General features: G+C 44.6%; 5 protein-coding genes across 7 annotated transcripts in view; 2 read left to right on the top strand and 3 right to left on the bottom strand.

Moving 5' to 3' along the window:
- LOC142198288 (cytochrome P450 2K1-like) overlaps window positions 1-2,648 on the top strand; it is a 19,893-nt gene extending 17,245 nt beyond the window's left edge. Inside the window, exons 9-10 of the mRNA XM_075269259.1 lie at window positions 685-826; window positions 2,470-2,648. Coding sequence (XP_075125360.1) covers window positions 685-826; window positions 2,470-2,648 — 321 coding nt within the window. The remainder of the gene's footprint in view (window positions 1-684; window positions 827-2,469) is intronic.
- Window positions 2,649-10,013: 7,365 nt separating this feature from the next.
- On the bottom strand, window positions 10,014-59,377 carry LOC142198299 (cytochrome P450 2K1-like). The gene is made up of 10 exons (XM_075269270.1): window positions 59,340-59,377; window positions 22,044-22,224; window positions 21,143-21,305; window positions 17,266-17,415; window positions 15,534-15,694; window positions 14,170-14,346; window positions 13,140-13,281; window positions 12,772-12,956; window positions 11,410-11,551; window positions 10,014-10,192 (listed from the first exon to the last, which is right to left on the bottom strand). The coding sequence occupies exons 1-10, from the start codon at window positions 59,354-59,356 to the stop codon at window positions 10,014-10,016; spliced, it is 1,497 nt and encodes a 498-aa protein (XP_075125371.1). The 5' UTR covers window positions 59,357-59,377.
- On the top strand, window positions 32,180-62,004 carry LOC142198286 (cytochrome P450 2C5-like). Its single transcript, XM_075269254.1, has 10 exons — window positions 32,180-32,235; window positions 37,379-37,572; window positions 38,185-38,347; window positions 40,673-40,822; window positions 51,621-51,781; window positions 54,343-54,519; window positions 55,427-55,568; window positions 59,217-59,401; window positions 60,498-60,639; window positions 61,766-62,004. The coding sequence occupies exons 2-10, from the start codon at window positions 37,387-37,389 to the stop codon at window positions 61,948-61,950; spliced, it is 1,491 nt and encodes a 496-aa protein (XP_075125355.1). The 5' UTR covers window positions 32,180-32,235; window positions 37,379-37,386; the 3' UTR covers window positions 61,951-62,004.
- Window positions 62,005-66,916: 4,912 nt separating this feature from the next.
- Window positions 66,917-94,128, bottom strand: LOC142198295 (cytochrome P450 2K1-like). Its single transcript, XM_075269265.1, has 9 exons — window positions 93,909-94,128; window positions 87,720-87,873; window positions 86,139-86,288; window positions 82,771-82,931; window positions 79,468-79,644; window positions 73,723-73,858; window positions 71,481-71,665; window positions 68,111-68,252; window positions 66,917-67,130 (listed from the first exon to the last, which is right to left on the bottom strand). The coding sequence occupies exons 1-9, from the start codon at window positions 94,092-94,094 to the stop codon at window positions 66,949-66,951; spliced, it is 1,473 nt and encodes a 490-aa protein (XP_075125366.1). The 5' UTR covers window positions 94,095-94,128; the 3' UTR covers window positions 66,917-66,948.
- A 2,888-nt stretch (window positions 94,129-97,016) lies between these two features.
- LOC142198287 (cytochrome P450 2K6-like) lies at window positions 97,017-130,552 on the bottom strand. 3 transcript variants are annotated; one of them, XM_075269256.1, is made up of 11 exons: window positions 130,497-130,552; window positions 130,080-130,213; window positions 127,729-127,931; window positions 121,117-121,279; window positions 118,815-118,964; window positions 116,801-116,961; window positions 115,826-116,002; window positions 114,470-114,605; window positions 113,204-113,388; window positions 110,439-110,580; window positions 97,017-100,032 (listed from the first exon to the last, which is right to left on the bottom strand). In XM_075269256.1, the coding sequence occupies exons 3-11, from the start codon at window positions 127,912-127,914 to the stop codon at window positions 99,851-99,853; spliced, it is 1,482 nt and encodes a 493-aa protein (XP_075125357.1). In that variant the 5' UTR covers window positions 127,915-127,931; window positions 130,080-130,213; window positions 130,497-130,552; the 3' UTR covers window positions 97,017-99,850. The 3 variants fall into 3 exon arrangements, with proteins under 3 accessions (XP_075125357.1, XP_075125359.1, XP_075125358.1); XM_075269258.1 differs by lacking the exons at window positions 130,080-130,213; window positions 130,497-130,552 and adding an exon at window positions 128,837-128,877; XM_075269257.1 differs by lacking the exons at window positions 130,080-130,213; window positions 130,497-130,552 and adding an exon at window positions 128,833-128,853.
- Window positions 130,553-144,179: the final 13,627 nt, after the last annotated feature.

Here is a 144,179-nt window from a genome sequence, read left to right as displayed (position 1 = left end):
AAAGGTGAGTATAACTGTTATGTTTCCATTCCTCACTGGGTTCCTGCTTATAACCTGTAGTCTGAAGAGACTCTATAGTATGATAATAGTATGACATAGTATGATTCACTTCCAGTATTTGGGTGATGAACTCCCAAAATGTGGGGTTTGTACAAACCTGAAACTTTTGGGAAATTTGGGTTGAATTCAGTTTGCTCATCTCTAGCTTTCCTGTTGTGTGTTCATTAGATGATCAGGACATATCTTTATCCCATTGGTCGAAACCATTTGGGTTCCTAGGCTATGAAGCAGTCATATATGGTAGAAGGAGTTGGTCACTTTATATAATTACATTTTTCATAGAAAGGTCCCCTGAAAATAAAGGTCCCAGTGATCAGTTGTATTTGGTGGTAGAAGGTAGCAGTAGGTATTCACCTGCGGTGCCACTACTGGAGAATAGAAGCATTACATGTTGTCTATTGAAATCAATGGATCACCCATGTAATATACTTACTGCATGTATAACACTATGTGTAGCCAATCTTTGTTATACATAGTTACATAGTAGATGAGGTTGGATGAAGACATCAGTCCATCAAGTCCAACCTATAACCCTACAATCCCTACAGTGTTGATCCAGAGGAGGGAAAAAAAAAACCTTGATACATTCCACATTTCTATTCATACATTGTATTTTTACACTAGGGCACGATTGTTATCCCAGTACTACACTCTGTGCTTAAAGATGGAGCTTGCTTTGAAAAACCAGAAGAGTTTTATCCAGAACACTTTCTTGATTTGGAAGGAAAATTCAAGAAGAACGAAGCCTTCATTCCATTCTCACTAGGTAAGGAAGAGAGACCATTACAGAAATGGTCTCGTTTTAACAAAAGTATGAAATTCTACTATATAAACGTAACATGGTAATGAATATGTCAGTTCTTAAAGGCATTCTACTACACGTAGGAATAGCTTTAAGAAAGCCTATTCTTCTCCTACCTTTAGATGTCTTCTCCGCGCCACCGTTTGGTAGAAACCTGTTTTCTTCGGTATGCAAATGAGTTCTCTCGCAGCACTGGGGGTGGTCCTCAGCGCTCAAACAGCACTGGCGGCGTCCCCAATGCTGCGAGAGAACTCTCCAGCGATACCTCCATCTTTTTCTGGAACGGCCTCTTCACGCGTCTTCTTCCGGCCTTGGCTTTAAACTTCTACGTATGCGCAAATCGGCTCTGCTGTCGGGCTTCGGGCAGAGCTGACTGCGTATGCCCGCCTGGTGTAAGCGGCCACAAGAAAGTGGCCGATTTAGTCTATTATTATATTATTTGATTTTCTGCATCAAAGAATACACAAAAGGATCCTTTGAGACCGGTCCTCTTGGCAGTACATGTCCAGATATTTGTAGCATGGGATAATTAGCATTTCAGAGCAATATTGTTTTGTGATATTGTGTCACAAAATGATAAACTATGTGTCTATATGTGGCCACCTGGTGGTTTTGTTCTGGAATGCAATTTTCAAAGTTTTGCATGCGAATTTGAGGTTTGATGAAAAATTGGTGCTAAGTTATAAGTGGACACATCTGTATTAGAGATGAGCGAGTAGTTAAATACTCGATATTCGATATTTGTTTCGAGTAGTCCCTCAATATTCGACTACTCGAATCGAATATCGAACCCTATTATAGTCTATGGGGGGGAAAATGCTCGTTTCAGGGGTAGGCAACATTCAATCAAACTGAACTTACCAAGTCCACGAGTGAGGGTCGGGCTGGATTCTCCGAGAAGTCTTCTCCGCGCAGCGTCCCAGCGGCGTCTTCCAGCTCTGAATTCACTCTGCCAGGCACTGGGCCTGGGCAGAGCTGACTGAACATGCCCGCACTACAAGAACATGGCCGCTTACAGTCAAAGCGGCCATTTTCTTGTAGCGTGGGCATGCGCAGTCAGCTCTACCCAGGCCCGATGCCTGGCAGAGTGAATTCAGAGCCGGAAGACGCCGCGGGGACGCTGCGCGGAGAAAACTTTTAAAGGTAGGAGAAGAACCAGCGTTGATTGGCCGACTGTATAGCATTCGGCCAATCAACGCTGGTTCTGCATCGAATCTTTCCATTCGAATAGCGAGTGGTACTCGATCGAATACGAGTATTTCGAATACCTTAGTATTCGATCGAATACCTACTCGATCGAATACTACTCGCTCATCTCTAATCTGTATATATTAATAATGTCTGCCTTAGAATCTATATATGACCAGAGTTTCTCCATAACTAGAGTGTCACCATACCCATACCCAGAGCGTACCCATAACCAAAGCAAGAGTGTCCCCATTAGACAGGACATTGTTTAGTGATAATATTAGTCCATAATACCGCAGAAAACATGGACACTAGGTAAAAAATACTGAAGCCAACCATGTTCAGCTCTGGGTTCATTGAAAAAGACCATTGCTTCCAGCATTTGCAGAATTCTTCACAATGTCTATTTCTATTTTCAGGTAAGAGAAGTTGCGCCGGTGAGACCCTGGCAAAAATGGAGCTCTTCCTGTTCTTCACAACCCTCCTACAGAACTTCACATTCAAGGCCCCACCAGGCGCAGCCCTGGACCTCACTCCTGCTATGGGGTTCACGAACGCCCCATTAGCTCATAAAATCTGTGCAATCCCTCGCAGATGAGAGATATCTAATGCAACAGGACTTCTTTCTTATTTGCTCATGTGTATATAATGTGTGTGATATTGGATTAGAAGCCTGAAAATAAAATATTTGTTATAAATTAAATAAAAATTTTAATTTAAAAGAGAAAAAAAAAAGTAATTGACAGCCCCACACACATTTGTTGCAATGTCATATAGAGTAGTTCATGGTTGAAGGCTAGCCATAAAAAGTGGAGTAAAAGTTGTATGTAAATAGGAGCCATATTTTATCTTTAGGCGCTGCTTCTTCTTTTCAACGGCTTTCAGTTCATGAATCTGGCCAGCAGGGGCGCTATGAGTAACTGATAATAAAACACACAATGATCTAGTGGAAGAAGGGAAAAGTCTGGTTTTGAATACACTTTTCAATGCTATCTATTTAAAGGGACACTCCATTTTTTTCTCGATTATACTGTAACCATCCTACCTCTACGTATCAAAATAAGTCGGACACTTTTATCAGCTTTATTTCATAAGAATATGCATTTATAATGGTCTTGTGAGTACAAGGTGACTACCAGCTCTGTGTATATGTTTCAGTGACCACAGGGTAGTCACTAAGGATGAATGAAGCTGTTCGTAATAAACCACTTTCGACTAAAATTTTGCAAATATTATTTTCTAATAAAACCAAAGATTTTTTGATATTGCGGATGAATGCACAAGTGTCCGCTGCCATGCGTAACATGAGGAGGAAGAGCATAGAAATGGAGGATAATATGGGGCAACACGGTGGCTCAGTGGTTAGCACTGCAGCCTTGCAGCGCTGGAGTCCTGGTGTTCAAATCCCGCCAGGAACAACATCTGCAAGGAGTTTGTATGTTCTCCCCGTGTTTGCGTGGATTTCCTCACATTCTACAAAGACATACTGATAGGAGAAAAATGTACATTGTGATCCCTATATGGGGCTCATTATCTACATTAAAAAAAAAATGGAGGATAACATGGTCTATGACCTAGGCGGATTTTTGACATCATCACCTGACAGTCTCCTAGCCCCTCATGAATGGTGGGTGGAGAGGTCACAATGATGATTCCATATAGTATGTACTATATAAGATCATGTAGAGAGAAAGAAGCCAATAGCAAGGAGAAAGCTCAGCAAAGTGAGGAATATCCCCAACATTGCTGCAATACTACAGAATAATAGGAGAGGACGACTCTGGAGCAAAGATCACATAGATGTAATCAATTTTAGACAGATAGAAATCCCGGGAGATCATAGGTGGACAAGCTCTTCTGCACTGTACTGTAACTGTCCACTGTCTTACATTACAGTCTGACTGGCCAAGTCACGCTTTGAGTACCAAATCTCATTTTGCTAAAGAAGATCCAGTTTTCTTAGGATAGTCCACTATACATCTCACAGGCATTATGGCTCCATTAAATATATTATATTTTATATACTGTCCCCTTATTAGTCTGATTTTCTAAACAATGACTCCAGTTTTGTAGGTTACTTGTCTCCCTCCCTTGGTATATGGATGTATATATCTATAGCAGTGGTTCTTAACCTTGTTTGAGGTACCGAACCCACCAGTTTCATATGCACATTCACTGAACCCTTCTTTAGTGATAAATCAAATATGATTTTTTTTTTCCAAATTCAAGACATAGGTATAGGTTTTTTTTACTGGTACACAAAATGAACCGTGCATATGGCCCTGGGTTCGATCGAACCCTGGTTAAGAACCACTGATCTATAGAGAAAACACATTTCAATTTATAATGCAGCTCTTTGGATACATTTATGGTTTTCCTAAAACTACTTGTGCAGTTCTCCTCCTGGTTGTTTAAAATAGCGCCAATTCTCTTAACAGGGAAGAAGAGGTGCCCTTAATCCTGGTAGAGCTGCCAGCCATAAGCTTCCTACCCTACCACTTTCCAGTCTCCCTAGGCCTTAGGCCTACAAGATGCCAGGAATGGAGTGGTATCAGTCTATTACTCACTGCTCTACCACCCGGCCCCACCCACTCCTTCTATCACACCTGACATGGCCGAACACTGCGTCTGTTACAGAGTGGTGAGTAATGAACTGATTCTTACCATTCCCACCCTGGGGCCTGAGGCGAACTACAGAAAGCCCCCCCCCCTGGGAGGAGGAGGCGGAGCATAGGGGCATGGCGGAGCGAAGGAGGCGGGGCTTAGCGCCGTTCGCAGGCAGAGAGCAGGCACGGAGAAGACCTGCTCTCTGCCTGAGCGTGAGGGGAGGCTGCTGGAGCAGCGCTGCTTCAGTGGCCTCCCCAAACCACCGCTCAGTGCTAAGCCAGTCCAGGACAGCTTGCCCTGGACTGGCTTAGATAATCAAAAATGCCGCCCTCCCTGGGATCCTGACAGAGCGCCGCCTGAAGCAGTCACTTCAGGTGGCCTCATGGGAGGTGCGGCGCTGGGTGTGAGGACACTAATGGAGCCTTATCCTGCACGGGGCACTGAAAGGGGCTGTGTGGGACATTAGGGTGGGATGCTAAAGGGTTATCAATATTAAAGGACTACATTTGGAATTAGACCTGGGGGTCTTTGAACAGATCCAAAGTCTTTAAAAACGATTGTTTTTGCTTTGACATCCTATAAAAACCATCTCTATGCTGGATAAAAAAAAAATCAAACATTACATAGAATTTATACTAAGGAAACTTAGTCTTGCCCTTGAAATACTGATGCAAAATACTGATTAAATGACACCCATGCGGATATGGCCTCAGGAAGTTCATATCGACCATCATTTATTAATACAAATCCGTCAGAAATAAATCCCAGCATCCCTCTGTAAGAAATTGTAGCCATACATTATGTAGGTCTAGTAGATGGGCCCATGGACTTCCCTGGAGCCCCCTGTTGGTTATGATATGCACTAGCTGTTGCTCTATATATTTCTTCTATATTTCTATATATTTCTTATTATATTTATTTATTGCACTCTCTCACCCTCTCGTGGTAGATTAAATGTCCCTCTCTCATAGCTAGTGTTAAATTCTTCAGAAATTGGGGCTACAGGAGCTCTTCTAGGATTGGTCTACAGGAGCTCTTCTAGGATTGGTCTACAGGAGCTCTTCTAGGATTGGACTACAGGAGCTCTTCTAGGATTGGACTACAGGAGCTCTTCTAGGATTGGACTACAGGAGCTCTTCTAGGATTGGTCTACAGGAGCTCTTCTAGGATTGGTCTACAGGAGCTCTTCTAGGATTGGTCTACAGGAGCTCTTCTAGGATTGGACTACAGGAGCTCTTCTAGGATTGGACTACAGGAGCTCTTCTAGGATTGGTCTACAGGAGCTCTTCTAGGATATCCTCTGTTCTCCATGCACATCATTACCCTTGAGCACCTATCACTCCGATACCAGGTCACCAGTTTCCTTCTGCTCGATCACCATTGATAGGTTCTATACTCTGCAAACTGGGAACACCCTAAAAAATTGCTATTTTGGAGATGTTCTGATTCAGTCATCTAGTCATAACAATTCGGTCCTTGTGATAGTGACTCAGGTCCAGGGGTGGATGGGAACTTATTCTGTCACATACACGCACAAATACACACATACATATATACATTGCTGCCATGACTAGAAGACCTTTTGATCCTCCAAAGTTACCAGTCACAATAACAAGATCATTGGGAGCCTCCTACATACAGTCCTATGAAAAAGTTTGGGCACCCCTATTAATCTTAATCATTTTTAGTTCTAAATATTTTGGTGTTTGCAACAGCCATTTCAGTTTGATATATCTAATAACTGATGGACACAGTAATATTTCAGGATTGAAATGAGGTTTATTGTACTAACAGAAAATGCGCAATATGCATTAAACCAAAATTTGACTGGTGCAAAAGTATGGGCACCTCAACAGAAAAGTGACATTAATATTTAGTACATCCTCCTTTTGCAAAGATAACAGCCTCTAGTCGCTTCCTGTAGCTTTTAATCAGTTCCTGGATCCTGGATAAAGGTATTTTGGACAAACAATTCAAGTTCAGTTAAGTTAGATGGTCGCCGAGCATGGACAGCCCGCTTCCAATCATCCCACAGATGTTCAATGATATTCAGGTCTGGGGACTGGGATGGCCATTCCAGAACATTGTAATTGTTCCTCTGCATGAATGCCTGAGGATTTGGAGCGGTGTTTTGGATCATTGTCTTGCTGAAATATCCATCCCCGGCGTAACTTCAACTTCGTCACTGATTATTGAACATTATTCTCAAGAATCTGCTGATACTGAGTGGAATCCATGCGACCCTCAACTTTAACAAGATTCCCGATGCCGGCATTGGCCACACAGCCCCAAAGCATGATGGAACCTCCACCAAATTTTACAGTGGGTAGCATGTGTTTTTCTTGGAATGCTGTTTCTTTTTGGACGCCATGCATAACGCCTTTTTTTATAACCAAACAACTCAATTTTTGTTTCCAAAATGAAGCTGCCTTGTCCAAATGTGCTTTTTCATACCTCAGGCAACTCTATTTGTGGCGTACGTGCAGAAACGGCTTCTTTCTCATCACTCTCCCATACAGCTTCTATTTGTGCAAAGTGCGCTGTATTGTTGACCGATGCACAGTGACACCATCTGCAGCAAGATGATACTGCAGCTCTTTGGAGGTGGTCTGTGGATTGTCCTTGACTGTTCTCACCATTCTTCTTCTCTGCCTTTCTGATATTTTTCTTGGCCTGCCACTTCTGGGCTTAACAAGAACTGTCCCTGTGGTCTTCCATTTCCTTACTATGTTCCTCACAGTGGAAACTGACAGGTTAAATCTCTGAGACAACTTTTTGTATCCTTCCCCTGAACAACTATGTTGAACAATCTTTGTTTTCAGATCATTTGAGAGTTGTTTTGAGTAGCCCATGATGCCACTCTTCAGAGGAGATTCAAATAGGAGATCAACTTGCAATTGGCCACCTTAAATACCTTTTCTTATGATTGGATACATTTGGCTATGAAGTTCAAAGCTCACTGAGGTTACAAAACCAATTTTGTACTTCAGTAAGTCAGTAAAAAGTAGTTAGGGGAATTCAAATCAATAAAATGATAAGGGTGCCCATACTTTTGCACCGGTCAAATTTTGGTTTAATGCATATTGCACATTTTCTGTTAGTACAATAAACCTCATTTCAATCCTGAAATATTACTGTGTCCATCAGTTATTAGATATATCAAACTGAAATGGCTGTTGCAAACACCAAAATATTTAGAACAAAAAATGATTAAGATTAATAGGGGTGCCCAAACTTTTTCATAGGACTGTATATCTCTGCAGAAGGCAACTCTTAGCCTTGGCTTTGAAATACTGATGCAAAATACTGATCAAATGACACCCATGAGGATATGGCCTCAGGAAGTTCATATAGATCATCATTTATTAATATAAATCAGTCAGAAATAAATCCCAGCATCCCTCTGTAAGAAATTGTAGTCATACATTATGTAGGTCTAGTAGATGGGCCCATGGACCTTAAAGGGGTAGTCCCAGGAAATGAGGGCTGCAGGACCAATCTCATGCTCCCCATTCAACCTAAGTTGACATGTACATGACCGCGTGTTGCCAGGTCATGACTGAATGGCACAGGGAGCAAATGGATGTCATCCACATGCCACCTGTGCTTCCGCAGCCTCATTCATTGGGACAAGAGAGCATGGACGGCAAATGGACAGGAATGGGACCCGGTCCCAAACACCAGACAGATTTCGGATGCACTGAAAAAGCTTCTATCACCATCATAGAAAGTGATTTCCAGCTTTGTAATCTAATAATATATGGGCGAAATGAATCACACTAAGCCGGGTTTAACTTGAATATTCAAAATTGTTATTTTTTTTTTTTTTAAGAAATCAAACAAATGTAAATCTCAGGCGAGCTAAAATGGCTGCTGCGTTATATTCTGGAGTCTGCTCAGACTCTTGTTAATCATAGGTTGAGAGTCTCAGGGGAGTTGAAAAAAAAACATTCATACTCACCTTCCATTACTGCTTTTGGGTGTCAGGCACTCTCCTGGTGATGTCATGCGCTAGGGGTCATGCCAACTATGGTCACATGGACATGACCATCATTGAGGAGGTTGAAAGATTGCCTTATACTGTAAGGAGGCCCAAAAGAGGTAAGGAAAGGTGAATATGAATGGTTTTTAAGTGTTTTTTTTACTCTTCCAGTGGGCCTTCATCTATTATACTCTGGGGACTGAAGAGACCCTATAGTACAATACTTTCACTTTGACATAACTTTGGCTATGTTTGCCTAAGAGAGCTTGAAATTAGATAGATAGGTTCCTAGGAGTCCTAAGAGTATTCTACACTATGTTTTATAGATAGGTTCCTAGGAGTCCTAAGAGTATTCTACACTATGTTTTATAGATAGGTTCCTAGGAGCCCTGACAGTGTTCTACACTATGTTTTATAGATAGGTTCCTAGGAGCCCTGACAGTGTTCTACACTATGTTTTATAGATAGGTTCCTAGGAGTCCTGACAGTGTCCTACACTATGTTTTATAGATAGGTTCCTAGGAGCCCTGACAGTGTTCTACACTATGTTTTATAGATAGGTTCCTAGGAGCCCTGACAGTGTTCTACACTATGTTTTATAGATAGGTTCCTAGGAGTCCTGACAGTGTCCTACACTATGTTTTATAGATAGGTTCCTAGGAGCCCTGACAGTGTTCTACACTATGTTTTATAGATAGGTTCCTAGGAGCCCTGACAGTGTTCTACACTATGTTTTATAGATAGGTTCCTAGGAGCCCTGACAGTGTTCTACACTATGTTTTATAGATAGGTTCCTAGGAGCCCTGACAGTATTCTACACTCATACTACATCCTTGTTATGAAAGATAATAATGCTGAGGAGACTTTGATTCCTCTACTGTGCATGTTCTCCTTTCTCTGTACACTTAAACGCAGCTTGTGATTCCCATGTGCTTACATCTGTATGCTTTTCCTTTCTATACAGTACAACCTTTGTGACCTAACCTTCCTGAAGACTTGGATGCTATTCCCAGCTTAACAGCTATGCCCTTAGCCACTCATTGTGCATGGATCTGCAACACAATATATAAAGCATGGTTCTCCACTTTTTATTATTGACCTTTAATTTCCCTCTTCCCCACCTCTCAGTAATACCTCCATATTATATAAGAATAAATGGTCTAAGGGCTGTCAATTGAAAAAGTAATTTTTTTCCCCAATTTTGATTTTTAATTGGTAACAAATATTGTATTTGTAAGTTTAGAATTTAATATCACACACCATAAACATGATTCTAGAATAATAATAATCAATGTTACCAAAAAAGAATACGTAAGAAAAAAAACAAGCCCTACAAGGTAACAAAAAACAAGACTATAGTGCATCAGCTATCTCTCATCTGCGAGGAATTGCACAAATTTGATGACGTAATGGGGCGTTAGTGAACCCTAAAGCAGGAGTGAGGTCCAGGGCTGCACCTGGTGGGGCCTGAAATGTGAAGTTCTGTAGTAGCCTTGTGAAGAATAGGAAGAGCTCCATGTTTGTGAGGGTCTCGCCAGCACAACTTCTTTTACCTGAATGAAATAGAAATAGACAGTGTGAAGGATGGAGGCGATGGAGATTCAGATTCTAGGGCAGTGCCTAGCAAAGGGTAAAGGCACACTAAAAATTTTAGGTCAGAGAGTTCAGATAGAACCAAAAGTAAGATTATTATACAATGGGGGTCACAGTTTAATGAGTGGAGGGACAAGGGAGGTATAAAAACATTTATTCTCAACTCTTTTGGTCCTCCTTGCGGAGTCCAGGAATCTTTTTTGGTCTTCATGGTGACGTCATGCATTCAGGATCACCACTGAGGGCACATGGGTATGCCGAGCTAAGGCCCAAGCAGAGGCCAATAGAGCACATGAGTCTTGGGACGCACAGTCTACACAAGTCTACTAGCGATTATTGACATCTCATTCAGTCATCTAATAACTCTGCTCTGTACCGATGGTAGTCAAGAGCCATCAAACATCGATGTCTACAGATGGGATGAGTTATTTGAATACGAGGAAACAGAGGTCTTCATCATTAACCATTTGGTTAAGGATTCCAGTTTTTCATTAAACCAATTGATTGTAATATCAAGATGCTAGCAAAAACTTTGGCTTCATTCCAAAACGCAGCCACTGAGTGGACGCACATAGACACACATATCGGAACACGTCCAACCAAGGGGACAGATGAGCAAGGACACATTGTATGTTCTCTAAGGCAAGAGGTAAAATATACTGTAGCAATATAATAATGGGATCTCGCGGTTGCCGAGGGGGAACATGTAGCATAATGGAGCCCCTTGGATGCTGCAGTCATGTTTGACCGTGGCTTCCAAGGGGTGAAAACCACTGATTGGAGCTGTGATCCAACAAGGGTTATAGAGCAGGGTGTTAGCTGTCAGTTACAGCTAACACCCACTCCCGATGGCGTGGGTGGTCACAAAGGAGGCTTAAGGGCTGTGACATCACAGGCTGGCTTTCTGCTGAATGGCTGCATGCATGACATTGTGTGTGATCCCATGTTCCCAGAGTTCCTTGCCCCATATCCTAACATGTGCAGCAGCTATTTTAGAAAAAATGTGACTTGTTACCACGAAGCTCCAGGAAATCCGGATTCGATTAATCAAATATTTCCTGAAATCCGAATCAATTTCCACTTCATCAGAATCAATTTGCTCATCTCTAGTTATAAACAGCTGGTGGAATGTCATCCTATTGCTTAGTAGATTGAAATTTCTCTCCATGTCTCTTACCCAGCGAGAATGGGATGAAGGCTTCATTCTTCTTGAACTTTCCTTCTGAATCAAGAAAGTGTTCTGGATAAAACTGGTCTGGCTTTTCAAAGAAAGTTTCATCTCGAAGCACAGAGTGCAGCAATGGGATAACAATTGTGTCCTAGTGTAAAAAACAACAAAATAGAATGTGTAAATCTAGAATGTTTCACACATACAGTAACTTTATTACATGGGTGGTCAGGTAAACTAGCACTCACTTCTTCCACTAACTACCACTGAGCACTAGGGTTCTTATTGCCATGGGATCTATTTATCAAAAGGGTAATTACTAGAGATGAGCGAGTAGTATTCGATCGAGTAGGTATTCGATTGAATACTATGGTTTTCGAAATACTCGTACTCGATCGAGTACCACTCGCTATTCGAATAGAAAAATTTGATGCAGAACCAGCGTTGATTGGCCAAATGATATATAGTTGGCCAATCAACGCTGGTTCTTCTCCTACCTTTAGAAGACTTCTCCGCGCAGTGTCCCCGCAGCGTCTTCCGGCTCTGAATTCACTCTGCCAGGCATCGGGCCTGGGCAGAGCCGACTGCGCATGCCCGCGCTACTAGAAAATGGCCGCTTTGACTGAAAGTGTCCATTTTCTTGTAGTGCGGGCATGCGCAGTTGGCTCTGCCCAGGTCCGATGCCTGGCAGATTGAATTCAGAGCCGGAAGACTCACCATCTGTGGCTTCTGATTATTATACTATTTGACCTGAAGAGACCCCAGAGTATAATTGATACTCATGTATTACTCAATTATTACTAAATGTGAGCAACCCCATTACATAAGACATAGTAGGGGACACAGCATATTTTATTTGGGTCTCTGCATAATTGGGTATTGGTATTGGTATATGGTTGTCCCCCAGCATCCTTTTCTGGCGAATGGCTGATTTCACTTGCCACAGGTTCACTGCTGAGACCTGTGATTGGGCTTCAGAGGTCACCTAGGTCAAAGCCTCATGGCATTCATCTGCCACAATCATAGGCCTCAGCAGTAACTCTGGGTCATGTAATGTTAGCTAGAGTCCAGAAAAGACCAGGAGGCCTAGGAGAGGTGAGGTAAGGTGAGTATAACCTATGCTTTCTCATCTCACACTGGCCTCTACTTATTATATTCTGGGATCTGAGGTTACCCCGTAATCTAATAATAGTACATGCCAAATTAGCAAACCAGAGGGCCAAACTTCAACAAATAATTCTTGAAACAAATCTTGTGAGATTTGTCCATCTCTAGTTGCTGCACCCATAGAGGTCAGATCATTTTATCACTCAAGAAATGCAAGTAGAAATCTTTAAATGTATCCATATGTTATAGAATAAAATACTGTACCTTGGGTAGAGAATAACCCCTGAAGGTTACATCTCTAACTGTTGAATGTGGGAGGTTTCCAGGTATGATGTCACCAAATCGTTGAATTTCATGGATGACAGCATCTGTGTATGGCATTTGTTTCCTATGTTCTGCTTTTGGTTGAGCAGATCCAATGACACGTTCAATCTCATTCTGAACTTTTACTGTCCGTAAAAAGAAGATATTTCAATATGTGGAGGTACAACTACAATATCTATCTATCTATCTATCTATCTATCTATCTATCTATCTATCTATCTATCTATTTATATTATATATTCCAAAAATATTCTACCTCTTTTCTAAAACAGAAATATTGCCATGTTTGGGATCTGGCATTCTCTTACTTTGTATTTCAGGATATTTCATCATTAATAGTAATCCCCATCGCAGTGTGGTTGAGGTGGTCTCCATCCCAGCAATGAACAGATCCACCATCAGTGTGCTCAGGTTTTTGTCATGATAATACAACTCTGATTCAGTCTTTCCCTTTGTAAAAGTAAATTACAACTGTGGTTAGTAACATGTTATACAGACCAAAGCGTCAGAAGTCAAAATAATACTATATGCGTGTATATAAAATTATATAGTCTTATTAAAAATGTAGTCTACTCCAAATTCTTTCTAGACTATTACAAGTGCAATATCCAATTCACCTTTTATTATGTCCCTCCCCCTCCACGTCATATCAACCATTGCCCAATGCTTTGTTATTACTTCATGACATTAGACGTGTTACCTCTTTGGTTCCGATATGGAACTATTCCTATTATGCTCATGCTTTGCATTTTTCCGATATACTTTCTGTGTCAATTCTTTACGGTTTTCTAGATATCTGCTGATTTTCATTCATTTTGCTTACAAGGGATAAAATTCAGTCCATGGTCATACGATTTATGGTCCACATTCATGAGATGGACACTAAGCCAACTGCGCATACCTAGAAATATGAAGCCCAGCACCGGAAAAAGATGCTGAGAGAGGTGTTCCAGAAGAAGATAGAGGCATCACTGGAGATGTCTCTTGTAGCATTGGAGATGCCCCCAGTGCTGCTTGAGTGCTGGGGACCGCCCCCAGTGCTGAGAGAGAACTCATTTGCATACAGAAGAAAACCTGGATTTCTACCAAATGGCGGCATGGAGAAAACATGTAATGGTAGTAGAAGAATAGCCTTTCTTAAGACTATTCCTATGTGTTAGGGATAAAAAAAAATGCCATTTTAATGATTCCATCCCTTTAAGTGGGGTGAAGGGTGACTACAAGAGTGAATTGACCCCTGACAGTTCTACCCACATTACATGCTAGGACAGTTCATATGTGACACACACTCTCGCTCTTTCTGCTCTACAACCTTTTGATCCCCAATGTTGTAGTTACCTCTTGTTGCTTGGCCAGGAAAACATCAATGAGGCTCCTCTGATTGTTCACATCGACCTCTCTTCTCTGTTTGACAAATGTGGCCATGACAAAGTTCTGCATTTCTCTGTAATTTTTAGCCACTTTTCTATGACTCCCAGGTAGCCAGCCGATCAGAGTGGGATAACTGTTATACAGCTGAAGAGAAAAATAACAAGTATCAGCTCCATACATGGTACATGGGAAGAATATGCAAATCTGACTTCCATGATGTAATTAGGAAGCCAGTGCCTCAAGTATGGACACCAATAGAGGGCGCTGACTGAGAATGTGCAAGTCTGTCTTCCATGATGTAATTAGGAAGACAGAGTCTCAGTCAAACAAATCTATAGAGGGCGCTCCCTTTAACATCATGCCGACCTTCTCAGAGGCTTTTGTTTGCAATGATGTTGCGATTATACCAGATACAGTCTTCTCAGCCAAGGACAGCTGTTTCAATGTATTTGCATCTCATCAGCTTGGCGCAGAGAAGACTGATCTGGCAGAGGTGAGAGGGTTAGACAGGGTTAAGGGGATATCGTCACTCCATAGGGAGAGACCACCATATAGGTGTGTGGAGTCTCATTAAGCCATGAGCGCTCCACTGCAAAGGAACATGGGAAGAATATGCAAATCTGACTTCCATGATGTAATTAGGATGCCAGTGCCTCAAGTATGCACACCAATAGAGGGCGCTGACTGAGAATGTGCAAGTCTATCTTCCATGGTGTAAAGATTATCATCACTTGCATCGTAAATTCCAAGCTATCCTACACTCTTCAACATTGAAATTTCAACTCCAAGAAGGACAAGCCGCAAAACAAGAAAGCAGAAGGTGTTTCCTAAATCTGCAAATGATCAATTTTCATGCACCTAGCTCCAATCTGTGACATGTGGGAGGGGCATAAAACCCAAATTGAAAGCAAAGGTTTTTTTTCACAAAACCAATCCAGTGAAATATCATGGCGTGTTAACAAAACCCTTGAAAACCTTCATTTACGCCATTGGTGGATGTCCACACATAGATACATCTAGAATAAGGGTTCCTGGGTAATCCTTGCTGGTATTATTGTCCATATAAGTCATATTATCAATAAAGTCTAATAGTTTATTTGTAAGCAACCCATGAGAAATAGACCCTCGATAATGGCCTCCAAAGTCACCTCCAAAAGAGGTTGTCTTCTGCTGGATGTTTGAGTACTAGACGCTAGAGCCACTAGAGGACTACATAGAAGTCTTTTACAGTATCAGTATATTAGAATGGAAAGACTTTTCCAAATTATTGATTTTGCATCAAGGTATTGAAGTTTTAATAAAAATGTAACATCATATTTAGAAAAACTTACCTTGACCATGAGATTTTCAAAGATTGTCATATTTTCATTAATTAAACTCATGAGCTTCAGTATTGTAGGATCAGCATACTCAAATCTGTGGTCCAGCAGTATGGACACGATGATGTTGACTACAGCAATATTTATGATGGCCTGGTTATCAAAGGGTTTTCCTAAAAGTCAAAGACATTGTCAACGTTTGATGTTCATGGAGATACAGCTATAATATTTAGCACAGATAAGAAAGGTTGGTGGTGCCACCAGGAGCCCAGTAGATAAAGGGGAGCATTGCTATCCTTAGAGCAGCTAGAAGCTAACTTACCTCTGCAACATACTGCTCGGATCCTGTCTTTCCATGCTGCTGTGCACTTCCTTCTGCTGCTGTGCACTTGCTTCAGTCTACATGAAGGACTAAGGGTGAGTTGACACTACTGCTGTTAATGTCCGTTGCTGTCATCCATCATAAGATGTCAGCAACGGACATTAAATGTAGCAGAGTAATGGACACACATAGGGTACCCATTGCTTGTGTCCCTTCTCATCGTTGACCGACGCTGCCTGTTTGTTTACTTTTCTAAGGGAAGACATCGTTTTGCACGCACTACATTATCTTCCAAAAAAAAAAAAAAGAAAAAAAACATGATGGAGAAAAGTTTTCGTCGTGTTTTTTTATTATATTGGAGTGAATACAGCTGGACACCTAATGAAGGAAGCTCCGTCTGCCTCTGTCAATCAATGTCTGTTGCTCTCGTCCTATGACAGATAAGAGCAATAGACAATAATAAGTGTACTGCGAACCCATCCTAAACACATAGCCTGATACTATCCTTCTATCACCTGATGTGTCTGCAAGGCCATATGTTATTATAGCCGACCGGATAGTGTATATATCTTATTTCAAAATATCAAACCCTACCCTCAGGATATGTCAAACTTAACAGGTCTCCTATAGCATTGGTAACCTAGTTTATTGTATACACTAAGGCTGGGTTCACACAGGACTTTTTGGGCCGGATTTTGATGTGGAATCTGCATCAGCATCCAGCTCAAAAAAACGCTTCCCATTGAAGTCAAATTAAATTAGACACGGGAAATACTGGGAAGTGAAAGAACACTTTCATGAACCCAACAAGCTTATTGAGGAGAATGGTTTAGTGAAAAAAGATCCCACATGGTTCCATGAAACACATAAATGAGAACTTAAAGGAACATTCCACCAACAAAGATGCATTACCCAGTGGGAAAGTGGACTAGGTCCATCATTCTAGTGACTGATGGGCATTCATCTGTTGGACCCAGTGATGTAGCTATAGAGGGTGCAGTAGAGGCAATTAACAGTCCCTGAACCCTAAATGGGCTCCAAAGATCCCTCTGCTACATAAGCTCAAGGTAGATAGGGATCCATTATAGATTTCACATTGGGACCCAAGAGCTTTAGGTTTCAACTCTGGTTGGACCCTTAGTGATATAATTAGTATTACCCATCCAGTGGCAATGTTGCTTTAGATCAGGGATAGGGAACCTTCGGCTCTCCAGCTGCTGTGAAACTACAACTCCCATCATGCTCCATTCACTTCCATGGGAGTTCCAAGTACAGCAGAGCAAGTATGCATGCTGGGAGTTGTAGTTTTACAACAGCTGGAGAGCCGTACGTTCCCTACCCCTGCTTTAGATCATAAGCTCTTGTGGTCAAAATTCTCTCTCGCTTCCATTTGATAGTTTTATGATATTTTTATGACCTTACCTCCATGAGATCTAAAGGTCTGCATCAGGTTTTCACATTCTTCAGTGATCTTATTTTCTATGGACTTCTTTCCCATACCAAAATCTTTCAAAGTTGACAGAGTGAATTTTCTCATCACTTTCCAGTTATCTCCATGAGAAAAGATGATACCTAAACAAAATATATAACAATGTGAATCCGTCAAGTGTCTGGTTCAGTCTATATAGACCTTAATCTACTGAATAAATCATGTATAGACTGTATAGAATGTATATACATGAAAAACTCACTATTCAGATGTTAAATACTGTACTATAGAGGGAACTTCTTAAACTAAGCAGAACAGTTTTTTCGGCATAAAAATGGCACATTATTGGTGTGAAGGTTATAATTATGTAATGTATGAAAAAACATTGTTATCCTTAACCCCTTAAGGACCAGGCCATTTTTTGGTTTCGCATTTTCGTTTTTCCCTCCTCACATTTCAAGAGCCATAACTTTTTCATTTTTCAGTTCACAGAGTCACATGATGGCTTATTGTTTGTGGGACAAATTGTACTTTGTAATGACACCATTCAATATGCTGTGCAATGTACTGGGAAGCTGGAAAAAAATTCAGAATGAGGCGCAATTGGAGAAAAAAATGCATTTGCGCCTTTTTCTTATGGGTTTAATTTTTACAGCATTCACTGTTTGGTACAAATGACATGTTACCTGTGTTCTACGTGTCAGTACAAACGCGATGATACCAAATTTATATAGTATTTGAAATTTTTTGATACTTTTAAAAAAAATGATAAACTTTGCAAAATAGAAAAAAAAATTTGTGTCATCATGTTCTAACACCTGTAACTTTTTCATATTTCCATGTATGGAGCTGGTTGTGGTGTCTTTTTATGCGGGACAAGATGATGTTTCTATTGATACCATTTGGGGAAAGATCTGATGGTTTGATCACTTTTTATTCAATTTTTTATAGGAGGCAAAGTGTTGAAAAAAACGCTTTTTGGCTGTTTTTATTTTTTTTGCCGCTACGCCGTTCGCAGTACGGGATAAATGTTTTAATATTCTAATAGTTCGGGCATTTTGGAGCGCAGGGATACCTAATATGTTTATGTTTAATGTTCTTTAATTACTTTTATAGCTAATCTAGGGAAAGGGGGGTGATTTGAACTTTTATATTTTTTTTATTTTTTTAATACTTTTAAAAACTTTTTTTTTTCTTCTGTTACATTTATGATCAGACCCCTTAGGTACCTTGAAACCTAGGGGGTCTGATCGCTCATACTATTCACTGCAATACTACAGTATTGCAGTGAATAGGAAAATCGCAGCACTTCTATTAGAGGCTGCCTCTGGCATCGTCTAATAGATCTAGTGCAGAGACAAGCCTGGAAGCCTTCAATAGCAACCGATCACCGCCCTCTTGTGACGTTCAGGAGGGCGGCGATCGGCGAAACATGGCGGCGCCCATGCCGCCGGCGCCGTTTACACACTGCGGTCACGTTTGACCGCAGTGTGTAAAGGGTTAACAGCAGCGATCGGCTCGGGCACCGACCGCTGCTGTTAGTGGCAGGTCCTGGCTGTATTATACAGCCGGCATCTGCCGTGTATGGAGCGAGCTCAGCGTGTGAGCTCGCTCCATACATCCCCATGCGACCCATGACGTACAGTTACGTCAAGGGTCGCTAAGGGGTTAAAGGCTGAATGCTAGATATAGTTGCTTATGCTTGAAACTGGTATAATGATATATGGCCCCTGTATCCAAGATGGGTGCAAGAATAACAAATACTGCTGCCACAAGACAACTCCCCAAGGTTACCACGCAGGACGGGAGTAGCTGGCTATATATGGAACTTTTTCTGTTTGATTGAGATGTATCATACCAATCAGGAATGAATATGAAAACTTGCGTTATTATCTATCTTCCTTTCTCTGATAATATTTAACTCTGTGGTCTCAATAAAAAGTGCGTCAGCAAACATTCTTACCCTACAAATTGTACAGCGCTGCGGAATATGTTGGCGCTATATAAATAAAATTTATTATTATTATTATTATTATTATTATTATTATTCTTGAGCTGAAAGAAGAATGAATACCAATACATAGAGTGGTGTGATTTTTTGACCGCCTGGCACTCAGCCTAATTAATTAGGACGACGAAGGTTACCCGGGATTGTTGGTCATTTATTCATAAATGCGACTATGACCTTATCATCACACCAATTTGTTCTTTTCCTACCAGGCTTGCTACTTTAGACCAAAAATAATGGCCGAATGGAGACAGGGATTAAGTTGTACTATGGAGGGGATCCTTTGGCTAGACAGATTTACTATTAATTCACACCAGTAAACTTTCCCAGGCTGGTGTAGATTTCATTCCTGATGCATAAGACCTCCCGAAGGGTGCCAGCATTATTAGGAGACTGAATTCTTAATAATTCAGACACATCTCCCACCAGCAGTGGATTTAAGTCCAACCAGTCTTATATCTTCAGGGTCTTAATAGAAGCCAACACCTAATGCTTATACAAATGATGTGCTGTGAGAAGGACCATACCGAGACCAAAGCCAAAAAGGACTGATCACCTTAACCACTTACGGACCGCCCATAGACTATAAATGTCTGGGTAGTGGTTGCCTTGTTCTGACAGGACGCACCGGTACGTCTCGTGATCCGCTGGGAGCAGCATCTTGCAAGAGCTGCTGGGTCCTACAGGACCCAGATCAGCTGTGTACACTGTGTATACAGCGGCGTGCAGGAGTCTGTATTCCTCCTGCAACTGAGGCTAATGTACCAGCCCCAGTTATAGGAGAAATCAGCCTCCAATACAAAAAAAAAAAAAGTGATCAGATGTCCCCAAAGGTCTCTTATCACCTTATGGCGACACAATCTGAAAAAATAAAATAAAATAAAATAAAAATATAATAAAAAAGTTTTAAAAAATGTAAATAAATTAATAATAAAAAAAATTATAATACACTAATAAAACGCCGTTATTAAAGGTTATAGCCCCACCCCCGACAACACCATACAAAATAAAAATTACCGTAACGGAGAGGAAAAACTATTTTATAAAGTTTTTCAGTGACACTTTGTGTTATTAAATATAAAAATAATAATAATAAATTGAAAACCCTCCTATTATGTCTATATTTTTCCGGATATAAAAAAAATTAAAACACATTCGAAAATAAAAAGAACATAAAAATAAAGCCCTATGTGTCCCCGAAAAAAGACACAAAAATTAGTTGACTGAGACATATGGGAAAAATGTTACAGACCTCAAAACTGCACATACAAAATAAACCTAAAATGTGTCTGGTCCTGGACCACAAATTGGCCCGGTACTGAAGTGGTTAAAAAAGTTGTCTAGATCATTTTTTAAAATTAGTTCAGAGGAGGTGAAAAAAAAAACCCAAAAACAAACATACCTGTCCCTTGTCCTCCAGTGCCGCCCTTCTTTTTGCCAGAAGTCCTTGCCAGCTTTGATATCCCATGTCCCTTTTGCTGAGGCCTCAGAAGTCAGTTGTGGCATGGACTTCTGCTAGAAGAAAACAACGGAGCTGTAGGACCGGACTGTGCTGGGAGACACCGGAGCATCAGGGACAGGCAAGAACGTTTTTGGGGTTTTTTCACTTTACTCGGCCTAATTTTAAAATGATCCTGGATAAGCCCTTTACGTATATCACAGTCAGAAATTCTGTAAAAGCAAATTATGTAGCATAGCTTCCAGTTCTTCACCCAGTTAAAGTCTTCAAGCATTTTTTGGTCCCTTTTTTGACCTGTAAAAATATATATGATGGTCTAAAGCCTACAGATGTACAGAAGTGACAGTGATACTTATAAGAAATGACCTTTCAACTGATAATAAGAAGAGAAAGATATACTTACCATATCCATTTGATGTTTGGGAGAGGATTGGGGAATCTGGTCTTCCAGCAAATTCCTCGGCATGGTTGATCAGGGCATCTTTCACCGTCTCATAACCACATAGGACAACAAGCTTCATCTGTCCCAAATGGATCCTGAATACCGTGCCATGCTTCTTTGAGATCTAAAAGAACAACAAGGAATTAAACAGAAATAAAAAGTTAAAGCTAATAAATCTCCTGGTTTTTAGGAATTTTTCAAAAATTTTGGCTTTCGCCGAACCTGAAATTTTTGGTACTCACCACACAAATACATGAGTATCAATTATACTCTGGGGTCTCTTCAGGTCAAATAGTATAATAATCAGAAGCCATAGATGGTGAGTCTTCCGGGCTCTGAATTCACTCTGCCAGGCATTGGACCTGGGCAGAGCTGACTGCGCATGCCCGCACTACAAGAAAATGGCCGCTTTCAGTCAAAGCGGCCATTTTCTAGTAGCGCGGGCATGCGCAGTCGGCTCTGCCCAGGCCCAATGCCTGGCAGAGTGAATTCAGAGCTGGAAGACGCCGCGGGGACGCTGCACGGAGAAGACTTCTAAAGGTAGGAGAAGAACCAGTGTTGATTGGCCGACTGTATAGCATTCAGCCAATCAACGCTGGTTCTGCATCGAATTTTTCCATTTGAATAGCGAGTGGTACTCGATCGAGTACGAGTATTTCGAATACCATAGTATTCAATCGAATACCTACTCGATCGATTACTACTCGCTCATCTCTAGATACTAACATCCCACCTGTGACCACTGACCAACTATGGACCTCATCTGATTTGGTGGCTAAACTTGATGGAAGAGATCTACACAAAGCCTAATATCTGAAAATTGTATGATTTGAGAGTGAAATGCTTTATGAATTTTCATTACCTCTACAAAGGATTTATGGGGTTTCAATATGCTGATCATGTGCATATTCCCAATGATCGGTAAGGTTTTAGGTCCTGGAGGAAAATTCCGATTCTTAGCATTTTTCTTGTTCTTCAACACATTGACCAGAAATAAGAAGACAGTGATGAAGAGTAAAATCGAGACGGGGTCCATGGCGAACCTATAAAAATAGTAATATGGAAATACACTTCATATTAAACTACTGACCATACTCCAATACATATCAAAAAGTACAAAAATATTTTATTGATAGATAACTACAACAACGTGGTTAAAAAGTGCAACATGGGCCAGATGTAGAAGAAAAAGATCCCCAACTCAGGGCACATGCTGGATATAGCTACAATACATGTAAATATCTGATGTCATGGTAGATATTAAGTAACTAACCCCAGGGATAGATAGCTCAGTGTTGAGGAACCCAACGCGTTTCACCAATAAGCCTTATTCAGGAGGGTTGGCTATGTCCAGACAGGAGGAAAGGATGATCTCATCTGTACCCTTAGGATGAGCCATCAGTTTTAGATTGGTGAGGATCTGATTCCCCACACCCTAGTTGATTAAAGGACCTATGAAGCTTGCCAGAGGTTTGCATGGTGTTACAGTTCAGTAAAGCTCAGTCTCGTTCAAGTTAATAGGACAAAAAAACTGCAATATAGACTAGAGCTTTGCCTGGCAAACATTGGAGTGCTTTGTTACTTTCAGTCAAACCCTCAGTGTTATGATAATGATGAACTATTCTAAGGATATACAACTATATACCAATTATATAGATATAGAGACCACCTTTAAGGATGTCTGATAGATGAGGATTCACAACCTATTGGGAGTCCATTGGCCTCTTATCTTAGTTCAGGCACCCAAGACAGTGGCTTTCCATTGATGTTTCATCTGTTTGATGCTAAAAAGTAAAAAAAAAAAAAAAAAAAAAAAATTCCAATTCCCCAATGGAATCTCAAGGGTCTAAGGTCACAATCACTTACCACCAGGAATAGAGTACGTAGACTGTTCACTTTATCTTCCCCTGTTCTATGAATGAACTGGCTGTTGCCAACAGTGAGAGTATATGTACAGTAAACCTATGGTGACTTCACCCATGAAATTTAACTCGGGCAGGTCCATAAACATTATATAACTGCATGGATAGGATTCTTTTATCTGCTTTACTGTGGCTGACATGTTTATAAAGAGTTATTTAAAGAATCATGTCTTTCTATATTATTGCACCAGTCCTTCCCTCCATTCAATGTCTTTCTATATTATTGCATCAGTTCTTCCCTCCATTCAATGTCTTTCTATATTATTGCATCAGTTCTTCCCTGGCCCCGACATCTTGAAAGGTGAGCCACAAGGGGATGGTAGACAGGTCCAATGCCAAGGGTGGACAGGCTGCATATGTTGTATTGTCGGCCTCTGAAATGATAGGAAATGCGGAAATATTTTCAGTGCTCTCAGGCGATCAGTGAGGGTTTTGAGTTGTTCCCGTTTGGCCAGTATCACGGGGTTACATTCTGGAAATTAGTTTGTGTCCGTCTAAGAAAAAATTAGGAGCAAGTCTGAATGGGAAAAGACAGCAAGTTGCGGATAATGTCCCTGGGATGTTCTCTTTCCTTAGACTTAGGGTGAAGGGCCCTATGGACTATCTCAAATTTTACGAGGGGGGACCCAAAAGTTTCCAGAAAAGTTGTTTTTGAAGCGTGTATTTATTTTTTTGTACAAAATTCCATCAATCTCCTTCAAAGTACTCTCCATTAGCGGCAATACACTTGTCAAATCTTGTCTGCCATTGTTCGAAACATTTTTTAAACTCACCTACTTTGATGTGTGCAAGCGCCTCGATCGTTTTCCTCTTCACCACCTCCACGTTGGCGAAACGCTTCCCCTTGAGGTTCCTCTTCATTGGTGGGAATAAAAAAAGGCACTGGGAGCCAAATCGGGTGAATAGGATGGGTGGGGCAAGACAGCCATGCCGTTTCTTGCCATGAAAGTGGTCACCGAGAGATGGCAGTGTGGGCTGGGGCATTGTCGTGGTGGAAAAACCAATCACCAGACTGTACAACCTCTTGAGAACCCCCAAGTAGAAAACCAGGTTGACGGTTTGACCTGTTGGAAAGAATTCTGAGTGCACTATCCCTTTCGCATCGAAAAAACAAATGACCATTGTCTTCACATTGAACTTCACTTGACGAGCGACGGCTGGACAAAACAGTTCTTGCAAGAAAATTCACTGCGAGTAGACGAAACCTTCCGCATCAACGCCGCTTGGCTCACTGATTGAGAAGACGTGGTTGAACAAATAACTATCTGCAGAATCGTGTACTACGAAAACTGCACGTGCAGCAGCCTCATTCCGGAAACTTTTGGGTCCCCCCTCGTATATTAGGTTGGGCTAGATTTCCTGTTTCAGGATCTTTGTTACAGCCACTATTTTAGAGGGAGGATAGTCCTCCAGCACACCTCTAATTTGAAGATTGTTCCTTTTACCTCTGTTGTCCTGGTCTTCCAGGTAGAAGTGTAGCCAATTCAGGTGTGATGACGCGGTGCGAGCTAAATTAGTTACCTCACCATGGGCAAGCAAGAACATCTGGGTGTCCTTCAAGTGCTCAACTCTCGCAACAATACCACAAATGTCCTACATAATATCAGCAAGTTCTTTCATGACAGGTTGTAGGGTGCTTTCAATTATTTCCTGAAGGCCCTTGGTGGAGATCATCACCCTAGAGGTAGAATCAGAAGCATGGCCATTGTCCACATTGCTTTCAGCATCTTATGAGTCTGCCACCTCTTGAATAGCCTGTGCTCTCTTGTTTTTGCTTTGGAATGGAGCTGGGAGCTCTTCATAAGAAACTTATTAAGAACCGGCTGCACCTTTTTAGGTTGTGGTATAGTAAGACTGCCCAACCTTAACTATCAAGAGAGTAAATTTCACCTATTGGCCTGTATCGGACAGACCAGAGAAAATTAACCTTAGAACTACATAGACCGTCTGGTCAAACTAAGTGGTGACACACAGAGGTGGCCATAGAGATCATCTGCGGAGCAGAGCAGATGTGTTATCAAGTTCTTATTGTACAAGAAGTGGGTGAGGCATCCCCCTGATGGTTGAGTAGGGGTTTAACAGCCCCCTCTCCCACTCAGGCCTATTACAGGGGAATGGTCCAGAGGTGCCGTGACTGTTACTATGTTTCCAACAATCTCAATAAAAGCGAAAGGTGTGAGGTGTGAAATGTTTGGAAGGATGAGCCTGCATTTGGAGCTACCAGTCAGTGTTGCAGTGGACTTAAAACTCTCTGCCAGGAGGTTTTATCAGAGGGTTATGAAGACTCCAACTCTGTAAGTAGTAGAGGAAGTTGCAGTTGCCCAATACAGTAATTGTTACAGATGGGTTTAGAGCTGGAGTGGTATATAATGCCTGCAGACAGTCTTAAAATGTACCACAAAGTGCCAGGAGTAGTGTTGTAGACAGACAGGTTGGCAGGTAACTGTTCAGGCCGACAAGGACAGCAGGGACAGGGGTCCCATGTTACATCTTGGGGATGAAGAAGCCCGGAGAAGATTTATCGAGGGCGGGTAGAGGGCAGGTTCTCCCGATGGGAAGGAGAGAATGGGCTTTCTGTGAAATGCACTGTGGGAAAAGCCAGCGTAGCCACCGGCAGAGAGAGGAAGTGTGGAGATGAGCGAGTAGTATTCGATTGAGTAGGTATTCAATCGAATACTACGGTATTCGAAGTACTCGTACTTGATCGAATACTACTCGCTATTCGAACAGAAAAATTTGATACAGAACTAGCGTTGATTGGCCGAATGCTATACAGTCGGCCAATCAACGCTGGTTCTTCTCTTACCTTTAGAAGTCTTCTCCGCGCAGCATCCCCGCGGCATCTTCCGGCTCTGAATTCACTCTGCCAGGCATCGGGCCTGGGCAGAGCCGACTGCGCATGCCCGCGCTACAAGAAAATGGCCGCTTTGACTGTAAGCGGCCATTTTCTTGTAGTGCGGGCATGCGCAGTCGGCTCTGCCCAGGCCCAGTGCCTGACAGAGTGAATTCAGAGCCGAAAGACGCCGCGGGGACGCTGCATGGAGAAGACTTCTCGGAGAATCCAGCCTGACCCTCACTCGTGGACTTGGTAAGTTCTATTTGATCGAATGTTGCCTACCCCTGAAACGAGCATTTTCCCCCCATAGAGTATAATAGGATTCGATATCTGATTCGAGTAGTCAAATATTGAGGGGCTACTCAAAACGAATATCAAACATTTTACTGTTCGTTCATCTCTAAGGAAGTGTTTATAGCTACTCCTAAATCCATCTGGGCTTGGTGATTTGCTAGGTTTGAGGGTATGTACCATTATTTATATTGCCTCAATGGAAAAGGACCGGGATAAAGATTGAATGACTGCTGCTCTATAGTCTTATCTTCACCTAAAGCATAAGGAACATGGTAATAGTCATGGAAACTTTCACTAATGCAATTAGGATGTGTTACTTTGTTGCCCTGCCCATCTACAAAATAAGAAATACGTTGTGCAGATCTCCGAAGCTAAAAGTGCTTCTGGTTTATTACTAGGAATAGAGTAAGAGGCCTATAAATGGTGGAAGACATAGTCATACTTTGAGGAAAGATCACGTTGTAGTTGCCTGTGGGCTTCTTGCAGCTATTTCGTCACTGTGGGGGTCACTACAGATTAAACAAAAGATTCTCAATGGTGAATAGTGGATAGCAATCTGCTCACCTCTTGTTCCTGGTGTTTTAGATGGGAGGCTATCTGTATACACACCCCCATCATAAATGTCTTGTGAGCATTCCAAGGTGTGAAGGGGTTGTTAACAGAAGTCGAGTTAATTGTAAAGTAATCATAAAATCACGAGATGTTGTCTCAGTTGGTCTGTTTGTGGCGGTGAATGCATGATATGATCAGTGTTTATGAGTGGGAATATAGATGTATACTGCAAGGTGCTCGTAACAGGAACATGGACTGACCATGTAACGTTACCAATGGAGGGACTAAAGAAGTGAGGCAATCCTTCCCTGAAATAGAGGAAATGGACTATTCTGGAAAACACCCCACGTTCATGCCCATGTGTGCACATCCAAGTTTCATATAATTCAGCCTCAAGTTTATCTAGGTACTTTGATTTTAATGGAAATTGGAGGCTTCATTGTTGAGATGTTCTCTTTTGTGTTAATATGCTAATGAGATTTTTGGAGTAATAAGGGTTTTGCCATTGCTCCAAAGACTTAATGTCCTTATTGATACAAAGAGTTCATTTGCATATTGGCAAAAACTACAACACAAACTGAGACACTGATTCACAAGGGGAAGACACTATCTGATTTAGGTGAACCTAACTTAACTGTTGGGCTGGGCTGTTGTGTTCTGTGACAGACTCCCTTTTAGTGATGCAATACTTCACTATGCATTAAAATGTACACTTCTACTTAAGGTAGGACTGGCCCGTGATAGTACAAAGGATTTCTCATTGGACCAAAGTTTTTAGACAATAATAGATATCAAAGTTCTAGCAAAAGTTGACCCTATTTGAAGCTGATTTGCAGTCAATCACTGCCTGGAACATTTCATAAGCATTGATTATAAAAATAATCCCATTTTCTCTATGTGGGGTGGGGGAGGTGCCCATCACGGTGCCCTTATGATGCTGGGTTAATTGATTTAATCATATTGTGTCAGGATACAAGATATAGTATTTTTTAATCTTAAATTTCAATTGTTTCTAATCAACGTCACATTACCTTACCTTATGAAGAAAAAGGAATACGGTAACATGATTTTGCTTTAACTCTCTCATTTCTATAGATAAAGAGTATGAATTCTCATGTGACTAGAAAACGAGTTCTACTCTTCTTATACCAAATAAGGATCTTTAAATAGCTCAGCCTGTCATATGACCGTATAATATATGTTCTCTCAACACATCTATTCTATACATGACTGGAAGAAAGAGTGTTCCATAGTCCAGAGGTCACTAGAGGAAATGCTAGATCACAAAGTGACAGTAAATATCGTAATCCTCCAGAGCTTAGCTACTGACATGCGTCTTACAAAGCCTTAACAGTCTGAAACGAACCACCAGTAGGCAGCCAAGAATAGACATGTCTTGAGACAAAGTATCTCAAAATTAAGGAAAAAAATTGCTGCAAACAAAGAATTCTTTCAAAATAGAAGTGCTAGTTTTGGGGGGATTTTTGTCAATTAAGAAAATTAAGTGAATGAAGAAAAGAGAAATCTAAATCCCATCAATATTTGGTGTGACCTTTGCTCTTTGCCTTCCATGAATTCTTCTCGGTACTTGCAGACAGAACTCAGCAGGGAGGTTGTTCCCACCATCTTAGAGAACTGAGCACAGATCTTTTGTGGATGTAGGCTTGCTCTAATCCTTCTCTCTCTTCATGTCATCCCAGACAGACTGAATGATTTAGAGTTAAGGGTTATATCTGTGGACACCTTATCATCACATCCTGGTCTTCGCCACCAAAAGGCGCTTACACCAAATGAGCACTGTGTATATAGCTATGGGAATCCCCATGTTGTTGCTCCCCTTCCATTCAAGAGTACCAGGGACTACAAAAAAGGTTTATTTTAAAATGTCCCCCAAAGGTCTGTTATGCCCAATGTATAAAATGTATTTCAATAAATAAGTGGAAAGACAAATAGAAAGCTAAGGTAAAAAAACAAAAAACACCACGTCCATATCACAAGCTCTAGCCAATGACACAACATAAGTGTCACTTACATAAAAATGACAATATCGTTCCTAGAGTGGTGGTCCTCACTCTTACCAGACCTAGGAAGTTGGGTGGTATGGGTCTACTGGATATTAAAACATATTATGAAGCAGAACAACTTGTGGGGACCCTTGACTGGTTTCAGAGGGAGAATCCGAAGCTCGCGAGGCAGACGCCGGGGTTGAATCGGCCGCGGAGTCTGCCTGAAGAAAGGGCAGCTCGTTTCTTTTTTCCGTGATAAGGAAAATACCGTTAACAGAAAAAAGAAATCTAGCTGTCTACATAGACCTCCATTGTGAGGGGACGGATTCTGAGGTGGATTCGACGTCAGAATCCGCCCCCTCTTGCCCCATGTGAACGAGCCCTTAGGGGGATATCTGGAAGTAGAAATATTGAGGGTGTGCATAGCCATGATGATGTTTTGAAAAAATCATGGATAATGATGACATTGCCTATGCTGATTCTTTTCCGGATAGGAACTGGGTTAAGGTGGCAAGATAACATTAGATGTAGCGTGTGGTGGCAGTGGTAATAGTAATTTTTCCAGCTATTGCGCAGGTCCAATATCCAAAAGGGTAGGAGTGGTGCCAGTGGTGGTGGTAGTGGCAGGCATGTTTCTGCTGCTGCTGTTGGAAGCAAATACATGTGGTCATCATCTATTTCTACATTGCCAAATGATAAATCCATGGAAATGTGCAAGATCTTCAAGCAAGATAAGAGACTTATCTATGGCTGTACAGGAACAAAGGTAAGAACAACATCTCTACGTACTCACTCAGGTTTTTTTTTTTTTTTTTTTTTTAAATAGACTTGGCATTGGTAGCTGCACTGGTAGGGGAAGTGAGCAAGGCTGTTTTCTTACTCCCCCATGATCTTCCTTGTAGGCAGGCTAAATCTACACCTAGCAAATGGTCATCATCATCATCATCTCCAACTCCTTTTCCATGCCAACCTCAGTGTTACGGTTCTGTGTTCTATATATAAAAAATAGTGTTTTAGTCATGGAGCCGCTAGACTACAGATCACTGCACTGAGGTCCACAAGCCTCTGGGCAGCCGTGTGTCTGAGCAAGCTGCAGTACTGCACTAGTGCGCACAGGGGCAACACACATACATCAGCTGATTTCACTGGAGTACAGAGGCGGTGCCGCTCCCAATGTGAACAGGGATGCAATGATAATACACTTCCAGTTAACTTCAATGGCGAGTGTGCTTGTGCAGCATTCAATGTGGCCTGGCTGCAAGGGGAAATTCACTCCAGTTAACTTCACTGGGTGTGTATGGGTTAAATGGAGATTAGGTGCAATAGCCGTGCACCAGTAAGAATACTGGGAAGAATGCACCACATATTAGGCCACAGCCAGGCTGCCAGGGGTTAACGACACCCTTGGTCAGAAACACAAAACAAGGACTCCTACACCAACTGGGAGTGACTATGGAGGTAGACAGAGCAGAAAGGCTAACTGCAAACCTTACCTGCCGCCAGGTGCCACAGGCTGAGACAACATCTGCTGCTCCCAAGCCCTAGTGTGGATCTGGTGGTTCAGGAATTACAGGTACTAGCTAACAGTCCCCAGATAGGCAGAGGTAACTCCACACCGAGGCCTAACACTGACCACCTGCCTAGAGCTGCAACCTAGCCCTGCACTGTCATTCCCCAGTTTGGGTTTAAGTGTGAGCGCCGGGCGGCGGAAACACAAACTATTTAAAGGGAAGGGCAGGGTGGTGCCCATGACCTCCCTGGGCATGCTCTGTGTGGTCAAAACAGGACTTAGCCTTTGAGCAGCTCCACAAAGTCCGAGCATGCTCAGTAGGGAGAAAACTGGACATATCCTCCAGTTGTCTCCCTGTCCGACGACGAGGGCGAGGGCTGGACCCCATCCTAACACTCAGTCATATAAAAGAGAATGTTAGGCCAGTAGACAGAAGAATACACCCAGTTATTTGGCAGTTGTGCAACTTAACTCACACCTGGCCAAGCTGCTGGTGATGCAGTCCCTACCGTACCACTTAATGGATTCCACTGCTTTTTGCCAACTGATGGCATGCTCTCTACCTCGAAGAAGGATACCTACCAGCCACTTTTTCACTAGGACAGCTGACCCTGCATTATGTTGCCATGTGATGGAGAATGTGGGCCTTTCCTTGGATACGTCAGTCTGGGAAAAAGTGCAGAGTCACTGTTGACCTGTGGAGCAGCAATTATGGACAAGGATAATACATGCCTTTCACTACCCACTGGGTCAATGTTTTGAGCAGCAGTGGCCACCATCCAGAATCCCAGGTGCTAGTTCCACCACGATTGTGCAGGACTAGTTCCGAAACATGCAGGGTCACACAGGGAAGGAGCACTCTTACTGTCTCCTGCAGCAAGTATCCTTCTTCTTCTTTCTCCTCCTCCTCTTCCACCCTCATTTCATGGGTGTAAGGCGAAGAGTTGCCAGATGGTTTTGTAATTAATTTTTCCTAAACAACTATGGCCCCAGTTTCTATCAGTAGCTAAGGTTCTCATTTCCCTCTACAGGCCATCAGAATCCCCTTCCCAAATCCCCAATTTCTTTAAGAAGATATCCCAGATTACCCGTCTAGAAGCTCTTTCCCATCAGGAACTTCGTTCCTACTATAAATTTCGCTCCATCTGGGCACCATGGTATTCCTGCACTACATGGGATCACCTATGGACAGATCCCATCTTGAAGATTCTCTGATCTTTAGGAGTAGAGCCTCAACAACAAACTGGAACTGGGCGATTTGGTTTATGACAAACCAGCTTCGACTCAAATATTCCAAACTTGGACAAACTAAAATGGCCACCATGACATACATTGTGGCAAATTATTATAATGTGGGTTCTCCTCAGAGGTGGAAGCCTAGGGGCGGTGATTAGAATAAAAAATATAGGGGGGCAACACGGTGGCTCAGTGGTTAGCACTGCAGCCTTGCAGCACTGGAGCCCTGGGTTCGAATCTCACCAGGAACATCATCTGCAAGGCGTTTGTATGTTCTCCCTGTGTTTGCATGGATTTCCTCCCATTCTTCAAAGACATATTCGAATCCAATTTGCACTCATCTCTAGTTGACTCCTTCATTGGCCCATTGTGTTATATTATTTATATTTTACCCTTAGCCTCCACCATAGTAGGCTTGTGAAAGTATTAGGAATGCGTTAAAATGCCCTGAAATGTTGACGAGAATCAGATGTGAAAAGGATCAGAGTCTATTTGGCAGATCGCCAGCAATGTGAATGAAATCCATACTAACAGGAGAAACTAGTTAAGCCAGGAAATTAAGAAGCCGCTCTGGGGTTAAATAGGAACAGAGCAAGGAGGAGCAAAGATTTTGTTTTCTTGGTTTACCGCCCAACATCATAACCTGCAAAACTTGAGAGGAGAACGTCTTCAGTTCGAGATACTCGTAGCACAAGCTGGTGAGTTTACCCAGTTTACTTGTGTTGTGTAAGACTGCAGATAGAGATCCTTATAGGGGATGTGCTATTATTAGTGATGGACCTTATGGGGTGCAGTATTAAACTCTGCCACGTTATGGCACCTACAGAACTTCCTCCACATACAAGGTTCTAGATTTCTAGGTTTCTAAGGTTCTAGATTTTAAGTGTTTTTCATCTCAATGTGACAACCACATGGCCTAATAAGATGTCTACAGATTCTTAATGTATTCCATAGTTCTTGAAATAGCATAGTATTGTCTTAAGGGGCATTCACACGGAGTAACGCCGGGCGTGTATCACAAACGTACACGCCGGCGTTACGGCAGACTGCCGAACACTTCCCATTCACTTCAATGGGAGTGCTCGTAACAGCGGCGTTTACGAGCGCTCCCATTGAAGTGAATGGGAAGTGTTCGGCAGTCTGCCGTAACGCCGGTGTGTACGGCTGTGATACACGCCCGGCGTTACTCCGTGTGAATGCCCCCTTACGCTGGGTTTACACCAGTGCTTGAATTGCATTTGGAGTTTCCGTTCCCTTCTCTACATGAGAAATGTAGAAACCACGTAAATCCATCATAGTTTATGGGATCCGCGGGTGTCCTAAGGTAACCTCTTTTTTATGCGGATTAGGTTTCCATTTCCGTTTGGGAGTCCCCAAGCAGACCCCCACAAATGGAAACCGAGCGCAGTTGTAAACCTAGCCTTACAGTACTCAAAAAATGCAAAGTTGAAGAAAATGATTCTATGGGTGATATAGTCTGTCCTGTGTGGGTTGTATAGCCTTCGGTTCACATCTAAATCATTGTGTCAGTTAGGACCCCTTCACATGGCGCAAGCGCGCCGCTCATTTACACATGTATACACATGTCCGAGTGTGGCGCATCAAAACAGAGCCCATTGATTTCAATAATTGATTTTTCGATATATGCGCGCTTCCCATTGAAATCAATGGACGCTGTTTTGAAGCGCTGCGCTCAGACATGTGTATACGTGTCTAAATGAGCGCTTACGCCATGTGAAGGGGCCCTTATTGTGGTGTGTTGCAGGACCAGAAGGGAACAGAAAAATGGTCCAGACAAAAACACATCACTGCTAAAAGTATATGGGTGTACTTATTAACCCATTACTAGCACTAACATATGCTATGCCACGATTTGCCCGTGGTGGAGTCGCCACGGGAAAAATTGCGCCGTTATACAGTACTTGCAAAGTGGATGGAATTCATGCGAATCCTATCCCCACTTTGCGGCTTCCCATTAGATATAATTGTAACAGAAAGTCTGCGAAGGAAAACTCAATGAACATTCTGTTTAGAGATGAGCGAACAGTGTTCTATCGAACACATGTTCGATCGGATATCAGGGTGTTCGCTATGTTCGAATCGAATCGAACACCGCGTGGTAAAGTGCGCCAAAATTCGATTCCCCTCCCACCTTCCCTGGCGCCTTTTTTGCACCAATAACAGCGCAGGGGAGGTGGGACAGGAACTACGACACTGGGGGCATTGAAAAAAATTGGAAAAAGTCATTGGCTGCCGAAATCAGGTGACCTCCATTTTAGACGAATAGTGGATTTCAAATCCGGGTCATATGAGAATGTGAACTTTGTGACTATGAGACAGGGATAGCTGTACAGGCAGGGATAGCTAGGGATAACCTTTATTTAGGGGGGAATGTTATTAAAAATAACTTTTTGGGGCTCTATCGGGTGTGTAATTGTGATTTTTGTGAGATAAACTTTTTCCCATAGGGATGCATTGGCCAGCGCTGATTGGCCGAATTCCGTACTCTGGCCAATCAGTGCTGGCCAATGCATTCTATTAGCTTGATGAAGCAGAGTGTGCACAAGGGTTCAAGCGCACCCTCGGCTCTGATGTAGCAGAGCCGAGGCTGCACAAGGGTTCAAGCGCACCCTCGGCTCTGATGTAGGAGAGCCGAGGGTGCACTTGAACCCTTGTGCACCCTCAGCTCTGCTACATCAGAGCCGAGGGTGCGCTTGAACCCTTGTGCACACTCTGCTTCATCAAGCTAATAGAATGCATTGGCCAGCACTGATTGGCCAATGTATTCTATTAGCCTGATGAAGTAGAGCTGAATGTGTGTGCTAAGCACACACATTCAGCTCTACTTCATCGGGCTAATAGAATGCATTGGCCAGCGCTGATTGGCCAGAGTACGGAACTCGACCAATCAGCGCTGGCTCTGCTGGAGGAGGCGGAGTCTAAGATCGCTCCACACCAGTCTCCATTCAGGTCCGACCTTAGACTCCGCCTCCTCCGGCAGAGCCAGCGCTGATTGGCCGAAGGCTGGCCAATGCATTCCTATGCGAATGCAGAGACTTAGCAGTGCTGAGTCAGTTTTGCTCAACTACACATCTGATGCACACTCGGCACTGCTACATCAGATGTAGCAATCTGATGTAGCAGAGCCGAGGGTGCACTAGAACCCCTGTGCAAACTCAGTTCACGCTAATAGAATGCATTGGCCAGCGCTGATTGGCCAATGCATTCTATTAGCCCGATGAAGTAGAGCTGAATGTGTGTGCTAAGCACACACATTCAGCACTGCTTCATCACGCCAATACAATGCATTAGCCAGTGCTGATTGGCCAGAGTACGGAATTCGGCCAATCAGCGCTGGCTCTGCTGGAGGAGGCGGAGTCTAAGGTCGGACCTGAATGGAGACTGGTGTGGAGCGATCTTAGACTCCGCCTCCTCCAGCAGAGCCAGCGCTGATTGGCCGAATTCCGTACTCTGGCCAATCAGCACTGGCTAATGCATTGTATTGGCGTGATGAAGCAGTGCTGAATGTGTGTGCTTAGCACACACATTCAGCTCTACTTCATCGGGCTAATAGAATGCATTGGCCAGCGCTGATTGGCCGAATTCCGTACTCTGGCCAATCAGCACTGGCTAATGCATTGTATTGGCGTGATGAAGCAGTGCTGAATGAGTGTGCTTAGCACACACATTCAGCTCTACTTCATCGGGCTAATAGAATGCATTGGCCAATCAGCGCTGGCCAATGCATTCTATTAGCGTGAACTGAGTTTGCACAGGGGTTCTAGTGCACCCTCGGCTCTGCTACATCAGATTGCTACATCTGATGTAGCAGTTCCGAGTGTGCATCAGATGTGTAGTTGAGCAAAACTGACTCAGCACTGCTAAGTCTCTGCATTCGCATAGGAATGCATTGGCCAGCCTTCGGCCAATCAGCGCTGGCTCTGCCGGAGGAGGCGGAGTCTAAGGTCGGACCTGAATGGAGACTGGTGTGGAGCGATCTTAGACTCCGCCTCCTCCAGCAGAGCCAGCGCTGATTGGTCGAGTTCCGTACTCTGGCCAATCAGCACTGGCCAATGCATTTCTATGGGGAAAAGTTAGCTTGCGAAAATCGCAAACTGACAGGGATTTCCATGAAATAAAGTGACTTTTATGCCCCCAGACATGCTTCCCCTGCTGTCCCAGTGTCATTCCAGGGTGTTGGTATCATTTCCTGGGGTGTCATAGTGGACTTGGTGACCCTCCAGACACGAATTTGGGTTTCCCCCTTAACGAGTTTATGTTCCCCATAGACTATAATGGGGTTCGAAACCCATTCGAACACTCGAACAGTGAGCGGCTGTTCGAATCGAATTTCGAACCTCGAACATTTTAGTGTTCGCTCATCTCTAATTCTGTTCAAAGCGCTGTGGGAAGAACCGCGATGCGTTCACACCATGGTTGTTCCCGCAGCGCGTTAACGCTGCGTTTCCGGCCCGTGGGGCCTTAGCCTTAAGGATTCTCACCTTGGATACCCAAATAACTAAAGACCTCAGCTATACGTCTTAATGTAGTGACTTTTTATTGTTATATGTACAGGTATGTTGCCTTTTGTGTTTCAATGTTGCAGTTTCTTGGAATTTGTAACTTTGACAAGGTCTTACACAATTGGCATGGCTTTGCAATGTTCTTATGGGTTTTATTGGCTTGGTAATCCTCTTCATTGTCTGTCGTAGTGGTAATCTATTAAAGTCAGTTTGCTAGCTCTGTGTGGGGACTTTGTAAGTGAACTGTCAAGGGTTTTACTTGGAAGCTGAAATATTGTGTTGAATTGGCTTTGAGTAATTGAAGTCCAAAATTGAGCTAAGACGAGCATGAACACTTCTGTAACCCTTGTGAAAAATTAAGAGACTGGTATGCTTATGTTTAATAGCAATAAATAAACAGTAGGAAGAATTAAGACTGGCATTTCCTTATGACTTTAATTCTAACACTAGGATAAGATGTTCCAGAATTGTAAAGAATTTCCAGCCTATTGAAAATTCTGCAACATTTGAGGAGGTCCCAAATACAAAAATAAAATTATGCACCATCCAGTGAATGTCTAGAAACACCAGTTTTCCGCCCTTCCCCAGCCTGCCTTGATCCCTGCTCTGCTTTTCTAAAAGTTGCGACTGGAGTGGTAAAGGCACAACATCACATTTCTTTGTTGCAAATCAAGGTTGTGTGTCAAAGATGAGCCAGGTGATAAATTCCTGCCAATGGGTCAATGAGTAGACCAATACCAAGACCTAAAAACATTGCGCTGAGGACTTTAGCATTGTATGTGCCATTTCTAATATTGGTGTTCCGTTATGTAGCAATGGTTTCTTTCAGGTTCTTCAGACATCAGCACTGAGCTGTGAATGCTACCTTTGCACCCTTTTTGCTTTATCCTTTGGTCATCCATTGGGGCCAGGTTCCGATATAATAATGGACGTCAGACCTAAAAATGGACCCTATCCCCATTTGAAGTTACTTTAGATTCCATCACTTGCTGGTGTTCTAAATGGGGGGACTTTAGAGGATCTGGTAGGACTAAGTATAATAAATTCTGTACAAGTGATTCTACTTGAGGCTCCTTTCCAGGGTTTGGAGGTCTATTATCAGTTGAAAGAGTCCATGAGAGGTTTGTGTACCCAGAGGTGTGGGTGATGATGAAGTATAAGGGAGTAGTGGGAATATGTAGCTATTGCCAGTATGTTCACACGCTGTTCTACATGATGACTTTATGATCTATAGAAATTGACAACAAGAAATTTCTGAAAACTGGTCAACGTTAAATTTTTCTAAGTTAACCTGTTCTTCTTCTCTTTTTCCATGTAGACTCAGTCATGATCAGTCCTGAAGTGATCACCCCTGTTGTCTTCTTCGTTATTTTTCTTTTTTTGGTCAAATTGTGTAGCATACTTTGGAAGCCAAGCAAAAATGAGAAATTCCCTCCAGGACCAAATGCTTTACCATTGATTGGGAATTTACATATATTTGACACAAAGAACCCTTCTAAAACATTCACCCAGGTAAGGATGTCCAATGCTAATTGGTCTTATAATGTTCCCGTAAAATAAAGAAGATGATCAATGACCACAGTTGTCCCTCACAGATAGCAATAGGATAGAAGAAGGCAAACAATGAGGATGTCCCACCCAAAGCTCCTCACACCTCGGCTTACTGTGATATATGGCAAAGCTGTAGGTAGACTTTCCATCACTTGAGTAAAAGATTGACTTTTTTGCCCTAGACGTACATGTAAGTACCCTGGCCAAGACACAAATCTGGCACCCGGGAACAATCCTTGCTTGACTACGACCCTCCCCTGCATAGAGGAGGGATATACTGTTGGACCCTCCCCTGCATAGAGGAGGGATATACTGTTGGACCCTCCCCTGCATAGAGGAGGGATATACTGTTGGACCCTCCCCTGCATAGAGGAGGGATATACTGTTGGACCCTCCCCTGCATAGAGGAGGGGGATACTGTTGTGTTAACAGTTCTACCTGAATTTTTAGGTATCAAGAGAAATTAATCACCATCTAGTGTGTATCATGAGAATTTGTACATTTGTGCATGTGTATAAAATTCTAATCGTATAAAAACGATTGCATTATATGATCCATTATTTTATCTTACAGCTGAGCAACACGTTTGGCCCAGTGTTCAGCATCCAGTTAGGGATGCAGAAGGTTGTGGTCTTGTATGGATGTGATGCAGTGAAGGACGCTTTGGTTAACCATGCTGAAGAATTCTCCGATAGAGCAGACATTCCAATATTTACAGAAACCTCAAACAGATATGGTAAAAAAAAATGAACCCCATGGCTTGTTAGGATGTATATGTACACAGTAGTGCCCACATGGGAGGGCAATGGTGATTCACAATTGCACTCTGATGGCAGAGAGTATCCATGTTTTGAGTGAGCATTCTGGGCTCTTTGCTGAAAACCAAGCACATCCCCATAAATTATACAGCAGCTGTGCTTGCATGCAAACAGGCCATGTCACTGATGAATTTGATGTTGCTTGGCCTGTGAAGCTCAAGTAACACTATAGAGGGCCGCTATCACTTCATACTACTGATCTGAAGCACCACCAGAGGGCAAATTAAGCTTAATCCCCATTTACATCAATCCTTGTCTATGTAGCATAGGACAAGACTGGTCCTCCAGAACAATGAGCTCTTTGTAATGTTCTTCACCCTTGGCAAGAAATACGGATCCTGGACAGGGAACCCTTACCTACTGTATGCAAAAATGGGTTTTCTAAAGTGAATAACCCCTTGAAGTGTCTCAAGCCTGCTCACTGGTTAGCATAGCAGTGGGACATCTTAGGTGTACAGGTCTGATTTGCGTCTAAGATGCAGCCCACCACTTGACACTTAAAGACCATGATTGAATTGGGAATCTAGATGGACTGAAGACACCTTAGCCCATCATCTTAAGGAGTTTTTTGGCGGAGTTCTATTGGGAGGCTTTTTTTTGGAGGCTGATTTTGAGGCAGATTCAGCATCAAAATCAGCACCAAAAAACTCCATGTGCATTGACCCTTACTATAAGGGACCAGGGTCAGGGGATAATCATACACATTAGGGAGAGCGTGTGCCTACATAGGCAGTACGGAGACTTACAAGTCATTCCTGCTCCACTAGGAATTCTGGGTAAAAAATATGCAAATCTATTCTCCAGGATGCAATTGGGAGAACAGTGCACTCTGTACACCGCCCTCTAGAGGGCAGCATCCTTAACATCATGCATGACTCAGTTAATAAGCCTACTAACATGATGCGGAGTTTATTGCCAAATGATAAATCCGCATCAGAATCAGGGCTAAAAAAAAAAAAAAAAAGACTCCCATTGACGTCAATGGGTTCCATGCAGAAAACGGAACCCACTGAAGTCAATGGGAGACTTTTATTTTATTTTTTTCCCAGCCCTGATTCTGATGAAGATTCCTCACCAGAATCAGTGCCAAATTCCTCCATGTGAATGGACCCTAATTCATGCTAAAAACTGCCATGACTTACAGTTGTACTTGAAATTTATGGGTATAAATTTCAATTTATGGAACACAGGACCATAATTATTAGGAGACTAGAGTCCCTTCTGTATGTTGGAGAGACTGGTCAGAAACTCAGAATGAGAATTAATTCACATCGCCATACAATCAAACAGAGAACTGATCTTCCCGTGCCAAATCATTTTTGCCAGGAAGATCATAATATCACCAATGACATGAAAATCTTGATCTTAAAAGGGAACTTTAAATCAAGGAAACAGCGACTGATTTATGAGTACAAGGCCATGACCCTATTCCAGACGTTGGACAATGGGATGAACATCTCACGTAGGTTTATGTCTTTTTATACACATCATTAAGACAGCCATTAAGATAAGAACTGGGGGATCTGGCAATTGATTGTTTGTTGTTATAAGTATATAGTAATAAGCCTCTTCCCCCCTCCCTCCTGTAATCCTGTCCCTGTGTGTCCTGTTGTACATAAATATGCAGCCTCTAGAAAGTGTTTTTTAGTTATATCTGAAGAAGAAGCTCAGAGGAAAGCTTTGAAACGTCATATTCTGTCATCATTATGAGTTAGCCATTAAAAAAGGTATCACCTACTGAAGACTTGCAAAGTTTTTTTTGTTTTTTATATTTTATAACCACTGGCTAACACGGTACCAAAACAAACATTTTCCTAGAGTCCCTTCATAATACTAGTGTGTCTAGTGCCAGCAATGGATTAGATGGATCAGGAATAGATTAGGACTGGACACTCAAGTTTCCATAAAACCCCCTAGAGGAATTTTCGTAAGTGAATGTAGCTAAAAAATACAAGAGACTTGTTTGGTACCACCATAGAGAGAACAAATAATACAGAAAGGTTATACTATTTAAAAGGAACATAAAGGATTTAAAAAAAAAGGAAAATATTTTTTTAAAAAAATGCATTCAATCCTTAATAAAAAAAAAAAAAAAAAAAATAGGTCTACCCTTACGTTCTGAATAATTTCTTAATATATTTCTCTAGCGACCAAGACTCCATTTAATGTTTTCTATAAAATAAAATACTCTGCACCTGGTATCTCATACTCCAGGATTCCTTACCGTCCGACTCTTTTTCAAGGTATTGTCTTTTCTAATGGCGAAAATTGGAAAGTAATGAGAAGATTTACTCTGTCAAAGCTGAAAGACTTTGGGATGGGAAAGAAATCCATAGAAGAGCGGATAAATGAAGAATGTGACGCCCTAGTCCAGGTATTCAAATCCTATGAAGGTGAGAATTTGTATCTATGTATATTACCTTATCAGGTTTGGTGTGCATATAGTATTCTTGGCACATATGTGGACCGGGGCGATAGTCCATAGAGTGATCTTTTGTCATTCATTGGGCAGGTACGCTTAGGATGATATAGTTTTTTAAAAAAAAAAAACTTTCTCTACTTCTATGGAAGTTTTTAAATAGGACCTTTCCCCACCTCCACCAACTCCAACATCCTTCAATAGGCTCCTCTCCACTGACTCCAGTGCAGTTGGAATTTTTTTCTAGCCCTCCCTGTTCCTGAGCAATCTGTGTTATTAGTTTTAGTAACTAATATGCTAATCAGGTTCTCAATTGTTAGGTGGGTGGTCTCTGGCTATCTTCTCCAGCTGAGGACCTCCCACCTGACCGTAGAGAGCCTGGTTGATATATTGAGTACTGAAATTAACCTCCCCGATGACTCGAACTGTGATGGTTAAACAAAAAATTCCAAATGCACCATAAAAAGTGCAGCGACCTATATTGACGGATGCAAAAGGTTGGAGTTGGTGAAAGGCTCTCTTTAATGCAGCTAAAAAATTATCCTTGGGGCCACACACTGGCTCAGTGGTTAGCACTGCAGACTTGCAACGCTGGAGTCCTGGTGTTCAAATCCCACCAAGGGTAAAAAACCATCTGCAAGGAGTTTGTATGTTCTCCCTGTTTTTGCATGGATTTCCATCCCATATTCCAAAAAGACATACTGATAGGGGAAAAATGTACATTGTGAGCTCTATGTGGGGCTCACAATCTACATAAAAAAAAAAAATGATGCTTAACTGTTTTTATAACCCACCTAAGGCTGGGGCCCCTTGGGCTGGAAACGCCGCATTTTGCCCATAGCGGAAACGCTGCGGGAAAAATCGTGACGTTTTACAGTTACTGCAAAGTGGATGGGATTCATGGGAATCCCATGCCCACTTTGCGTTTCAAGCCATAGCGCAGACATGCTGCAATTTCCAAAACCGGCGCAGTTTTGAAATTGCAGCATGTCATTTATATCTATGAAAACTCTGCAAACTTTCTGTTCAAAGCACTGTGAGAACCACAATTTTTCCTGCATTGTCCCGTGGGGCCTTAGCCTAACAGTGAATGGAGAGGCACATGTGCAGCCCATCTTAATCCACATTGGCCACTGTATTGGGCAGAGCAGAGGGTTGGGGACTCATATTCTTTACATAGGTGCTGGCCCTAAAGATCTCTGAGAAATGTATAGTCCATCCTGAGGATATGTCATAACATTCTAAAATTATAAGACAGGTAGTCCTCGACTTATGACGTTGATCCGTTCTTATGCGGCGTCGTAAACCGAATTTTGATGTAAGTCAGAAACATGTACCATATGACGCCGCGTAGGAACGGATCAACATAATTTAGTGTGCAGCGGCTCGGAACCGGGGAAGACTGTACCATATACAGTACAGTACAGTGCAGTCTTCCTCGGTTCTGAGCCACTGCACACTAAATCACGTACTGTACAGGGAGAGCTGCAGCTGCCAGCTCTCCCAGCTAGCAAAGAAGAGCCTGTGGCAAATCAACGCTGGTTCTGCAGCAGGCTCATCCTTGCTAGTCGGAAGAGAGCTGGCGGCTTGCTGTTAAGAGGGAGCTTACTTTTTCTCATAGGAATTAATTGAACAGCGTTGATTGGCGAGTGTACATCATTCGGCCAATCAACACTGGTTCTGCCGGAGGCTTGTCTGTGAGGAGGCGGAGTCTAAGATCGGACCACAGCAGTCTCCATTGTGGTCTGATTTTAGACTCCGCCTCCTCAGACAAGCCTCTGGCAAAACCAGTGTTGATTGGCCGAATGCTGTACACTGGCCAATCAACACTGGCCAATGCATTCCTATGAGAAAAAGTCAGCTCCCGCATAAATGCAAGCTGCCAGCACTCCCGACTAGCAAGGACCTACTCTCTCATCTCCAGTCGTAACCACGAAACATCGTAAACCGAGACCGTCGTAACCCGAGGACTACCTGTATGTATATGACCGGGTGTATATGGCATGTATGAATCCTGTAAAGCAGTGCACAGAGGCTGTATGATGCCCTAGTATATCGCCATATGACCTTGATATACTGTCCAACAGGTTCCATTGGGTGCAATGGGATATTGTTAGAGATGAGCGAACAGTGTTCTATCGAACTCATGTTCGATCGGATATTAGGCTGTTCGGCATGTTCGAATCGAATCGAACACCGCGTGGTAAAGTGCGCCATTACTCGATTCCCCTCCCACCTTCCCTGGCGCCTTTTTTGCTCCAATAACAGCGCAGGGTAGGTGGGACAGGAACTACGACACCGGTGACGTTGAGAAAAGTAGGCAAAACCCATTGGCTGCCGAAAACATGTGACCTCTAATTTAAAAGAACAGCGCCGCCCAGGTTCGCGTCATTCTGAGCTTGCAATTCACCGAGGACGGAGGTTTCCGTCCAGCTAGCTAGGGCTTAGATTCTGGGTAGGCAGGGACAGGCTAGGATAGGAAGGAGAAGACAACCAACAGCTCTTATAAGAGCTAAATTCCAGGGAGAAGCTTGTCAGTGTAACGTGGCACTGACGGGCTCAATCGCCGCAACCCAGCTTTCCCAGGATCCTGAATGGAATACACTGTCAGTGTATTCCCGTATACCCGATATATACCCCGATACCCGTTCCAACGGTGTGCCCCCCCACCTTCACCCCAGAAATACCCTGCAAGTCCCCTAGCAATAGAATTGGGGCTATATACACCCACAATTTTTACTACTGGTATACAGTGCCATTGTCTGACTGGGAATTCAAAGAATATATTGGGAATACAAATACCCTCATTTCTTGCTACTGCCATATAGTGCCAGTTTCTGACTGGTAATTCAAAGAATATATTGGGGTTACGTGCACCCACAATTTTTACTACTGGTATACAGTGCCATTGTCTGACTGGGAATTCAAAGAATATATTGGGAATACAAATACCCTCATTTCTTGCTACTGCCATATAGTGCCAGTGTCTGACTGGGAATTCAAAGAATATATTGGGGTTACGTGCACCCACAATTTTTACTACTGGTATACAGTGCCATTGTCTGACTGGGAATTCAAAGAATATATTGGGAATACAAATACCCTCATTTCTTGCTACTGCCATATAGTGCCAGTGTCTGACTGGGAATTCAAAGAATATATTGGGGTTACGTGCACCCACAATTTTTACTACTGGTATACAGTGCCATTGTCTGACTGGGAATTCAAAGAGTATATTGGGAATACAAATACCCTCATTTCTTGCTACTGCCATATAGTGCCAGTGTCTGACTGGGAATTCAAAGAATATATTGGGAATACAAATACCCTCATTTCTTGCTACTGCCATATAGTGCCAGTGTCTGACTGGGAATTCAAAGAATATATTGGGGTTACGTGCACCCACAATTTTTACTACTGGTATACAGTGCCATTGTCTGACTGGGAATTCAAAGAATATATTGGGAATACAAATACCCTCATTTCTTGCTACTGCCATATAGTGCCAGTGTCTGACTGGGAATTCAAAGAATATATTGGGGTTACGTGCACCCACAATTTTTACTACTGGTATACAGTGCCATTGTCTGACTGGGAATTCAAAGAATATATTGGGGTTATAAATACCCTCATTTCTTGCTACTGCCATATAGTGCCAGTTTCTGACTGGTAATTCAAAGAATATATTGGGGTTACGTGCACCCACAATTTTTACTACTGGTATACAGTGCCATTGTCTGACTGGGAATTCAAAGAGTATATTGGGAATACAAATACCCTCATTTCTTGCTACTGCCATATAGTGCCAGTGTCTGACTGGGAATTCAAAGAATATATTGGGAATACAAATACCCTCATTTCTTGCTACTGCCATATAGTGCCAGTGTCTGACTGGGAATTCAAAGAATATATTGGGGTTACGTGCACCCACAATTTTTACTACTGGTATACAGTGCCATTGTCTGACTGGGAATTCAAAGAATATATTGGGAATACAAATACCCTCATTTCTTGCTACTGCCATATAGTGCCAGTGTCTGACTGGGAATTCAAAGAATATATTGGGGTTACGTGCACCCACAATTTTTACTACTGGTATACAGTGCCATTGTCTGACTGGGAATTCAAAGAATATATTGGGAATACAAATACCCTCATTTCTTGCTACTGCCATATAGTGCCAGTTTCTGACTGGTAATTCAAAGAATATATTGGGGTTACGTGCACCCACAATTTTTACTACTGGTATACAGTGCCATTGTCTGACTGGGAATTCAAAGAATATATTGGGTTACGTGCACCCACAATTTTTACTACTGGTATACAGTGCCATTGTCTGACTGGGAATTCAAAGAGTATATTGGGAATACAAATACCCTCATTTCTTGCTACTGCCATATAGTGCCAGTGTCTGACTGGGAATTCAAAGAATATATTGGGGTTACGTGCACCCACAATTTTTACTACTGGTATACAGTGCCATTGTCTGACTGGGAATTCAAAGAATATATTGGGGTTATAAATACCCTCATTTCTTGCTACTGCCATATAGTGCCAGTTTCTGACTGGTAATTCAAAGAATATATTGGGGTTACGTGCACCCACAATTTTTACTACTGGTATACAGTGCCATTGTCTGACTGGGAATTCAAAGAATATATTGGGAATACAAATACCCTCATTTCATGCTACTGCCATATAGTGCCAGTGTCTGACTCGGAATTCAAAGAATATATTGGGGTTACGTGCACCCACAATTTTTACTACTGGTATACAGTGCCAATTTCTAACTAGGAATTCAAAATGCGCAAGGCTCCCGGAAAGGGACGTGGACGAGGCCGTGGGCGAGGTCGGGGGAATGGTTCTGGGGAGCAAGGTAGCAGTGAAGCCACAGGGCGTCCCGTGCCTACTCCTGTGGGGCAGCAAGCATTGCGCCACTCCACAGTGCCAGGGTTGCTTGCCACATTAACTAAACTGCAGGGTACAAACCTTAGTAGGCCCGAGAACCAGGAACAGGTCTTGCAATGGCTGTCAGAGAACGCTTACAGCACATTGTCCAGCAGCCAGTCAGACTCTGCCTCCTCTCCTCCTATTACCCAACAGTCTTGTCTTCCTTCCTCCCAAAATTCCGAAGCTTTACAGAACAATAACCCAAACTGTCCCTGCTCCCCAGAGCTGTTCTCCGCTCCTTTCATTGTCCCTCAACCTGCCTCTCCACGTCACGATTCCACGAACCTAACAGAGGAGCATCTGTGTCCAGATGCTCAAACACTAGAGTCTCCTCCATCTCCGTTCGATTTGGTGGTGGATGACCAGCAACCCACCCTCATCGACGATGATGTGACGCAGTTGCCGTCAGGGCATCCAGTTGACCGGCGCATTGTGCGGGAGGAGGAGATGAGACAGGAGTTGGAAGAGGAAGTGGTGGATGATGAGGACACTGACCCGACCTGGACAGGGGGGATGTCAAGCGGGGAAAGTAGTGTGGATGTTGAGGCAGGTGCAGCACCAAAAAGGGTAGCTAGAGGCAGAGGCAGAGGTCAGCAGCTTAGGCGAAGCCAGGCCACACCCGGAATCTCCCAAGATGTTCCAGTTCGTACCCAGCCCCGAAAAACTCCCACCTCGAGGGCACGTTTCTCGAAGGTGTGGAGTTTTTTCAAGGAATGCGCCGAGGACAGATATAGTGTTGTCTGCACAATTTGCCTCTCGAAATTGATTAGGGGCTCTGAGAAGAGCAACCTGTCCACCACTTCAATGCGCCGTCATTTGGAATCCAAGCACTGGAATCAGTGGCAGGCAGCAACGGCAGGACAAAGGCCGCCTGCCGTTCACGCCACTGCCACTGCCTCTGCCACTGCCTCTGCCTCTGCCACTGCCACTGCTGACTGTGCTGGCGATGCACTCCAGAGGACGAGCCAGGACACCACTTCATCTGCCTCCGCCACTTTGTTGACTTCTACCTCATCCTCCCCTGGTCCTGTCTTATCTCCTTCTCCTGCACCATCAAAGGCACCATCAGGCGTTTCTTTACAACAACCCACCATCTCTCAGACATTGGAGCGGCGGCAGAAATACACTGCTAACCACCCACACGCGCAAGCCTTGAACGCCAACATCGCTAAACTGCTGGCCCAGGAGATGTTGGCGTTCCGGCTTGTTGAAACTCCCGCCTTCCTGGACCTGATGGCAACTGCGGCACCTCGCTATGCCGTCCCTAGCCGTCACTACTTCTCCCGGTGTGCCGTCCCCGCCTTGCACCAGCACGTGTCACTCAACATCAGGCGGGCCCTTAGTTCCGCGCTTTGCACAAAGGTCCACTTGACCACCGACGCGTGGACAAGTGCATGCGGACAGGGACGCTACATTTCACTGACGGCACACTGGGTGAATGTAGTTGAGGCTGGGACTGCTTCCCAAACTGGCCCGGTGTACCTCGTCTCCCCGCCTAACATTCCTGGCAGGGACACGAGAAGAACACCCCCCTCCTCCTCCTCCTCTACCGCCTCCTCCTCCGCCACCGCCTCCTCCTCCGCCACCGCCTCCTCCTCCGCTGTTAGATTGACCCCAGCTACGAGTTGGAAACGTTGCAGCACTGGCGTTGGTAGACGTCAGCAGGCTGTGCTGAAGCTGATCAGCTTGGGGGACAGACAGCACACTGCCTCCGAGGTGAGGGATGCCCTCCTCGATGAGACGGCAATATGGTTTGAGCCGCTGCACCTGGGCCCAGGCATGGTCGTTTGTGATAACGGCCGGAACCTGGTAGCAGCTCTGGAGCTTGCCGGACTCCAACATGTTCCATGCCTGGCCCACGTCTTCAACCTAGTGGTGCAACGTTTCCTAAAGAGCTACCCCAATGTTCCAGAGCTACTGGTGAAAGTGCGGCGCATGTGCGCCCACTTTCGCAAGTCGACAGTAGCCGCTGCTAGCTTAAAATCTCTCCAGCAACGCCTGCATGTGCCACAACACCGGCTTTTGTGCGACGTCCCCACACGCTGGAACTCAACGTTTCAGATGTTGAATAGAGTGGTTGAGCAGCAGAGACCTTTGATGGAATACCAGCTACAAAACCCTAGGGTGCCACAAAGTCAGCTGCCTCAGTTTCACATCCATGAGTGGCCATGGATGAGAGACCTTTGTGACATCCTACGGGTCTTTGAGGAGTCCACAAGGAGGGTGAGCTCTGAGGATGCGATGGTGAGCCTTACAATCCCGCTCTTGTGTTTTCTGAGAGAATCCCTGATTGACATCAGGGATAACTCAGATCACACAGAGGAGTTAGGGATAGCATCCGATCCGTCACAGCTGGAGAGTAGGTCCACACATCTGTCCGCTTCACTGCGTTTAATGGAGGAGGAGGAGGAGGAGGAGGAGGAGGAAGAAGAGTTGTCCGATGATGTGATGGTGATACAGGAGGCTTCCGGGCAACTTCGAATCGTCCCATTGTTGCAGCGCGGATGGGTAGACATGGAGGATGAGGAGGAAATGGAGATTGAACTTTCCGGTGGGGCCAGAGGAGTCATGCCAACTAACACTGTGGCAGACATGGCTGAGTTCATGTTGGGGTGCTTTACAACCGACAAGCGTATTGTCAAAATCATGGAGGACAACCAGTACTGGATCTTTGCTATCCTTGACCCCCGGTATAAAAACAACATCTCGTCTTTTATTCCGGTAGAGGGGAGGGCCAATCGCATCAATGCTTGCCACAGGCAATTGGTGCAGAATATGATGGAGATGTTTCCAGCATGTGACGTTGGCGGCAGGGAGGGCAGTTCCTCCAGTAGGCAACCAAGTTCTCACCGGTCCACACAAACGAGGGGCACACTGTCTAAGGTCTGGGACACCTTGATGGCACCCCCTCGCCAAAGTGCCGCCACGGAGGGTCCTAGTGTCACCAGGCGTGAGAAGTATAGGCGCATGTTGCGGGAATACCTTTCCGACCACAGCCCTGTCCTCTCCGACCTCTCTGCGCCCTACACGTATTGGGTGTCGAAGTTGGACCTGTGGCTTGAACTTGCCCTATATGCCTTGGAGGTGCTGTCCTGTCCTGCCGCCAGCGTCCTATCTGAGAGGGTGTTCAGTGCAGCCGGTGGCATCATCACTGACAAGCGCACCCGTCTGTCAGCTGAGAGTGCCGACCGGCTCACTTTGATAAAAATGAACCACCACTGGATAGAGCCTTCATTTTTGTGCCCACCTGTGTAAAGCACCCCAACATGAAACTCCATGTCTGTACTCAACCTCTCCAATTCCTCCGCATCCTCATACTCATCCACCATAAGCGTTGCACAATTCTGCTAATACTAGGCTCCCTCCAACATGATTTCCCCCAACTCTGCTGGTTAGAGGCTCCCTCCACCCTGATTTCCACCAACTCTGCTGGTTAGAGGCTCCCTCCACCCTGCTTTCCCACAACTCTGCTGGTTAGAGGCTCCCTCCACCATGAATTGGTCCAAACTGGGCTGTTTAGAGGCTCCCTCCACCATTAATTGGTCCAAACTGGGCTGGTTAGAGGCTCCCTCCACCATGAATTTCCCAAAACTTGGCTGTTTAGAGGCTCCCTCCACCATTAATTGGTCCAAACTGGGCTGGTTAGAGGCTCCCTCCACCATGAATTTGCCCAAACTGGGCTGTTTAGAGGCTCCCTCCACCATGAATTGGTCCAAACTGGGTTTTTTAGAGGCTCCCTCCACCATGAATTGGTCCAAACTGGGCTGTTTAGAGGCTCCCTCCACCATGAATTTGCCCAAACTGGGCTGTTTAGCGGCTCCCTCCACCATTAATTGGTCCAAACTGGGCTGGTTAGAGGCTCCCTCCACCATGAATTTGCCCAAACTGGGCTGTTTAGAGGCTCCCTCCACCATGAATTTGCCCAAACTGGGCTGTTTAGAGGCTCCCTCCACCATGAATTTGCCCAAACTGGGCTGTTTAGAGGCTCCCTCCACCATGAATTTGCCCAAACTGGGCTGGTTAGAGGCTCCCTCCACCATGAATTGGTCCAAACTGGGGTTTTTAGAGGCTCCCTCCACCATGAATTGGTCCAAACTGGGCTGTTTAGAGGCTCCCTCCACCATGAATTGGTCCAAACTGGGGTGGTTAGAGGCTCCCTCCACCATTAATTGGTCCAAACTGGGCTGGTTAGAGGCTCCCTCCACCATTAATTGGTCCAAACTGGGCTGGTTAGAGGCTCCCTCCACCATGAATTGGTCCAAACTGGGGTTTTTAGAGGCTCCCTCCACCATGAATTGGTCCAAACTGGGGTTTTTAGAGGCTCCCTCCACCATGAATTGGTCCAAACTTGGCTGTTTAGAGGCTCCCTCCACCATTAATTGGTCCAAACTGGGCTGGTTAGAGGCTCCCTCCACCATGAATTGGTCCAAACTGGGTTTTTTAGAGGCTCCCTCCACCATGAATTGGTCCAAACTGGGCTGTTTAGAGGCTCCCTCCACCATGAATTTGCCCAAACTGGGCTGTTTAGCGGCTCCCTCCACCATTAATTGGTCCAAACTGGGCTGGTTAGAGGCTCCCTCCACCATGAATTTGCCCAAACTGGGCTGTTTAGAGGCTCCCTCCACCATGAATTTGCCCAAACTGGGCTGTTTAGAGGCTCCCTCCACCATGAATTGGTCCAAACTGGGCTGTTTAGAGGCTCCCTCCACCATTAATTGGTCCAAACTGGGCTGGTTAGAGGCTCCCTCCACCATGAATTTCCCAAAACTTGGCTGTTTAGAGGCTCCCTCCACCATGAATTTGCCCAAACTGGGCTGGTTAGAGGCTCCCTCCACCATGAATTGGTCCAAACTGGGGTTTTTAGAGGCTCCCTCCACCATGAATTGGTCCAAACTTGGCTGTTTAGAGGCTCCCTCCACCATGAATTGGTCCAAACTGGGGTGGTTAGAGGCTCCCTCCACCATTAATTGGTCCAAACTGGGCTGGTTAGAGGCTCCCTCCACCATTAATTGGTCCAAACTGGGCTGGTTAGAGGCTCCCTCCACCATTAATTGGTCCAAACTGGGCTGGTTAGAGGCTCCCTCCACCATTAATTGGTCCAAACTGGGCTGGTTAGAGGCTCCCTCCACCATGAATTTGCCCAAACTGGGCTGGTTAGAGGCTCCCTCCACCATGAATTGGTCCAAACTGGGGTTTTTAGAGGCTCCCTCCACCATGAATTTGCCCAAACTGGGGTGTTTAGAGGCTCCCTCCACCATGAATTTGCCCAAACTCTGCTGGTTAGAGGCTCAATCCACCCTGATTTTCAAAACAAATGTTGGTGCCAACCTCAACTTACTACAAGGGCCAAATTCACTGCTGGTGACAAGCTCTCCTCACTGCAAGTGCCAAATACACATGTTTCAAGGTGTTTTCCTACTGTCAGAGAGGTGGTATTGAGTGTGTAAAGTGTGTAGTTGTTAGGCTGTGATGTTGGGGTAATAGAGGGTCTTTGGTGTGTTAGATGCCCCCAGACATGCTTCCCCTGCTGTCCCAGTGTCATTCCAGAGGTGTTGGCATCATTTCCTGGGGTGTCATAGTGGACTTGGTGACCCTCCAGACACGGATTTGGGTTTCCCCCTTAACGAGTATCTGTTCCCCATAGACTATAATGGGGTTCGAAACCCGTTCGAACACACGAACATTGAGCGGCTGTTCGAATCGAATTTCGAACCTCGAACATTTTAGTGTTCGCTCATCTCTAGATATTGTCTACTAGAGGCAATGTTGGTATATCATAGTGTCTGGACAGTATTATACCAAAGTCCACTTTTTTCTTCCAGGACAACCATTTGAGAACACTGACATCATTAACACTGCTGTGGCCAATATCATTGTCTCTATATTACTTGGCCACAGATACGAGTATGGAGATCCTGAATTACTTAAACTCATGAGTTTAGTGGAAGAAAATTTTAAGCTGCTGGGGAGCCCAATGATCCTGGTAAGTTCTACACTGGTGAGACACATTCTGATCTGTCAAGACCGTCATCAAAAGTGAATTCCGTTCATGAGTGGTGACCAATGTATTTTGTCCTGTGCTATGTTTGTCCTGTTTGTCAAGAGCTACAAAATATGACCCTCACCCACACGCACTTACCACTCCCGACAGTCCACAAAGTGTTCTCAAAGTCTAAAAAGAATACAATGCTTGTAATGAGTTGGGTTTGTTACACGTTTTCCAACCCCAACCTGAGATTTTTGGGTGCGCTACTCATGAACAACCATTATACTCAGTGGTCTCTTCAGACTCTGGAGTGAAATCATCGGAGGCACAGAGAAGGTTTGGAATAATATAATGATACTGACCTCTCCTGGGCTCCCTTGTGGTGTCTGGTGCATGTTCCCATGTGTCCTCTTTTGGCCTCTTCCAGCCACCAGGAAAAGTTAGGGTAAGTTCACACACAATTTTTTGGTCAGGATTTTGAGGCCGTATCCGCCTCAAAATCCTGACCAAAAAGACGGCTCCCATTGAAATCAATGGAAGCTGGCCAGTTCTTTTTTCCGGGAGCCGTTTCTTCCCGCTCCTGGAAAAAGAAGCAAGATGCTCATTCTTCAGGAGGATTCGCCTCGCTATTCGGCCTGAAGACTCTTCCTTCTCCCGACTAGGCCCGGTCATTGGGCCTAATCCAGAGCGGAGTGCGTGGCTGGATGCCAGTGCAGTGCACTGACTTTCAGTCGCGCCTACCCAGTTTTTGTTCTGGACCAAAACACCCCATGTGAACTTGCCCTAAACCAGACACCACAAGGGAGCCCAAGAAAGGTGAGAGGGAAGGTGTGTATCAGTGTTCTTTTTATTTTACCAAACCTTCCCCAGACCTCTGCATATTAACCCTTAAGTACTATCATGGTGTCTATCATACACCACTACCATACACATATCTGTATGATAGATACCATGATAGTACTTAAGGGTTAAACTCCATGGTGGGAAAATACCCTGGAGGATAATAGAAGCAAGTTTTATTTGGACCAAGCAAGTTGGTCCGAAATTAAACTGGCAAGAGAACCTTGCATGTATTTTTGAAACAAATCCCGCAAGGTTCTCCTATCTTGACTCCTTTGCAGAGACTTGCTTGAATGGCTAGCTCTCTTTTCAAACATCTGGCTTTCTTGAAGTTTCTTGCTGGCGATAGAGATGAACGAACACTGTTCGGATCAGCCGATCCGAACAGCACGCTCCCATAGAAATGAATGGAAGCACCTGTGACGCCGGTGGCCACCGGCAAAGTCAGCGTCACAGGTGCTTTCATTTATTTCTATGGGAGCGTGCTGTTCGGATCGGCTGATCCGAACAGTGTTCGCTCATCTCTATATTTAACCCATTAATTTTCTTTCTATTTTCAGTTCTTTGTTCCTGTCTAAGCAGTGTTCTTAGTTCTGTTTATCTACAGTGATTTGTAAGATTCGGTTCCTTTTCTTATTACTTTAGTTTTTGTCTCTAGGTCCTAGTACTCTTCTCTTGTTATTGGTAGGGTCAGTATTGCAGATTAGTATTTGCACTAGGGATAGCCTTAGAGTCAGTAAGGATCAGCATTGTCTGGTGTTAGTTACCATTTAGGGATTGATCTATAAGAAGATTGTTCCTCCAGCTGACTAATAACCCAACCTTGTCCAACAGTACAAAACTACCACACAATTGATTAATAAAACATAATAAATTTTATTAATACCTACTAAAACAGTAGAATCACATGACATATATGAGAGACAATTACATAATACAATTGCTATAAGCAAGTGGGGGTAGACAAAACTACACAGTACCAACTAGCCAGTAGTAGGTAGAAAACAGATGGCCAATAACAATTACATGAAGTAGGAATGGTCCTGGATAAGAACAACAATATATAATAATGTATGGTGCAGGATGCACCTAACCATAAACAGCAGTGTGAAAAAGCCAGGAACCCAGTATCTCTCCTAGGTGGTATAACAATACAATGTTGCCATCTTACCTACCAACAAGAAAGGAAACGCCCAACGCGCGTTTCACCTGCGCATAGGCAGGCTTCGTCAGGGGACTGTCATGTGATTCTACTGTTTTAGTAGGTATTAATAAAATTTATTATGTTTTATTAATCAATTGTGTGGTAGTTTTGTACTGTTGGACATGATTGTATACCCACACATAAGTTTACATTTTTGCCTCTTTTATGTGTTATAATAACCCAACCTGTTTCAATCAGCATTTGGTGTCTTCCTATTTTCTTGCACTCTAGTCTTCTGATACATTCTTCATATTTTTTTGCTTACACCTGCATAATTCGACCATCTCGTGCTGAACATGGCAGGAGATTCTGTTATTACCCAGGAAAGGGAAATGGTATAAGTGAAGTCCAGTTCTGCCATCTCAAGATATCTTAAGAAATTAAAACTTAGAACTTACAAACTACATGTCGATAAAAGATCGGCAATGACATAATGAAGACCTTGTCCGCTCATCTCCACTCTTGATATTAGTCGTTGTTGTGATTAATTCCATGTGTATTTTATCTCTACAAGTTGTACAACACATATCCGAAACTCATTCGCTGGTTACCGGGTGTACATAGGACAGTCTTCAAAAACAATTCGGCGTTAAAATACTTTATAACTGAGACATTCACCAAGAACAAAAGTCGTCTGGACATCAATAATCCTGAGAACTTCATTGATGCTTTTCTGATAAAGCAACTGGAGGTAACCTAGAATTTTTATATGAGATGTGTTGTAATTAGAGATGAGCGAACAGTAAAATGTTCGAGATTCGATATTCGTTTTGAGTAGCCCCTCAATATTCGACTACTCAAATCGAATATCGAACCCCATTATAGTCTATGGGGGGAAAATGCTCGTTTCAGGGGTAGGCAACGTTCGATCAAATTACACTTACCAAGTCCACGAGTGAGGGTCGGGCTGGATCCTCCGAGAAGTCTTCTCCGTGCAGCTTCCCCGCGGCGTCTTCCGTCTCTGAATTCACTCTGCCAGGCATCGGGCCTGGGCAGAGCCAACTGCGCACGTCCGCACTACAAGCGATGCCTGGCAGAGTGAATTCAGACCCGGAAGATGCAGCGGGGACGCTGCATGGAGAAGACTTCTAAAGGTAGGAGAAGAACCAGCGTTGATTGGCCGACTGTATAGCATTTGGCCAATCAATGCTGGTTCTGCATCGAACTTTTCCATTCGAATAGTGAGTGGTACTCGATCGAGTACGAGTATTTCGAATACCATAGTATTCGATCAAATACCTACTCGATGGAGTACTACTCGCTCATCTCTATCCCTTGTGTATCATTACACAAAAAAGTTACCAATTCTCAGAGTCCATGCTTCATTAGCGCCTCTCCTTGGAGATAGATGTCTGGTAGATTTAGACAAATATCTACAAACTATGTCACTACATAGGCAAAACTGTATTACAGAAACTATGGTCCTTATTGCGTAAGTCAATACAAATGTATCAAGGGTTAACATAAATGTGACACCGGCTACAGTATCACGTACACCAAAATCAAGTAAAAACTGTTAAGTTAAAGTTTGCTGCAGCCGTTACAACTTTATGTTGTGTCAAGTTAAACTTTACTACTTGTCTTCGTTTACATTCCAGAAAAATCCAGAATCAAAGCAATACTTTCACAATGACAACTTAACCATGCTTGTGTCTAATTTATTTGTTGCTGGGTTGGAGACGACGTCTACGACTTTGAGATGGGCTCTCCTGCTAATGATGAAATACCCAGAGATCCAAGGTTAGGAAGCTTTAGAGAGCTGGGTTTATGTTCGATACTTTTCTCATGGAGTGTCCAAAGGGGCGATGGCCCTATAGTAGTAGTGGTCAACCCACTGACTCCATTGACCATACGTTATATATAGAGATGAGCGAACAGTGTTCTATCGAACACATGTTCGATCGGATATCAGGGTGTTCGCCATGTTCGAATCGAATCGAACACCACGTGGTAAAGTGCGCCAAAATTCGATTCCCCTCCCACCTTCCCTGGCGCCTTTTTTGCACCAATAACAGCGCAGGGGAGGTGGGACAGGAACTACGACACCGGGGGCATTGAAAAAAATTGGAAAAAGTCATTGGCTGCCGAAATCAGGTGACCTCCATTTTAGACGAATAGTGGATTTCAAATCCGGGTCATATGAGAATGTGAACTTTGTGACTATGAGACAGGGATAGCTGTACAGGCAGGGATAGCTAGGGATAACCTTTATTTAGGGGGGAATGTTATTAAAAATAACTTTTTGGGGCTCTATCGGGTGTGTAATTGTGATTTTTGTGAGATAAACTTTTTCCCATAGGGATGCATTGGCCAGCGCTGATTGGCCGAATTCCGTACTCTGGCCAATCAGTGCTGGCCAATGCATTCTATTAGCTTGATGAAGCAGAGTGTGCACAAGGGTTCAAGCGCACCCTCGGCTCTGATGTAGGAGAGCCGAGGGTGCACTTGAACCCTTGTGCACACTCTGCTTCATCAAGCTAATAGAATGCATTGGCCAGCGCTGATTGGCCAATGTATTCTATTAGCCTGATGAAGTAGAGCTGAATGTGTGTGCTAAGCACACACATTCAGCTCTACTTCATCGGGCTAATAGAATGCATTGGCCAGCGCTGATTGGCCAGAGTACGGAACTCGACCAATCAGCGCTGGCTCTGCTGGAGGAGGCGGAGTCTAAGATCGCTCCACACCAGTCTCCATTCAGGTCCGACCTTAGACTCCGCCTCCTCCGGCAGAGCCAGCGCTGATTGGCCGAAGGCTGGCCAATGCATTCCTATTCCTAGTGCTGAATGTGTGTGCTTAGCAGTGCTGAGTCAGTTTTGCTCAACTACACATCTGATGCACACTCGGCACTGCTACATCAGATGTAGCAATCTGATGTAGCAGAGCCGAGGGTGCACTAGAACCCCTGTGCAAACTCAGTTCACGCTAATAGAATGCATTGGCCAGCGCTGATTGGCCAATGCATTCTATTAGCCCGATGAAGTAGAGCTGAATGTGTGTGCTAAGCACACACATTCAGCACTGCTTCATCACGCCAATACAATGCATTAGCCAGTGCTGATTGGCCAGAGTACGGAATTCGGCCAATCAGCGCTGGCTCTGCTGGAGGAGGCGGAGTCTAAGGTCGGACCTGAATGGAGACTGGTGTGGAGCGATCTTAGACTCCGCCTCCTCCAGCAGAGCCAGCGCTGATTGGTCGAGTTCCGTACTCTGGCCAATCAGCGCTGGCCAATGCATTCTATTAGCTTGATGAAGCAGAGTGTGCACAAGGGTTCAAGCGCACCCTCGGCTCTGATGTAGCAGAGCTGAGGGTGCACAAGGGTTCAAGTGCACCCTCGGCTCTCCTACATCAGAGCCGAGGGTGCGCTTGAACCCTTGTGCAGCCTCGGCTCTGCTACATCAGAGCCGAGGGTGCGCTTGAACCCTTGTGCACACTCTGCTTCATCAAGCTAATAGAATGCATTGGCCAGCACTGATTGGCCAGAGTACGGAATTCGGCCAATCAGCGCTGGCCAATGCATTCTATTAGCCCGATGAAGTAGAGCTGAATGTGTGTGCTAAGAACACACATTCAGCACTGCTTCATCACGCCAATACAATGCATTAGCCAGTGCTGATTGGCCAGAGTACGGAATTCGGCCAATCAGCGCTGGCTCTGCTGGAGGAGGCGGAGTCTAAGATCGCTCCACACCAGTCTCCATTCAGGTCCGACCTTAGACTCCGCCTCCTCCAGCAGAGCCAGCGCTGATTGGCCGAATTCCGTACTCTGGCCAATCAGCACTGGCTAATGCATTGTATTGGCGTGATGAAGCAGTGCTGAATGTGTGTGCTTAGCACACACATTCAGCTCTACTTCATCGGGCTAATAGAATGCATTGGCCAGCGCTGATTGGCCAGAGTACGGAATTCGGCCAATCAGCGCTGGCTCTGCTGGAGGAGGCGGAGTCTAAGATCGCTCCACACCAGTCTCCATTCAGGTCCGACCTTAGACTCCGCCTCCTCCAGCAGAGCCAGCACTGATTGGCCGAATTCCGTACTCTGGCCAATCAGCACTGGCTAATGCATTGTATTGGCGTGATGAAGCAGTGCTGAATGTGTGTGCTTAGCACACACATTCAGCTCTACTTCATCGGGCTAATAGAATGCATTGGCCAGCGCTGATTGGCCGAATTCCGTACTCTGGCCAATCAGCACTGGCTAATGCATTGTATTGGCATGATGAAGCAGTGCTGAATGTGTGTGCTTAGCACACACATTCAGCTCTACTTCATCGGGCTAATAGAATGCATTGGCCAATCAGCGCTGGCCAATGCATTCTATTAGCGTGAACTGAGTTTGCACAGGGGTTCTAGTGCACCCTCGGCTCTGCTACATCAGATTGCTACATCTGATGTAGCAGTGCCGAGTGTGCATCAGATGTGTAGTTGAGCAAAACTGACTCAGCACTGCTAAGTCTGCATTCGCATAGGAATGCATTGGCCAGCCTTCGGCCAATCAGCGCTGGCTCTGCCGGAGGAGGCGGAGTCTAAGGTCGGACCTGAATGGAGACTGGTGTGGAGCGATCTTAGACTCCGCCTCCTCCAGCAGAGCCAGCGCTGATTGGTCGAGTTCCGTACTCTGGCCAATCAGCACTGGCCAATGCATTTCTATGGGGAAAAGTTAGCTTGCGAAAATCGCAAACTGACAGGGATTTCCATGAAATAAAGTGACTTTTATGCCCCCAGACATGCTTCCCCTGCTGTCCCAGTGTCATTCCAGGGTGTTGGTATCATTTCCTGGGGTGTCATAGTGGACTTGGTGACCCTCCAGACACGAATTTGGGTTTCCCCCTTAACGAGTTTATGTTCCCCATAGACTATAATGGGGTTCGAAACCCATTCGAACACTCGAACAGTGAGCGGCTGTTCGAATCGAATTTCGAACCTCGAACATTTTAGTGTTCGCTCATCTCTAGTTATATATGCTATCCCGTCATTTTAGAGGTCAGTTGGTCGTAGCCACAACCTTTGTTACCTGGCAATATAAAGAGTCATAACGCTCCCCGATACAGTGCTGTGTAACATTGAGTAGAACAATAATATCATGCATCCTTTGAATGCAGTCGTATGTCCACCTATAGCTATCTAGCCACATAAACCTGCACTCCGTTGCCCAATATTTATATTGCAGCCATATGTCACCTCAATACTGTATCAAGTCACTGCTTCCTATATACATTACTAGGTCCAGTACTAAAGGGCTAGGGATTATTATAATAGACTGGAGTGGGGAAGAACAGTTACAGTTATATAGATGATCATATGTATTGCTATATAGCTCATATGTATTATTAGTATATAGATGATCATATGTAATCTTATATGAATGACCATATGTATGTTTTATCAGAAAAGGTTCAAAAGGAAATTGATCAAGTAATTGGGCTCCGTCAGCCCCAGGTAGAACATTGTAAGCAAATGCCCTACACAGATGCCGTCATACATGAGATTCAGAGGTTTGGGAATATTATACCTGCCATTGCTCCACATGCTACAACTCAAGACGTGATGTTCAGAGGCTTCTTCCTGCCAAAAGTAAGAGAGAAATGTCATATAGTAGTTGAAACATTACATGGCATGGTCTGGTTTAGAAAATAAATTTTGCTAAGGGACCATATGGAAAAGGACAGTTAATAGAGGGTTCCTCCCATTGGGGACAAGCAGCTGAACAATGTTTCTTGCTCTGGAGGACCCAGCTAATTGATTTTAATGAAAAAAGTGTAATACTTTACTTCCCCTATGGAGGTGCTGCAGGTAAATTAAATATTTGGTTCGAGGTACCCACGAAGAATCTAGCTGATCTATGGTGTTCTTAGTAGTTTAGCGGAACAATGTAAGCAATGCCTCAATATCTCCCATGCAATATGTGCTACAATAATCTGTAACTCAGGCCTGGTTCACATCTGCGGTCAGTATTCTATTTATGAAGTCCCCAATGGAATCCCCTGAATGGAATACCAAACGCATCGACAAGTGGTGAGCAATGAAAGCACATGGACCCCATAGATTATAATGGGGTCCGTCATGCGGAGAGGAAAGTAGGTCATGAACTACTTTTCTCTCTGCATGTTCCGTGCGGACACTGTGCGGAAAACACTCGGTCCCCATTATAGTCTATGGGGTCATATACATAGTTACATAGTAGATAAGGTTGTATAAAGACATTAGTCCATCAAGTCCAACCTATAACCCCACAGTCCCCTACAGTGTTGATTCAGGGGAAGGCAAAAAACCCAATGAGGCTCATGCCAATTGCCCCATTTCAGGAGAAAAAATTCCTTCCTGACTCCAAATCTGGCAGTCAGTATAAAAACCCTGGATCAACGCGTCCTTAAAATCTAGAGTCCATAACCTGTTATAAGCTGTGCTTTCTTTGCTCACCGCTTGTCAATGCATTCGGTACTCTGATCAGATTACCAACGCAGCTTTGAACCGGCCTCAGTACATTGCTGATGGGCTCCACATTCTGCCATGAGTTATTTGGTAAATTTCGCTCTAAACCATGAATTCCGTTTTCCAAAATTTGTATTAAAATGACATCACACAGTAGATAGTAGATGTATAGGCAATGTAATAGATCCTCCCTGAAAGTGCCATATATCTCATGTATCCCTCTCCTCTGTATATCCAGGGGACCCATGTTCTTCCATTACTGACTTCTGTACTAAAGGATAAAAATTACTTTGAAAGACCAGATGAATTTTATCCAGAACATTTTCTCAATTCTCAAGGACAGTTTGTGAAAAATGAAGGATTTCTGCCGTTTTCTGCAGGTATAGTAGCATGCGTGTGTGTATAATTCCACTGACGTACACAAAATGAAATTGAGACTAAAGCACCAGGTTGCCCAACCTGCCTCCTTAAATGGAGGGAAGGCGGGCCTGAACAACCAGCCCAGGTGCCCAATCCAGGTGTCCACACCACTGTCAGTCAGCAGACCGACCACGCCCATCAGTTGGAAGGGAATTAACCCCAGTCATGCTGGACTGGGCAGAAACAGTGGAACAGGCTGCGACCCTAATACCTGCCGCACAGTCCTAACAAAGGGACTGTCACCAGTTGTCCTTGCCATTAGGATATTTGTGGTAAGTAGGTAGGGACAAGGCTAGGTTAGGACTCACTGTCTCTGTCTTTCCCTTCCTCCCTGGTTTCAGCAGCAGCCCCAGTTCAACACGCAATTCCCTTGCACTTTTATAAATGAAAGTTTGCATTTATGATCTGAAATTTCCCTTGAACTAATGTACATTCGGGGGATGGTCCTTCTACATTTAACTCAGTTGAGCAAATAAATAGAAATTGAATATCCAGACTAAAACATAGTGTGACTTGTTTTTGTTTTTTTTTGAGTGTACAATGAGTTGATGAACTCTACTTCGTAGCACCACACCTACGTATCTGTGGTTCCTCTGTTGTCTTGATGCTCTGAAAAAATGCAGACCCCCCCCCTATTCTAATACATCCCCTAAATAAATTCTGATCCCACAGCTAATAAACTAATAGAGACCCGAGACCACCCAAACTAATACTAATACCATAATTCAATACTGATTCAAAACCGAACCCTCTAAACCAATATAGTCCCCAGACCACACTTGGCAAATACTCAACTCTTCTCGCTCCTGGCGATTGAAGTCTGTTCACTCTTATATGTTTTCTATTGGAGCCGTCCAGGAGAATGAGGAATGTGGAAATATAAGTGTTAAGTCAGTGAACAGAGACTGAGAGACATACAAGCTTGTAACTTGGTGCAATAAGATAGACTCCAACAGATGGGAATTGGAGAAGGTATTCCAATGTTGTTGCGTCACTGGATCAGCAATGATAAATTGACCCATGTGTGGCCATCTTCACTCAAGTACACAAAATACCACAAACTAACTGAGCAATTTTTCCTTCTAGGTAAGAGGCGATGTACTGGAGAGATCCTGGCTAAAGCCGAACTGTTTCTCTTTTTCACAAGACTGTTGCAGAACTTCACTTTCCAGGCTCCTCCGGGTACTATGGTGGACATTACCCCTGTTTTTGGGTTCACCAATGCTCCCATGACCCATAAAATGTGTGCTGTCCAGCGCCATAATGACTAGGAATGAGTAAACCGGATCGTAATGTGCCAAGTTTGTTTCAAGTTTTCAAACCTTTTGGGACTGGTTGAATATGAGATTGTTGAGGTTTACCATCCCAGAATTGTTGTTATAGTCTGGGATCTATTTGGACCCTCAAATGTAGTAATTGGAGGCACAAGGGAAGTGTGTAAAAATAAGATAGCTCATGATCACCATTTCTTACCTCTCTGGGGAAGCATACAGTCTTTCCTCCATTTTCCGACCTCCTCGGTGACATCAGGGGCCCCAAGTCATGGGTGAGGCTGGTGACTGGGCCTCAGTAACACGAGGCATGTTAATGTCTTGATGCCTCTGCTAAAGTTGAAGACACTGAAGCAGAGACCAGGATCGGTGAAGAAATGAGTATGAGCTGTTATCTTTCCACACTTTCCCTGAGCCTTCACTTTTTATACTCCGGGGTCTGTAGATACCCGAAGGGGATAATAATGGTGCTTCCAGTTAAGGCCAAACCTAAACTTGTGGGTGATCCTGATGAGTATTTGCAAGACAAATCTGTCAAAGTTTGCCCATCCATAACAAGTTGGATCAAGATGGGTGGAGGCCCTTGACTGAAAAATTGATGGTGACCACCTCCCCAATAACGATATCATAGACTTTGTGGAAGCAGGTCAAAATCACAATGGAATTTTTGTCTATGGAGCCTGAACACAGTAATAACACTGGCAGACATCACAGAAAGCTTGGAGAACACTTCCTTTAGTTATAAGTAATGAAATATGGGGTATTAAAATTTTTACTTTTGGAAGTTTGCTCAGTTTCCCAACTCTGATATCACAGAGGATAGTGGAAAGTGGTGGAAGGTGACGTCTCCCAGATTATAATCTTGCCTTGAAAACCAACGTCATGAAGACTAATGGACAACTCCGATGTCAAATGCAGCACTCTAAGTTGCATCAACTGCTAGGCCCAGCCAAAAGCTTAGGGGCATAGACAAGGGCTGTGAGGCCCATACGTCTGTGTGCATGGTCTCCCAGGGATGCTGGTCCTGCAGATCTGGCCAGTCCACCAAGTGTGGGAATCCAGGAGAGGCAGTGACGTTGGTTGGTGGGCATTTGACACACAGACTGGACAGAATACTGCGTAGAGGTTGGGAATCCAGATTGAGTGTGAATGAGCACAGGCACGCTACTTGGCTTCTCTGGGTGCCAGAGTCAGAAGGGGTATACATCTGCATCCTGGTAGGCAAATGGCAATGACTGCGAACCTGCAACAGTCACATTAGGAGCAGAACAAACTCCGTTTGTGGCAAAGGACAGGTGGCTGAAGACCACAGGTGGAATACTATATGTTTAATACCCCATCTTGTTTTTTGTTTTCAATCACCAGTAAAATAAATGAAAGTCCTAACCCAGTTGTCATTTCTGTGTCCATCCACCATCACGTTACATCTGTTCCTTCTCCTCACAGACCCCTCTCCTCGGAATAACTGATCAAACATTCTTTAGAACAATCCAAAGGCTTTGGTGGACTTTGCTCTCGCCCAAGCCCCAGGTGGATTAGCCTAAGATTAATGTCACAGATTGTTAATCACAGCGTGTGCCAGTAAAATGGTAAAGAACAATGAAACAGTGCAAGTACATTGAATAAGGTTAAAAACAAAGAAAGGACATGGAGACTTGCATACTTGCCCATTAGTCATGGACACTGCACTACACGATGTGTGAGGAGAGGGGACTTTGATGGCTATGCTATGTGTAATGAAGGGGGATCTCATGTACATGTGTGGGGAAGTGGGCTTTAATGTACATGATATGTGGGGGAGGGGGCTTTTATCTACGTACAAAGTTAGGGATTGTGGTCTTTAAAGAGGACCTATTACCATATATGCAAAGCCCAATGACATACATCATCTGATAGGAGCCGTCACCCTGCGTATTTTTGTATTTTGTTTATCCAGATCAGTTCCCAAGTTATAAGCCCTTTAGTCATTGGGCTCTATAGACTTTGATGACAGGTCCTTTGTAGTCTACATTTATTTAATAGAGGGGTATTCATCTACATTTTATGTATGGGAGAGGAAGTCCATGAGGGTAAGTCCACACAGCGATTTTTGGCCGTCTCAGGTGCCGGTCCAAAAGCCGGGTAGTCGCGACTGGAATCCAGTGCAGTGCCATCGGCATCCAGCCGCACACTCCGCTATGGATTAGGCCCAATGAATTGGACTAGCCCATAGGAGGGAGTCTCTTCAGGCCGAATGGCGAGGCGACTTGGCCTGAAGAATGAGCATCTTGCTGCTTTTTTCCGGGAGCCGGAAGAAACGGCTCCCGGAAAAAAGACCCGAGCGGCTCCCATTGATTTCAATGGGAGCCATTTTTTTGGACAGGGTTTTGAGGCGATTATGGCCTCAAAACCATGACCAAAAAACTCTGCATGAACTTACCCTCAGAGAAGGGAACTTGGTTGTAAATGTTATGTTTTGGGTCTTGGTAAATATTTAGAGATAATGAGAGCACGACAAGGCAGGTAGACTAGGGTTTCCTGCTCTTCCATAGACTTCTATTGTTGAAAGAAAAAAAAATCTACAACAGAAGACTCCATTGTGTAGAACCTTTGGACATATATATAGTGATGTTAAAAACTAAGCCAGCTGGGTTCTCAATGGTTTAATATATATATATATATATTTTTTTTTTTTTTTTTTTTTTTTACAGTTTACTAATAAAAGATAGGAATATTAATTTTCATCCACAAGACATTTTTTTGTATTTTTTGAGTACTGGAGTCCCGGTATATCTCCCCCAGATTCCTGACCGATGTGGGAGGTCTTGAATAGGCCTCAGCCCCAGGGGTAGGGCCCAAGCTCATTACTGGGCCATAAAAGGCTGCAGGGTCTGCACTTCAGGACAGATCCTGGAAGGAGAGGAAGTGGCTGGGTCTGTCCTGACACTGTGAGTCTGGTAAGACTGGATTGCACTCTTTTTTGTTGATTCCAGTGGATGGTAGTACAAACCTGTACAAATAGTACTTATTGTCTATCTAGTGCTCAGACGAGCAGGGTTTTGGTTTCAGATTCTTTGTCTGAAGTTAAGGCTGTATTTTATTTTGCTCCTTTTGTGCCTGAAGTAAAGGTTTTATTTATGTTGCTGTTTTAATTCTAAATAAACCTATTTGCTACAGATTTTGTGTCCTCGTGTCTGACTGGTTGGGTTCGCATCATTACTGCTACCAAGCTACCTCCCCCACAGCTGATGAATGGTGCTCAGAAAAGGCTTCTCACTGCCATATTCAATACTAAAGTAATTTCTGGCACTCCAGGTTGTCTTCAAAGGAAATTATATTTTATTGCATCCAAGAAGTCATTAATCATAAACGTTTTGGTCAGGGTGACCTTCCTCAGTATGACCGGATGCGAGGTGAAAAAGAGGGGGTGAAAATTGCAGAAATTCCTTGATTCTGGAATTTTCACCCCCTCTTTTTCACCACGCATCCGGTCATACTGAGGAAGGTCACCCTGACCGAAACGTTTATGAGTTATGACTTCTTGGATGCAATAAAATATAATTTCCTTTAAATACAACCTGGAGTGCCAGAAATTACTTTACTATTACATTGTATTGTTTTCTTTTTGTTGTTTGAGTCCATAGGTACTAACAACATCTAGGGCAATGATGGCGAACCTTTTAGAGACCGAGTGCCCAAACTGCAACCCAAAACCCACTCATTTATCAGAAAGTGCCAACATGGCAATTTAACCTTAACACTATGCGGATCCACAATTGTGGACAGTTACGGACGCTGTGTAATAATATCACTTATCTGCTATAAAACAGATACTATGTGATAAAAATAGTGAAGGGTCCCCACACAATACAATCTGCTCCACGGTGGCCAATACACAGTACAATTTGCTCCACAGTGAGCTCCACACAATGTAATCTGCTGGGTGAGAGGGCTCTGAGTGCCACCTCTGGCACACGTGCCATAGGTTCGCCATCATGAATCTAGGGGGAAAGAACTTTTTCTCTAATGGCAGCCAATTATACATCAGTGATCACGTCTCAGCTTATTTCTTCTGCCCAGTCAGGATTTATCCATAAGGCCATTATTGGACTATGAAAATGCAATCATATTTTCTTTTTAATTATTTTTCCAAAATGTTATTTTTTGCATATGAGATCACACCAGAGCCTCAGTTTGAGTCGGATATCCCAGAGGATTCAGATTCTGGACTGGCACTGAAGTTGTTCTTCGCACTGTGCCTGTAATTGTTCCAGCATCTCAGTAGCTCGCTGGGATGTCATATAATGAGCATGTTGATGGCGTCGATGATACCCCTGAGCTCTGCTTGAGGAGAACTCTGTGATATCTGGCTTCCTTCATAGCTCTCGTTGTTTGTGACAAATTAGATTTACTTTTTCCAGGCATGTGAAAGGTGTTTGCCCGTGTCAGTTTGTCTGCACTGCCTGGAGCAGATCAGATAATATGTGTGTAGACAATCCACTGAGGGTTAAGTGTGTTTACACAGAGAGATATCAGACCTGGCTGAGATAAGGCTGCTGCAGGAGCAGTGTAATATAGTATGTGAACATAAATTCATAACAGTCGTGAATCCATGTCATTTAATGGGATAAAAAGTAGCCTACGTTTTAATCGAGGTTATAAACTCTCTATGTGCCAAATTTCATTCAAATCTGTTAAGCCATTTTTGCATGATTGAGGAACAAACACACAAACATCCAAACTTTCACATTTATAATATTAGTAAGATGTTTTACAAATATTCTTAAAGGATGTGTCCTCTTTGAGATTGATGCAAGTTGACCCGATTTGTACTTCCAAGAAATCATTGGGCCACCAGACTAACTAGAAGGTTTAGATTTTTTTCTAAGTGTTATGGGTAAACCTATGCCGGCCATCACAAGACGTTTTGAATACATATACAACAAATACAGTCCTTTACCTTTGCAAATATTGTTTTACTACAAACATACTCGGTACAATTTTCAGTGTAAGCCACACTTATGTTTCACGAGGTACAGCACATATTTTATGGGGCAATGGCCCAATTGTTAATCCAACAACAGGATTGAGATCAAGTGTTGCCCCAGGAGAAGCCTTGAAGGTAAAGTTCTGCAATAGTCTTGTGAAGAACAAGAACAGCTCCATTTTGGCCAAGTTCTCTCCAACACAGCTTCTCTTACCTACAGCAATGAAATAGGAGGTAAAGGGTAAAAAAAATTGCATTAATACCTAAGAAAATCACAAGACACTTTATATTGTATCTCCAACCTGGGTTGACTGTGGCCCTGTATTGTGACCCTCTATGTTAGTCATAGACATGATCCTGTCTACAGAGGACAACAAATTCTGGACTGATGATCACATGGCCCAGCTTCCCATAATAAAAGAATTCAAAATCTATGGGTACAACTGATCTGGGATGAAACTAAGTATATGACTAAAATACACAGCCCAGTCAAATTAATGTGACGACCGCCTACTTTTGACACCAACTTTAAATAACCAATCGCAGAAGGCACGTGTCATCAGCCATCTGGGTGCACTCATCATTGTGGAAGGCACAATAGATCAACACAAGTATGCATCTATCCTTGCGGACCATGTTCACCCCTACATGTGAATTGTTTTTCCTCAGGATGGTGGCATCTACCAGCAGGACACTGCCATGTGTCATAAAGCTCGCAGTGTACTTGTATGGTTTGAGGAGCACCAGGATGAGTTTACTGTACTCCCTTGGCCAGCAAATTCCCCGGACTTGAACCCAATGGAGAATCTGTGGGACCACCTCGATCGGGTTATACCTGCCATGGATGCTCAACTGTATAACCTAGCACAGCTGGCCACGGCACTGGAGTCGGCATGGCTCAACATCCCAGTAACCATCATCACAACATCCCCTCTCTTCCTACACGTCTCGCAGCGGTCCGCTCTGCCAAAGGGGGTTATTCTGGATTTGGACAGGTGGTCACATTAATGTGACCGGACTGTGTAAGTACAAAATGAAGGGAACTAAATAGAGCACATACTTGTGGGACTTACTGAAGCTGACTCCTGGTCATTATCACGCCATAGTTTCTGGTGTCCATCTCATTGATACTAAAATTGGGGTTTCTTACCCTTGTAAGATGTTAGATCTCAGTAGTATGCTGAGACTACTCACCTGCTGAGAATGGCATGAACGCTTCTTTCCTCACAAAATTTCCTCTGGAATCCAAAAAGTGTTCTGGGTAAAACTCATCCGCTTTAACAAAATGATCCTTGTCATAGAGGACAGAGGTCAGTAGTGGGATCACTTGTGTGTCCTGGGGGATTCAAATTTTGGTAAGTCATATGTACAATGTTAATCTAAAGGGCAACACGGTGGCTCAGTGGTTAGCACTGCAGCCTTGCAGCACTTGAGTCCTGGGTTCAAATCCCACCAGGAGCAACATCTGCAAGGAGTTTGTATGTTCTCCCCGTGTTTGCGTGGATTTCCTCCCTTTCTACAAAGACATACTTAAATGGGAAAAAAAAAAAATGTACATTGTGATCCCTATATGAGGCTCACAATTTACATTAAAAAAAAAATTATTAATCTATACATCTATTTATTCATATAAATGTTTAGAGGAAAGGTTAACATAGATTTTTTTAAAAATATAAATACATTTAATTAAAGGGATTCGATCATTAGAATTCCTTTTTTTAGGCCTACAACATCAGAATAGCCTTAAAGGGATTCTACCATTAAAGCAACTTTTTTTCTAATTACCATGTCGGAATAGTCTTAAGAAAGGCTATTCATCTCCTAATTTTAGATGTGGTCTCCATCACGCCATTCCTTAGAAATACCGTTATTTACCGGTATGCTAATGAGGTCTCGGCAGCAATGGGGGCGTCATTCTTCTTCATCTGCCTCCTCCCCTCGTTTGTCGTCTTCTTTCTTCGTCATGTCTGACGCCTGCGCAGTCGGCTCTGACAGCGAGACCCTGTTAGAGTCGACTGCGCATGCTCAGTAAGGTGCGTACAGCCCTCCGACACTTGGATGAGTTCACTCGCGTGTCGGACGGCTATACAGACCTTACTGAGCATGCGCAGTCGGCTCTAACAGGGTCTTTGCTGTCAGAGACGACTGCGCAGGCATCAGACATGACGAAGAAAGAAGACGACAGACAAGGGGAGGAGGCAGATAAAGAAGAAGGACGCCACCATTGCTGCCGAGACCTCATTAGCATACCAGAAAGTACCGGTATTTCTAAGGAATGGCGCGACGGAGACCACATCTAAAGGTAGGAGATGAATAGCCTTTCTTAAGGCTATTCCGACGTGGTAATTAGAAAAAAAGTTGCTTTAATGGTAGAATCCCTTTAAGATAGGCTATTCTTCCCCTACCTATAGAAGTCTTCTCCACACCGCCATTTCGGTGTATGCAAATGAGTCTCCAGACTATCACCAGAAGACTTCTAAAGGTAGGGAAGGATAGCCTTTCTTAAGGCTATTTCGACATGGTAGTCCTGAAAAAAACGGATTCTAATGATAGAATCTCTTTAGGGGAGTTGGTCAATTTTCAATGGGAAAACTGTTTGTGAAGTTTCCCCTTAGCTGTTCTCTGATGGGTGCCTTTAAACACATTGGGAAAAGATTTGACATCCATGTGCTGCCAATGCTTCCCTGGACCCATTCACTTCATGTAAAGAGCACAGGTCACAACACAGAGAAGTATAGGACAGTCATAATATGTATGGGGCCATAGAGTCGAATGGCTCAAGGTGCTTATGGGCAACCAGTTTAATTAAAAGAACAGCAATCTATCGAAGTCTGAGCTTGGTAATTCATGTTTGTGGAAGATTATCATGGTATAAACTAAGGAGATTTCTGAGATTTCTCATGACTTCGGTAAGTCATGGGAAACAGGAGTGGTCCCTTTAGATTGGAAAAGGGCAAATGTTGTCCCCATCTACAAAAAGGGGAAAAGGGACGATCCAGGAAATTACAGGCCGGTAAGTCTGACCTCGATAGCAGGAAAAATCTTTGAGCAAATTGTCAAGGAACATTTACTTCGGTACCTGGATGGGAAGGCATTAATTAACCAGAGCCAGCACGGCTTTATGACCAATAAATCTTGTCAGACTAACCTGATTTCCTTCTACAACAAAATCACTGAATGGTTGGACCAAGGGAATGCCGTGGACATAGTATATCTTGACTTCAGTAAGGCATTTGATAAAGTATCACATAACCTTCTTATTGAAAAAATGATTAAGTATGGCTTTGACAAAAAATCAGTTAGGTGGATTCACAACTGGCTTAATGATCGGGCATAACGAGTAATACTAAATGGCTACACATCGAACTGGAAGAAAGTCAAAAGCGGGGTGCCGCAGGGCTCTGTTCTGGGCCCAGTACTTTTTAATATCTTTATAAATGATCTGGACGATGGAATTATTGGGGAACTCATAAAATTTGCAGATGATACGAAGATAGGAGGAATAGCCAACACTAGAGAGGAGAGAAAGTGTATTCAAAAGGACTTAGACACACTGGAACAATGGGCTGAGGCCAACAAAATGGTATTTAACAGGGACAAATGCAAAGTTCTACATCTGGGTAACAGAAATGTAAAAAACATATATAGTATGGGAGGAATAGAACTAAGTGATAGCATAGGGGAAAAGGACTTGGGCATAATAGTAGATCACAAATTCAACATGAGCCAACAGTGCGGTGCTGCTGCAAAAAAGGCTAATACAATTCTGGGATGTATTAAGACAAGCATTGAATCTAGATCAAGAGAGGTCATTATTCCGCTGTACTCTTCCCTGGTCAGACCACACCTGGAATACTGTGTACAGTTCTGGGCGCCTCAATTCAAGAAAGACATCGATATATTGGAGCAAGTCCAGAGAAGAGCAACCAAAATGGTGGAAGGTCTGCAAACCATGTCCTATGAGGAGCGGCTAAAAGAACTGGGATTGTTTAGTTTGCAGAAGAGAAGGCTGAGGGGAGATTTAATAGCAGTCTACAAATATCTGAAAGGTAGTCACAGTGCAGAGGGATCTACCCTATTCTCATTAGCACAAGGAAGTACAAGAAGCAATGGGATGAAACTAAAAGGAAAGAGATACAGATTAGACATTAGGAAAAACTTTCTGACAGTGAGGGTAGTGAGAGAGTGGAATAGGCTGCCACGGGAGGTGGTGGGCGCTCCATCAATGGAAATCTTCAAGCGGAATCTGGATAAACATATAGCTGGGATGATTTAGGAAAACCTGCACTCGCAGGGGGTTGGACCCGATGGCCCTTGAGGTCCCTTCCAACTCTACCAAAAAGTAAAGTAAAAGTAAAAGTAAGAGTTACTGATGCTCAAGTAGGACATTTTTGACTCACTATATAAATGTGGTATCACGATCATACTGACCCGCGGAATATAACATGTTATTTATACTACGTTACTTGAATGTTTTCTTTTTCATGTCTATCCCATGATACTCGTTGTATTATTGTTTTTGAGAACACTCCTGATCTAAGTCACAATGTTTCTTCTTACTTACTTTGGGCAGGACATATCCCCTGAAGTTCACATCTTGGGTGGTGGCATGGGGCAGATTGCCTGGAACAATATTTCCAAATCGCTGAATCTCATGGATGACGGCATCAGTATACGGCATCTCTTTCCGATGAGTCGCTTGAGGCTCAGCCGATCCAATAACTTTCTCAATCTCACTTTGGACCTTTCCTATTTCCAGAAAAACATAAGCCCACATGTAAAAAAAGTAACGTGCTCAGTAATGTAGGGCTCCACTCAATCTTTTGGGAAAAGTCACTATTGACAATTTCCACTTTTCTCTATGGTCAGAATTTGTGTCATGAATAAATATTGTGATATACTTTGTTAATGGATTTTAGCTCCTTTTTGTGAAATCCTGAAAATATAGTTAGGGTTGGGAATAGCTGCATAAAAATAGGAAAATCTTGACTGTTTTCAACTGGTTATATCCAGTGGTGGGATGTGGCTGGTTCTCCCCAATTCTGCTGGTGTCTATATTGACCCCCAAGTATAATGATCAGAGGCCCGGGAGAAGTAAGAAACATAAAAAACACTGTTACTTACCTCTCCACAATCCTGCCAGGCCTCCTTCCTAGTTGTCTGATGTCTCTGACGTCACGTGAACCCAGCCTGCGTCCCGGGTCATGTGACGTCCGACGTCATTGAAGAAGGATGGCAGTGGAGGCTGACAGCGTAGGAGCTGGGGGACAGGTAAGAAACAGTAGTTTTTATTCCCCCGGGTCTCCGATTATTATACTCTGGGGTTTGAAAAGACCCCAGAGTATAATAATTGTTTATAGGTGTCCACTATGGGATATAATACTGTGTGCAGGGGCCACTATGGGGCATAATACTGTGTGCAGGGGCCACTATGGGGCATAATACTGTGTGCAGGGGCCACTGAGGGACATAATACTGTGTGCAGGGGCCACTATCGGGGATAATACTGTGTACAGGGGCCACTATGGGACATAATACTGTGTGCAGGGGCCACTATGGGGGATAATACTGTGTGCATGGGCCACTATGGAGCATAATACTGTGTGCAGGGGTCACTATGGGGCATAATACTGTGTGCAGGGGCCACTATGGAGCATAATACTGTGTGCAGGGGCCACTAAGGGACATAATACTGTGTGCAGGGGCCACTAAGGGACATAATAGAGCTCGCAGGAATGTGGAGGAGGGGGTTGGTCGAGGTCGTCGGTGTCGGTTGGGGGGGGGCATGTCAAAAGTTCACCACGGGGCAGTGCCATTCCTAGTTATGCGACTGTATGTATGATACATGTATGTATAACATCATTATATGTGTGTAATGCTGCTGTTGCCTTTCCATTGTTTTGATCCATTGGAGAATCAGAACAACGGAAAGAAGAATTTGCCTTTTAAGTGTATTTACCTTTATTTACTTCTGTAAAATCTGATGCTCCCTTTTGTCTGATTTCTTTTTCCGTATCAACAAGCAACTTATTGTGTTATTGAAATAAGCAGCGGACAATACTTTTTACTCACCCATCCAAGCCGTTTCCACTGTGGCACTACACTTACGTCAGGACGCTCAAGAACGCCATCGCGCTACATACAGTGTGTCAGCGCCAGCTACAGCACCCCCTGATTGTGGACAGGTGAGTAAAAATGACTGGCCATTATTCCATGTGAATGTGGGGGGGGGGGGTGAAAAACAAACTGGCCATATACTATGTGTGGGCTTTAAAAAAGGGTCATATTCTTTGAGGTGGGAGTATAAGAATGGGTCATAAAGAGTCAGATACTGTGTGGTGGCCATAAAAAAGGGGATCATATACTGTGTGGGAGCAAAAATGGGGTTATATATTGTGGGGGTGACATACGAAAGGGGTCATATACTGTGGGTGGAGTTGCATATTGTGTGGGGCAAAAAAAGGGGGTATACTATGTGGGGTCGAAATAAGGTCATTTCTTGATCTGCCAATGGGGGGTGGTGTTGTAAATAGGGGGACCCCATCATGCAGCCAAAGATAGCCAGATGGGTTGATATCTTTTTTTTTGGAGGGGTGGGGGCCTTTCTATAGTTCGTCTCAGGCAGCAGAGAGACTAGGTTCCCCCCTGACTGTAACTGGGCTATCTTCTCATGCAGGGACAATGTATAGACAGTCATGATTTCCTATATATGGCCGGGTTATCTCTCTGAGTTTTTCACAAGTGTCCTACAACAGAAAGTTCCTGCATTCTTGGTCATATCCATTGGCTCCATAGGTCTTACTTACTTTGTATTTCTGGATATTTCATCAGCAGCAGGAGGCCCCATCTCAGGGTGGTTGAGGTTGTCTCCATGCCAGCGGCAAAGAGGTCAGAAACAAGCGCTGTTAGGTTGTCATTGGTGAAGTACAAATTAGGGTTTTCCTAAAAGATATAAATATACCAAAGATATTAAATATATTGTATTGGATACACATGAGTATTGTAACAATATGGAATGTCCTTGTGTCTTCTTCTCTAAGGGATCGTTCACATGGAGTCTTTTGGCAGCAGATTTTGACGTAGAATCCGCCTAAAAATGCGCTGCCAAAAATGGCTCCCATTGACTTCAAAGTAGCGGCCGGAGCGAGCGCCGCAGGCACCGCTAGCGGAGGCCGGCATGACTGGCCTTGTTAGCGGTGCGGGGAGGGGGAAAAGGTGAGGAGAGGCTTTTGGCTTCACTCACCTTTTCCAAGATGGCGCTGCCCAGCTCCTCCACGCGGATTGCCGGAAGTGGGGGGGCGGGGCTTGCGTGTCACTTCCGGCGGTTAGCCGGAGAAGCTCCATTCGGCGGGTAGACGCCATTGGAAGCGGTCACCCGTCTTGCCCTGCGCCCTATTTCTTTCCCTGCGCAACAGGAAAGTTTTTTTTTTCTCCGGATGTCTTCTGCAGAGGATCTCCTGGGGCAGCTTCGGGCTGCCGCTGGCCCAAATTGGGAGGCATGGCTGCGCTCCCAGGTCGCAGGGATGCTGAGGGGGGCACCCCAGCAGCAGCAGCGCCGGTTAGGTCGCAACGTAGGGCTCGCCCGCCGGCGCGGCTTAGCCCTGATGCAGTGCCCAGGACACGGCGCCGCAGAAGCCCCACCAGGGACGCTCCAGGCCGGTCGCCTCCCTCCTCTGCCTCTGGTGGGAGGTCCAGGCCTGGGAGGAATTCTACCAGGTGGCCGTGTCCAGCGGGGGTTGGGGGTCCTGGTGACGGCTCTGTTTCCGGGCCCGGCCAGCCCCCCTCTCGTCGTCCTTCCTCAACGGTCGTGGCGGCTACCTCCCATGGCGATGCTCCTGTCGGGGAGGGTACCGGGACACAGAGGTCTCTTCCGGATTTTTCCCTGGCGCAGTTTCAAGTGGAAGATGGAGTCGTGGATCGGTCGGCTGGGCCCCTGGCGGTGGGCAATCGGTCGGCGTCCTGTTGCAGCCGCAGCAGGGACATGGGTTCGCCGTTGCTTTTCTCCCCCGATCAAGACCATGATGTGATGGCGCGTCAGGATTCCGGAGTTCCGGCTGGTGGGATCACAGCTCCTGCCCAGCCCGGTGAGTACATGTCCTTGTCCTGTCCTTTTCCACCTATTTTAATGTCTCAGGGGGTGGGTAGTAGGCCCAGCTCTCCGGCGGTGAGAGAGGACCGGGTGGGCTCGGGTGAGGTTCGTGAGCTGTTAGGTAGCGTTCGGGAATTGTTAGCTCGTTGTGGTCAGGCCCCTTCCCCATCCCCCATGCCGGGGTGGTTGCCGGGTTTGTCACCGGCCGTAGTTGCGACGGGGGTGGGTTCCGCTCCGTTTTTGGGGTCGGGTGGGGGGCGGGGGGGAGGGTGTCACGGTTTCGGTCCAGACGGATTCTGCGTCGGGTGATGGCATCCGCTTGGACGATAGAGCACGGGGTGAGGTGTATTTATGCTATGAGTGCCCCCTGGGTGCCCATCTTAAAAAAGAGGTCAAGGAGAAGATATGGAAAGACGAATATGTCGAGATCTTCTCATTGCTCCCACTTGCAAAATTTAATTTGGATAAGGGCAAGAGGTAGGACTACAAGAAGGAGGAGGAGGAGAAGCGTCGGTGGCGGTTGATACTGCAAACCTTTTCTAACTGGACGCAGGCGTTTTTGATTTTGGCCAGCGTCATTGGTGAAAAAGCCCCGGACAATTGTTCGGGCCTTTTTTGCTACCAAGATTCTATTGGGGAGGCGTATCGCGTGTACGGTGGCCAATCGTGGCTGCGGTATGACGAACTGTTCCGGCTGCGGAAGGCCGTTCGTCCTTCTATCCGATGGGATCAGAAGGACATCGCTCTTTGGTTGCGGGTAATGGCCCCAGCCCGGTCCGGGCAGCACTTTCCAGGGGGGGCCGGTTCTGCGGCCCCTTCCGGGATCGGTGGTGCCGGCCAGAGTGCCAGTGGCCAGCAGGCCAAGCACGGAGTCTGCTGGCAGTTCAATGAGGGCCAATGCAGATTTGGACAGTCTTGCAAGTTCAAACATGCTTGCTCCCATTGTAACGGCGTGTTCCACGGAGCTTCCCGTTGCTTGCGCAAGTCAAAGGGGAGGTCCAACTCGAGTGGCCAAGGGGGTGATTCCGGTGAGGCTGCGGGAAATGCTCCCCTTTCTAAATAGATATCCAGCCAGGGACATGGCCGCCTTTTTGTTTGAGGGGTTTTTACATGGTTTTGTTATACCCGCTCCCCCTCACCGGGTCCCCTGTTGTAGGCGTAATTTGCAGTCTGCTTATGCGCACCCCAGGGTAGTGTTGGATAAGTTGAATAAGGAAGTTAGTCTGGGTAGGATGTCCGGCCCGTTTTCGTCTCCACCTTTTGAGGATTTGGTTGTTTCGCCTCTGGGGGTGGTGCCGAAAAAGGAGCCCTTTAAGTTCCGCTTGATCCACCATCTGTCGCATCCTCGCGGTTCGTCGGTTAACGATGGTATAGATGCGGAGTTGTGCGCGGTTCAATATACGTCGTTTGATGCTGCGGTGTCATGGGTTCGGAAGTGCGGTTCGAGTGCATTGCTGGCAAAAACCGATATCAAGGCGGCGTTTCGCCTTCTTCCTGTTCACCCCGACAGCATCCCGCTTTTGGGTTGTCGTTGGGGTGAGGGGTACTATGTGGACAGGTGTCTGCCGATGGGTTGCGCTATTTCATGCGCTTACTTTGAGGCTTTTAGTACCTTTTTGGAGTGGGTGGTATGGGATGTTTCGGGCATCTCCTCTATCATCCACTACCTCAATGATTTCCTGTGTGTTGGCCCGGGGGGTTCCGATGGTTGTTCTGTTCTGTTGACTACTGTTCAGTGGGTTGCTAGCAAGTTCGGGGTCCCGCTTTCGCCGGAAAAGACGGAGGGGCCGGCTACTTGCCTAAATTTTTTGGGTATAACGATTGACACCGTGCTGATGGAGTTTCGCTTGCCCCCTGAGAAGCTGGAGGATTTGAAGGCTGCGGTGCTTCGTGCCCGCCACTTGCGTAAGATCCCGCTTCGGGACCTCCAGTCTCTTTTGGGCAAGCTTAACTTCGCGGTTAGAGTTATGCCTATGGGCAGGATTTTTTGCCGACGCCTTGCGTTGGCTACGGCGGGTGTTGCGTCCCCTCATCATTTTGTGCGGCTGACGGCTGAGCACCGGGAGGATCTTGCGGTCTGGTCGCAGTTCCTGGAGCAGTATAATGGCCGGTCCTTAGTTATGTCTGAGGTGGTTGACAGTTTTGACTGCGATCTTTTTACGGATGCAGCCGGGAGTACGGGTTTTGGCGCGTACTTTAAGGGTAGCTGGTGTGCCGAGGCGTGGCCGTCTGTCTGGGTTGAGAGGGGGTAACTTGGCTTTGCTAGAGTTATTTCCCATTATTGTCGCGGTGACTATCTGGGGGGATCTTTTCCGGAATAAAAAGGTGCGGTTTCACTGCGACAATATGGGGGTTGTTATGGCAATCAATAGGATGTCTGCGTCCTCTCCGCCAGTTGTTCGATTGTTGCGTAGGTTGGTGTTGCGCTGCTTGTGTCTGAATGCGTGGGTGGTGGCTGTGCATGTGCCGGGTGTTGCTAACTCCATTGCTGACTCTCTGTCTCGTTTTCAGTGGGATCGGTTCCGGCAACTGGCTCCAGGGGCAGAGAGTCGGGGTTTGCGGTGTCCGGAGGATTTATGGCGGCTGGTATGACTGCAGCGGCGCACTTGCTGGATGCTGCGTTGGCTCCTTCCACGCGGGCAGCGTATGCGGCGGCTTGGGGCGCGTGGGAGAGGTGTGTGGCTGATTTGGGGGTGGGTCCCTCTGTGGCTGACAGGGTGGGTGCTTTGCTGTGTTTTCTGGGCAGGGTGGCTGAGGAGGGATGGTCTGGGGCTAGGGTACGGCGTTTCATGGCAGGGTTAGCTTATGGGTTGCGAGTGCGTGGTGCATATGATATTACTAAGGTTTTCGTGGTGCGACAGGCTCTGCGGGGTTTCGGGCGTCGGTCAGCGCGGGGTGACTGGATGGGTCACGCAGTGGTGGGTTGGGGAGGGGGAGGGGGTGGGGGCGATAGCTATGGGGTCCCTCTACGAGTTAGGGATATGTTGGGGGGGAGGCACTCCCCACCCCTTTTTATAACCCTGGAGCACCAGTCTACATATCGCAGTCAAGTAGCGGCCGGAGCGAGCGCCGCAGGCACCGCTAGCGGAGGCCGGCATGACTGGCCTTGTTAGCGGTGCGGGGAGGGGGAAAAGGTGAGGAGAGGCTTTTGGCTTCACTCACCTTTTCCAAGATGGCGCTGCCCCGCTCCTCCGCGCGGATTGCCGGAAGTGGGGGGGGGGGCTTGCGTGTCACTTCCGGCGGTTAGCCGGAGAAGCTCCATTCGGCGGGTAGACGCCATTGGAAGCGGTCCCACCCTCCCTCCCTACATCTGTTGCCTTCTTTTGGCGTTTTTTCTTAGTTGATTGATCGCTGTTGTTGGTATTCTTCCTGTGGGGGTGTCTTTTCTTTTCGTTGCAGGTGCTGTTCTTCTTTGTTTATTCGGTGCACTCCCTCCGTAGTGGTGTTGCTGGAGTCACGGTGGCTGGTGGCGGGTGGGGGGTCCTTGGAGGTGAAGAAAAGTCTGTGGTGGGGGGAGTCTGTGTGGTGGCTACCCCCTCTCAGCACAAGCTGTTAATAGTTATGGTGGCGGGTGGTCTGGCGCATGACAGGTATCTCACTACTTTGAGAACCTACATTAATTGGTTGGCCAGGTTCGGTGTCGCTGAGCTGGGGGGTAACGGCTGGTGGCAAGTAAATTATATTATCTGGCCATAACTTATAGTTGGGGCGCCAGGCCAGTGTGTTAGTTAGCTCCAAGGGCCTTCCGCTCGGGTTATTAGTGTTATACAGGTTTTACTGTTTTTTATAGTTGGGTTATCTAATATGTTTTATTTATGTATGTTTGTTAATAAACTGGCTGCTGTGGCCAAATTATCCAAAGTTACAGCCTCAGTGTGTTTTGTGTTGGGGCTGGATGGGTCACGCAGTGGTGGGTTGGGGAGGGGGAGGGGGTGGGGGTGATAGCTATGGGGTCCCTCTACGAGTTAGGGATATGTTGGGGGGGAGGCACTCCCCCCCCCCCCTTTTTATAACCCTGGAGCACCAGTCTACATATCGCAGTCATGGGAGCCACTCGCTTCTTTTTTCCGCCAGCTAGTAGCGGAAAAAAGAAGCGACATGCCCCTTCGTGTTCACGGCGCGAGGTTCCCTCCCAATAAGGCCCACTCATTTGAGCCTAATCCGGAGTGGTATGCCGCGACAGGATGCCAGTGCACTGTGATGGAAGAAGCTTTGAAGGACTATGTGAGCATTGGGGAGATACAAAAGTAGCAGAGTTGAATTTGTAAGTTTCAGAAGTGGCAGGGCTAAAATTTTGATGTAACAGTGTCTACTGTGTACTATGGTGACTTATTGAGGCATATCTTGAATCTGTTGGGACCATATGTGAAGTCTGTAACAAGGTCCCTATCTACCATATGTGATCTATGAAAGTCGTGCCCTTGTAAACTCAACTATACTACGTGTATCAGCCTTTCAGTACCTCTTGTTGTTTCACCAAGAACGCATCAATAAGATTCCTTTGGTCATTGGCATCCAATTCTTTCTTCTGGTTGGTGAAGGTCTCTCGGACAAAGGCATGCATCTCCGCAAAATTCCTTGTGGTTGTTTGTTCAATGTCTGAGCACCATCTCATCATAGTTGGATATGCATAATATAGCTTCAGTGCAAAACAAATAAGAGATTATTTACACCTACAGATACATTGATTTTTTTTTATTGATCTGCTTCTTAATGCAATATTTGCTGTAGAGTCTAATTCCCATACATGGCTGTACAATAGGTTCAACAGTAGAGATGGGAGAACCACCCAAGATTCACTTTGTTTCACATTTGTATGGCTCCGGTTCCTGTGTAGTTTCGGAACATACAAGTTTGGAAAGAACCAAAAGTGAAGTTATTATACTCTGGGGTCTATTCAGACCCCAGAGTATAATAGGTGGAGGCTAAAGAAGGTGTAAACAATAGAAAACAGACTTGACAGAAAACAGACTTGACAGAAAACAGACTCGATTGAGAGACTATACCTGGTAATAATCCCAGCATAATTGCAAAACAAAGGCCTCTTGGGAGGTCGAGCATGATGCAAAAGGGAGCAACCTTTATTGGGTTATTTCACTGTAATTCTGTCTTCCTAACTACATCAGGGAAGACAGGCTTGCACATTCCAGTGAGCGCCCTCTATTGGTTTGCAATACTGAGGCAGCAGCTGACTTCCTAATTACATCATGGAAGACAGATTTGCATATTCTTCCCATGGTTCTTTGCGAAGTGGAGTGCTAAAGGCTTAATAAGTCTCCACACACCTATATGGTGGTCTCTCCCCAAGGATTGACAATATCCCCTTAACAACAGAAAACATTCATACTCACCTTTCGTCACCTTTTTTGGGCCTCTTTGCAGCGTCCGCTGCTTTCTCTCTTTCTCCCTGATGACGTCATACACCCCAGGTCATTGCTGAGGCATGTGATTGGGCTGTGACCCTTGGCAAGTCCCGTGTATCAATCACAGACCTCAATGCTGACCGGTGGGGAAGGCATAATGTCACCAGAAGAATGTTGGATACCATGTCCTCCATCTATTATACTCTGAGGTCTGAAGATAAATAAATACCGGCCAGGCCAATGAGTTACTAGCTGGATGGTCAACCTGACTCCAATATTTAGCAATGATCTTCTGTATTCTTTTTTGCTGAATTGGGGTGCCAGTAATGAAGAGACCATCCATTATGTAGGGTTTAACCAAACCCTTTGTTCCTCAGAGAAACACTTACACACAAGAGCTAATCTCATTATCTCCACAGGGGTTTCCTGCAAAGCAATGGCTGGTAGAACCTGAGGCAAACAAACCACGGTCTGTCCGGAGTCAGCCACACTACAAAGAAATATGTTTTTATGATAATATTTGCTTAGGAAAACATGCTACAGTCACCCCAATAAATTCCTCAGGTGCACTCGGTGAAGGTGCACGTTTTCAGTCCAAACTTTCTGCTGTTGAGAACAACGGAAAGGTCCAGACACTGAACTCATTACCCAAAGGGGATTGGGGTGTCATCCTTGGTGTCTACATGATAGGGGTCTCGCAACCAATCCCATCATACCCCCTGCCTTACACTATGGTCCTCTGGTCAGGAAATATGACTGTTCATAGTTATTTGGTTTCAAGATTGGGAGTGGAGGTTCCCCAGCCTCGTGGCATCATTCAGAGGTGGAACAGGATAGTATATGGTTTAAAGCTGATGATTTAAAGCTGAGTAGCGCGCGCTTCCGATCATCCATACACGCATGTGCAGTACTCTCTGGCTACACAGAGGTCCCACAGCGCATGCGTGGACAAGTAAGATAGCACGCGTGCGCAAGTAGCAGACCATAACAACGGAGTGAGGATAGGTAAGTATACAAGCAGCACAAAGCCCCGATGTTACTAAACATGATCAAACAATTGCACATGAATAATACATTATGGGTAGAGATGAGCGAGTAGTATTCGATCGAGTAGGTATTCGATTGAATACTATGGTATTCGAAATACTCGTACTCGATCGAGTACCACTCGCTATTCGAATGGAAAAGTTCGATGCAGAACCAGCATTGATTGGCCGAATGCTATACAGTCGGCCAATCAATGCTGGTTCTTCTGCTACCTTTAGAAGTCTTCTCCGTGCAGCTTCCCCGCGATGTCTTCCAGCTCTGAATTCACTCTGCCAGTCGGCTCTGCCCAAGCCCGATGCCTGGCAAAGTGAATTCAGAGCCGGAAGATGCCGTGGGGAAGCAGCACGGAGAAGACTTCTCGGAGGATCCAGCCCAACCCTCACTCGTGGACTTGGTAAGTATAATTTGATCAAATGTTGCCTATCCCTGAAACAAGCATTTTACCCCCATAGACTATAATAGGGTTCGATATTCGATTCGAGTAGTTGAATATTGAGGGTCTACTCGAAACGAATATCGAATCTCGAACATTTTACTGTTCGCTCATCTCTAATTATGGGGCATTTTGATTACAATTCCACAATTAATAACACACCTCAAAAATAAAAGTTCAAGAAGGTGTAAGGATATTTTGACAGATAAGATAATGACAAGAAATAAGGCATGGATCTAGGAAGTGGACCAATGAGCAGATAACATGGAATTTTAAATAAATGAAGTAAAACTTAACCGTTCATTTAGACCCAGAGGTTGAACCATATTCAACCGAAAGATCCACCTGGTCTCAGCCTGTGTCATTAAACGGTCCCAATCCCCTCTGCGCCTTGGAGGTTTTATAATGTCAATGCCCATGAACTTGATATATGAAGCATCACCATGATGTGATCAACTGACGTGTTGGGCAATAGGGGTATCACGACTATGTGCGATATCGCCTAAATGTTCACCCACTCGTCGCCTCGGTTCACGAATTGTCTTTCCGACATACTCAAGATCACAGATGCAATCAGCTTTATAAATTACTCCTTTGGAGCAACAATTAATGAAGGAACGAATCGGAAAAGTAGTTCCAGTAACATTAGATACAACATTTTTACCAGTCATAATGGCTGAACAGGCGATACAACCAGTACAACGAAAACATCCCATCACTGGTGGTGGAAGCCAGAAACGCTTAGAAGATGGTTCAACAAAATGGCTAGAGACAACACGATCCCGGATGTTTCTACCACCCCGATATGTTATCTGATAGATAACACATGTTATGCCATCCATTGTATGCTCATGCTATATTGTTCAGATAACCTACAGCAAAGTACTGTTGTTATGTAGTGTTATACAGTAAAGCTGCTCACCATAGCCTTTGATCCTCCCAATAATCTGATATTTTCCTGAAGAATTTTCAATAGTCTTAAAAGTGTGGGGTCTTCATAGTCGAAGCGGTGACTCAGTAGGAAGGAGGTGATTATATTAGCTGTGGCAGCATTCAGAATCATGGTGTTATCAAAGGACTCGCCTGGAAGTATAATAAGACAAAGCTCATAACATATAGCATTTATATGACATTAAAATGTGTGTATTATCTCAATATATAAAACACATCATATAGCATTCGGCCAATCAATGCTGGTTCTGCATTGAACTTATACATTCAAATAGCGAGTGGTACTCGATCGAGTACGAGTTTTTCGAAGACCGTAGTATTTGATCAAATATCTACTGGATACGCTCATCTCTAACCCCCACCATTACCTGACCAGCCATCGGCTTACACCATGTATGGAGTAAGTGGCCATTACATTCATAACCAAAGGCCAAACATGCAACCTCCAGAAAAGCTGAAAAACTTTCCTAGCACTGCTGACATACAGTCCTATGAAAAAGTTTGGGCACCCCTATTAATCTTAATCATTTTTAGTTCTAAATATTTTGGTGTTTGCAGCAGCCATTTCAGTTTGATATATCTAATAACTGATGGACACAGTAATATTTCAGGATTGAAATGAGGTTTATTGTACTAACAGAAAATGTGCAATATGCATTAAACCAAAATTTGACCGGTGCAAAAGTATGGGCACCTCAACAGAAAAGTGACATTAATATTTAGTAGATCCTCCTTTTGCAAAGATAACAGCCTCTAGTCGCTTCCTGTAGCTTTTAATCAGTTCCTGGATCCTGGATAAAGGTATTTTGGACAAACAATTCAAGTTCAGTTAAGTTAGATGGTCGCCGAGCATGGACAGCCCGCTTCAAATCATCCCACAGATGTTCAATGATATTCAGGTCTGGGGACTGGGATGGCCATTCCAGAACATTGTCATTGTTCCTCTGCATGAATGCCTGAGGATTTGGAGCAGTGTTTTGGATCATTGTCTTGCTGAAATATCCATCCCCGGCGTAACTTCAACTTTGTCACTGATTCTTGAACATTATTCTCAAGAATCTGCTGATACTGAGTGGAATCCATGCGACCCTCAACTTTAACAAGATTCCCGATGCCGGCATTGGCCACACAGCCCCAAAGCATGATGGAACCTCCACCAAATTTTACAGTGGGTAGCATGTGTTTTTCTTGGAATGCTGTTTCTTTTTGGACGCCATGCATAACGCCTTTTTTTATAACCAAACAACTCAATCTTTGTTTCCAAAATGAAGTTGGCTTCTCCAAATGTGCTTTTGCATACCTCAGGCAACTCTATTTGTGGCGTACGTGCAGAAACGGCTTCTTTCTCATCACTCTCCCTGACAGCTTCTCATTGTGCAAAGTGTGCTGTATAGTTGACCGATGCACAGTGACACCATCTGCAGCAAGATGATGCTGCAGCTCTTTGGAGGTGGTCTGTGGATTGTCCTTGACTCTTCTCACCATTCATCTTCTCTGCCTTTCTGATATTTTTCTTGGCCTGCCACTTCTGGGCTTAACAAGAACTGTCCCTGTGGTCTTCCATTTCCTTACTATGTTCCTCACAGTGGAAACTGACAGGTTAAATCTCTGAGACAACGTTTTGTATCCTTCCCCTGAACAACTATGTTGAACAATCTTTGTTTTCAGATCATTTGAGAGCGGGCTGTCCATGCTCGGCGACCATCAAACTTAACTGAACTTGAATTGTTTTGTAGAAAGAAATGGTCCAAAATACCTTCATCCAGGATCCAGGAACTGATTAAAAGCTACAGGAAGCGACTAGAGGCTGTTATCTTTGCAAAAGGAGGATCTACTAAATATTAATGTCACTTTTCTGTTGAGGTGCCCATATTTTTGCACCGGTCAAATTTTGGTTTAATGCATATTGCGCATTTTCTGTTAGTACAATAAACCTCATTTCAATCCTGAAATATTACTGTGTCCATCAGTTATTAGATACATCAAACTGAAATGGCTGTTGCAAACACCAAAATATTTAGAACTAAAAATGATTAAGATTAATAGGGGTGCCCAAACTTTTTCATAGGACTGTATCAGTCAATAGTAGCAATGTGAAGGTGCAGGAGGGTACTTATATCATTAGCTAGGCCTAGGTGTGACTGATATCTGTATCAATAAGAGGTACCCTGGACATAAACAATTTTGGGGTATATATTGTGTAGATCAGTTTTATTTGATGTGCCATTGTTACATGGTCTACCATTTTGATTTATTCTTTTCCCCTAATATGGATGCCGTAATGCAGGATAAGTTTCTCATGATGCCTCTGAATTTGCAGAGACAAAGGGGTCAAAGTGTCATCACACTGCAATTGCTTTGCTCTGGCTCACATTTTAGAACTTATGTTATATAACTCACACTTTGGCTTCCCTATGTATCCCATACAATGTGAAACAAGTTTTGTCTGTCTCCCCTGCCTCCTGCTTGTGACTGATTGGTTTCTCCTTGTCAGTTCATACAAGCAGGAGTAGTGAGAAGCGACATCTTATACAATACTGTACACTGTGCACATGATATTTTCTGCAACAATGGAGAGACATACAGCCGAACAAGGAGGTTGAAGATGGGAGGTGTCTTCGAGCTATCATGAGGGATTTAATGGGTAAACACTGTATGTAATAAAGTAATTTACTGCACACAGTACAGACTGCCCCTGTGTCTACACAGGAGATCCCGCATTGAGCTGACAATTAGGCTTGTGATCACATGACTCAGTTTCCAATAATGGAAGGGTCCTTTTATCCCGTTTGCAACATGTACAGTGGATGTCAGGACTTAAAACATGGCGCCCATTCAGGAGTAGCCATAGCCAATGGGTTTACAGAGTCAGTGTACAGAATCCTGAAGAATGACTGAGATAACTGAAAAGTGGCAGGGAAAAGTGCCACCATGTTGATTGCAATGATCAAGATGTAGAGACAGCTCGGAGCCTATCGAAGACTCTAAGTCCTGTCATTATTGTTCTTTAATTACAGGTTTCCATAGGCAGCTTGTAATACAAGTCAATGGATTTTACAATATACTGCAATACATTTGTATTGCAGTATATTGTATAGGTGCTCATACAAAAAAAATGTATATACGCGTGTGTGTGTGTGTGTGTGTGTGTGTGTGTGTGTGTGTGTGTGTCTACATGTGTAATGAAAAGTCATCCTTAGCTGGTTGGTAGACCCCAAGGATGACGCCTTTTGGTGGCCCATTGTACCCAGTCCTACTGTAGTTAGTCTTACTAATTATAGTGTCTGTTAATTCAATTGAAGAAGAAACACTCAAAGTATGATGGAACTTTTCACCAACCTTTGTACGATCTGAACCTCTCTACCAAAAGTCTACTTTCTTCAGAAATCTTGTTTTCGATGGCTTCTTTCCCCATTCCAAAATCTCGAAGTGTTGACAGAGTGAACCGTCTCGTCAGTCTCCACTGCTCACCGTTAGAGAAAAAAATCCCTATGGATGTTCCATAATGAGGGGAAAATAATAGACATACAAGATGGTGAGAAACATTCCTATTAGGGGATTATTACAGAGAACCCAAAAATGGTGAAAATCCCTCAAAGCCTGCGGCCCCACATTGAGCAAATGCAGCTTCTTTGGTTGCAGATTTTATTTAGTTTTTTGGAGCCAAAGCCAGGAATGGTTAAGTAGAAGGTAGAAGTATAAGAACTCCTTATATATTTCCGATTCCTTTTGTAGCCATTCTTGGCTTTGGCTGAAAAAAAAAAAACACAGCAAAATCTGCAACAAAAAAAGCTGCATTTCCGCAACGTGGGGCTTTAGCCATAGATAGGAAAATTTGACTTGTCAAAGTAAGAAATTTTAGAAAAAGTAAAAATGATTAAATCTTTCTCCTCATGGACCTAATCAGTGCTGTCTCCAATAATAGGATTATAGGTTTCCAATAAAAAAAAAAATCCTTGGACTGCTCAATGTAACCAATCTTAACCATTTAACTATTTTAACCAATACAAGGTATTAAAAACGTAAAAGGCCATTAGATCTAGAAATGAATAAGAGCCTTGACTAATTTATCACATCGACATCCACAAGGTCATGAAGAAAATGTTCTTGTAGAAATCTGCCAGGGATTACAAAAATGAGCAAAAAGACATACCGTATATACTCGAGTATAAGCCGAATTTTTCAGCACAGTTTTTGTGCTGAAAAAGCCCCCCTCGGCTTATACTCGAGTCAAGCAAAAATAAATAAATAAATAAATATATATATATATATATATATATATATATATTTATTTATTCTTTTTTTTTTTTTTTTTTTTTTTTTTGGGGGGGGGGGGGGGTCTATGACCAGCCGCAATAGTAATGTATAGAATCTCCCATAAAATAGAGGAAAAAAAAGAAGCTTTAAAAAAATATAATAAAAAAATTAAGTAAATAAAATGTTTAAATCCCTCCTTTCCCTAGAATACATATAAAAGTAGACAATGACTGTGACACACAAACACATTAGGTATCCTTGTGTCTGACAGTGCCCGGTCTACTGAATATAGGGGATCTGCAGTGCTCCTGTTCTGTCGGGAAGGGGTTAATAGGAGCACTGCAGATCCTCTATATTCAGCCAGACTGAATTCCAAGTGGGGGAAAAAAAACAGTCCTCAAGCTCAGGGAAGGGGCAGACAGACAACCAAAACACCCCCTCCCCTTCCCCAGCAACTACTGCACCCAAAAACTCCGGCCATTTTAATTTTTGAAATTTCCCAGTAGCTGCTGCAATTCCCCCCCTCGGCTTATACTCGAGTCAATACGTTTTCCCAGTTTTTTGTGGTAAAATTAGGGGCCTGGGCTTATATTCGGGTCGGCTTATATTCTAGTATATACGGTAAATGAAACCCTCAATGAGTGTGGATCTTCTGATCTTTACCTAGTCCTTTTGCTATCACAGGCTCTTTTGGTCTCCCCGAAAATTCATCTGCATGATTGACAAGGGCGTCTTTCACTGCATCGTATCCACATATTACAACAACTTTCTTTTCTCCTAAATGTATTGTGTATACTGGTCCGTACTTCTCCGAGAGCTGCAAAGTGAAGTTGGGGAAAGATGCAAGTTATGTAAGATATACACAGGGGTGAACCTAGACCCTCTGGTGCCTGAGGCAAACTATAAAAAGGTTCTCCACTCCCAAAAAATGTCAAGCCTGGCCATCTTGGATTGCATGATGGGGCCCACCATTTACATATCTGCTTATTGTGTCTCTACACAAAATAAGAGCCCCTTTAATGGCCTATACAGTATATAGCCTCTTTACTTGTCCCAACACATAATATGGCCCCCTATTTTTTGCCCCCCCCCCCCCACCACACAGTATATGGTCCCTTTATTGGCCTCCATATAGTATATGATCCCTTTTATAGGCCCCATCACACAGCCCCACGCAACACACAGTATATGGCCCTCACTCACTCACCAGCTATCACTATGTTTAGTCCATTGTGAGAATGAACAAACCAGACCAAACTACAAACCTCAGAGCAGCCATCTATCTGTCCTAATCTGTCACAGGTCCCTTCTGGTTTGATGTCTCCCATAACTCCAGTAGATCTCCTTCCATACTGACCACTTCCAGGCTGACTACCCTCGCTAGTCACAGCAGCCCAGTGACAACCTGCAGAGAATTTAACGAGTTGTACATTTCTGAAGTCAAGACCATCTTAGCTCACCACTCCAAAGTGGTAAAGATTTCCACCAACATCTTCTGATTCTCCAGGCATCTCCCAAAGCAATGTGCCAAGTGACCCCCTATACAGCATACAACAGGTCACACATCACATTCTCCAGACCCCTGACTATCTCCTCTGAATCCATTGCGTGTCCCAGTTAAAAGACCCAAGAACTACCATCTAGCACAGACCTGGGCAAAGTCCGGCCCCCTGACTGATTCAGTCCGGCCCGCACAGCTTTGACTAGGGAGGCGTGTCTAGGGGGCGTGTCTTAGTGCCGGCCGAAGATGGAGATGTGGAGCGTGTCATAAAGTACTGAGAGATGTAAGGTGAGCTGCAGGTGTGTGTGTGTGTGTGTGTGTGTGTGTGTGTGTGTGTGTGTGTGTGTGTGTGTGTGTGTGTGTGTGTGTGTGTGTGTGTGTGTGTGTGTGTGTGTGTGTGTGTGTGTGTGTGTGTGTGTGTGTGTGTCTATATATGTGTGTCTGTCTATATGTGTGTGTGTGTCTCTATGTGTGTGTCTATATGTGTGTCTATATGTGTGTCTGTGTCTATATATGTGTGTGTGTCTGTCTATATGTGTCTGCCTGTCTATATGTGTCTGCCTGTCTATATGTGTGTCTGTCTATATGTGTGTCTGTCTATATGTGTGTCTGTCTATATGTGTCTGCCTGTCTATATGTGTGTCTGTCTATATGTGTGTCTGTCTATATGTGTGTCTGTCTATATGTGTGTCTGTCTGTCTATATGTGTGTCTGTCTATATGTGTGTGTGTCTATATGTGTGTCTGTCTATATGTGTGTGTGTCTATATGTGTGTCTGTCTATGTGTCTGTCTGTCTATATGTGTGTGTGTCTATATGTGTGTCTGTCTGTCTATATGTGTGTCTGTCTATATGTGTGTCTGTCTGTCTATATGTGTGTGTGTCTATATGTGTGTCTGTCTATGTGTCTGTCTGTCTATATATGTGTCTGTCTGTCTATATGTGTGTCTGTCTATATGTGTGTGTGTCTATATGTCTGTCTGTCTGTCTACATGTGTCTGTCTGTCTATATGTGTGTGTGTGTCTATATGTCTGTCTGTCTGTCTACATGTGTCTGTCTGTCTATATGTCTGTGTCTCAGTAACCTAGGGGCAGAGATGGAAGGGGAATGTTATACTAGGGCAGAGATGGCAGATGGAGGGGGGGACATGAAACTGGGGGAGACATGCAACTGGGGGAGAGATGGAGGGGGGGACATGAAACTGGGGGTAGATGAAGAGGGCACTTAGACTGGGGGGACATTAAACCGTGGAGGAAGCTGTAGGGGGACTTGTCTGCCTCTAGTTGCCCCCAGTTTAATGTCACCCTCCAGCTACCCCTACGGTTTAATGCAAACAAAAAACGGACTCAAAGAGTCCAATAGATCAAGACATTCAACATATGAGAAAATATATTTTATTATTGAAAATCTCTAAAAAATACACATAACTATGAAAAATACACACATAGAGACCAATGGCATACTGTAAAAAACAGGGCAGCCCAACAGAGGCGACCTATAGCACAATCATCATAAGAGACTGATGAAAACATATAGTCAATATCCTTCATATATTGTACACATATGTATAAAGAAGGAATCGGGATCACAAGACCCCCACAATAAGGATAGCTGAAAGGAGTGTTATAGGGAAAAAAAATCCACCTAAACGTATGTTTAACACAATAGAGCAGCTATTGCTATACAAAAGCACTATCCATGTGGAAGCAGCTCAGTGAAAATGTATTAAGATATGAAATCCATATAAATATATGTCCATAATCCCAAGACAACTTAGCTATCCCTCAGTCTCTAACACATATCCATACTGAATGTGTTATCAGCATAACTTACCCATGGCTAGGTGATAAACAAGGTGCTAGTATAGGGCCCCAATGTATGGGTGAAGCCCACCCGACGCGCGTTTCGGCACGTGACACCGGCCTTCTTCCTACGGTTTAATGTCTGCTTCCAGCTTCCCGATTTTAATGTCCCCCTCTAGTTGCCCCCAGTTTCATGTCCCGCTCCAGCTGTCAATTTATTGCCCCACTCCAACTACCCCCACTGTTTAATGTCCCCCTCCAGCTGCTCCAGTTTCATGTTTCCACCAGTTTATACTGGGGCACCAGGAGAGGGGCTTAATACTGTGGGGCAGTTGGAAGGGAACATTATAATGTGGGGACATATAATGTACAGGTGACTGTATGAGGATTATACTTTGTGGGGGCACATGGAAAGATGATTGGGAATGGGCAGAGTCAATGTAGAAGTGGGTGGAGCTAAATTTGCCGTGGCACGGCCCTCTAGCATAGTTTCAATTTCTTATGCGGCCCCATGGGAAAATTAATTGCCCACCCCTGATCTAGCATCTCCATCAGACATCATCTGGTCAACTAGGTTCCATGCAAAGACTATCTCACTCGATCATATGGTCACTCCTTTTTTCCCAGCTACAGAAACCAACCACCACCTTAAGCACCATTATCTTTACTAGGCGACAGCCAAAAATTTAGTCAAGTATGAAAGTGTCACAGACTACTACAGACTGCCAGTCTACCAACTAGATCAACGGATGTATAAAACATATTACAAATATACCATGCCCATACCTCCCAACCGTCCCAATTTCTGTGGGACATTCATGATTTCGGTGACGTGTCCAGCGGTCCCGGTTGGAGGGAGGTATGTTCCGATTTCAACTCAGATCTGCGTCCAGAGGATGCAGATCTGAGTTGAACACATACGCGGCTAAAGCAAGGAGCTGTCACAGTTCAGCTCTTTGCTTCACCGCTGCCACCGGCTACTGGCTGTGTAGGCGCAATGTGATGATGTCACATCGCGCCTACAACTGTGTGAGAGAGAGAGGCGCAGAGAGAGTGGCGGGGGAGCGAGGAGAAGGTAAGTTTAATGTGTACACTGAGGTGGAATGTGAAACTGGGGGCAGATGAAGGTGAGGACAGCATGAGACTGGGGGCAGAGATGGGGGGGACATGAATCTCTGGGCAGAGATGGGGGGACATGAATCTGGGGGCAGAGATGGGGGGACATGAATCTGGGGCAGAGATGGGGGACATGAATCTGGGGCAGAGATGGGGGGACATGACTCTTGGGGCAGAGATGGGGTGACTTGAAACTGGGGCAGAGATGGGGGGCATGAATCTGGGGGTAGAGATGGGGGACATCAAACTGTGGGCAGAAATGGGGGACATGAAACTGGGGGCAGAGATGGAGGGGGGACATGAAACTGGGGGCAGATGAAGGGTGTATATGAAACTGGGGGAGAGCTAGAGGGGGGAGATATAATTTACGGGTGACTGTAGGAGGATTATACTGTGTGCGGGCACATGAAAAATTAATGAGAATGGGCGGAGTCAACACAAAAGTGGGTGGGGTTAAATTTGCCGCGGCATGCTACGCGAGATGCACATTTTGTCCCTCTTTTGGTTCTTCAAAAGTTGGGAGGTATGTATACCATTGGGTAGCGTCAGTAAATCTGCAGAAACATATGATGAATACGTGGTGCCTCAGAACATGGGGTTTTCCTCTCTTGGACTTTTTACCATAGATTAGACTTTACTACAGACTCACTAAGATTACTGATACCAGCAAGTAAAGTTTGGGCAGCAGGACTAAGAAAAAAGTGAGTCCGAGCCCCTTCCAAGTGCCTATACCAGGTATAAAGCAATATAAGTCTATACTTATGAACTGCGTTGAGGAATGAGATAAAGAAGTGGTATAACTAAGGAGTCCAGAAAGTTCTAGAGAAAAGGAGAAAGTCAACAAAGACAACTTGTCTTAAGGGGATCCTGGGTGAGTCCCAGCTGTGTGCATAACCCCTGAGAACAATGGCCCTGCAGTTTGTATTAGGAGAACTATTGCCCCAGGAGTGATCAGACAAAGTTACACAGATACATATGTGCAAACAAAGATACACAGCCCCGAGAAAAATGGCCCGGCAATGTGTAGTCAGAGGAGAACAACTGCCCCTAGAGTGTTCAGTGTTCACCAGTATACAGACAGATATCAAAAGCCCTAGCAGTTTGCACCCAGAGAACTACAATTGCAGTTGTATACAACCCTAAATCTACAGCCCCAGCAGTTTGCACCCAGTGAACTACAATCCCAGCAGTTAACAGCCAGAAATCTCCTGACTCTGCCAGAAGAGCAACCTGGAAACCTCAATGCAAAATTTGGACCAGGACCTCTATTCATAAATCTAAGCCATCCCGGATTCAGCGGGACAGTCTCGGATTTCAGGTCCTGTCCCTCTGTCCCGCTTGGCAGGAAGTTTGTCCTTGTCCACTCCCTGCTTCACCACTTTGCCCCAGGGTGTTTCTTCCCCAGGAGCTGTAGGTGCGCTGTGATGACATCACTCACATCGTGTCTGCAGTCCACGAAGAGATTTCAGTGAAGGTCAGCAGAGAACGGGGCTGAGTATGAGGTGTTTTATTTTTATTTGTTACTATTACATAGTTACATAATAGATGAGGTTGGATAAAGACATCCGTCCCTCAAGTCCAACCTATAACCCTACAGTCCCTACAGTGTTGATCCAGGGGAAGGCAGAAACCCAATGAGGCTTATGCGGGACTTTAAACTGTGTGGGAAGCTGGAGGGGGTCATTAAATTGAGAGCAGATGGAGGGGGACATTAAATTGAGAGCAGATGGAGGGGGACATTAAAATGAGAGCAGATGGAGGGGGACATTAAAATGAGAGCAGATGGAGGGGGACATTAAAATGAGAGCAGATGGAGGGGGACATTAAATGTGGGAAACTGGAGGGTGGCATTTAATTGTGGGTATATCAGAAAGGGGACATTAAACTGGGGCAGCTGAGGGTGGACATTAAACTGTGTGGGGTGGCTGGAGGGGGACATTAAACTGTAGGAGCATCATGAGGATGATATTATAACGTGGGGGCACATCATGTTAAGATGATTTTAGGGACATTATACTGTGTGGGGGCACAAAGAGAAATGGATGGGAATGGCTAAGGTCAAAATAGAAGTGGGTGGGGCTAAATTTGTCACATATTTGATCCCTTTTTCTGTCCTTTGAAAGCTGGGAGGTATACCACTACCTATCTTGGAGCCATTTAGAATTGTGGTATAGTTTGTGTGGCAGAGTAACCTTTGGGACCAACTCAGGGTCCAGGACCCGGTAGCACCCCTTATAGCTATACCCTGGCCCCAGTATTGTGCAGCCAGAGAACTACAGCCCCATAGTGTTCGAAGAGAGAACTAAACCCAATGGCTTACAGACAGATGCCGGCGCATGATGTAGCCATATGTTGCCTGTTGTATCCTTATATGTGCCATGAGACAGAGGCAGAGCTCCTTAGGAGTAAACAGTCATACAATCTAAATATTACCTGATGTAATGTTTGATAAGGTTTCTTTCCGTCTAGAATGTGCAAATTTCCAATGATCGGCAGTGGTCTAGGTCCAGGGGGCAGATTATGATAAGCATTTCTCTTCCATCCATAGAAAAAAAATAGGGCAACAACAAGGCATAAGATGATAGACAGAACCAACATGATGGGATCAGAGATGTTCATGGTGCCAGGAAAGGTATCTATCAAATACAGTATAAGCAGAAATCCATAGGAAAGAGTCAGCATTTGGGGTTAAAAAATTAAAACAAAAGAGTTTTATAAAATTTATTTAAAAAAAAAAAAAAGTAAAAGTCCCCCCAAAATTAAAGAACAAAATAGTCAATGTACTTTCACCAATTAGAAAATCAGAATTCAATATCTTCATTGGGAGATAATAGACGGATCAAAACTGAAGAATATAAGTGGTATAATGATCAGAAATAGTGTTAATAACATGCTATAAAGTGCCTCACCTCACAGACATCAGAAGTGCGGGGAGGGGGGGGGGGAGTATAATAAACTTTTTTTTTTTTTCACTCATCTCTAGTGATGGATTTGACTTTTACCTCTATCATCCCTCAAGAATAATTCAGTATATAGGTGTTACCCTAAAATGGTACCAATAATAAATATAACCCATTCCCCCAAAAAATAAGCCCTCTGAGACTTTACCTTTGAAGAGGAGTTTACATGCAAAACACAGAAACACATATAATAGAAATGGAGAAAAAAATTGTACAATAGAATAAACATTCTCGATGGGGGAAGGGGAATAGAATAAGGAAGTGGGGGTAGAAGCTGTTCTTATGGTGGTGTGGAGGCAGTGGGGTTACATCTATCTATCTATCTATCTATCTATCTATCTATCTATCTATCTCTCTCTCTCTCTCTCTCTCTCTCTCTCTCTCTATCTATCTCCTATCTATCTATCTCTATTTATCTATTTATTTATCTCTATCTATCTATCTATCTATCTATCTATCTATCTATCTATCTATCTATCTATCTCTATCTCCTATCTATCTATCTATCTATCTATCTATCTATCTATCTATCTATCTATCTCTATTTATCTATTTATTTATCTCTTTCTATCTATCTATCTATCTATCTATCTATCTATCTATCTATCTATCTATCTATCTATCTCCTATCTATCTATCTATCTATCTATCTATCTATCTATCTATCTATCTATCTATCTCCTATCTATCTCTCTCTCTCTATCTATCTCCTATCTATCTATCTATCTATCTATCTATCTATCTATCTATCTATCTATCTATCTCTATTTATCTATTTATTTATCTCTTTCTATCTATCTATCTATCTATCTATCTATCTATCTATCTATCTATCTAAAAACTTCAGAATAAATTGTAATATGGCATCTTTAAGTCTTTCTTACCTTAATTCCTGCCGCGGCCACTATTCAGTTTCCCTTCTACCCCCCGATGATGTTAGATTCTGTAGGATAGACCTTGTCCTGCTCTTCTGCCGGACTTACCAGTTCTGCTTCGCATTGTCTAACAATGAGACTGCAAACAGATATTTGATTCTCAGCCCGTAGAGACTGCGCATGAGGTTTTTTTTTCCTTGAATCGTACAGTAAAATGAATAAACAATGAATCAATATCATAAAATCCATTGTAACTGGTGGTGACCACAACACCTGGATTCTATTACTAGAAAGAGGGACAAGACTAATGTCAGAGCCCAATATAGGAATCCTAGTCATAGGACATTTCAAAGGGGTTGTCTGTGACCGAATTGATTTTATGAGACTGATAATCTATCCATCCATATAAGATATGTTGGAGTCCGGCAACCGGAACCAGTACAGATCTGCTGTTGCACCAGCCTTCAGGTGTTAGAAGCTGCTAGTGGATGGGAACCTGCAGCACTGTTCCTATTCCTAGCCACCAAGGTGTAACTACCAGGGTGGCCAGGTGGGCCCCTGATGTTTTTTTGTTTTTTTTAATAGGCCGTTACCTTATGGAGTAACCCTAGTAGGTAATGGACCCTATTTACTTACCGATCCTTGCTCGTGCTCACGGCCGCTGTTGCTTTCCCTTGTGTGGAGGTGGCTGTGATCAGAAGAGGGGATCGGTGAGGCCGTGGGCCCACAAACACCACTATCATTATACTCAGAGGTCTTTTCAGACCCCTTAGTATAATGATCGGAGGGCCAGAGAAGGTGAGGGAACATGAAAATCAGTGTTACTTACCTCTCATGCGCTGCAGAAGACTTCGGGCCTACTTGGTGACATCCTAGATGTCACGTGGGTTCGGGCCTACATTATTCTGCATCGCAACTCAATCCCAGCTCATGTGATGTCTGGTCCATCATTGAAGATGGCAGACATCAGCTGGGAGTGCACCAATGCCCAGGAGAGGTAAGTAACAGTGTTTTTTATGTTTGTATCCTCCCCCGGGTCTCTGATCATTATACTCTGGGGTCTGAAAAGACCTCAGAGTATAATAATTTTTCATGGATGGTCCACAATGGGGCCAGTATGGGGACATAATACTGTGTACTGGGGCCACTATGGAACATAATACTGTGTGCAGGGGCCAATATGGGGACATAATACTGTGTGCAGGGGCCAATATGGGGACATAATACTGTGTGCAGGGGTCACTATGGGGACATAATACTGTGTGCAGGGGCCAATATGGGGACATAATACTGTGTACAGGAGCCACTATTGGGCATAATACTGTGTGCAGGAATGCGGTTTGTGCATGGTTGGGTCAGTTAGGAACGGGAGGGGGGGGGGTGGTGTCAAATGTTCACCTTGGTGCCCAGCCATTCCTAGTTAGGCCACTGCTGTCATTGTACTGTAACATCCATAAAAGTTTACATCAGACTGTCACAGGCCTTTATGACAAACCTTTAATAAACTCTTGTTAAAGTGGTCTCATTCAAATGGGTTTGTGAAAAGAGAATTAAAGAGGTTCCTAAATCAAAATAACAACCCTCAGAGACATGGTGCATAAATACACTGCTCAAAAAAATGAAGGGAACCCTCCAATAACACCTCCTGGATCTGAATGAATGAAATACACAGAGTTGAATGTGATGACAACAAAATCACACAAAAATCATGAATTCAAATCAAATTTATTAACCAATGGAGGCCTGGATTTGGAGTCACTCCCAAAATTAATGTGGAAAAACACACTACGGGCTGATCCAACTTTGATGTAATGTCCTTAAAACATGTCACAATGAGGCTCAGCAGTGTGTGTGGCCTCCACGTGCCTGTATGACCTCCCTACAACGCCTGGGCATGCTCCTGATGAGGTTGCGGATGGTCTACTGTTTGTTAGTAGAGATGAACGAACACTAAAATGTCCGAGGTTCAAAATCCGATTCGAACAGCCGCACACTGTTTGAACGGATTTCGAACCCCATTATAGTCTATGGGGGGGAAATGCTCGTTTCAGGGGTACGCAAAATTCGATAAAATTATACTTACCAAGTCCGCGAGTGACGGTCGGGCTGGAATCTCCTTGAAGTCTTCTCCCGTGGCAGCGCCCGCGCAGCGTCTTCCGGCTGGAATTCACTCTGCCTACGCGCATCGGGGCCTAGGCAGAGCCGACTGCGAATTCCAGCCGGAAGACGCCGCGGGGACGCAGCGCGGAGAAGACTTCTAAAGGTAAGAGAAGAACCAGCGTTGATTGGCAGAATGTATAGCACTCTGCCAATCAACGCTGGTTCTGCATCGAACCTTAAACTTCGAACAGCTAGTAGTGTTCGATTGAGTATGAGTATTTCGAATACCGTAGTATTCGATCAAACACCTACTCGATCGAACACTACTCGCTCATCTCTATTTGTTAGTGCTCCTATTTAGAATGTTTTTTAAATGTCCCATTTAGTTTGTGTTCCCGTCACGTTGAGGACATTGTCCCAGTTTATGCTGCTAAGCTCCTCTCTCAGCTGGTTAAAGTTGTCCTTCCTGAAGTTTAGTGTTTTTGTACCCCCTCTAATGAACATCTTCTTATGTTATGGTCACTATTACCCAGATGTCCCCCAACCTCCACTTTTGACAGTGTGTCAGGTTCATTTGTTACAGGTCTAGTTACAGGTCTAGTCGTGCCTCGCCTCTTGTTGGGTCCTGCACTAGTTGTGATAGGTAATTGTCTTTTATTACTGACAAGAACCTGTTCCCTTTGTTGGATCTGCAGGTTTCTCCCTCCCAGTTGATATCTGGGTAGTTGAAATCCCCCATAATAATGACTTTATTCTGCTTTGTCTTTGCATCTATTTGTATTACTAGTATATTTTCAGCTTCTTCTGTTATATTGGGAGATTTATAGATAATACACTAATAATTTAAAATAACATACAAATAAAAAAAGCTAGAGACATTGCAGTGACAGTACGTACAGATAAAAAGCTAAAGGTAAAGAAGATAGTAGGAGGGATATCACAACTTATGGATCTTTCAGTTCTTTGTATGGAATGACCTACACTTAGCCCGATGTTCATTGTACAGCCTAACTGCAGCGGGGTGGAAGGATCTCCGATAGCTTCTTCTCACACTTGGGGTGAAGCAGTCGGTCACTGACAGTACTGCCCAGTGCTATCATGGTCTCATACATGGGATGCAAGTTATTCCCCAGCATGGAACTCACCATGGACAGTATCCTTCTGTCACCCACCACCTGTACTGGGTCCAGGGGGCTCCCCAGGACAGAGCTGGCCCTTCTAATCAGCTTGACAAGGGTATTCCCATTCCTGGTTGATATACTACTCCCCCAGCAGGCCACACCGAAGAAGATGGTTGATGCCATTACAGAGTTGAAAAAGGCCCTAAGAAATGGCCCCTGGACTCCAAAGGCCCTCAGCCTCCTGAGCAGGTAGAGCCTGCTGTGTCCCTTTCTGTAACTGTGGTCACTTCTGTGGCCTGTGATTGGGCTTCAGGGGTAATATGAGGTGTTCTGAACATCATGAGTTGCATGCTCCATGTTACCACTGAGGCCTCCGAGGTGACTCCCAGCTAGAGGAGGCCAGAAGAGGACAGAGAGAGAGAGAGGCCACAAGAAAGTCCAGAAGAGCTGAGGGAAGGTGAATATAAAGGGTTTTTTGTTGTTGTTTTTTTTTTTAACCTTCCCTAGGACTCTTCCTTTTATATTCCAGGGTCTGAAGAGATCCCAAGTATAAGTATTTCACTTGTGGTTCACAAGTCAGAAAGTCTCAAAAGTTTTACATTTGGACAAACACAAAACTTTTGCTAAATTCGGATTTGCTCATCTCTACTTGCAACCTATGACCTTAATTCCACCAAAATTGGGGGAATTTAGGCCCTAAGATTGATAGGACACAAATTTAAGATAGAGAATTATATGTTTCATTTATGAGTTTTAAAATGTATGTAGTTCTGATTGAAAAGAGAAGATTCGGTTGATTTTGTATGGAGCCCTTCAAAATATATTTACTATTTGATTGACCTTGCAAGGTTCTTCTGGATTGTTTAGCTGGAGGACATTATTTTGAAGGACTTTGGCTTGAAAGATTTTGGCATGAAGGACATTGATTTGGATAACGATGATTAAGAGGATATTGTGTAGCGGAATGATATCTCTTGAGACAAGATCTTGTTGAAATATCTTCACGGGATGTGTCCTTTCTTCTTGTTTTCTTTCTTCTTGTTTTCTTTGAGATGTGATACAAGTTGACCAGGTTTGTACTTCTAAGAAATCATTGGGCCACCAGTCCAACTTGAAAATTTATATATTTTTTTTCAGTGATATGGTGAAGACCTATGTAGGCCATCACGAGAGGTTCTGAATACATAGACAAGTACACTTGGTGAATTGTGGGCTTATATGTGAATATGTGTTCTGGATACAATTTGGTAAGATAATTGAATCTTGTATATGGTAACGTTACAAATATTGTTTTACCACAAACATACTGAAGGCGACACTTAGGTTTCACGAGGTACAGCACATATTTTATGGGGCAATGGCCCAATTGTTAATCCAACAATAGGAGTGAGATCAAGTTTTTCCCCAGGAGGAGCCTTGAAGGTAAAGTTCTGCAGTAGTTTTGTAAAGAACATGAAAAGTTCCATTTTGGCCAAGTTCTCTCCAGCACAACTTCTCTTACCTACAGCAATGAAATAGGAGGTGAACGATAAAAAAAAGAGTTTGTATTTGTTCTTAATAGAGATGAGCGAACACTAAAATGTTCGAGGTTCGAAATTCGATTCGAACAGCCGCTCAATGTTCGTATGTTCGAACGGGTTTCGAACCCCATTATAGTCTATGGGGAACAGATACTCGTTAAGGGGGAAACCCAAATCCGTGTCTGGAGGGTCACCAAGTCCACTAAGACAACCCAGGAAATGATGCCAACACCTCTGGAATGACACTGGGACAGCAGGGGAAGCATGTCTGGGGGCATCTAACACACCAAAGACCCTCTATTACCCCAACATCACAGCCTAACAACTACACACTTTACACACTCAATACCACCTCTCTGACAGTAGGAAAACACCTTGAAACATGTGTATTTGGCACTTGCAGTGAGGAGAGCTTGTCACCAGCAGTGAATTTGGCCCTTGTAGTAAGTTGAGGTTGGCACCAACATTTGTTTTGAAAATCAGGGTGGATTGAGCCTCTAACCAGCAGAGTTTGGGCAAATTCATGGTGGAGGGAGCCTCTAAAAACCCCAGTTTGGACCAATTCATGGTGGAGGGAGCCTCTAAAAAACCCAGTTTGGACCAATTCATGGTGGAGGGAGCCTCTAAACAGCCCAGTTTGGACCAATTCATGGTGGAGGGAGCCTCTAAAAACCCCAGTTTGGACCAATTCATGGTGGAGGGAGCCTCTAAACAGCCCAGTTTGGACCAATTCATGGTGGAGGGAGCCTCTAAAAACCCCAGTTTGGACCAATTCATGGTGGAGGGAGCCTCTAAAAACCCCAGTTTGGACCAATTCATGATGGAGGGAGCCTCTAAACAGCCCAGTTTGGGCAAATTCATGGTGGAGGGAGCCTCTAAAAACCCCCAGTTTGGACCAATTCATGGTGGAGGGAGCCTCTAAAAACCCCAGTTTGGACCAATTCATGGTGGAGGGAGCCTCTAAACAGCCCAGTTTGGGCAAATTCATGGTGGAGGGAGCCTCTAAAAACCCCCAGTTTGGACCAATTCATGGTGGAGGGAGCCTCTAAAAACCCCAGTTTGGACCAATTCATGGTGGAGGGAGCCTCTAAAAACCCCAGTTTGGACCAATTCATGGTGGAGGGAGCCTCTAAACAGCCCAGTTTGGGCAAATTCATGGTGGAGGGAGCCTCTAAAAACCCCCAGTTTGGACCAATTCATGGAGGAGGGAGCCTCTAAAAACCCCAGTTTGGACCAATTCATGGTGGAGGGAGCCTCTAAACAGCCCAGTTTGGACCAATTCATGGTGGAGGGAGCCTCTAAAAACCCCAGTTTGGACCAATTCATGGTGGAGGGAGCCTCTAAAAACCCCAGTTTGGACCAATTCATGGTGGAGGGAGCCTCTAAAAACCCCAGTTTGGACCAATTCATGGTGGAGGGAGCCTCTAAAAACCCCAGTTTGGACCAATTCATGGTGGAGGGAGCCTCTAAAAACCCCAGTTTGGACCAATTCATGGTGGAGGGAGCCTCTAAACAGCCCAGTTTGGGCAAATTCATGGTGGAGGGAGCCTCTAAAAACCCCCAGTTTGGACCAATTCATGGTGGAGGGAGCCTCTAAAAACCCCAGTTTGGACCAATTCATGGTGGAGGGAGCCTCTAAACAGCCCAGTTTGGGCAAATTCATGGTGGAGGGAGCCTCTAAAAACCCCCAGTTTGGACCAATTCATGGAGGAGGGAGCCTCTAAAAACCCCAGTTTGGACCAATTCATGGTGGAGGGAGCCTCTAAACAGCCCAGTTTGGGCAAATTCATGGTGGAGGGAGCCTATAAACAGCCCAGTTTGGGCAAATTCATGGTGGAGGGAGCCTCTAAAAACCCCCAGTTTGGACCAATTCATGGTGGAGGGAGCCTCTAAAAACCCCAGTTTGGACCAATTCATGGTGGAGGGAGCCTCTAAACAGCCCAGTTTGGGCAAATTCATGGTGGAGGGAGCCTCTAAACAGCCCAGTTTGGGCAAATTCATGGTGGAGGGAGCCTCTAAAAACCCCAGTTTGGACCAATTCATGGTGGAAGGAGCCTCTAAACAGCCCAGTTTGGGCAAATTCATGGTGGAGGGAGCCTCTAAACAGCCCAGTTTGGGCAAATTCATGGTGGAGGGAGCCTCTAAAAACCCCAGTTTGGACCAATTCATGGTGGAGGGAGCCTCTAAAAACCCCAGTTTGGACCAATTCATGGTGGAGGGAGCCTCTAAAAACCCCAGTTTGGACCAATTCATGATGGAGGGAGCCTCTAAACAGCCCAGTTTGGACCAATTCATGGTGGAGAGAGCCTCTAAAAACCCCAGTTTGGACCAATTCATGGTGGAGGGAGCCTCTAAACAGGCCAGTTTGGGCAAATTCATGGTGGAGGGAGCCTCTAAACAGGCCAGTTTGGGCAAATTCATGGTGGAGGGAGCCTCTAACCAGCCCAGTTTGGACCAATTCATGGTGGAGGGAGCCTCTAAAAACCCCCAGTTTGGACCAATTCATGGTGGAGGGAGCCTCTAAAAACCCCAGTTTGGACCAATTCATGGTGCAGGGAGCCTCTAAACAGCTCAGTTTGGGCAAATTCATGGTGGAGGGAGCCTCTAAAAACCCCAGTTTGGACCAATTCATGGTGGAGGGAGCCTCTAAAAACCCCAGTTTGGACCAATTCATGGTGGAGGGAGCCTCTAAAAACCCCAGTTTGGACCAATTCATGGTGGAGGGAGCCTCTAAACAGCCCAGTTTGGGCAAATTCATGGTGGAGGGAGCCTCTAAAAACCCCCAGTTTGGACCAATTCATGGTGGAGAGAGCCTCTAAAAACCCCAGTTTGGACCAATTCATGGTGGAGGGAGCCCTAAACAGCCCAGTTTGGGCAAATTCATGGTGGAGGGAGCCTCTAAACAGCCCAGTTTGGGCAAATTCATGGTGGAGGGAGCCTCTAAAAACCCCAGTTTGGACCAATTCATGGTGGAGGGAGCCTCTAAAAACCCCAGTTTGGACCAATTCATGGTGGAGGGAGCCTCTAAAAACCCCAGTTTGGACCAATTCATGATGGAGGGAGCCTCTAAACAGCCCAGTTTGGACCAATTCATGGTGGAGAGAGCCTCTAAAAACCCCAGTTTGGACCAATTCATGGTGGAGGGAGCCTCTAAACAGCCCAGTTTGGACCAATTCATGGTGGAGGGAGCCTCTAAAAACCCCAGTTTGGACCAATTCATGGTGGAGGGAGCCTCTAAACAGCCCAGTTTGGACCAATTCATGGTGGAGGGAGCCTCTAAAAACCCCAGTTTGGACCAATTCATGGTGGAGGGAGCCTCTAAACAGCCCAGTTTGGGCAAATTCATGGTGGAGGGAGCCTCTAAAAACCCCAGTTTGGACCAATTCATGGTGGAGGGAGCCTCTAAAAACCCCAGTTTGGACCAATTCATGGTGGAGGGAGCCTCTAAAAACCCCAGTTTGGACCAATTCATGATGGAGGGAGCCTCTAAACAGCCCAGTTTGGACCAATTCATGGTGGAGAGAGCCTCTAAAAACCCCAGTTTGGACCAATTCATGGTGGAGGGAGCCTCTAAACAGGCCAGTTTGGGCAAATTCATGGTGGAGGGAGCCTCTAAACAGGCCAGTTTGGGCAAATTCATGGTGGAGGGAGCCTCTAACCAGCCCAGTTTGGACCAATTCATGGTGGAGGGAGCCTCTAAAAACCCCAGTTTGGACCAATTCATGGTGGAGGGAGCCTCTAAAAACCCCAGTTTGGACCAATTCATGGTGGAGGGAGCCGCTAAACAGCCCAGTTTGGACCAATTCATGGTGGAGGGAGCCTCTAACCAGCAGAGTTGGTGGAAATCAGGGTGGAGGGAGCCTCTAACCAGCAGAGTTGTGGGAAAGCAGGGTGGAGGGAGCCTCTAACCAGCAGAGTTGGGGGAAATCAGGGTGGAGGGAGCCTAGTATTAGCAGAATTGTGCAACGCTTATGGTGGATGAGTATGAGGATGCGGAGGAATTGGAGAGGTTGAGTACAGACATGGAGTTTCATGTTGGGGTGCTTTACACAGGTGGGCCCAAAAATGAAGGCTCTATCCAGTGGTGGTTCATTTTTATCAAAGTGAGCCGGTCGGCACTCTCAGCTGACAGACGGGTGCGCTTGTCAGTGATGATGCTACCGGCTGCACTGAACACCCTCTCAGATAGGACGCTGGCGGCAGGACAGGACAGCACCTCCAAGGCATATAGGGCAAGTTCAAGCCACAGGTCCAACTTCGACACCCAATACGTGTAGGGCGCAGAGGGGTCGGAGAGGACAGGGCTGTGGTCGGAAAGGTATTCCCGCAACATGCGCCTATACTTCTCACGCCTGGTGACACTAGGACCCTCCGTGGCGGCACTTTGGCGAGGGGGTGCCATCAAGGTGTCCCAGACCTTAGACAGTGTGCCCCTTGTTTGTGTGGACCGGTGAGAACTTGGTTGCCTACTGGAGGAACTGCCCTCCCTGCCGCCAACGTCACATGCTGGAAACATCTCCATCATATTCTGCACCAATTGCCTGTGGCAAGCATTGATGCGATTGGCCCTCCCCTCTACCGGAATAAAAGACGAGATGTTGTTTTTATACCGGGGGTCAAGGATAGCAAAGATCCAGTACTGGTTGTCCTCCATGATTTTGACAATACGCTTGTCGGTTGTAAAGCACCCCAACATGAACTCAGCCATGTCTGCCACAGTGTTAGTTGGCATGACTCCTCTGGCCCCACCGGAAAGTTCAATCTCCATTTCCTCCTCATCCTCCATGTCTACCCATCCGCGCTGCAACAATGGGACGAATCGAAGTTGCCCGGAAGCCTCCTGTATCACCATCACATCATCGGACAACTCTTCTTCCTCCTCCTCCTCCTCCTCCATTAAACGCAGTGAAGCGGACAGATGTGTGGACCTACTCTCCAGCTGTGACGGATCGGATGCTATCCCTAACTCCTCTGTGTGATCTGAGTTATCCCTGATGTCAATCAGGGATTCTCTCAGAACACACAAGAGCGGGATTGTAAGGCTCACCATCGCATCCTCAGAGCTCACCCTCCTTGTGGACTCCTCAAAGACCCGTAGGATGTCACAAAGGTCTCTCATCCATGGCCACTCATGGATGTGAAACTGAGGCAGCTGACTTTGTGGCACCCTAGGGTTTTGTAGCTGGTATTCCATCAAAGGTCTCTGCTGCTCAACCACTCTATTCAACATCTGAAACGTTGAGTTCCAGCGTGTGGGGACGTCGCACAAAAGCCGGTGTTGTGGCACATGCAGGCGTTGCTGGAGAGATTTTAAGCTAGCAGCGGCTACTGTCGACTTGCGAAAGTGGGCGCACATGCGCCGCACTTTCACCAGTAGCTCTGGAACATTGGGGTAGCTCTTTAGGAAACGTTGCACCACTAGGTTGAAGACGTGGGCCAGGCATGGAACATGTTGGAGTCCGGCAAGCTCCAGAGCTGCTACCAGGTTCCGGCCGTCATCACAAACGACCATGCCTGGGCCCAGGTGCAGCGGCTCAAACCATATTGCCGTCTCATCGAGGAGGGCATCCCTCACCTCGGAGGCAGTGTGCTGTCTGTCCCCCAAGCTGATCAGCTTCAGCACAGCCTGCTGACGTCTACCAACGCCAGTGCTGCAACGTTTCCAACTCGTAGCTGGGGTCAATCTAACAGCGGAGGAGGAGGCGGTGGCGGAGGAGGAGGCGGTAGAGGAGGAGGAGGAGGGGGGTGTTCTTCTCGTGTCCCTGCCAGGAATGTTAGGCGGGGAGACGAGGTACACCGGGCCAGTTTGGGAAGCAGTCCCAGCCTCAACTACATTCACCCAGTGTGCCGTCAGTGAAATGTAGCGTCCCTGTCCGCATGCACTTGTCCACGCGTCGGTGGTCAAGTGGACCTTTGTGCAAAGCGCGGAACTAAGGGCCCGCCTGATGTTGAGTGACACGTGCTGGTGCAAGGCGGGGACGGCACACCGGGAGAAGTAGTGACGGCTAGGGACGGCATAGCGAGGTGCCGCAGTTGCCATCAGGTCCAGGAAGGCGGGAGTTTCAACAAGCCGGAACGCCAACATCTCCTGGGCCAGCAGTTTAGCGATGTTGGCGTTCAAGGCTTGCGCGTGTGGGTGGTTAGCAGTGTATTTCTGCCGCCGCTCCAATGTCTGAGAGATGGTGGGTTGTTGTAAAGAAGCGCCTGATGGTGCCTTTGATGGTGCAGGAGAAGGAGATAAGACAGGAACAGGGGAGGATGAGGGAGAAGTCAACAAAGTGGCGGAGGCAGATGAAGTGGTGTCCTGGCTCGTCCTCTGGAGTGCATCGCCAGCACAGTCAGCAGTGGCAGTGGCAGAGGCAGTGGCAGAGGCAGTGGCAGTGGCGTGAACGGCAGGCGGCCTTTGTCCTGCCGTTGCTGCCTGCCACTGATTCCAGTGCTTGGATTCCAAATGACGGTGCATTGAAGTGGTGGACAGGTTGCTCTTCTCAGAGCCCCTAATCAATTTCGAGAGGCAAATTGTGCAGACAACACTATATCTGTCCTCTGCGCATTCCTTGAAAAAACTCCACACCTTCGAGAAACGTGCCCTCGAGGTGGGAGTTTTTCGGGGCTGGGTACGAACTGGAACATCTTGGGAGATTCCAGGTGTGGCCTGGCTTCGCCTAAGCTGCTGACCTCTGCCTCTGCCTCTAGCTACCCTTTTTGGTGCTGCACTTGCCTCAACATCCACACTACTTTCCCCGCTTGACATCCCCCCTGTCCAGGTCGGGTCAGTGTCCTCATCATCCACCACTTCCTCTTCCAACTCCTGTCTCATCTCCTCCTCCTGCACAATGCGCCGGTCAACTGGATGCCCTGATGGCAACTGCGTCACATCATCGTCGATGAGGGTGGGTTGCTGGTCATCCACCACCAAATCGAACGGAGATGGAGGAGACTCTAGTGTTTGAGCATCTGGACACAGATGCTCCTCTGTTAGGTTCGTGGAATCGTGACGTGGAGAGGCAGGTTGAGGGACAATGAAAGGAGCGGAGAACAGCTCTGGGGAGCAGGGACAGTTGGGGTTATTGTTCTGTGAAGCTTGGGAATTTTGGGAGGAAGGAGGACAAGACTGTTGGGTAATAGGAGGAGAGGAGGCAGAGTCTGACTGGCTGCTGGACAATGTGCTGTAAGCGTTCTCTGACAGCCATTGCAAGACCTGTTCCTGGTTCTCGGGCCTACTAAGGTTTGTACCCTGCAGTTTAGTTAATGTGGCAAGCAACCCTGGCACTGTGGAGTGGCGCAATGCTTGCTGCCCCACAGGAGTAGGCACGGGACGCCCTGTGGCTTCACTGCTACCTTGCTCCCCAGAACCATTCCCCCGACCTCGCCCACGGCCTCGTCCACGTCCCTTTCCGGGAGCCTTGCGCATTTTGAATTCCCAGTTAGAAATTGGCACTATATACCAGTAGCAAAAATTGTGGGTGCACGTAACCCCAATATATTCTTTGAATTCCCAGTCAGACAATGGCACTATATACCAGTAGTAAAAATTGTGGGTGCACGTAACCCCAATATATTCTTTGAATTCCCAGTCAGACAATGGCACTGTATACCAGTAGTAAAAATTGTGGGTGCACGTAACCCCAATATATTCTTTGAATTCCCAGTCAGACAATGGCACTATATACCAGTAGCAAGAAATGAGGGTATTTATAACCCCAATATATTCTTTGAATTCCCAGTCAGACAATGGCACTGTATACCAGTAGTAAAAATTGTGGGTGCACGTAACCCCAATATATTCTTTGAATTACCAGGCAGAAACTGGCACTATATGGCAGTAGCAAGAAATGAGGGTATTTGTAACCCCAATATATTCTTTGAATTCCCAGTCAGAAACTGGCACTGTATACCAGTAGTAAAAATTGTGGGTGCACGTAACCCCAATATATTCTTTGAATTCCCAGTCAGACAATGGCACTATATACCAGTAGTAAAAATTGTGGGTGCACGTAACCCCAATATATTCTTTGAATTCCCAGTCAGACAATGGCACTGTATACCAGTAGTAAAAATTGTGGGTGCACGTAACCCCAATATATTCTTTGAATTACCAGTCAGAAACTGGCACTATATGGCAGTAGCAAGAAATGAGGGTATTTGTAACCCCAATATATTCTTTGAATTCCCAGTCAGAAACTGGCACTATATACCAGTAGCAAAAATTGTGGGTGTATATAGCCCCAATTCTATTGCTAGGGGACTTGCAGGGTATTTCTGAGGTGAAGGTGGGGGGGCACACCGTTGGAACGGTGATTTGGGGTGTATATATGGGGTATACGGGAATACACTGTCATTGTGTTCCATTCAGGATCCTGGGAAAGCTGGGTTGCGGCGATTGAGCCCGTCAGTGCCACGTTACACTGACAAGCTTCTCCCTGGAATTGAAGTTATATGTAAGCCCAATATATTCTTTGAATTCCCAGTCAGACAATGGCACTATATGGCAGTAGCAAAAATAGTGGGTGTATATAGCCCCAATTCTATTGCTAGGGGACTTGCAGGGTATTTCTGGGGTGAAGGTGGGGGGGCACACCGTTGGAACGGGTATCGGGGGTATATATCGGGTATACGGGAATACACTGACAGTGTATTCCATTCAGGATCCTGGGAAAGCTGGGTTGCCGTGATTGAGCCCGTCAGTGCCACGTTACACTGACAAGCTTCTCCCTGGAATTTAGCTCTTATAAGAGCTGTTGGTTGTCTTCTCCTTCCTATCCTAGCCTGTCCCTGCCTACCCAGAATCTAAGCCCTAGCTAGCTGGACGGAAACCTCCGTCCTCTGTGAATTGCAAGCTCAGAATGACGCGAACCTGGGCGTCGCTGTTCTTTTAAATTAGAGGTCACATGTTTTCGGCAGCCAATGGGTTTTGCCTACTTTTCTCAACGTCACCGGTGTCGTAGTTCCTGTCCCACCTACCCTGCGCTGTTATTGGAGCAAAAAAGGCGCCAGGGAAGGTGGGAGGGGAATCGAGTAATGGCGCACTTTACCACGCGGTGTTCGATTCGATTCGAACATGCCGAACAGCCTAATATCCGATCGAACATGAGTTCGATAGAACACTGTTCGCTCATCTCTAGTTCTTAAGAAAATCTCAGATCATTGTATAATGCATCCCAAACCTGGGTTGACTTACTGTGACCCTGTATTGTAGTTATGTCATGTCTGGAAGATAGTCACACAGACATGATCATGTCTACACAAAGGAACATGGGAAGAATATGCAAATCTGACTTCCATGGTGTAATTAGGATGTCAGTGCCTCAAGTATGCACACCAATAGAGGGCGCTGACTGAGAATGTGCAAGTCTATCTTCTATGATGTAATTAGGAAGACAGAGTCTCAGTCAAACAAACCTATATAGGGTGCTCCCTTTAACATCATGCCGACCTTCTCAGAGGCCTTTATTTGCAATGATGTTGGGATTATATCAGATACAGTCTTCTCAGCCAAGGACAGCTGTTTTGATGTATTTGCATCTCATCAGCTTGGCGCAGAGAGGACTGATCTGGCAGAGTTGAGGGGATATCGTCACTCCATAAGGAGAGAACCACCATTAAGGTGTGTGTGGAGTCAGTCAGCACCCTCTATTGGTGTGCATACTTGAGGCATGGAAGTCAGATTGGCATATTCTTCCCCTGTTCCTTTGCACAGTGAAGCCCTCATGACTTAATAAGACTCCACACACCTTAATGGTGGTTCTCTCCTTATGGAGTGACAATATCCCCTCAACCATGTCTACACAAGACAGCAAACTCTGGACTACTGATCACATGGCTCAACTTCCCATGATAAGTCATGGATGCAAATGGGATGAAACTATACAACTAAAATATTGAAAATAATTTGAGAATTCCTTAAGGGAGCTCCTTCCGCAACAGGTCAAATCAAAATTGTTAAAATGTTCTCCAAATAAACCTGATGTTTTTGAAGACATCCTGTGTCAGGCCTAATAATCACACACATTACAATGGGAACCACGTTCATTGCTATTCTTAGATAAGCCTCCTATTTATTTACATATGTGGTGAATAAAAATCAATGGGTGCTCCAAATGGCTCTGAACCTCTCCTAGTTGGGACCTGAATTTTGATGTGGTGGTGTCGTAATTATAGTGGCTAATTATCATGATTATAAAATGATGGGGAACTAAAAAAATCACATACTTGTGGGTCTTCTTGAAGATGATTCCTGGTCATTATCACACCGTAGTTATTGGTTTCCACCATATCATTGATAAAATTGGGAGTTATAACCTCCTTCTTACCCTTGTAATTTGTATATTCATTTTTTGATAAGATGTCAGATCTCAGTAGTAAGCGGAGTATGTGGACTACTCACCAGCTGAGAATGGCATGAACGCTTCTTTCCTCACAAAATTTCCACTGGAATCCAAAAAGTGTTCCGGGTAAAACTCATCCGCTTTAACAAAATGATTCTTATCATAGAGTACAGAGGCTAGCAGCGCGATCACATGTATGCCCTGGAAGATTCAAAATTTACGTAAGTCATAGTACCCCTTACTGTCTCATACACGAGTCCATGATATGAATGGGCATAGAGACAAATGGGTCAGGGTGCTTGTGGGCAACCTGTTTAAAAGAAAGGGGTCTATCGAAGTCTGAGCTTCACAACTCATGTTTGCGGAGATTTCTGAGGACCTAAGAAGAGTTGTTGACTCTGTGAAATGTTACAAAACCATCTATAGAGCATTTGGACTTATCAATTCTATAAATAAATGACTAAGTGTGAAATTTTTGATTCCTCTCTATATATGCGGTCTCAGGATCATACGGACCTGCAGAATATAATTAACGCTAGTTATACTATGTTATTTGAGTGAAAAACAAAATCCACAAGAAAATGGCCCCAAAGTTTTCTTTTTCCATTTCCATCCCAGGGGCCACAGAGTCCAGGGCTGAGGTAATGGTGGTATTATAGAAGGCTGCTGCCTTCTATAATACCACCATTACCTCAGCCCTGGACTCTGTGGCCCCTTACACACACACCAGAGCCCAACCGATCAATAGGAAACCCTGGCACACCGACCTGACTAAAAAACTGAGACGTGCCTCGCGGGTTGCAGAACGCCTCTGGAAGAAAAGCCACTCCCAGGAAGAGTTCTCATGTTTAAGAATGCACTCACCTCCCAAAGCAGGTCTACTTCACCACACTCATATCTGCACTCTCTCGCAACCCCAAACAGCTATTCACCACCTTTAACTCCCTCATCCATCTTCCTGCGCCCCCTCCGCTTATCTCTGCTGATGACTGCCTCCTACTTCAAAACTAAAATTGACATCATCAGAGACAGTCTCACCCTACTCCCCCGACAACCCATCCACCCAACTGCTCACTGCTCATCATCCCTGACCTGTTTCTCCACCATCACTGATGAAAAACTCTCCTCCCTAATCTCCAAATCCCACCTCACCTCCTGCGCACTTGACCCGATCCAGTCACATCTCATCCCCAAACTCACTGAAGTCATTACTCCGGCCCTAACCCACCTCTTCAACCTATCTCTAGCCAATGGATCCTTCCCCTCTGCCTTCAAACACGCCACAATCACACCTATACTTAAGAAGCCATCCCTCGACCCGTCCTCTCCAGCCAACTATCGTCCCATCTCAGTACTCCCGTATGCCTCAAAACTGCTTGAGCAGCATGTCCACTCAGAACTATCCTCCTATCTCTCGTCCATCCTGCTCTTTGACTGACTACAGTCGGGCTTCAGACCCCATCACTCCACTGAAACTGCCCTAACAAAAGTCACAAATGACCTTCTAACCGCCAAAGCCAAGCGCCATTACTCTGTCCTCCTCCTCCTTAACCTCTCCTCTGCCTTTGACACAGTTGACCACTCTCTCCTGTTAGAAATTCTCTCATCCCTTGGTATCTCAGATGTGGCCCTTTCCTGGATCTCCTCCTGTTCTCCATCTACACTCTTGGCCTGGGCCAACTCATAGAACCTCAAAGTTTTTAATACCATTGCTATGCTGATGACACCCAAATATACATCTCTGGACCAGACATTACCTCTCTGCTGGCCAGAGTTCCAGATTGTTTAGCGCCTGTAGCCTCCTTCCTCTCCTCCCGCTTTCTCAAACTCAACATGGAGAAAACAGACTTCATCATCTTCTCCCCACCCCATATGGCCCCTCAACCTGACCCATCTATCAAAGTTAGTGGAACCACAATTACCCCTGTCTCACAGGCCCGATGCCTTGGGGTAACCCTGGACTCCGACCTATCCTTCAAGTCACACGTTCAAACCCTCAAAACTTCCTTCCACCTCCAACTCAAGAACATCCATCGAATCCGCTCCTTCCTCACCCCTGAAACCACTAAGATGCTCATCCAGGCCCTCATAATCTCCCACTTAGACTACTGCAACACCCTTCTCCATGGACTCCCAGCTAACAACTGCGCTGCTTGTTTAATTCACCTCACCCCCCGATCTTCATCAGCTGCTCCCCTCTGCCAGTCCCTCCACTGCTTACCCATAGCCCAGCGAATTTAGTTCAAGCTACTAATGCTAACATTAAAAGCCATCCACAACCTGTCCCCTCCATATATCTCTGACCTCATCTCCCACTACCTGCCCACACGTAACCTCAGATCCTCCAATGACCTCCTACTCCGCTCTGCCCTCATCCGCTCCTCACACAACCGTCTCCAAGATTTCTCCCATGCATCCCCCATACTCTGGAACTCCTTACCAAGACACATAAGACTGACCCCCACAATCACAGGCTTCAAGAAGGCCCTGAAGACTCACCTATTCAGGAAGGCCTACAACCCCCAATAACACTATCACCGCACTGCCATCTGTACAGTCTCCCCCTCTCCTTCTGTCTCTACCCCCTTCCCTCATAGATTGTAAGCCCTCGCGGGCAGGGCCCTCTACCCCACTGTGCCAGTCGGTCATTGTTAGCATCCTATCTACCTGTATATTCTGTGTATTGTATGTAACCCCCAAATGTAAAACACCATGGAATTAATGGTGCTATAGAAATAAATAATAATAATAATCCCATGATACTAGTTTTATTAGTGTTTTTGGGAACATTCCTGATGTAAGTCACAACTTTCTTCTTTCTTACTTTGGGAAGAAGATATCCCCTAAAGTTCACATCTTGAGTAGTAGCGTGGGGCAGGTTGTTTGGAAGAATATTTCCAAAACGTTGAATCTCATGGATGACGGCGTCAGTATATGGCATCTGTTTACGATGAATTGCTTGAGGCTCAGCCGACCCAATAACTTTCTCAATCTCATTTTGGACCTTTTCTATTTTGAGATAAACATAGAAACATATTAAAAAAAGACTTTAATAGTTGTCCTCAGTAATGTAGGGCTTCACTCAATCTTTTGATAAAATTCATGATTTACCTAAAATCACCAACTCACCCACCCTACACCTGCTCATACCAACATGTCCATTGTCCACCTGCCACCAAACGAGTAGAATGATGAGACCCTAAGGACTATTGTACCCCAATCCACTTACCCTCACACCCATCCACCCACTCCACCCCCACCCCCTCATTCACTCCATACGTACATCATGACGCTGAAGGATGCCGTTGCACTATATATAGTATGTTTGCATTCTTCAATGTCGGGTACAGCACACCCTGGAGGAAGCAGCGAAGGGAGGCTTGTACAAGGGCGTGGACAGATGAGTTAGTTATCGGCCACTACTCCACGTGGGGGTAAAAAGGGGGTTCAAAGCTTAGCAGTTGTGGGGTTTGTGTAAAAAAAGGGCCACACACTACATGTGGGCCTTAAAAAACAGCATATACTGCATGTGTGTGTGTGTGTGGGGGGGGGGGTTCAAAATGGGGTCATAATCTTTGTGGGGGCCATATATAGGGGGATCATATGCTGTGGGGAGGCCATCAAAAGGGACCATATATTGTGGAGGTAGCTTAAGAAAATGGTCATATACTGGGGGGGGCATAAAAAGTGGGGTCATATGCCGTGTGCGGAGCCAAAAACTGAGGTTGTATATTGTGTTGTGGGCAAACAAAGGGGGGTTGTGTATTGTGTGGTGGGCCAAAAAAAGGGGGGGGTGTACTATGTGGAGGCCAAATAAGGTGATTTCTTGATCTGCCAATAGGGGGGTTGTCCTAATTAGGGGGACTCATCAAGCAACCAAAGATGAGAGGCCTACAGTTCTCCTCAGGCAGAAGAGAGGCTAGCTTCACCCCTGACTGTAACTGGGCTATCTTCTCATGCAGGGACAATGTATAGACAGTCATGATTTCCTATATATGGCCGGGTTATCTCTCTGACTTTTTCACAGGTGTCAGGCAATAGAAAGTTCCTGCATTTGTGGACATATCCATTGGCTCTATTGGTCTCTTACTTTGTATTTCTGGATATTTCGTCATCAGCAGGAGACCCCATCTCAGGGTGGTTGCGGTTGTCTCCATGCCAGCACCAAAGAGGTCTGTAACAAGCACTGTTAGGTTTTCATTGGTGAAGTACAAATTAGGGTTTTCCTAAAAGATAAAAATATACCAAAGATATTAGATATATTGTATCGGACACAAATGAGTATTGTAACAAGACGGAATGTCCTTATGTATCTTCTTCTCTAAGAGGAGCTTTTGCAGGATCTTTGATGGAAAAAGCCTTGAATGATGATGTGAGCATTGGGGAGGTACAGAAGTAGAAGAGCAGAATTTGTAAGTTTACAGGGTCTTCTAGAAGTAGAAGAGCAAAAATACATTGATATAAAAATATCGAATCCTATTATACTCTATGGGGGGAAAATTCTCGTTTCAGGGGTAGGCAATATTTGATCAAATTGAACTTGCCAAGTCCACGGGTGAGGGTCAGGCTGGATTCTCCGAGAAGTCTTCTCCGTGCAGCGTCCGCGCGGTGTCTCCCGACTCTTAATTCACTCTGCCAGGCATCGGGCCTGGGCAGAGCTGACTGCGTATGCCCGCACTACAAGAAAATGGCCACTTACAGTCAAAGCGGCCATTTTTTTTTTTTTTTTTTTTTTTTTTATGTAGATTGTGAGCCCCACATAGAGCTCACAATGTACATTTTTCCCTATCAGTATGTCTTTTTGAAATATGGGATGGAAATCCACGCAAACACGGGGAGAACATACAAACTCCTTGCAGATGGGTTTTTTGCCCTTGGCGGGATTTGAACACCAGAACTCCAGCGCTGCAAGGCTGCAGTGCTAACCACTGAGCCACCGTGTGGCCCCAAAGCGGCCATTTTCTTGTAGTGCGGGCATGCGCAGTCGGCTCTGCCCAGGCCCGATGCCTGGCAGAGTGAATTCAGAGCCAGAAGACGCCGCGGGGACGCTGCACAGAGAAGACTTCTAAAGGTAGGAGAAGAACCAGCATTGATTGGCCGACTGTATAGCATTCGGCCAATCAACGCTGGTTCTTCATTGAATCTTTCCATTCGAATAGCAAGTGGTATTCGATCGAGTACGAGTATTTTGAATACCTTAGTATTCGATCGAATACCTACTCGATCAAATACTACTCGCTCATCTCTAGTCCCTATCTACCATATGTGATCTATAAGAGTGGTGTCCTCTTATGTATTAGAGGAATTATTGGGCCGCAGTGGGCCAGGTGTAACTGCTCCCTATGTATTCCCTATACCTACAGTCCCAGAGACAATGTAAATTTACCTAAAGTTGTTTTACCAAATTTCAAACTCAACTATACTACATGTACCAGCCATTTAGTACCTCTTGTTGTTTCACCAGGAACGCATCAATAAAGTTCCTCTGGTCATTGGCATCCAATTCTTTCTTTTGGTTGGTGAAGGTCTCTCGGACAAAGGCATGCATCTCCTCCACATTCCTTATGACCGTTTGTTCGATGTCTGAGCACCATCTCATCATAGTTGGATATGCATTATACAGCTTCAATGCAAAACAAACAAGAGACTATTTACACCGACAGATACATTGATTTTTTACATTTTTTTCATGGTGTAGAGTCTAATTACCATACATGGCTATACAGTAGAGATGGGCAAACCACCCAAGATTAATTTGGTGTCGCGTTCTGGTGGCTCGGGTTCCTGATTAATTTTGGATCATACAAGTTTGGAAAGAACAATATGCGTAAGGTGGAGGCCGAAGGAGGGGTAAAAATTAAAAAACATTCACACTCACCTTCCCGCACTTTTTTGGGTCTCCTGGCCGCATCCGCTGCTATTTCTTTGTCTCCTCAATGATGTCATGAGCCCGAGGTCATTGCTGAGGCGTGTGATTGGACCATGAACCCTGGCAAGCCCCATTGGACCAATCACAGACCTCAGTGCTGACATGAGGTGCATGATGTCACCAGAAGAATGTCGGATGCCACAAGGAGGTCCAAAGGAGGGGAGAGAAAACGAGAATAAATGTTTTTAATAATTTTTTACACCTCTCCTGGTCCTCTATCTGAAGATAAATAAATACTGGCCAGGCCAATGAGTTATTAGCTGTGTTGCCAGCCAGACTCCAATATTTAGCAATGATCTGCTGTATTCTTTGGGGTGCCATCGATAAAGTTACCTTTTGTCACTATGTACATGTTATGCCCTGGGTCAGGAGGGTATTTTGTCTCATTGGAGAGATTGCTGAGGCACAGTTTTCGACTTTCCGACTAGATAACCTAATTTGCACATGTAAGCCATCCAATTTATGGTAATATTATGGTGTCGAGCTGCTCACCATAGCCTTGGCTCCTCCCATTAATTTGATACTGTCAGTAATAATGTTCAATAGCTTCAAAAGTGTGGGGTCATCATAGTCAAAGCGGTGACTCAGTAGGATGGAGACGATGATGTTGGCGACGGCAGCATTTAGACTCATGGCGTCATCGAAGGGCTCACCTGGAAGTATAAGAAGACAAAACTCATAAAATATAGTATTTACATGACATTAAAATGTGTGAATTCTCTCAATATATAAAATACATCTTGTTCTCTTGTATGGTGTAAGTGGCCATTACATTCATAGCCAATGGCCAAATATGAAACCTCCTGAAAACCTTTTTACTTGTGCATGGTCTGATAGGCCATAATGCCAGCTAAGTTACTTATGATGTCTCTGAATTTGTATAGACAGAGGGGACAAAGTCTCATCACACGGCACTTGCTCTGCTCTGACTTCTATAAGAGGATCATATGACTCCTGTCATATAATTCACTCTGCATACACACCCTATGTGAAACAACTTTTGTCTGTATCCCCTGCCTCCTGCTTGTGACCGATTGGTTTCTCCTTGTCAGTTCATACAAGCAGGAGGAGTAATAAGAAATGACATCTTATACCATTCTGTATACTGAAACTCTGCACACATCAGATACTAAATATAGGCAGTGTAAGTCTGGGATATTTTGGCAATGTTCACTCATCTCTTACATTACTGCTCTCCTGTAATACTGTAATTTCCTGCACACAGTAGAAATGGTCATGTCAATGCAGGATCTCCTGTGTAGAGAGGTGGTCAATTAGACTTGTGATCACATGACCCAGATTCCAATAATGAAAGGGTCTCTGTTATCCCCTTTGCAAAATGTACAGGGGATGTCAGGACTTTAAAAATGGCACCCATTCAGGATATGTGTGGTAGCCATAGATAATGGGTCTTTGCTGTTTACAGTGTCAGTGATCTGTATCCTGAAGAGTGACCAGGGCAGCTAAAAAGAGACAGTGCACAGGTATCACCATGTTCTGATTGCAGAGATCAGGATATGGAGACAGCTGGGAGGTGTTAGGATGGGGCCCCGCAGGTTTTCCTCTCAAGGCACAGCACCATCAGCGGGTTAATCCAACTCTCGCCCTCGGCGTCGTGCAGTGAGGTGTGTGGAGTCTAAGTCCCATTTTTCCCCTACTGAGCATACTTGGACCTTTTGGAGTCGCTCGGATTCTAAGTCCCATTTTTCCCCTACTGAGCATACTTGGACCTTTTGGAGTCGCTCGGATTCTAAGTCCCATTTTTCCACTATTGAGCATGCTCGGACCTTTTGGAGTTGCTCGGATTCTAAGTCCCATTTTTCCCCTACTAAGCATGCTCGGACCTTTTGGAGTCGCTCGGATTCTAAGTCCCATCTTTCCCCTACTGAGCATGTTCGGTGAGGTCATGGCCACCACCCCTGTGGGCGGGGACTTGCCTTTTTATAGGTAGAGTTGACGCTCGCCGGGTGCTCACACTTTAACTAAACGTCTTAAAGACAGGAGTTCAGGGCTCTGCAAGGCACGTTGCTTGTCTAAGGGCTTCTGAGCAGTAGTTGCTGTTCCATCTCGCGGCGCTGCCAGCAGGGATCTGACGTGGGGCGGCTAGGCCTTGATAGTTACCGGGCTAGTCCGCAGTCTAACCCCATACCCCTGTAGGGGTCTGTGAGTACGCTGTCATCTGTGTATTTAACACTGTAGCTCCAAGTTTTTGTGGAGCATTTTATGTGAGTGACCAGGGGTCCGAGGCCTGTCATTACGGTTCTTTTATTACAGGCTCCCTTATGTAGCCTGTAATAGAAGTCAACTGATTTTACAATATACTGCAATACATAAGTATTGCAGTATATTGTATGGGTGCTCAGACAAAATAAAGGTCATCCTTAGCTGAATGGTGGACCTAAAGGATTATATCTTCTGGTAAGCCAATTGTACCCAGCCCTGCTTTAGCTACTCCTACTAATTCAACAAGAAACACACTCAAAGTATATTGGAACCATTCACCAACCTTTGTACGATCTGAACCTCTCTACCAAACAATTACTTTCTTCAGAAATCTTGTTTTCAATGCTTTCTCTCCCCATCCCAAAATCTCGAAGTGTTGACAGAGTAAACCGTCTCATCAGTCTCCACTGCTCATCGCCAGAAAAAATAACTCCTGTGGATGTTCCATAATGAGGGGAAAAAAATAGACATACAAGATGGTGAGAAAAAAAAAATCCCATTAGGAGATTATTTCAGAAAACCCTGTAGATCAAATAGTGAAAATTCCTCATAGATAGGAAAATTCGGACATGATCAACTAACTATTATTGTAAGAAATCTTAGAAGAAAGTCACAGTGACTTGGGGAGTGAAAATTAGGAAATCTTTTTGCCAATAGATCCAATCAGTGCTGTATCTGATAATAGCTAAGCCTAATCCTTATCCTAAGCTTGGCCTTGTTTGAAACACAGATGTATAAGGTGACATTATTATACCCTGACAATAGAACTGTGTGCCCCATGAATAGCGCAGTGCTCTATGGTGCAATGATCGGAATGGAAGTGGTCCTGATTAGAGATGAGCAAGTACTATTCGATCGAGTAGGTATTACTACGGTATTCGAAATACTCATACTCAATTGAGTACCACTCGCTATTCGAATGGAAAAATTCGATGCAGAACCAACATTGATTGGCCGAATGCTATACAGTCGACCAATCAACGCTGGTTCTTCTCCTACCTTTAGAAGTCTTCTCCGTGCAGCGTCCCCGCATCGTCTTCTGGCTCTGAATTCACTTTGCCAGGCATCGGGCCTGGGCAGAGCCGACTGCGCATGCCCGCGCTACAAGAAAACGGCCGCTTTGACTGTAGGCGGCCATTTTCTTGTAGTGCGGGCATGTGCAGTTGGCTCTGCCCAGGCCCGATGCCTGGCAGAGTGAATTCAGAGCCGGAAGACGCCGCGGGGACGCTGCATGGAGAAGACTTCTCGGAGAATCCAGCCCGACCCTCACTCGTGGACTTGGTAAGTTAAATTTGATCGAATGTTGCCTACCCCTGAAACGAGCATTTTTCCCCCATAGAGTTTAATAGGATTCAATATTCGATTCGAGTAGTCGAATATTGAGGGGCTACTCGAAACGAATATCCAATATCGAATATTTCACTGTTCGCTCATCTCTAGTCCTGATATGCAATTGATGCGTCATTGGATAGAATGGTAGAAAGAGATGTGTACAGAAAACAGCTGTTTTCCCACTTCATCCAGATTGTCATCCCATCGAAACAAGTTTTGCAGTGAGCCAATTTTTGTATGTGAAACACACAAGCTCGACTGGGGAATATTTTTAGAAACAAACAAAAGATCTGGTTAAGTGTTGTAGGGTAAAGGGTTATGTCAACAGAAACATTGGAATGTTCTCTGGAGAAACCTTAGAAAACTTCTCCATCTCTGCCCAAAAGTCATTCCAAAAGGTTTGGGAAGTTGGAAGATATGATAGCTCATAGTCTGATATAGAAGGTAATGCTATCACTCATTCCAAGATGCTAATATTGCTGGATTTTCCTATTCTAATATGGATTTGCATGGATCCATGAAAAACTTGTTGCTGGATTTGATTCACTCTGGGGTCATTGGTCTAATGTTTCGATTCATGGAAGGAAGGGGTCTCTAATAAAGTGGCCATGCAGTGTACAACTTGTAGTTTTTGATTTTTATGTTTTTTTTACAGTATTGGCTGTAAGTCCTACTGAGACATTATACATCCAATATTTCAACTTAACCGTTCTTTATGCTCAAGGTCTAAACCAAAGGCCTTCTAAATTACAGGATAAGTGTCTAGAATAGGACATGGGGTTTCGCAAATCAGGACCAGGGCAAGCAGTTATTCTAGGGCAATTGCTGAACCCCAAAATGAAGCCCCCGCCATAAGAGTTAAAACAAATAAAACAGACAACTAGGGTTGAGCGATCGGGATCGGAAAAGATCAGATTCCGATCGGCGATCGAGTAAATTTCACGATCACGATCGGAATTCCGATTCCGATCTTTTCCGGCGGGATCGAAGTCGGAGGTTATCTCAAAATCGACTCAACCCTATTCATGTATATATCAATAATAGGGCTGATCGGGATCGGAAAAGATTGGATCCCGATCAGCGATCAAACAAATTTCACACTCAGGATCGGCTGGAAATGATTGAAAATCAGATTTTAAAAACAATCCTGAAATCTCAAGATCAGCTCAACCCTACAGACGACCTTTGAAAATAAAAATGAGCATAAAGACATAAATGAAACCCTCAATGAGTGCGGATCTTCTGATCTTTACCTAGTCCTTTCGATACTAACTCAATCACAGGCACTATTGGTCTTCCTGCAAATTCGTCTGCATGATTGACAAGGGCGTCTTTCACTGCATCGTAGCCACATATTATAATAAGCTTCTCTTCTCCAAAATGTATTGTGTACACCGGTCCGTACTTCTCCGAGAGCTGCAAAGTGAAGTTGGGAGAACTATAAGTTATGTAAAGTGTATATAGGGGTGAACCTAACCTCTGCTGCCTGAGACTAACTATAAAAGGGTGCCCCACTCTCCCAAAAATACCAAAGCTGGCAATCTTTGGTTGCATGATTGGGCTTCCCCCCCCATTTACAGATCACAAAATCCCCTTATTTTGCCCCACACAATATAACAGCCCCTTTACTGGCCCATACAGGATATTGTCTTCCTTTGCTGGTCCCAACATATAATATAATCCCCTTTTTTGGCCTCCACACAGTATATAGCCCCTATTTTTACCCCCCATACAGTATATGACCTTCTTTTTTTTAGCCTCCGTATGTATATGGCTCCCTTATTTTAGCCCCCATACAATATATGGCCCCTTTTTTTTTTTTAGCCCCCACATGGTATATTACCCCCTTTTTTTGGTCCCGACACAATATATTTCCTCCACACGGTGATATGTTAAGCCGCTACCTATTGGTACATTGCCAATGGATACAATCTGCATTCATGGCCATATCCATTGGCAATATAGATAGAGAAAATCTTTAAAACTCAGCAAAATTTCTAATTATTTATATTTGCAAAAATATATAACTTGTAATTGTCTACAAATCTAAGTATGGTTATGTTTATGGGACTTCACCTTTGAGGTAGAAGAACACAAAGTCTGCATCAGTCTTCAACCGCCTTCCAACTGAGCTACATAGAAATTATTACTATTATTAATTGTGATTGTAACTTATGCCTTGTTCACATCTGCGTTTGGTAATCCGTTCGGGGAGTCCGCATGGGGACCCCCCCGAATGGAATACCAAACGCACTGGTAAGGGGTGTGCAGTGAAAGCACATGGACCCCATAGACTATAATGGATTCCATGTGCTCTCCGCATGCTGCCCACACCAATCATCAGGACATAAAAGTAGATCACAAAGTACTTTTACTGCCCACATGTTCTGTGCGGACACTGTGTGGAGAGCACACAAATCCCGTTATAGTCTATGTGGTCTGTGTACTTTCACTGCACACCGCTTGCCAATGCGTTTGGTACTCCATTGGGGGGGTCCCCATGCAGACTCTCCGGATTACCAAATGTGAACGAGGCATTAGGACGCTCGAACGGTTCATTTTTAAAGAAACAGTTGCAGGATACATCGTCAGAATAATAATTTTATTATTTCTTTCTTTGCAATACAGAAACAGAGCAGCTCTTCCTGGTTACAAATCTCACATTAGGCACAAACGTTTTGAACACTCCAGGTGGCGCTCATGCTTGAATGTTTCAGAACACACAATGTCTAGGATATACGTAGTACACCAAAAATATTTCTCTGTTGACTTCACAGGGGTCTCTGGGCTACTATTTTCCTCCAACAGCCCCCATGGGCAGAACTTGTAAAACCAAGAACAACTCTAAAATGATTCACAAAAAAAAAGGGGATCACCATCACTGTGGTCTTACTCCAAGGTTCCCTCACTCACCAGCTATCACCATGTTCAGTCCACTAGGTTTCCAGAATGAACAAACCAGGCCAAACTTCAGACCTCAGGGCATCCTTCTATTTATCCTCTATTGTCATAAGTCCCTTCTGGTTTGATGTCTCTCATAACTCCAGTAGACTATCTCCTTCCATACTGACCATTGTCAGGATGACTAGTCACACCAGAGCCCAGTGATAGCCTTCATAGAATTTATCAAGTTGTACATTTCAGCTGCCGAGACCATCTTAGCTCACCACTCCAACATGGCAATGGTTTCCATCATCATCTTCTCCTGATTCTTGAGACCTTTCTTGATCTCCCAAAGCAATATACCAAGTGTCCCCTTATACAGCATACAACCGGCCACACATCACACTCCCCAGACCAGTGCAATAGACAAGTCACTATGTCCCCTGAATCTACGGTGCTTCACACTTAAAAGTCCTGAGAACTACCCATCAGTTGGTCAACTAGGTTCCACATGTAGACTATTTCACTAGACTTCGTGACTTGGGCCACAGCCCTTGTAACCACACACCCCCATCATTGCCATACACAGCATTTTGGTCTCATAAGATGGTAGCCTGACCCCAGCACCCCCATCTTTATTAGCTGACAGCCAAAAAAAAATTAACCATACTTATTGTTAGATACCAAGTGTGATTGTGCCACAGACTACTGTAGACTGCCAGTCAACCAGCTAGAGGAATAGATGTATAAATTACATTACAAATGTACAATGTCACTGGGACATTGTACATGACACCCCTTATATAGTGTCAGTAAATCTTCAGAAACCTATGAGGAATATGTGGTACCTCAGAATATGGTGATTTTTCTCTCGAACGTTTCACTATAGATTAGTCCTTATTACGAACTCACTAAGATTACTGATAAAAGTAAGTAAAGTTTGGCAGAAGGGCTAAGCGAAAAGTGAGCCCGAGCAACTTACAAGTGTCTATGGCAAGTATAAATCAATATAAGTCTATACTTATGAACTGCGGTGAGGAATGAGATAAGGAAGTGGTGTAACTAAGGAGCCCGGAAAGTTCTAGAGAAAAGAAGAGAGTCAACAAAGACATCTTGTCTGAAGAGGATCCTGGGTGACTCCCAGCATGTGCTGCCAAAAATACACAGCCCCAGAGAACAATGACCCGGCAGTATGTAGTCAGACAACTAGTGCCCCAGGAGTGATCAGCCAAAGATATACAGACCAATATGTATGCGTAGACAAAGATACACAGCCCCGGAGAACTGTACCCCGGCAGCGTGTAACCAGCGGAGAACTAGTGCCCCGGGAGTGATCAGCCAAAGATATACAGACCAATCAATATGTAAGTGCAGACAAAGATACACAACCCCAGAGAACTGTACCCAGGCAGTGCATAGCGAGACAACTATTGCCTGAGGGGTGTACAGCCAGAGATACACAGCCCACCAGTATACCGATATCTAAAGCCCCCGCAGTTCACAACCACAGTATTGTACAACCATAAATCCATAACCCCAGCAGTCTACAATTCCAGCAATTTACAGCCCTAAATCCACCAGAGGTGCAACTTAAAGCTGAAAGATCCCAATGGAAATTGGCAACAGGGTCTCTACCCATACCTTCCAACTGTCCCAGATTCAGTGGGACAGTCTAGTCTCAGATTTCGAATCCTGTCCCTCTATCCCGACTCTAACTCATTTGCGTCAACAGTATGTAGCCTGCTTTATCCTTACGGGCCCATGAGACAGAGGCAGAGCCCCTTGGGATTAAACTGTCATACAATCTAAAATATTAACTGGTGAGTTGAATACAATGGTGAAGAAGGAGCCAACTGCCCCCTGCTGCACCACTATGCCCATGTGTGCTCTGGCCCCTGGGAACTGTAGATATGATGCGATGACGTCACTCAGACTCCGGGAGCAGAGACTTCAGAGAAGATCAGCAGGGAATGGGGTAGGTGAGTATTAGGTGTTTTATGTTTGTTACCAGGAGCGGGACTTTAAACTGTGGGGGCAGCTGGACGGGGACTAGGGGAACTAGGGATAGCTTCTTGGGGACATTAAACTATGGCGGCACCAGGAGGATCATATTAGGGTGACAGTAGGGGCATTATACTGTGAGGGGCCACAAAGAGAAATTGATGGGAATGAGCGAAAACAGAAGTGGATCGGGCTAAATTGGCCATATTCTGTCCTTTGAAAGTTGGGAGGTATACCTCTACCTACCTTGTGCCATATAGAATAGTGGTATATCTTATGTTACAAAGGAACCTTCTAGATCCCTTCTGTGACTGCTACTGATGCACCTCATATAGCTATAACCCTGGCCCCAGCAGTATGCAGACAGAGAACTACACCCATAATGGATTGCTGAAGAAGCGAAATGGCCCAGAAGTGTGTGGTCAGGGGGATACAGCCCCAATGGAGTGCAGATAGGAAGCTACAGGCCCAGCAATGTGCAGTCAGGGGGATACAGCCCCACTGGAGTGCCGATAGGAAGCTACAGGCCCACAATGTGCAATCAGGGGGATACAGCCCCACTGGAGTGCAAATAGGAAGCTACAGGCCCAGCAACATCCAGTCAGGGGGATACAGCCCAGAGGGTCTGATCCCAGGAGGTGTCCATTATACTGTTCTACTGACAGGACTGTCCCCATTGGAAACAGACTGTTACAGAGACTGTGGTAGGGTTCAGTCATGATACAGAGACATGTTGCCTTTGTTTATGAGGTTATTGCAGGCTTAGGCTCTGTTAACTGCTCAGGATTTCCTTCAGGATTTCCTCTTTTCTGTTCTGTTATAGATGAGCGTTGCTTTACAGAGTGGCTGCATTGGCCTTGTTTAGTTTGTTCATGCACTTATGTATCTGTAAGTATTAGGCATCTGAAATGTGTCCATGTAGTCCAGGGATGTCGGAGCATGATATTGTATGTGATATTCTATGTGAAGACCTCTGTTTGACTACACCTAGGACTGAGCTGCTGATACATCTTCTGAAATTATGCCCGACATATTAACTCCCTGTTCTTTGTGCAGTCTTGTGTTCTTCTTCTGTTATTTCGGATGTATCCTGCCTCTCTAAATCATTCCCTCTTCTGCTGCTGGTTTACACCCCTAATAACATAGGACAGTAGGATCTTGGGATTTTTTTTTGCTCCCATCTCTCTTAGGCCTGGTTCACATCTGCATTCAATATTCCATTCGGAGAGTCTGTATGGGGCCTACTGAGCATGCTCAGACTTTTTGGAGACGCTCTGAGGCTGTCTCATTCTCTCCCTACTGAGCATGCTCAGACTTTTTGAAGACGCTTTGTGGCTAAGTCCCATTCGGCCCATACTGGGCATGCCCAGTGAGGTTATGGCCACTGCCCTGTGGGCGGGGACTTACCTTTATATGGTATGAGCCGACGCCCGCCGGGTGCTCACACTTTGATTAATAACTTTGAGACAGGAGGTCAGGGCTAGGTTCCTGTGAAAGGCAGGTTGTCAGTTCAGGGATTCTAGGTGGGATTCCTGGGTACTGCCAGTGGAGAACTGATTAGCCTGATTGAGCTGTCCAGTTGTATTGTAGCTCTAAAGCTGTTTGTGGAGCCCTTTGTGTTGCTGACCAGGGGTGACAATTAACCCTTGGCAGCCTTTGTTGCAGCCAGTTCACATTAAAGCTGCACAAATACACTTGCCCAGTGAAGCCAACTGGTGTAAGCCTCCTTGCAGTCTGTTCACATTGGGAGCTGCGCAGACACATTACCCCAGTGAAGTTAACTGGTGAACGTGTGTTGCTCCCTGTTCACACTAGAGCTGCACAGACCTACTGCTGCTCTGCTTAGGCAGACGGCCACCCTCCTAGGGCTTGTGGACCTCGACTGCAGCCACTACCACAGTCAAGCGGTTCTGTCAAATTATAATTTATATATATAGAAAGAACCGTAACAGTTAGACAAGATGGCACTTTATGCAACAGAGAAAGTAAAGTAGGTGCGCACTGCCATGGCTGCCATACAAATATATCTTTGTACCGTGTTAGGCAGTGGATATAAAATATAATACAAATTCACTACACTTTCCCTAAATTCATTTAGAGGCCCAGAGTGAAGCAAGTCATTGTACTCCATAGGACTATCTACAGAGGTCACCTTGTCGTTCTCTCACTTGTTATTACAGCTTCATTACCACCCTCTTTCTTGCACACAAAATTGATGGAGGGAAATGTCCATCGGTATCTTCCTTTGAAAAACATCAATTATCAGTCGTACAATTTTTTGCACCTTCTTTTGGCATGCCCTATTTTAATGCCGCAGCATTCCTTGCACCTAATTTACTAATTCAGCCGATGTGAACAGCACGCTCGCATAGAAATGAATGGACGTAGCCGGCACGCGGGGGGTTAAGCGGCCGGCCGCCATCAAAGCGGAAGTACCAGGTGCATCCGTTCATTTCTATGGAGCGTGCTGTTTGGATCGGCTGATCCGAACAGTACTCGCTCATCTCTACTTCATAAATTTTGTGCAAAATTCATCACATGGAAATTGTTTCCCCAATGTTGATTTTTTTATGCTACCCTTGTGCTGGAGAGCAGTTGCCCCTTTTTGTACCTTTTTAAATAATGCAAAAACAGAGACAAACGATTGCGCACTTTCCCAACATAAATTCCAAGGGATGTGCCTTGTGTAAAGACCTTTAAAATAGTCTCCAACCTATAATAAATCTTGTGTAGCATAACACTTTAAAAAAAGAGGCATTAGTAGAGGAAATAGGCACAAGAAGCTTGATCTATGCCCCCACCCGCATGAGCAGCAACCTATGAATACGGGTGCTTTGGAACCCGCGGGTGCTCTTAACAGCTCATTGCCATACACATGAAATATTCACTCTATCCACAGTATTGTAGCCTGTTGCATCCTTATACGGGCCATGGGACAGAGGCCCCAGAGGACTATACAGTCATAAAAATGGAAATATTACCTCATGTAAAGTTTGATAAGGTTTCTTTGCATCTAGAATGTGCAGATTCCCAATGATCGGCAGTGGTCTAGGTCCAGGGGGCAGATTATGATAAACATTTCTCTTCCGTCCATAGAAGAAAAATAGGGCAACAAAAAAGCATAAAACGATAGACAGAACCAACGTGATGGGATCAGAGACGCTCATGGTGCCAGGAAAGGTTTCTATCAAAAAGACAAACAGTATCAGCAGAAATTCATAGGAAAGAAAGAGAATATGGGGTTAAAAAAATTAAATAAAAAAAGTTCATAAAGTTTATTATTATTTTTTAAAAAAAGGAAAAATCTCCCAAAATTTCAACAAACTTTGCTAAAATCAGAATTCTCTGCAAAACAACAAAAAAAATTATAGTAAATAGCTCATTATGAACTGCTTCACTAACTTCTGAATTTTTTACAAATTTCAAAAATCAAAAATTTCTAAACATTTGTGTCTGGCTATTTTTTAGGCAGGAAAGGTTTTTAATAGAGATGAGCGAGTAGTACTCGATCGAGTAGGTATTCGATCGAATACTACGGTATTCGAAATACTTGTACTTGATCGAGTACCACTCGCTGTTTGAATGTAAAAGTTCGATACAGAACCAGCATTGATTGGCCGAATGCTATAGTCGGCCAATCAACGCTGGTTCTTCTCCTACCTTTAGAAGTCTTCTCTGTGCAGCGTCCCCGCGGAGTCTTCCGGCTCTTCATTCACTCTGCCAGGCATCAGGCCTGGTCAGAGCTGACTGCGCATGTCTGCTTGTAGTGCGGGCATGCACAGTCGGCTCTGCCCAGGCCCGATGCCTGGCAGAGTGAATTCAGAGCTGGAAGACGCCGCGGGGACGCTGCACGGAGAAGACTTCTCGGAGGATCCAGCCCGACCCTCACTCGTGGGCTTGATAAGTATAATTTGATCGAACGTTGCCTACCCCTGAAACGAGCATTTTCCCCCCATAGACTATAATAGGGTTCGATATTCGATTCGAGTAGTCGAATATTGAGGGGCTACTCGAAACTAATATCGAACCTCAAACATTTTACTGTTCGCTCATCTCTAGTTTTTAATTAAAATAATTAACCTTACCCACCCCTCCTGGGCGACGCCGCAGCACCCTGCAGTGTTCCTGTCCTCAGCAGTCACATGGATGGGACACGTGTGATTGTACCGATGTGTCTCACCCCACATGTGACTGATGTTGACCTATCACAGGCTTCAGAGATGATGTGGGGGTGGAGGGGGGGCAGAGTATACGAAACAACCTTTTGCAGCCTATAAAGTGTTGCCCAAACCTAACAAATATGAACGAATCTGAATTTTGTGAAGTTCACTCATCTCTAGTAGTGGGTTTTGCATTCTACCTCTATCACCTCTCGAAAATAATTCTGCAAATATGTGAACCCCCCAAATAAATACCTGAATAATAAATGCAACTCAACTCTCTCAAAAAAAAGCTGTCCTTTGCCAACATAAAGATGACTTTTTTCGTGTTAAATCGTGTTTTTACTTGCACCAAAATATGAAGTGAAACCTGCATTAGTTACAGTAACATAGTACGGTAGAAAAAAGAGATATCCGACAACTACGGGACGGAAGGAAATAAGCATTCTATACTTTGCTACAAGTATCAATGTTTTTGGCTCTAAATCTATTGAAGCTGTCAGATGTGGCCAGTTCCTGGGGTAAGTTCATTGATACTGGCTACAACAATCGCAAAAAGTACAACAAAAATTAAGAAAAGCTACGCCTGTCCCAAATGCGGTATATTATTATTTTTGGTGCATCATGGATTCCATGGTGCTTTACCTCTGAGTTTACATGCAAAGCACAAAAACACATATGATAAGGAGACAGCGGAGACACGGAGGCCAAATTGTACAATAGAATAGACGTTCTCTATAGGGAAGATTTAAAAAAAAATAAGCTTCGAACTGGCACAAAAATGTTGAAAGAGAAATGGAAACATTACAGGTCTTAGAATACATTTCCTATCTATCTATCTATCTATCTATCTCATATCTATCTATCTATCTCATATCTATCTATCTATCTCATATCTATCTCATATCTATCTAAAGTATCTATCTATCTATCTCATATCTATCTATCTATCTCATATCTATCTATCTATCTCATATCTATCTCATATCTATCTAAAGTATCTATCTATCTATCTCATATCTATCTATCTATCTCTCATATCTATCTATCTCATATCTATCTAAAGTATCTATCTAAAGTATCTATCTAAAGTATCTATCTAAAGTATCTATCTATCTATCTATCTATCTATCTATCTATCTATCTATCTATCATCCTTAAGTCCTCCTTACCTTAATTCCTGCCGTGGCGCCACTTCAGTTTCTCTTCTAACCCCCGGTAACGTTAGATACTGTAACAAAGATAGACCTTGTCCTTCTCTTCCTCGAGACTTAGCAGTTCTGCTTCACATTGCCTAACACTGAGACTGTAAACAGATATTTGTAAGTCAGCCAGATACTCAGCCCATAGAGACTGCGCAAGGATTTTTTTTTTTTTTATTAAACGATACAGTAAAATGAATAAAAAAAAACAAACACTCTTTGCAACCTTATTTGTTAACCAGCAGAGGGCAGCTACAAATAAAGTCTCTCCGTCCAGAGGACAACAATACGGGTCACCTAATGTACAATTGATAGATGTATACTGATAGATTATCCTCAAAGCTCCCGGACCCCAGTGCAAAAATATGCACTGGGGCCCCCACTTACCCTGTGCTATCTGTAATACTGAAGATCTGGCATAGCTGATGGTCCCACTCTCAGAACACCCTCACCTTGGCCATTTTTTCTCGCAATGTTTTCAACTTTTTTTGCCCCATTTTTCTGGCATAAAGGCTTAGTGAATGTGTCTCCTTGTTATATATACCTTATTGTTCTCGAGAGAAGTTCCTGCAGTGTACACGGTAGTCCATGGACTTAGACTATCACAATAAGTTAATAATTATGCCCATTAATGAGTCGCATATTCTGTTACCAAGACAAACAAAAAAGTAAAAAAATAAGTGTAAAGTTCACAGATATAAAAGTGAGGATAACGGGTAAAGGTTCACAATGTCTGCTCTGTATAGGATGTGACGTATAAGTGAATAAATCAGGGCTCCAGGACTCCAACTCCTCTCTTTTACCACATCTTGAATCCAACTCCGATTCCTTCAGAAATGGTTGACAACCCTGGTCATTCAGGAGCCGCAGAGATCCTCTATTTCACTAAGGGTGGGTTCACACCTGCGCTCATCGTCCAATCTGGCCAGTTTCCATCTTCTGCTCCGCGAAACTGGACAGGAGACGGAAACCTAGTGGTCAGTTTTCAAACCCATTCACTTGAATTGGTTTGCAAAGGTGATCACCCAGGTCTTCTGCCTGTCCACGGGGAAACCATTTTTTTTAGCCGGACATGCAGGACTTTGCGTCTGGTTGAAAAAAAAAAAAAAAAAAACGGTTTCCCCATGGACAGGCAGAAGCTGCACACGGGCTGTCACCTGAATGAATGGGTTTGAAAACGGACTGCCGAGTTTCCGTCTCTTGTCCAGTTTTGCAAGGCAGAAGACGGAAATCGGCCATATTGCACAAACTAGATGGCGAGCGCAGGTGTTAACCCGCCCCAATTCACCAGTGATTGATTTCTATGGGAGTAAATATGTAACAAGGGGGTGATTTATCAACATTGACCGCCACCACCGCAACACAGCACCCATAGGGAGAGAGACAGAATTTGCACCAATTTTATGGCAAGCTGCATGTTACGGTTCTGTGTATTAATAAAAAAATAATATTTTTAAACAACAGTTACCTCTAGTCTGCAAGACACTGCAGCGAGGTCCACAGGCCCAATGGTGGGCGGCTGAGTGTCTGAATAGTGCCCTACCAGTTAAACTGCACTGGCAGACACGAGACGCAGTACTAAATGTGTACAGGCTGCAGGAAAGCCCTGCCTGTTAACTTCACTGGACAGGTGCTCAGTACAGCTGAAACAGCGAACAAGGCTGCCAAGGGTTAACTCACCCCAGGTCAGCAACTAAACATTCTCCTGCAAACAGCCAGGCGAGTATGGAAGTTTGACAGTAAAGAGGCCATCTTAAGAGTCCAGGCCTGCTGCCAGTCCACCGGCTGGTACAGAGACCACTGCACCGAGCCGTAGTATGGAGCTGCCACTTCAGGACTTACAGGTTCTAAACTACAGAGCAGGCAGAGGCAGAGGAAACCCCAACCAGAGGCCTAGTCTAACACCTGCCTGAAAACTGGAGCCTTTCCCTGTAGTACTGTCATGAACAAACTTCAGTATTTCTGATTCGACGGGCGGGCGTCGGCTCACACTTTTTAAAGGGGAATCCCCGCCCAACACGGCGGTGGCCATGACCTCACTGCTCATGGTCAGTAGGCAAGAAGTGGCACTTAGCCTGTGAGCGACTCCAATAGGTCTGAGCATGCTCAGTAGGCCGAAATCTGGACTTACACTCCAGACACCTCACTACATGAGGCTGAGGGCAAGGGTTAGATTGACCCGCAGGTGGTGCTGTGCGCTGAGAGTGGACCCTGCGGGACCCAATCCTAACACTACACACCATATCATAAAATAAGCTCATTCTCCAGGGTCCAAGTAATGTGAAATCTATACCAGCTCCTTTATTGCACCATAATAATTCTGATGGGGCCAATAGTCCTGCCCCAAACACTCCCATTTCAGGAGAGGGTTTAAAGATGGCGGCCACCATAGCGACCAGGTCTCTGCTGTATCGCGGCATGTCTGTACGGTGGTTTTAACCACAAAGTGGCAATGGGATTCGCTTGAAACCCATCCACTTTGCCTGTACTGTAAAACACCTTGGGCAAATTGTGGCCCCGGCCTTAAAGTTGCAGACCAGCTCCTGCATGGTGATATCTTGGGAGACAACCTGTTCTTCTGACAGCCTGGAACCTTATGAAGGCTCCCAGTCTTGTCATCGCAGCATTACTATTGCAGCTGGTCTATGGGACTTGCAATCAAATGATTACTTGTTCATGCCCCCTAGGGGGCTAATAAAATAGTAGCACATATAAAAATAATAAAAAGTTCAAATCACCCCCTTTCCTTAGAATACATATAATAGTTACAAACACTGTACACGAAAATATATGAGTCACGGGTGTCAGAATAGGGTGAGTTTTGCAAAATTTTTGTTTTTCTTTTTTTAAAGGGTTAAAATGTAAATAAATCCATATAACCTTGATATCCCCAGAATTGAACGGAAACTTAGAATACAGGTCACATGTCATTTTGGGTGAAGAATGAACATCATAAAAACGAAGCCCATAAGAAAGTCACACAAATGCACTATTTCTTCAAATTCACCACATTTGGAATTTTTTTCCAGCTTCCCAATATATTGTGCAGAATAATAAATGAAATCATTACGAAGTACAGTTTTTCCCGTAAACATTGAGCCCTCATATGGCTGTGAATGGAAAAATTAAAATGTTATGGGGTTTGGAAGGGGTGGATTCAAAAACGAAAATCAAAAAACGTCACCTGCGAGAAGGGGTTAAAAAGTAGCAATTTAGTGCAAAAATTCTGACTTGCGAAAAATTCATGGCTTGCATTTCAGTTTTCAGGTGAACTGTCAGCCCTTTGAAAAAACATAATACTTAGGGTGGGTTCACATCTGCGCCTGGTCTCCGCTTTGTGGATTTACGTCTTCTGCCGACAGGAGATGGATACCCAGCATTCAGTGTCCGCCTGTGAGCGTCTTCTGGTCTCCGCGGCGAAACCGTGGCTACTGAGGGAGAAGCTGAACCTTGGTGGTGTGGACCATCACCTGTCCAACTGGATCCTAGACTACCTGACAAACCGCCCTCAGTATGTGAGAGCGCGGGACTGTGTATCTGACACTGTGATCTGTAGTACGGGGGCACCACAAGGTACAGTTCTTGCCCCATTTCTCTTCACACTGTACACTGCTGAGTTTAGGCACAACTCATCCAGCTGTTACTTACAGAAGTACTCCGATGACTCTGCTATAGTCGGCCTTATCACTGATGGCGAAGATAGGGAATACAGAGACTTAAACCGGGACTTTGTTGACTGGTGCCAGCAGAACCACCTCAGGATTAATGCTGGGAAGACCAAGGAGATGGTGGCGGACTTTAGTAAACGGAAAAGTGATCCGACCCCGGTGGAGATCCAAGGGACATGTATTGAGATAGTCAGGACCTATAAGTATCTGGGTGTGCTCCTCAATAATAAACTAGACTGGGCTGATCACCTGGAGGCGCTGCACAGAAAGGGCCACAGCAGACTCTACCTGCTCAGGAGGCTGAGGGCCTTCGGAGTCCAGGGGCCACTTCTTAGGGCCTTTTTCAACTCTGCTTGCTTCAGCCATCTTTTTCGGTGTGGCCTGCTGGGGGAGCAGTATATCAACCAGGGACAGAAATAGACTTGACAGGCTGATCAGGAGGGCCAGCTCTGTCCTGGGGAGCCCCTTGGACCCAGTACAGGTGGTGGGTGACAGAAGGATACTGTCTGTGGTGATCTCCATGTGGGAGAACAAATCCCACCCCATGTATGGGACCTTGATGGCACTTGGCAGCACTGTAAGTGACCGACTGCTTCACCCCAAGTGTGAGAAGGAGCGCTATCGCAAGTCCTTCCTTCCAACCGCGACCAGGCTGTATAATCTACATCAGACCAAGCGAAGACACTCCGCACAGAGAACTAATGATTATGACGATGAAGTCTTCCTTCTTTCTTTCTTCTCCTCCTTAGCTGCTATAGACTCCTAGTATATCTTCTCTTCTTAGCATGTGTGTGTCTACGTCTGTATATTACTGTGTATTATCCTGTATCTGTATTACTATGCTGCTGTAACATGCTGAAATTTCCCCACTGTGGGACTATTAAAGGATTATCTTATCTTATCTTTAACTGGACACAAAGTCCTGCATGTCTGACTTTGTGTTCGGTTAAAAAAAAAACAGTTTCGTCGCGGAGAGGCAGAAGACGCTCACGGGCGGACACTTGGCAAACCCATTCAACTAAATGGGTTTGAAACTGTTTGCCAGTTTCCATCTCCTGTCCAGTTTCTTAGGCAGAAGACGGAAACCTGAAAGCGGAGACTGGGCGCAGGTGTGAACCCTCCCTTAAATCTAAATGCTGCCCTTTTTCAATATAATATATTCAACACGCCTATTACAGTACGTTCTAGCTCACCCTACATATCTTTACTCCAGATCTTCATTCCCTTAATTAAAATTTTTTGCATCTGATATTTTCATGAGCAGGCAGGAACGTTGCAAAGGAATCACAAGTCTTGTGCAAATTATGTAACCACACCCTGAAATTCCTGTCCATGTGGTTGCATAACAGGTCGATTTGGGCGACATCCAAGATATAGCTAAAAACAAATTACTCTCTTTCATTGCCCTGGGGATCTTGCAATACAGCTCATGGAGCTACTGTTATATACTTGGATTACCTGAGTTTATTCTCTCCCATCAATGCCATGAATCTATATCTTCAAATCCATTCTAGCTGGTGTTGACCAATGACAGATTGGCAGTCTTCAGGTGCTAGAAGCTGCTAGTGGATGTATACGTTCATCACCATTCCGATTCCTAACCGCCATTGTACTATAACATCCGTAAATGTTTTCATCAGATGGTCACAGGCTTTTATCTTAAACCGTTGATAAACTCTTGTCACAGCTGTCTCATTCACATGGGTTTATGAACAGAGATTGTTGTTAGAGATGAGCGAACGCTGTTCGTTCGAATAGGTATTCGATCGAATATCATGGCGTTCGATGTATTCGTTCACAATCGAATACCAGGCCGCATACGCAGTAAAAATTTGTGTCCCCTCTCACTTTCCCTGGCGTGTTTTTTGCACCAATAACTGCGCAGGGGAGGTGGGACAGGAACTACGACAATGGAGGGAGTGAAAAAAATTGGAAAAACCCATTGGCTGTCGAAAACATGTGACCTCCCAATTCATAAGAACGGCCTCCACCCTATTCGTGTCATTTCAGTTTTGGAGTGATAGGGAGAGTGTGGTGTCAGACTGTCAGTGCGATACAGGGCTTTGGTTAGGCAGGAATTGTCAATAATAACAGCTCTTTTCAGAGCTCAATAATAGCTAGCTAGAAAATCATGCAACGTGGGCGAGGACGTGGACGTGCATACCCATCTGGGTGTCTAGTCCACAGTCCAGGTACTGGAGAGGGGCTGCCAGCAGTGTCCTTCGTCATTATGAGCAGGGGACGTGGGCTAGGATGTGGATACCCAGCTGTATATCCACTCCACAGTCCAGGTACTGGAGAGGGGCTGCCAGCAGCAGTAGCAGGGGACATGGGTGAGGACGTGGATAACCAGCTGGGTATCCACTCCAGAGCCCAGGTACTGGAGAGATTCAGCCAGCAAACAATTTACTCTCCCTCCTCATACTCCTCCTCCTCCAACCCCAGGCCCTAATTCTGCATGTGATATATATATATATATATATATATATATATATATATATATATATATATAAACTGGGACTGGAATTGGGATTGGAAGCTGGGATTGGAACCTGGGATTGGAAGCTCATCTGAATATTACTGGTGCATGCTGGGAAGAGGAGAAAAGTCGCCTTAATCTCATCGATTGCTGGGAATTGCTGGGTCTCGCTGGTTAGAGGACATCGCAAAACCTGGGATTGGAAGCTCATCTGAATATTAATGGTGCATGCTGGGAAGAGGAGAAGAGTCGCCTTAATCTCATCGATTGCTGGGTCTCGCTAGTTAGAGGACATCGCAAAACCTGGGATTGGAAGCTCATCTGAATATTACTGGTGCATGCTGGGAAGAGGAGAAGAGTCGCCTTAATCTCATCAATTGCTGGGAATTGCTGGGTCTCGCTGGTTAGAGGACATCGCAAAACCTGGGATTTGAAGCTCATCTGAATATTACTGGTGCATGCTGGGAAGAGGAGAAGAGTCGCCTTAATCTCATCGATTGCTGGGTCTCACTGGTTAGAGGACATTGCAAAACCGCGCGCCTAACGAGTTTCTACACTTTGTAGATGGCGTCAGACGAGGTAAAAAAAAAACAAAAAAACATATACAAGATCATTCATCCAAATTTAATGAGCAACATGGAAGAGGAGAAAACCCACATGGTGAGCTGCAACACTTGCTATACAGTGCCTACAAGTAGTATTCAACCCCCTGCCGATTTAGCAGGTTTGATAAGATGCAAATAAGTTAGAGCCTTCAAACAAGAGCAGGATTTATTAACAGATGCATAAATCTTACAAACCAAAAAGTTATGTTGCTCAGCTAAATTTTAATAAATTTTAAACATAAAAGTGTGGGTCAATTATTATTCAACCCCTAGGTTTAATATTTTGTGGAATAACCCTTGTTTGCAATTACAGCTAATAATCGTCTTTTATAAGACCTGATCAGGCCGGCACAGATCTCTGGAGTTATCTTGGCCCACTCCTCCATGCAGATCTTCTCCAAGTTATCTAGTTTCTTTGGGTGTCTCATGTGGACTTTAATCTTGAGCTCCTTCCACAAGTTTTCAATTGGGTTAAGGTCAGGAGACTGACTAGGCCACTGCAACACCTTGATTTTTTCCCTCTTGAACCAGGCCTTGTTTTTCTTGGCTGTGTGCTTTGGGTCGTTGTCTTGTTGGAAGGTGAAATGACAACCCATCTTAAGATCCTTGATGGAGGAGCGGAGGTTCTTGGCCAAAATCTCCAGGTAGGCCGTGCTATCCATCATCCCATGGATGCGGACCAGATGGCCAGGCCCCTTGGCTGAGAAGCATCCCCACAGCATGATGCTGCCACCACCATGCTTGACTGTAGGGATGGTATTCTTGGGGTCGTATGCAGTGCCATCCAGTCTCCAAACGTCACGTATGTGGTTGGCACCAAAGATCTCGATCTTGGTCTCATCAGACCAGAGAACCTTGAACCAGTCTGTCTCAGAGTCCTCCAAGTGATCATGAGCAAACTGTAGACGAGCCTTGACATGACGCTTTGAAAGTAAAGGTACCTTACGGGCTCGTCTGGAACGGAGACCATTGCGGTGGAGTACGTTACTTATGGTATTGACTGAAACCAATGTCCCCACTGCCATGAGATCTTCCTGGAGCTCCTTCCTTGTTGTCCTTGGGTTAGCCTTGACTCTTCGGACAAGCCTGGCCTCGGCACGGGAGGAAACTTTCAAAGGCTGTCCAGGCCGTAGAAGGCTAACAGTAGTTCCATAAGCCTTCCACTTCCGGATGATGCTCCCAACAGTGGAGACAGGTAGGCCCAACTCCTTGGAAAGGGTTTTGTACCCCTTGCCAGCCTTGTGACCCTCCACGATCTTGTCTCTGATGGCCTTGGAATGCTCCTTTGTCTTTCCCATGTTGACCATGTATGAGTGCTGTTCACAAGTTTGGGGAGGGTCTTAAATAGTCAGAAAAGGCTGGAAAAAGAGATAATTAATCCAAACATGTGAAGCTCTTTGTTCTTTGTGCCTGAACTACTTCTTAATACTTTAGGGGAACCAAACAGAATTCTGGTGGTTTGAGGGGTTGAATAATAAATGACCCTCTGAATAAACTTTTCACAATTTAAAAAAAAAATAAACAAAGAAATAACATTCTATTTTGCTGCAGTGCATTTCACACTTCCAGGCTGATCTACAGTCCAAATGTCATAATGCCAAGTTAATTCAGAATGTGTAAACCTGCTAAATCTGCAGGGGGTTGAATACTACTTGTAGGCACTGTATGTTTACAGATCTGCCGGACCATAAAGCCAACTTCACCTCTATGAAATGTAAACTAGTGGCCCTTTTAGAAGAAAAAGTGCAGAGGTTGGAAGAAAGAATAGTGACGTTGAGAAGCATCAAAGAAAGTGAGGTCTTCATTGATGAAGCTGAAGCAAGCCTCCAGAACACAGTAGGGGATGAAAGTGCTAGAGAGCCTACAGTTGCAGAGACTGATGCAAGTCCCCCGAATACAGTAAGGGAAGAATACTTGAGAGAACCTACAGAGGCAGAAAACTGGACACATGTGACCAAGAGATGCAAATGGATCACAAGGCCATCACCACTCACACAGCTAAGTAACCGATATGAAACTCTCATGCAGGCGGATGAAAATGACAAAAATAACCTATCAGCAAAAGAAGAAACAAAAGTCACCCAGAGACAATCAGGAGCAACAAGAAATGGTGTTGCAAGGAAGAAAAGAAGAGTAGTGGTTATGGGTGACTCACTGCTAAGAGGCGCAGAGGCAGCTGTCTGCAGGCCAGACTTAACCGCACGAGAAGTATGCTGCCTCCCAGGAGCAAAAATCAAGGATGTGGCCGATAGGATACCAAGCCTCCTCAGCTCCAAGGACGACTACCCATTCCTACTGATACATGTGGGTACAAACGACACGGCAAAAAATGATTTACCAACTATCTATAAAGACTTTGAAAATTTGGGGAAGACAGTGAAGGAACTGGATGCGCAGGTAGTATTCTCATCAATCCTCCCAGTTGATGGTCATGGCATCAGGAGATGGAATAGAATACTAGAGGTAAACGCCTGGCTTCGACGGTGGTGCCGAGAGCAAGGATTTGGATTTTTGGACCATGGCGTGAATTACCTCTACAATGGACTTCTTGCTAGAGACGGGATACATCTCACAAAACCTGGGAAAAACATATTTGCCAGAAGACTTGCCACACTCATCAGAAGGGCTTTAAACTAGAAGAAGAGGGGATGGGAAGAAAAAAGAAAGACAAGAACATGCAGCTAAAAGACATACTAAACAAGGTTACTAGATGTGGTAAAGAGGACCCAAGACAGGATACTCAGAAGGAAATTACGAAAAAGGATACAACAGAGCACAATCTGAAATGTTTTTACACAAACGCACAAAGCATGGGAAACAAACAAGGAGAACTAGAGCTGATGATACACAAGGAAAACTATGACGTCATCGGCATCACAGAAACCTGGTGGAACGACATGCATGATTGGAACATACAGATGGAAGGATACAACTTATTCAAAAAGAATAGAACTAATAAAAGAGGGGGTGGAGTTGCATTGTATGTTAAAAAAGAACACATCTCCACAGAAATTACAGTTTTACAGAATGATAATCTACTGGAAATTATTTGGGTAGTAATTCAAGGGAAAAACAATGATAAGGACATCATACTAGGCGTTTATTACGGACCACCAGGACAGACAGAAAACATGGATGGATGAGATTTTTTCACAGCAAATGACCACGCTCTCAAAGAAACATGAAATAGTGATCATGGGAGACAGGGCCGCCATCAGGAATTTTGGGGCCCCATACAGCCTAAGTGTCTGCCCCCCCCCCCCCCGCCGCCATTTTAAAACTACTTTTGCGACATACCAATTCTGTATTACATTTCCCTTTATTTAGCAGCATTACAAGGCTTAATCAGATTCTATTTGCAGGTATAATCTGCTACGTGTGACAGCGCCTATAGAGAGCCAACACCATCTATAAGAGCTCTCTTAATAAATCCTCAGGGCTTTTTCACATTGCGTTTTTGGCCTCCCTTGCTGGGATACGTTGGTAACCAGTCAGAATCAGCTGTCAACTTATCCCTGCACGAAGAACTGGCCATTAAAAAAAAAGGGGGGCCTGCAGTTCTCCGTGCAGGAATAAGTGGGGAGCTGATTGTGACTGGTTACCAACGTATCCCGGCAAGGGAGGCCAAAAACGCAATGTGAACACTCCTTTATATTGAAAGTCTCACCCCCAAACAGGCTGCTATGCTAGTAGTATAGCAGCCTACATCATTATTAATACAAAGCACACATACCTTTGGAGGTCTTGTGTGCTTTGTAGTTCTCCAGCTAAAAACTTATATATTATATATTATTGCCCCAGACGTTCCCTCTCCGCAGTGCCGCACACCTGATGTCCCAACAATACCTGTGTCAGCTCCTCGCTTCGCTGCTACCGCCGGCTACTGGCTTTTAGACGCGATGTGATCACATCGCGTGTACAAGCCAGTAGCAGCGGCGGCAGCGAAGCGAGGAGCAGACACAGGTCAGCTCCTTGCTTCAGCTATCGCGTCTACAAGCCAGTAGCAGCGGCGGCAGCGAAGCGAGGAGCTGACACAGGTCAGCTCCTCGCTTCAGCCGCATATGTGTCAGCGAGAGAGGCACGCAGCGGTGAAGCGAGGAGCTGACACAGCTCCTTGCTTCAGCCGCGTATGTCTTCAACTCAGATCTGCGTCCTCTGGATGCAGATCTGAGTTGAAATAGGACATACACAATGACTGCTACGGGTGCCAGGGGGCCGGCACACGATGGCGGGCCAAAACCGGGCCCCCCCCCCCCATTTTTCAATTTGGCCGGGCCCCTGACGCCAGTACCAGTAGTACTGCCCTATCGGCGGCCCTGATGGGAGACTTCAATTACCCTGACATTCTTTGGGAAACCCACACAGCCAAGAGTAAAAGCTCCATCAAATTTTTATCCTCTCTAGCAGACAACTTCATTGCCCAGCTAGTAGAAGAAAACACGAGAGGAACATCCATTTTGGACCTAGTCCTAACCAACAAAGAGCACATGGTTAAGGGACTACGGGTAGCAGGGACACTGGGATTCAGCGATCATGCTATACTTGAGTTTGGGGTTGCAAGAAGAAGAAGACCTGAGAAGACACAGACTTCAAGGCTCGACTTTAGCAGGGCAGACTTCAAGAGCCTGAAGGCAAGGGTTAGCAGAATTCCATGGTGCAAAATTCTTAAGCACAAAAATGCACATGAAGGGTGGGAAATCTTCCGTAGGGAAATCATTAAAGCACAGGAACTAACAATACCTAGAAGGAAGAAAAATGGGAAGCACCTAAAAATATCAGGATGGATGACCAAAAAATTACATAACCTGCTAAAAAGGAAAAAGGAAACATACAAAAAGTGGAAGATGGGAACTATACCTAAGGAAGAGTACACAGCAGTCTGCAGACTCTGCAAGACAAGCATCAAAGGAGCTAAGGCTGAACACGAATTGAAGCTTGCAAAAGAGGCAAAGGATAAGGTAAAAGGATTTTGGGGATATGTTAAAAGCAAAAGAAAAGTGAAGGAGACCATTGGAGTCCTGAAGAATGACAAAGGAGAAACAGTTAACATGGTGGAACAGCAGGTGGAGCTACTAAATTCATATTTTGTATCCGTCTTCTCCCAAGAAACTAATGGAAATATCGACATTAATGGTGATGGAGATGAGGGGAAGGAGGACTCCAAGCTGACTATAAGCAAAGGTCTGGTAAGAGAGCACTTAGCCAAGTTACAGGAAACCAAGTCCCCAGGACCAGATGATTTACACCCTAGAGTCCTGAAAGAGATAGCAGAGGAAATAACAGAACTCCTTACTATAATCTTCGGTAAGTCATGGGAAACAGGAGTGGTCCCTTTAGATTGGAAAAGGGCAAATGTTGTCCCCATCTACAAAAAGGGGAAAAGGGACGATCCAGGAAATTACAGGCCGGTAAGTCTGACCTCGATAGCAGGAAAGATCTTTGAGCAAATTGTCAAGGAACATTTACTTCGGTACCTGGATGGGAAGGCATTAATTAACCAGAGCCAGCACGGCTTTATGACCAATAAATCTTGTCAGACTAACCTGATTTCCTTCTACAACAAAATCACTGAATGGTTGGACCAAGGGAATGCCGTGGACATAGTATATCTTGACTTCAGTAAGGCATTTGATAAAGTATCACATAACCTTCTTATTGAAAAAATGATTAAGTATGGCTTTGACAAAAAATCAGTTAGGTGGATTCACAACTGGCTTAATGATCGGGCACAACGAGTAATACTAAATGGCTACACATCGAACTGGAAGAAAGTCAAAAGCGGGGTGCCGCAGGGCTCTGTTCTGGGCCCAGTACTTTTTAATATCTTTATAAATGATCTGGACGATGGAATTATTGGGGAACTCATAAAATTTGCAGATGATACGAAGATAGGAGGAATAGCCAACACTAAAGAGGAGAGAAAGTGTATTCAAAAGGACTTAGACACACTGGAACAATGGGCTGAGGCCAACAAAATGGTATTTAACAGGGACAAATGCAAAGTTCTACATCTGGGTAACAGAAATGTAAAAAACATATATAGTATGGGAGGAATAGAACTAAGTGATAGCATAGGGGAAAAGGACTTGGGCATAATAGTAGATCACAAATTCAACATGAGCCAACAGTGCGGTGCTGCTGCAAAAAAGGCTAATACAATTCTGGGATGTATTAAGACAAGCATTGAATCTAGATGAAGAGAGGTCATTATTCCGCTGTACTCTTCCCTGGTCAGACCACACCTGGAATACTGTGTACAGTTCTGGGCGCCTCAATTCAAGAAAGACATCGATATATTGGAGCAAGTCCAGAGAAGAGCAACCAAAATGGTGGAAGGTCTGCAAACCATGTCCTATGAGGAGCGGCTAAAAGAACTGGGATTGTTTAGTTTGCAGAAGAGAAGGCTGAGGGGAGATTTAATAGCAGTCTACAAATATCTGAAAGGTAGTCACAGTGCAGAGGGATCTCCCCTATTCTCATTAGCACAAGGAAGTACAAGAAGCAATGGGATGAAACTAAAGGGAAAGAGATACAGATTAGACATTAGGAAAAACTTTCTGACAGTGAGGGTAGTGAGAGAGTGGAATAGGCTGCCACGGGAGGTGGTGGGCGCTCCATCAATGGAAATCTTCAAGCGGAATCTGGATAAACATATAGCTGGGATGATTTAGGAAGACCTGCACTCGCAGGGGGTTGGACCCGATGGCCCTTGAGGTCCCTTCCAACTCTACCAAAAGAAAAAAAAAGAAATAAGAAAACTATTTCCATTATCTCCCCCCCCCCTCCCCCGGGGGGTTGCAGCTCAATTTTTTAGGGCTCCAGCACAAGGGCCTGCAAAATAATTTTTTAGGGCTCACCCCCAAGGGCCAAAAAATTAAACACTGCTGCTGCATGGCTCTAGTCACCCCAAGGGCATAAAACACCTCTTTTTAAAGGCTCTACTCACCCAAAGGGCCAACACATCTCTGCTGGTGCAAGGCTGAACTAAGTTAAAGGGCCTCAATCTCTGCTGGTAGCTCAGCTTAAGGGCCTGTAACTTAATTTGGAAGGGCTCATGTTAAGGGCTGGAAAAGTGAATTTTGGAAGGTCTTACCACATCACTCACACACACACACACACACACAATGACAGTTGAGGGTGGGTACTGTTGGATTTCCCATTGCCTATTCCATCTGTGGTTGTCATGGGCAAAGTGATTTAAAGGGGTGGTTGTTAATGTTTATTTAGCTTAAATTGGGGTTTGTGTCCATCCATTTTGGGAGTAAAGAAGGTTTCCAGATATTTTCCCACTTTGGTAGAGGTTTTTTGAGTGTGGAAA

This window comes from Leptodactylus fuscus, chromosome 3 (genome assembly GCF_031893055.1).
Source record: "Leptodactylus fuscus isolate aLepFus1 chromosome 3, aLepFus1.hap2, whole genome shotgun sequence".
NCBI lineage: Eukaryota > Metazoa > Chordata > Amphibia > Anura > Leptodactylidae > Leptodactylus > Leptodactylus fuscus.
This window is presented reverse-complemented; position numbering and strand designations above follow the sequence as displayed.

Excerpts from the sequence above, each read along its gene's own strand:
- LOC142198286 (XM_075269254.1), top strand. The coding sequence starts at position 37,387 with ATGATCAGTCCTGAAGTGATCACCCCTGTTGTCTTCTTCGTTATTTTT. Across the intron at positions 37,573-38,184 it reads CTTCTAAAACATTCACCCAG|CTGAGCAACACGTTTGGCCC; the intron begins GTAAGGATGTCC and ends TTTATCTTACAG. Across the intron at positions 51,782-54,342 it reads TGGGGAGCCCAATGATCCTG|TTGTACAACACATATCCGAA; the intron begins GTAAGTTCTACA and ends TATCTCTACAAG.
- LOC142198299 (XM_075269270.1), bottom strand. Across the intron at positions 15,695-17,265 it reads GACCTTTAGATCTCATGGAG|GAAAACCCTTTGATAACCAG; the intron begins GTAAGGTCATAA and ends TTTGACTTTTAG. Across the intron at positions 11,552-12,771 it reads GGGGTTATTCTCTACCCAAG|GACACAATTGTTATCCCATT; the intron begins GTACAGTATTTT and ends TTTTTACACTAG.
- LOC142198295 (XM_075269265.1), bottom strand. The coding sequence starts at position 94,094 with ATGAACATCTCTGATCCCATCATGTTGGTTCTGTCTATCATCTTATGC. Across the intron at positions 79,645-82,770 it reads TGGGAGGATCAAAGGCTATG|CTATATTATGCATATCCAAC; the intron begins GTGAGCAGCTTT and ends TTTGCACTGAAG. Across the intron at positions 68,253-71,480 it reads GGGGATATGTCCTGCCCAAA|GACACACAAGTGATCCCACT; the intron begins GTAAGTAAGAAG and ends TGAATCCCCCAG.
- LOC142198287 (XM_075269256.1), bottom strand. The coding sequence starts at position 127,914 with ATGAGCGTCTCTGATCCCATCACGTTGGTTCTGTCTATCGTTTTATGC. Across the intron at positions 121,280-127,728 it reads CTTATCAAACTTTACATGAG|CTCTCGGAGAAGTACGGACC; the intron begins GTAATATTTCCA and ends TTCACTTTGCAG. Across the intron at positions 116,962-118,814 it reads GAGGTTCAGATCGTACAAAG|GTGAGCCCTTCGATGACGCC; the intron begins GTTGGTGAATGG and ends TTATACTTCCAG.